Source organism: Lepidochelys kempii, chromosome 5 (genome assembly GCF_965140265.1).
Source record: "Lepidochelys kempii isolate rLepKem1 chromosome 5, rLepKem1.hap2, whole genome shotgun sequence".
Classification (NCBI taxonomy): domain Eukaryota; kingdom Metazoa; phylum Chordata; order Testudines; family Cheloniidae; genus Lepidochelys; species Lepidochelys kempii.
Window position 1 is genome coordinate 78170823 of NC_133260.1, and position 144179 is coordinate 78315001.

At 41.0% G+C, this 144179-nt stretch overlaps 1 protein-coding gene across 2 annotated transcripts; it reads left to right on the plus strand.

Moving 5' to 3' along the window:
• Positions 1–603: 603 nt before the first annotated feature.
• On the plus strand, positions 604–100620 carry SNCAIP (synuclein alpha interacting protein). 2 transcript variants are annotated; one of them, XM_073344812.1, is made up of 12 exons: positions 604–690; positions 42412–42514; positions 54608–54680; positions 66010–66875; positions 68558–68737; positions 71525–71638; positions 74860–74985; positions 77734–77903; positions 88004–88096; positions 90642–91698; positions 94135–94205; positions 100046–100620. In XM_073344812.1, exons 2-12 carry the CDS (start codon positions 42458–42460, stop codon positions 100128–100130), a joined length of 2892 nt encoding a protein of 963 aa, XP_073200913.1. In that variant the 5' UTR covers positions 604–690; positions 42412–42457; the 3' UTR covers positions 100131–100620. The 2 variants fall into 2 exon arrangements, with proteins under 2 accessions (XP_073200913.1, XP_073200914.1); XM_073344813.1 differs by lacking the exon at positions 94135–94205 and having other exon boundaries at positions 100046–100135.
• The last annotated feature ends 43559 nt before the right edge of the window (positions 100621–144179 follow it).

Consider the following 144179-nt stretch of genomic DNA (forward strand, 5'->3'; position numbering starts at 1 on the left):
GCATCCAGCCCTACACAAACAAACACCCCAGCAGTTCACCCCGGCAATCTCCCCCCAGCAGCCCGGGCGGGGGCGATTCCCGGGGTGGGGGTGGGGGTGTGTGAAGGATACAACGCCCGGCACCCCCTCCTGGCGTTGTCCGGTTTCAGCCCCATGCCCGGGGGCAGCGGAGCCGCACGGCGCCGGCGGCGGGGACGCAGTAGGAACGGGGCGCCCCGAGCTGCAGCCGGGGTCTCTGTCCCGGGTGGGGCGGGGGGGAGGAGAAAGTGCAAGAAGCACGAGCGTGCGCGTGGGGAAGCTCGCGGGAGGCGAGGGCGCAGGGGAGCGGCGGAAAGGCGAGGACGGGCCGAGCGCGGGCGGGATGGGCAGCTGGCGGGGCTGCGGGCGGCAGGGGAGTGGGCGGGGAGCGCGCGGCGGGCAGCCTCACGCGCCTCCGCCCTGCCTGACTCCCCCCCCTTCCCCTTCTTCCCGCCCGGCGGCGCCTCGCCTGCTCATCACGTGGCGGCTCTCCCCAGCCCCCCGAATTCCCGGCGTGGGGAATGGCCGCGGCGTGACTGTGACGCAAGCAGCGGGCGGCAGCGTCCCCGAGCTCGCCCGGGCCGCGTTCTGCCGGAGTCCGAGCGGCGGCAGGAGCGGCGCGAGCCCGGCCCCGCGGAGCAGCAGCAGCACTGTGGCCGGCAGAGCCCCGCGGTGAGTGAGCGAAAGTTCCCTCGAGCCTGGGCCAGCCAGAGCCCCGGGGGAGGGGGCAGCGGAGGCTGCGGCTCCAAGTTTGCATTACGGGGGCCCCACCCCCCTTCCCTCGCCGCGGTGCACGGCGAGGCGGATTCCGGGCTTCGCATCCCTTCTGGCAGCCCAGGCAGGGCACGGCGCTGTTTGTCTCCGGGAGAGCAGCGCCTCGCCGGGCAGGGGTTAGGACAGACCCGGTGTCTCTATAGTAACGCTGCAGCCAAGGGGTTGTTTTAGCAGGGAGATGGTTGACACACAAGAGGCAGCAGTTTCTACCGCTACCTTATGGGGCATCGATGTTCCTCCCCCCACCCCCTTGGCTGGCATCCTGTCTAGTATTGCCGCTTATTGTGTCTTCCTTTCAACGAGCCACTTCGTGCAAAACGGGCACGGAAAAAAGGCAGCATGACATACAGGGAGAGGTGGCGGGTGGGGTGAAACCAATACACAATAGAATAGTGTGGGAAGTGCCTGCTACCTCCCCGAAATCCAGCATTCAGGACTTGGACATCCTCAGCCACCTCTCTTGCTGGGTTACAGTGTGCTTTGGTTTTGCTGCTTGCTGAAATGTGGCTCCTTTGCTTTCCTCTCCTGATGACTTTCATCTGCAGGTGGTAAGTGAGGTAAAGGGTTATTGTGGCTGTTGTCAAAATGCCAGGCTGTGTTTATTTTAAACACAAAACAAAACAATGAAAAGGGAGAAGAAAAATTAGGAGGACGTTACTGGCAGCCACACAGTTTCCACAGGAAATGCTAGCATTCTTTGCTGAACTCTGCTTGCGGAGAAGAAATCGGTTTCAGAAATAACTATTGTTGACAATTTTCAGTGTTCCTTGAACTAAATCCTGAAATATAATAGTCTGTTCCTGTGGTATTTTGGCTTGCCTGTGAATAGCTGGTGAAAAAGGAGGAATGCTCCTGTTGTTTCCCTCTTAAAACAAGAAACAGAGCCCTGTACTTCTTATCAGCATATGATTGACAGGTATCAGTCAAGGAAGAATAGCACCCAGCTCTGTAAAGAAAGACAATGACAGCAGAAATAAAGCGGCAGAGTCCTGTGGCAGCTTATAGACTAACAGACGTACTGGAGCGTAAGCTTTCGTGGGTGAATACCCACTTCTTCAGATGCATCTGAAGAAGTGGGTATTCACCCACGAAAGCTTACGCTCCAGTACGTCTGTTAGTCTATAAGCTGCCACAGGACTCTGCCGCTTTTACAGATCCAGATTAACACAGCTACCCCTCTGATAGCAGAAATGAAGAGCCTCCTCTCTCCCCTATAAAGTGGAGCCAGCCCAGGGTTGTGTTTTCCAGATGAAATTAGGGTTTTATCTGAGGGATTTAATTAGAGCTAAAGCATATACATGGTGTCAGTTCACCAAAGTGCCACTGTAAAAATCATTTGCTATGAAATTTGAAGCCAATGCAAATTTATTTGTGTTCTGTTCTCAGCCCAGACATCCCTTATGGGAAAATGGTTTTAAACACTGTACATATTTTACTGGTACATATTGATAGTTAAAAGAAAATTTAAGAAAAGCTTGCTGTTTTTATACCATAATGAAATATTAGTAGAAACTGCATTTATTTAGTTCTAAGAACAGTAACTACAGGTCTATCTGATAGAAGGACTGCATCTTAGATTACAGTTAAATTAATCCAAGGCTATTCTAATAATACAGGGTTGAAATTTACAAACTGTTTACTCAAGCTGATATCAATGGGAGTCCTTGTACCAGTAAAAACAACTTGGATGAGTAAGGGCTGCAGGGTCAGGCTCTTAGCATATCAATTAGCTCTGAAATATACTAACGCTTGATTTCAGAGTTGCCAGCTCATATTTGATGTTTGACTTGAAGCCTCAGCACATGGAGACAATTGATTGTGAGCTTTATTTATTTATTTTTTACATAGAGAGTTAGGGCTTGGCAACAGAGGCAGGTAATGTGCACTATAAGGGTGTACATAGATCAGTTAATGTGCATCACATTAGTGCACTGTAGAAATCAGAAATCACACCCTTGTAGTGCATATTACCCCACCATGTAAAAAGCCCTAAGTTTCTAGCCTTATGGTTGCAGAGAAAAGCTTGGAAATATGATCCCAGTGCACCCTAAAGATTCCAAAAAAACAGAAGGCAAATAAAAACAACCCACATTTTATTAGTCTTTAAAATCTCATGATTTTTAAGCCATGATTTTTGAAGGGCCTGACTCATGATTTTTAAACATTAGGGTTGGCAGGTACTGTCTCTTACTTCCTTTGAAGTCAATGGGAGCAGGATCAGATCCTCCAATTGGAAAATAAAAATAATTCCACTTGGTGCAGTTAGGTATGATCCTGCAAACGTCTATTTCTCTGGTCAGTCCAATGGCATGAGTTCCAATATAGGATCTAAGTCAAGTCAGTAGGACTACTTGAGTAAATAGGTTGAGCACTGAGCAGTATTTAACCCAATGTATAAAGAAAATATTTTTTTCATTATTAGCCTTTTTAGTTAGCAAAATGCCATTTGTAATAGAGCTAAACAGGCTACTCCTCTTTGCCCAATCATTAACTCAGTCATAACCCAGCAACTAAAAACATATTTCAGATCTTTACGAATTGCCGTGTAAATCTTCCCTGCCCCTTTGAGCTAGGAAAGCAGATGTGCTTTACAGCATGCCCTGAAGGTTTATAAAGTCTAACTGTTTAGAATGAGGGAATGGTGGAGGGCGAGATCCAAAGCTGAGCGACCCTCACAGAGAATATCCTGCTAGATGCCTTCTTAAATGAGTGGGTTTGTGGCAAGTAAGTTAGATGTTAGGTAATGCTCTCATTTGAAATAATTGTACAACAGAGTCTGCTGTTTGATAGTGATTCTCCTGAAATGGGGAAAATCATGAGAGTATGACCTAGCTTCTTTTGGGCTACATTTTGCCTTTAAGGTACAGAAAGCTTTGTCTAAGGCAGGGGTGGGCAAACTTTTTGCACAGAGGGCCACATCGGGGTTGCAAAACTGTATGGAGGGCTGGGTAGGGAAGGCTGTGCCTCCCCAAACAGCCCGGCCCCGCCCCCTATCTGCCCACCTCCCAGTTCCCACCCACTGCCTGCCCCCTCAGAACCCCCATCCCACCCAACCCCCCTGCTCCTTGTCCCCTAACCGCCCCCTTCTGGGACCCCCACCCCTAACCACCTCCTGGGACCCCACCCCCTATCCAACCCCAACTGCTCCCCATCCCCTGATCGCCCCGCTACATCCAACCATCCCCTGTCCCCTGACTGCCCCCCCCCCCGGAACCTCCTGCCCCTTATCCAATTCCACCACCACCACCACCCCCCCCCCCCCCGCTCCCTGCCTCTTACCGTGCCACTCAGAGCGGCAGGAACTTGCTGCTGTGCTACCTGGCAAGAGCAGCGGGCCAGAGCGCTGGCTGCGGGGGAGAGGGGTCAGAACAGGAGGGAAGCTCAAGGGCCGGGCAGGATGGTCCCATGGGCTGGACGTGGCCCGTGGGCTGTAGTTTGCGCACCTCTGGTGTGAGGAGTGGTATGTAGGTGCACCTCATCAAGTGGACCAGTGGGAGGCAGTGTGCTTGAGAGAGGCGCCTTTTAGTGGGACAATGCTTGCTGTGGTTCCTTTTGTGTACTTTGAGAAGAACTAATTTGCAACGCGCTTTTATGAGATGCAGCATACCCCCTCGTGCTTCTAAACAGATCTTCTGGTCAGTATTAGGTGGGTGTAGTGGAGCAATGGCTCGGTTTTCTGCCTATCCCCCCACTTGCTCCGGAGGAAAGAACATTTTGGGTGATTCACTGAGCATCAGCAGCAGTGATCCAGGAGGCACTAACATGGTAGCATACAGGGAGGGAAGAACCTTGGTTCTCTCTGTGACTGCGTTAGCGCTAAGCACAATCTAGCCCTTTGATTTTTACTCTGACCTGAAATAGAGGCTTGCTGGCATGTAGTTATTTTAATAAAGTCTTTATAATGAACCAGAGTTGTCAACTCTTTGCTGTATATAATCCAGAATACTTAAGTATTTAACACAGTATGAAATAATCATTTTCACTGTCAAGATGAAAAATATGTCAAAAAGTATTTGAGAAGTGTTGTAGCTTGAATGAAGTGTGAAAACAAGTAGGCTGTCATAGTAAAGGGAGCTTGGACCCGGACAGTGGTGGTGTTGGTGTTTTGCCAGATACAAGGTATTTCTTTGTCAAAGGGGGCAGGGATGGCTCACATGGAGCAGGTGCATCATTAAAAACACAAGGAAATAGCCCTGCAACAACAGGACTGTTATCACTATTAAAATAGGATACATGCATCAGATACATTATTGATCCAGGTGTCACAGAGGAGTTCTTTGCTGGTGGGGAGAAACAGGCACATAAATAGTCTGGTAGAAATTCCAACAGCTGTTTATCTGTCTTGTAATTTCATCTTCAAGTGTAAAGTTACCAGTGATATACAATATAAAGAAGCTACAGTTACCAAAAATAGCGATTTATGCATTTCAACTTTCATAGGTTGGTCAGTATGGAGATCATCCTTTGCTATGCACAGGTCTTATTCTTGTTTTTTAAAGAACAGTTTAAGAAGTACGTAAATGCACCAAATTTGTGTTCAAAATAGTTTTGTAAGCAACACTATTGTGCTTTTAACAGCATTTTGTATTTTTCTATATTTAATTTTAAGATGTAAATAGGTTATTCTAAACTGTTCCTTTATCAATACTTCCCCTCCCTCGCATGTTTTCTTGTGCATGCTAGACTGTTGGCCTTTTCTCTTTATCTGTATAAAGGGGAAAAATTGTTATTCTAAACACTAACTTTAATCAAATGCTATTATTGCTGCTGTTGTACATTCAGATATTGTTCTTAAAGCATATTCTTTAATTAAGCTGAGTACTAACCTATCATTTTGGAAACTCATGTTTTGAGCATTGGATACAATATAATATTTGTGCTTGTTGCTAGGACATGGGCAAAAACTGTTCTTTTGTTACAAAAAGGAATGATCAGGAAATGGATGTATGCTTAACACCATTATTTGGTTTATTTTGACTTAAAACAGATTTAAAATGTGAAGTAAATGCATTTTACAATCGCTAGTAAAAAAACAAATTTGAGTTTATACTGTGTCTTTGAACGTGGTGCATGTTTTCGCCTAGCTACAGTAGAATTGCGATAACCTGGACTTTTTGGCTAGTGCTCAATATGTTTGAATTAATAGGTGTTCTGATCATAGGAGTCAATCAACAGAGACAGTATAATAGGGAAACATGCTGGCAGTTCATTAGAAGAAGAAGAAGGAAGAGAGACTCAGCTATTGAGTATCCTATTGTATAAGGCTTGTGTTATATAGCATCATGATGAAATGTTTGACTAAAGTAATTAGCTTGACATAAGCTACATGATGGTTGTTAATTTTTTTTCTCATGTATACTTTTTGTTATCTGTGCACAGCATATTAAGTGATCCTTAGGAAAAGGGGAACTGACTTTTAAAATATAAATATGATCAGGGTAATTGATGATTTAAGATTCTGGCTATTAGAAAGACACTGGCAAAGTGGCTAGCCCCACAAATTGGACTACCTTTGTAATTGCCCCGTACTAGAAGTCTTATCTTCAGTAATCTCTAAATCCATTTATTTTGCAAACCGGTTTTTGCTTGCTGCATCCATGTATGATATACTGTTAAAAATGTATATGGAGCAGTTCATACATTATAGGTAAGGGTACGTTTTAGTCGCACGTGTTTTTACTAAAAGTCATGGACAAGTAGTAGGCAGTAAACAAAAGTTCATGGCCTGTGACCTGTCCATGACTTTTACTAAAATACCCCTGACTAAAACTTGGGGGAAGGGTGTTTGGAAGGGTGGTCCTGGGGGGGGGGCATGGCCCATGGGGGCGCTGTGGGTGTTGGGAGGGAGGTGCGACCCAGGAGGGTGCTGGTGGAGCTGGGGCAGGCTCCCTACCCGGCTCCCGGGAAGCGGCGACCCTAGCTCCATGTGCTGCCTCGTCTCCACCACGAGCCCCAGTTCTGCAGCTCCCATTGGCTGGGAACGCGGCCAATGGGAGCTGCGGCGGCGGAGGCAGCACATGGAGCTAGGAGCTGAGGGAGGGGAGTTCCGGTCACCCTTCCAGGGAGCTCCCACCAGATAAGCACTGCTCAACATCCCAGCCCTGAGCCCCCCCCCCCCCCCCGCCACCCAAACTACTGCTGCTGGGGGGCGGGATTGGGGGGCCCAGGACTGCTCCAGCAGTGGCCGGTGCGCCTGGCCCACCAGCTGCCCGAGCTGCTCAGGTGGCCTCCGGGCCAGGCGCACTGGCCACGGTAGAAGTCACAGAGGTCACAGAACCTGTGACTTCTGTGATCTCTGTGACAAACACGGAGGATAAGAGGCTGTGCATTTGCTTCTGTTTGTTTAATGTTAGTCTATCAAGCTGTACTTTTGCTAATTTGTTGATGTTTATTAATTTCTGGATGCAAGATGGCTCTGTTGACAAATAATTTTAATAAGATTCTTGAAAATAAGATCTTCAGGGGTCTGACCATCTCAAGGATTAGTATGAGACTACTAAGCCTTATATCTGTTGGTTATCAGTATAAATCTGGCTTTTGTCCATTGTGACCAAAAGTAGGAGTTGTCTCATAAACGTTCAGTAGCCATCGTGAAAAGCATTGGTGGTGTCAGTTTAATTCCAAGCAGATAGCTTTTCACATCAAAATTGGCACCTTGAAACTGGTATTCTCATTACAATAAATCAAAGATTACATAGGCATAAATAATGAACTACCAATTCACCACCGAGAAGTAGTTCCTGAGGGTCTTAGCATATTAGTAAATAGTACATTGAAATTTATACTGTGATTTCCCATGTTGTACCCAATTTGTGGATAAATTGACCTGCAGTCTATCTACATCTCTGATCATTTCATTTAAAATCAGTGGCTCCTCTTACTCTAGGGGCCCCTTCAAACCATCCTCCAAGCTCCCATGGTGTTTCTCTTCTTCAAACCACTTCTGTGGACCTTAGTAGTGCTATGGGAGGTCTCCCCTAACCATTTACCAGGGAGTATGAACTGAGACAAGGGCTTCTGTGCACCTGCAGTTCACTTTTGAACATGCATCTAAGTTAGACAAGCATGCTTGAGCACTGCACCTTTGGTGTGCATTTTGGCTGTGATTCAGCAAAGCACTTAAACACACGTGTCTTTGTTCAGCAAAGCACTAGAGTAGTAGTGGTTTCTGGATTATGGGATTCTTTGGTGGGGGGAACTAAAAAAAGTCTGTGGCAAATTCAGGTAAATTAAAAAAATAGTTGGTATTAGTTATTAAATAAAGCTTTGGGTGTGGGGGAGGTATTGTAGACTGTGACAGCTGTTGAGATTTTTGGTTTTGAGGTTTTTCAAGGGGGCATGAGAGATGGGTTTTGGTACCCATGATGCAGGAGAGGCTTTGGGTAGCTCTTTTTTCTTCCCAGTTTTAGGCCAATGCAAAAATAAGTTTGGAGTGAGAGGTCACGAATTCAGCAGCTGCTCCACAGTATACCGTTCCGGGCTCTGCCACGGCATCCAACAGGGATGGATAAGCATGTTACTGATAGTTTGAGGTTTCTACTGAAATTATCGGCATTGCAGTAGTTGGTACTTGTGTGGTTGCTTACATTATCATTTAGGCTCATGAGTTAACACCCCATGAAGCTGAGAATGGGAACGTTTGACACCTCTCTTAGGGCATGTCTTCACTAGCAACATTAAAGCACTGCCGTGTAGTCGTGGCACCAGCTCTCCCAGCACTATAAAAAAACCCACCTCCATGAGGGGAGTAGCTACCACGCTGGGAAACTTGCAGCACTCAGGGGGGTATTTTTTCACACCCCTGAGCGAGAAAGTTGCAGCACTGTAAAGTGGCAGTGTAGACAAGGACCTAGTATTATTGCATCATGCTCCCTGTAGCCTTTGAAAATTGCATCAGTGTACATTTGGTTCCTGTATGGAAATTTTTCTTCAAAACCATAAGGGCTAGAGACTTTTTTATATAAAAGTTTAGAACCTGGAGTACAATTATGTAGCAGTTTCAAAAAGGGCAATTATATCGCTATTTATGAGGGAACATAAACACATGGTCTTGACTAAAGCAGTGACTTCAACTATACTGAAAGAACCTGTATTTATCACATTTTATAGAAATGTTTATCTTTTTGTATATATCAGGAAAGAGACCCACATTATAAAGAGCTGATTTGGTTTTTTTTTGTTGTCAGTCAAATTCTCTGTTATTGAAGTGTACCATATTCTAAGCGCTGGAATTTTTTTTCAAAAATATGGTATTTAGATATGCTGCTGTTTAAGACACTTCTTTATGGCAATAATATTTGACATTAATAGGTCATACACCAAAATTTGATATGGAAGTATTTGTAATGGAAATATGTTTGCTCTTCCTCCCATAAAAAGACCCCCAAATGTAATTTAAGAAAGTTAAGGCAGAAACCATAGTTTTTAAGGATGAGGATGAAACAGAAAAAAGGTGAGCTTGTGTAAATGTTCCATGAGCCACAAAAATATATTATGCAAAAACTATGGTGATAAATCAAAAATTAAGAAATAGGATGCAACAAAATGTGTTTCTAAATAACACGTGTTTTGGTGACAGAAGGTGAAGCTGAGCTGTTCAGGCTGGTGAAATGTCACAGCTTGCTTATATGCCAAGATAAAAATATTCTCTTTAGATAAATGACTAAATAGAAATAAATTCATTATTTTCCCCCATCCTTCCTCAAATTGCAGCTGTGGTTTAAAAAAAAAAAAAGGCAATTGTAAAAATGTTACCTTATTGCTTCCATTACCTGCTGCTCAAGGAAAAATAGCAGCACTGTTTAGTGGATTAACTAGGAGCAAGGAATTCCTAATGCTGGCTCTGACTGATTTTAAGGAAGTCTTTCTGCCTCAGTTTACCCATTAGTAAAATGGAGAAAACCTGACCAGTGTACTGAATTTACTCATTATAAAGGGTGCTAATAGCAACATCTGTTTCTAATGTGGGGAGCTGATAGAGACCTAACACTTAGTTGTCTAACACTTACCATTAGAAATGACTCTTGCAATACTGTCTTGAGAAGCTCTAACACTTCCATTGTTTGCAGTTTGGATCATTGAAATTCAGCATTAACAAGGCACTGAGATCTTTCTTTGGTCCATGAAATATGTCTCATGAACAAAGTCCTTCTTTGGCCCATGAAATTCCATTCAATTTTGGCTGATGTATAAACTTTTGAAAATTGCTGTTTTCTTTCTGTTGCATTGTCAGCAAAATTTTGGCAGCATGTAAAAATAATAACTGAATATGAACATTGTAATGAGAGGCCGGGACCTGGCAGCACATGCTGCACTGAGATCCCTGGAAGCAAGACAGTCTCCGCAGGAAGAAGTTGGAAAGAGTTGGTGGTGGTCCATAGTTAGAGCAACAGCCTGGTACTTTGTAGACGTACATTCAGTTTACTGCTCTACCACAGATTTCCTTTGTGATCTTGGTCAAATCTCTTATGTCTAGATTTACAAAGGCATTTAGGTGCCTAAATGTATAGATAGGCATCTAGTGGGATTTTCAATAGTGCCTACGTAGGTTAGGCCACTGAACATCTATCTGCATCTTTAGGTGCCTAAACTCTTTTTTAAATCTGGCCCTCGGCCTCTCTCTTTGTACCTCTGTTCCCCATGTGTAAAATAGAGATATAGCATTCCTCTTCCTCATAGGAGTGTTGTGAGGATAAATGCATTGAAGATTGTCAGATACTCAGATATACTACAGTAATGGGGATCATGTAAGTACCCTAGATAAATAAGATAGAGTGGAGGAGAAAGAACTGCATTGGGCTCCCCCACCCAGCAATCTTTCCCTCTGGAGGTGCTAGGTAGGTAAGAAGCTCCCGCACTTCCTGGAACAAGGGAAGAGAGAGGGCCAGGCCAGGCTCCCCTCCCAGATTCAGCAAGTCACCTCAGCAACCCATTCCACCCCGCCCCCGGGGGAATGGCCTTTTGCTGCCAGCTAACATAGTTAGTCCTATATTTCAAGTCATGCTCAGATTAAGGGAATAAATTTTATATATGGAACTGTTACAGTTGGATTTTTTTTTTTTACCTTTTTCTTTTTAAAAAAAAAAGTAGGAAATCACGTACAGAATTTTTAAAGTATTGTCATTTAGGTTACAAAGTCAAATACTGGAAAGATAGGAAATGCCAGAATTAAGCCTGTGGTCCCATAATTCATACCCATTGTGGGTATACATTGCGATACAGTCTTCAATGTGCCTCTTTCAGTGCACAGAATGCACAGTGCTCCTATAATGAATCAGGGTTGGGTGGTGGACAAAATTGTAAGCTGTCATGGGATAAAAAGGATGGTCCTCTCACGGATCAGTAACTGGTTAAAAGATAGAAACAAGGAGTAGAAATAAATGGTCAGTTTTCAGAATGGAGAAGGGTAAATAGTGGTATCCCCAAGGAGGTCTGTAGTGGGACCAGTACTGTTCAAAATATTCATAAATGATCTGGGAAAAGGGGTACACAGTGAGGTGGCAGAATTCTCAGATGATACAAAGCTACTCAAGATAGTTAAGTCCCAGGCAGACTGTGAAGAGCTACAAAAGGATCTCTCAAAACTGGGTGACTGGGCAACAAAGTGGCAGATTAAATTTCATGTTGATAAATGCAAAGTAATGCACATTAGAAAACATAGCCCAATAATAATTATAAAAGGATAAGGTCTAAATAAGCTGTTACCACTCAAGAAAGAGATCTTGGAGTCATTGTGGAGAGTTCTCTGAAAATAGTCACTCAATGTGCAACAGCGATCAAAAAACCTAACGGAATGTTGGGAATCGTTAGGAAGGGGATAGATAATAGGACAGAAAATATCATATTGCCTCTATATAAATCCATAGTATGCCCACATCTTGAATACTGTATGCAGATCTGGTCGTCCTATCTCAAAAAAGATATATTGGAATAGGAAAAGGTACAGAAAAGGGCCACAAAAACGATTAGGGATATGGAACAGCTTCCATACGAGGAAAGATGAATAAGACTGGGGCTTTTCAGCTTGGAAAAGAGATGACTAACGGGCGATATGATAGAGGTCTATAAAATCATGACTGGTGTGGAGAAAGTAAATAAGGAAGAGTTATTTACTCCTTCTCATAACACAAGAGCTAAGGGTCACAAAATGAAATTAATAGGCAGCAGGTTTAAAACAAACAAACGGAAGTATTTCCTCACACAATGCATAGTCAACCTGTGGAACTCTGCCAGAGGATGTTGTGAAGGCCAAGACTATAACAGAGTTAAAAAAGGAACTAGATAAGTTCATGGAAGATAGGTCCATTAATGGCTAGTAGCCAGGATGGGCAGGCATGCAAAACCATGCTCTGAAGTGTCCCTAGCCTCTGTTTGTCAGAAACTGGGATGGACGACAGGGGATGGATCACTTGATAATTACCTGTTCTGTTCATTCCCTCTGAAGCATCTGGCATTGGCCACTGTTGGAAGACAGGATACTGGGCCAGATGGACCATTGGTCTGACCCAGCATGGCTGTTCTTATGTAGGATCCTTGCCTCATTTGTCCTCTAAATTAGAAAGTGTTTGGATTGTAAGGCGGGGGGCTGTAGGAAGAGAAGGAATGGTTAAGACAGGCAAATACCACATGGGACTGCTCAGTTCTATCCGTGCTTCTCTTACAGTCTCCCTATGTGATGCTGAACAAGTAACTTAAGCCAGAATTTTGGCAGGTGGCTAATTGTGTGTCCTTCGTTTTCTGAGTGCCCAGGTTGAGCCATTTGGGGCCTAATATATAGAAGTGTTGCTGAGCATGCATCTGAAGTCAGTGCGTGCCCAGTACCTCTGGTAGTGGTTAAGTGCAGGTCTGAAGATTGGGAGTCATGATGTCCTGAGTTCTGAGCTGTGTCTGACAGTGATTCCTTTGTCTCTTTGTCTCCGTTTCCCCATTTGTAAAATGAGGTATAATCCCCTTTTATTTTGTAGTGGAAATAAATTCATTAATGCTTGTAAGGTGTTCAGATAGTATAGTGAGGACACTAATAAAGGCAATGAGGAAGTGAATCATTTTGCATTCATTGCTACAGAAATACTGGATTGGGTGCAGTAAATGAGGCAGGGGCTGCTACTTGAAGGGTGAGGAGAAACATTTCTGAATAGTGGCCCTGTTCCCTGAGTACTCGCCTGCTTGTGCACTGAATGAGGCAGAGGTCCTGGGGAAAAATAGCATGTGATGTGTAATTAAGACTGTATCTTACTGCATATGCACAGGGGTCTAAATTAAGAAAGCACGGGCAACATGAATTCAGCCATTTCCTAACTCTCTAGTGTTTGGCTTCAAAACCTAGACAAAGTTCTTTTAATGAAATTTTTAAAAAATATAATTGTTTTGAGATTCTCTAAAGCAGTGTTTCCCAAACTTGGGACGCCGCTTGTTCAGGGAAAATCCCTGGTGGGCCAGGCCGGTTTGTTTACCTGCAGCGTCCACAGATTCGGCCCATCACGGCTCCCACTGACCGCCGTTCACCCCGTGCCACTTCCTGCAGCCCCCATTGGCCTGCAGTGGCGAACCGCGGCCAGTAGGAGCCGCGATGGGCTGAACCTGTGGACGCGACAGGTAAACAAACTGGCCCGGCCTGCCAGGGGCTTTCCCTGAACAAGCGGCATCCCAAGTTTGGGAAACACTGCTCTAATGGAAGGCAAAAAGTACAAATGATTATTATTTTATTTAAGTCATGTCTGCTGCATGCTCAAAACAAATTTGCTTGTTTGTTTTTAACATTAGCAACACTATGAAGCCAGTATACTGTAGCTGCAGAAGTACAAGCTACATTCGCAAAAAGAAAAGGAGTACTTGTGGCACCTTAGAGACTAACATATTTATTTGAGCATAAGCTTTCGTGAGGTACAGCTCACTTCATCGATGAAGTGAGCTGTAGCTCACGAAAGCTTATGCTCAAATAAATATGTTAGTCTCCAAGGTGCCACAAGTACTCCCTTTTCTTTTTGCAAATACAGACTAACACGGCTGCTACTCTGAAGCTACATTCTCTTTCTCATTAATATAATTCAGGTAAGCTGTGATTCCAGAAGGCCACATTCCGATTTCAGTTATATAGGTGTAAATCTGGAGTAATTCCAGAGAGGTCAGTGGAATTATTCCAGATAGGGATGTAAAAGTTTAACTGGTTAACTGGTAAGCATCAGTCTTATCAGTTTCGGTTAACAATTAAACTCCGCTGCTGCCCGCATCCAGGACCCAACTGCCACCCCATACCCGGCATCCTGGTTGCCGGGCACAGGACCCGAAGAACTCCTTAATGGTTAACCGTTTAACTGATAAAATGTTAAAAGGTTAAACGGTTGCTATTTTTAAACCCTATTGACATCCCTAGTTTCTGCACTCAGTAAGAGTCTGGAATTATCTTATTATTTATCTCATTTATTATTTTTGATGTCTTAAAATTAACTGAAAATAACAGTATTTAACTTTTAAACACTCCAGCAAACTCTAATACACATCCCTCTTATAGGAGGTGATGTATAAGGCTGGTCATCTGTTTATTATGCAGTGGTGTGTTTCTCTTTTTTTCCTTTGTTTATTAGGGTTTGCCAAATGATACTTACAGATGATACCTGTAATATTCCTTTTGCAGATGGCAGAGCTGACAAACTATAATGGACTAGGTTGTTCAAGTCAGAAAAAAGGAGTATACAAAAGGAGAGGAATTGGTAATAACAGCATGGCAGGACAGGGAAAGAAGGATGATACAACAGACGGGACAATATGGAAAGAGACTTGGTTCCAGCAGTGTTGCTGACATTCAGTGCGTTTACATGCGAGCAAGGAGATAGAGGATTTTACACAAATTATGGATAAATTTGGGAGATACTATAACACCTGGAGATAATATTACTTAGGAGAGACATTATTTTAAATTAATAATTAATGGTAATATGAAGCAAAAATCATCTCAGTATTAGATATAGGACATGCATTTTTGGCAAGCAAATTTAGATGAGTTAAGCTCTAAATAACTTTTAATACACTGTTTTAATGTTACAATTGTAAGTGAATGCCATTTGGCATTAATTCTGTTCCCAAGATATTTTAAAAAGTGATCACACAAACCATTGCGGGATTACAAGACATTGAAATTCTAATGGGTGATTATTTAATTTGGCTCAGGAAATTTAGAGAACACAATGAAGGATTTAGGGAAATGTTGCAGAGGTACCTCTCTGTGAACTTAAAAAAAATCTCAACCAATCCATGCCTCAACAGTAGCTATTTGTATTTGACATGAGTTGAGCAAAGATATTTTAATTATTGAATCAGTTAAAATAAAAGTTCTAGTTCAATTATCCATTCCACAATGTAAAATGTATCTGAGGAGACTTTTGGGGGTGATTAACTTTTTACAAAATTAATTCCAGATCTGATTATGGTCAGTAAGAGAATTGCTAGAAAAGGACCTTGCCTAGTATTGGGGAAAACAGACAGAAACTGACATTTTATTAGTTAAATCACCATTTCAGAATATTTCAGATATAATTACAGTGTTTACCTGAACTTTTTACGTTGTTAAGGCTACAGTTTTGGCATAGAATTTTTTAGTAAATTTCATGTGTGTGTGTCGTCGTCCCCCCCCCGCACATGAAGTCACAGAAAGGTCAGCAAATAATGTAGTTTTCACTACATCAGTATACCCACAAGCATGATGGGGGGTGCTGAAAGGTAAAGCTGAGGGCAGGGAATTGGCGAGAAAGCCCACCCAGTATTAACCCTGTATTGGCAGCTCCTGTCACAAAAGGCTGGGCCTGGGTTATGTAGTTCATCAACTATTCAGGAGGCATGGTGTAACTGACACTTTACAATATGTTTTTCATCTAGAACAAGTAATGTTTGATGTAAAGAGTAATGGCTTATGACAGAATCACACTAATTTTGGAAATTCTAAATGTGAATCAAGAATTCTTTAGCATTCAGACAGTTAATTTGCTCTGCATTTTTTGACTGTACATTTAAATAGCCACACAAGCTTCTATTGTTTCATTGCTTACATTAACAGGGTATAGTTTGTGTCAGATAATTTAGGAGCACTGTAAGTTGATCTCCTGATTATCATCTAGTAGCTTGCCTTCCGTGTTAAGGAAAAGGAATAAGCAATGGCTTTTATGTGAAGTTCATTGTATTTCAGTTGCTAGTAATCTTTGAAATAATGAAGTGAACTACAGATAATCTTGACATGAAATAGTACATCATTTTATGTTTCTCTTTCAGTGTTCCAAGCAACCATGACTTGATCCATATAAGTCTTTGGTTCACTCTCAAATCTGAGTTTAATGGAGGATTTACAGAAATGTTGGACAGCACAAGTATTTGTGTATGATTGATGCAGTGTTCTGTATATATCCTATAGTTCTGCATTATAAATTATTTGGTGTTTTAGTATTAAAACCAGATGATAACATATAGCTTTAGCATTATTATATATGCACAGGAGATGGATACAGTAGATTCCACTTATTAGCGACCTCTCTGTTCCCAGGAAAAAGTTGCTATGATTCAAAGGTTTCCAGGGCTTCAGCCAGGGAAGGAAGTGCCCAGGACACACCAAGCCCAAGCCACTAGGGCCAGGCCAGGGCTCAGCATGGTGGGCATAGAGAGGACCCATGCAGCCCTATGGGCCCCCAGTGTCCCTGCTCACTGTGGGACGCCTCAGCCCTTCCTGTGGCTGTCCTGACCTCAGCCTCCCCTCCCAGATATGGCAGGTTTGCGGGGTTGCAGCCAGGGCACACAGGCCAAAGAGCTGTTCATAAGCAGCAAGCCTGTTGCCAATATCAGAATCCCATTAACATTAAAGTCAATGGGATGGGATTGGTTCCCAGCAAAATGTTCCTGTTAATCAGAAGTTGTTAATATCAGGATTGTTATTAAGTGGCATCCATTGTATATGCATATATAGTGTGTGTGTCTGTGAATGCTGAGCATCCTCAAAATGTGCTAAAAATGTGTTGTTCATTGGAAAATAACTGGTAAAATCATCTGAAAAATACACATTCACAATTTGTTAATATTAATCTCTAAATGCAGATATTTACCCATTAATTTTATTTTTAGTGATGTTTTGAAGCTTTGAGAATTCCTTTGAGTTTGTGAATTTGCTGCATTGACACTGATATTTAAAGTAGCCTAGAAAATGTAGAGAGGTTAATAATAAATATTGTTTTATATTGTTAAGACTTTATATTGTTAAGACAGGTTATAAAGGTTTATGAAAGATGGAAATCAAGGTTGCAGGCTTTTGATTTGAAAATATCACTTTGTGAATGCAACTTTTGTGTTTTACTTGCAAAGTCATAAATTCAATCTGAAATTACAATTATCATTGTATATGTATGTTTTTTTAAGAGGTGCAGTTTTCACTCAGAGTGAATGTTGCACTAAAATTTCATAGCAAGTGGAGAAAGAAAGTCTATATCTTTTAAGCCTATTTTGTTAAGCAATATTTTCAAGTCCGTGTCCAGTTCTTGAGAATGACAAAAGTATAGATTTGTTCAGTTGTAGTGTTTTTGCACGCTCAGATTTCTAGAGAGAACTTTGTCAAACAAAGTTTGTATATGGATGTGCTATTTTAACTTGGGTTTAGAATTATAATTAAATTACCAGTATTCAAAACAAATGTATTCAGAGATATTTTTGGTAGGCTTGTTTAAGAAAATATTTTTGTAGACTGTGAAAATTACAATGAAACACTTACTAGCTGTCCAATTTAAACATGAAGCATTATACATTAATTGCTCAAAAATATATCAGTGTCATAGTTACCACTGTATTATGCATGCTTTATTTTATTATTGATTGGTTTAGGTTTTGTTCTAACTTAACTTATTTCCTATTCATATCTTCATAGGTACTGTAATTCTTTCTTTACTTGGTTCAGTGTTTTGTCCTTAATTTTAGTCTGATCATTTCTGTCTCATGTCTTTGATGTTTTTCTAACATTTAAAAAGGAAAATGTATGCTTTCTTGAAGGAGCTGTAACTTGTAGATCGTTGAGTGCCTTTTGTGAGTTCAGAGTTCATATTTGGGACTAAATGTACTGCAATGTGAATAATCCCTTAGTCATCTCACTCATTTCAAGGAGATCACTTATGTAAGTAAAGTTGCAGTATCAACCCATTGGCTTAGATTTGGCTCCTACTGTCATGCTGCCTGGTATGGGACACAGCTAAGAGTGCCGGTCTCAGTTCAGAGTGCCAAAAAAACCAGGGCATGCACCCCAAGCTGGTGGTATATTCTATTAAGATTTCACCAAATCAGTAACAAATATGTGCTTCCAAAATGCTGTACTAGCTATTATGGAGCCACAGACAGTCGCCGTCAGGCCCTCTAACCCCTCATACACCACCCAGAAAAAAAAAAAGACTTCTATGATAAATTATTATTAAAACCACATGTATTGGGTTCTTCCAGTTCCAAAGAACCAGACACTCAGCCCATATCAATATGTACTTCTGGATCTCACCCAAAAACCACGCTGGCAGACAATTTTTTAGGAAACTAAACTGAAGGGGTGTGGGGGTGTGTGTGTTATTAAATGGTTAAAGTGAATCATATACATTACAGTTGATTTTAGAGTTTGTAGATGAGAATAATATCGGTAATGTTAAATCTGCTAGTTTGCAGTAAGTCTTTCTGGATCACCCAAAAGATTGGGGGTCCTCAGTCTATTATTCAAAGCTTCCCTTTGTTAGAAATCATAGTTAAGGCTGCGAGTCTGTCACAGATGTCATGGATTCCATGACTTTCGGGGACCTCCGTGACTTCTGCAGCAGCCGGTGTGGCTGGTCCAGGAGCAGCTCAGACAGCCCCTGGGCCATGTGCACTGACTGCTGCAGGGGCAGTCTCAGGCCACTGCCCCCAGCCAGCCAGCAGGAATTTGGGTGTGGGAGAGGGCTCAGGGCTTGGGCAGGGGTTTGGGATGCGGGAGGGGATGAGGGCTCTGGGCGGCGCTTACGTCAAGGAGGGACTCCACAGAAATGGCTACATGTTCCTTGACACCCTGGTATCCCTGGCCCCCTGCCCCAGAGCACCCAAGTTTTAATTAGGGGTATATAGTACAAGTCATGGACAGGTCACGGGCCGTGAATTTTTGGTTACTGCCCATGACCTGTCCATGACTTTTACTAAAAATACCCGTGACTAAAATGTAACCTTAACCATATCCAGAGATGTGGAGCAGGAAAGAGGCATGAAGGTGATATCACATCTGATGAAGTGGGTTTTAGCCCACAAAAGCTTATGCACAAATAAATTTGTTCATCTCTAAGGTGCCACAAGGACTCCTCGTTAGTCTCCAGTTTGGAACATAAGAGCGGCCATACTGGGTCAGGCCAAAGGTCCATCTAGCTCAGTATCCTGTCTTCCAACAGTGGCCAATGCCAGGTGCCTCAGAGGGAATTAACAGAACAGGTAATCACCAAGTAATCCTTCCAGTGTCACCCATTCCCAGCTTCTGGTAAACAGAGGCTAGGGACACCATCCCTGTCCATCCTGGCTAATAGCCATTGATGGACCTATCCTCCATGAATTTATCTAGTTCTTTTTTTTAACTCTGTTATAGTCTTGGCCTTCACAACCTCCTCTGGCAAAGAGTTCCACAGGTTGACTGTGCGTTGTATAAAAAAAATACTTCCTTTTGTTTGTTCTAAACCTGCTGCCTATTAATTTCTTTTGGGGACCCCTAGTTCTTATGTTATGAGAAGGAGTAAATAACACTTCCTTATTTACTTTCTCCACACCAGTCATGATTTTATAGACCTTGATCATATCTCCCCTTAGCTGTCTCTTTTCCAAGCTCAAAAGTCCCCGTCTTATTAATCTCGATTCTCTCTTCATATGGCAGCCGTTCAATACCCCTAATCATTTTAGTTGCCCTTTTCTGTACCTTTTCCAATTCCAATATATCTTTCTTGAGATGGGGTGACCACATCTGCACGCATTATTCAAGATGTAGACCAGACCCCTGGGGGACACCACTTTTTACCTTTCTCCATTCTGAAAACTGACCATTTATTCCTACCCTTTGTTTCATACCTTTTAACCAGTTACCAATCCATGAGACCTTCCCTCTTATCCCATGACAGCTTACTTTGCTTAAGAGCCTTTGGTGAGGGACCTTGTCAAAGGCTTTCCCAAAATCTAAATACACTATATCTCCTTGTCCACTTGCTTGTTGACCCCCTCAGCCTCAGCCCATGTGCATGGAAAGTTACTGTCACAAACATGGAATCAGGGATCACATGTCCTACATGCCCAGCTGAATCCCTGGGCCTCCATTGTCAATATGCTCTCTAAGGCATCATGAGGAGAGCCCCATCGGAATAGTTGATTATCCTTAATGGCCCATCTACCATGGCTGACTGATCTTAGTGTAAATCTGTCTTATCCAGGAACACAACATGTTTGAGATACAAGCACATAACAAAGATTCATAACTTCATATACAGTGAGAATGCATGCATATAAATAGGATAACATTGTTCAACAGATCACAATTTTTCTAGTAGTATCTTACAAAGCATAGTTTGCATAGGATTTATCACAATTGTGCAACAGGGGTTCTGCATTAGTGGTTATACCTTAGTGTAAGAATGGTCATCTTTCTTTTTATACAGCGTCACACCTACAACTGAAGGTTGGGATCCAAGTACAAAAGTTAAAAATCCAAAGAAGTTTTATCCTTCCTTTTTCAGTTTTTAGAATGTATTTAAGTTGATTGGTTTAGTGGGGAGGAGAGCGAGAACCATATTATGTGGTGATACTATAAAACTAGATTTATTAAATTTAATTTAGATTTTCAATGGTAATGTGAAAAATGTAAGTTTTAGAAGCAATAATAATAAGAAAACCCTTTTCCCCCTTAACGAGAGATGTTTGAAGACAGTCAGGATGCTGAAAAACTAAAACATTTATAAAAAATCCAATTAAAAACATTTGCAAATCCCAATTTTGCTACAGACATTGAACCCCTGGAAAGCAATATGATACATACCGTCTCCTTGAGGGAAAATACCCCCATAAAACTGAGAAGACAACAAAATAGCATGTATTGTATGTACCTTTGCCATAACCCTTCAGAGGGGAAAACAGAAAGTAGTTCCCCTGTTAGTCTTTCAAACGGAATTTAGGGGATATTTAATAAAATGTAGCTGGCCTTTCTACTGCATCCCCCCCTCACAAAGTATAATCTACTCTTCAGTGCCCAACTCAGTCTGAGAGAGGTGGTGATTTGGAGTTCGTGCAGCGAGTCCCAGAACTACTGCTTCATTCTTTGGCTAATGTGCAAGAACAGGTCCACACCGTGTCTCCTGTAACCTCGGGTGGATTTTCAAAGTGTTGAACTGGGATATGCACAGATGTCTTGACTTGTACAGTGAATGCTCTGGCTCCCAGCTTAGTTTATTGTACTTGACTCTTTGAGCAGGCAGCACAGTGCACTGCAGTCTGTTAGGTGCATCTCGGCTATATTAGCAGCCAGTCATTTTTAGCTGTGTAGTGTAAATCTGAAGTTCAAGCTCTGTAGCACATAAATTCATGTATGGTATTTCTTAATAGACCTGCTCATTCTGTGCACTTCTAGATTTCCAAATATGAGCAATCTGTTTTCCTACCTGCTAGGCCTATCAGCTGATTGTAATAGATCCGAAGGACTCTGTATACAGCTTCAGGGTCTTCCTGTTGGAAATAACCATGTAAATGATCCTGATGCGTTCTTATAGATTTTTTTACAGACCATGGGTAATGTTCAGACAAATGAGAGATTGGAAAACATCACTTTACAAAATGAAATATGGTTTATCAAGTACTTCAGTATTGCGCTCTATCAATTTGAAACAATTGGTTAGAGGGACAAGTCCTTACACATTTGTGTCTGTAACATTTAAAATACTGTGGGTATGCTTGGTCTCCTATTGAAGCTCAGCCATAACTCCCATTATTAGTAATGGGAGTTCTGTGTATGAATCTATAGCGGAATAGTGTTTACAACCAACTCTGGAAAGCTGACTTCACAAGGTAGCCTCCAGTCCTCCCTTCAGGGAAGGATTCTTGAGCATGTACAGGTGGAGAAGATGTGGCTTGAAGTTCTAGGCTCCCTGGTGATATTAGGTTCTGCCCTTCCCATTCCTAGGGCAGTTATGTAAGGAGCTAGTCCTTCCATATAGCTCTCTGGGTCCCTCCATCCAGCTCTCTGGGTCCCACCAGGAGGGCTCCTTGGAGAGAGAGAGAGAGCTGCATACTTTCCTACATGGAGATTTCTGCATTCCCCTTGACAGAGTTAAAAAACACAGAGTAGGGAATTCTGAGGGCAGTGGAAATATGCTGGTTCTTCCATTATGCGTCAGAGTATGTGTAGGTGTTCATGCCCCTTATGCACGTGAGATCAGTTGTTTAAATAGCTGTGTTTATCACGGGTGCACATGTGCCCTGTGCCTTCTTGTGCCTCTGTCTGAGGGCATAGAGGGTGGAGTGGCCCCAATGCTTTCTGTTCCTTCTTCTTACCTGTGAAAGTGAGATGGGACCTTGTGGGTGTCCCATCTGCTACTCTGTAGCTCCAATTAAAACTCTTCAGAACTTTTCTACTTCACACATGATGGACTGCTGTGAATGAACTTGACCCATTTGGCCTGATTTTGGATGGTCAGGCCCCCTTTTACACTTGACTCTATATAGGGCATCTCAACATAGCAGACTCTAAGCCTTCAGGCTTCAGTCCCTGCCCTTCCTATGGTGGGCTGATGTCTTTAAAAGATGGGCACAGGAGGTGCCTCTTCTGCTTGGGCAAGAGTAATTTATGGTAGATGCTCCGTATACCAGTCATTCTCTTTGAGACCTTGCAAGCTGTGGGATACTTAACTGAAGCTTTGTTTCCTGGATCAATCGATGACTGTCTCTTCAGATCCCAAAATAGGTACAAGAGCCTAGCATGTACTGGGAGGAAAAAAAAACATCCAGGACCACCCCATCTAGCAAATTTATGATGCCTAAAATTAGCATGGAGAAGATCCCAGCAGCGAACAAAAACCCAGTGCTTAAGTTGACACCATCAGCATGGAAGCTAGTGCTGTCACCTCTGGTACCAAAGTCTGGCACTGAGAGAGGCTGACAACTTGCGGAGAGAGATACATGCTAGTTCTGATCAAGCTAGCATGCTAAAAATAGAAGTGTTAGGAGAGCCTCTCTGTCCAAGTACAAATCTTTCCAAGATGCTGAGTATGTATTGCTCCAGAGAGGACACCTGTGCATCATTTTCTTGCCATAAGTCTTCCTGCTACAGTGATCTTCAGGCCATTTATATGCCTTTTCACTAATTTTTCCTGGTCTCAAGGTCAGGTGGGACAAGGCCATGCTCATCCTGGTAGTTCCATACTGTCTGAGATAATTTTGGCCATCAAACCTATTGCAAATGTCCTGTCAGCCTCCCATCCATTTCCCAGACCACCTGAACAAAATGGCTTATAATTATGGTCATGTATTGCACTCAGACCCAAAGTCTTTGCATCCAATTGCTTGGCTATTGGTGGGTTGAGCAATGCTGACGAAAACTGCTCCTGTGAGGTTCAAAAAATTCTCATACAGAGCAGAAAGCTGTCCACTACAAAGACGTAGTCCTTGAAATGAAAAAGATTCTTCATATGGGCAGTCTAACACCATCTAGACCCAGTAGAGGCTCAGATATAGGTGCTGGAACTAGGGGTGCCGGGGGTGCTGCTGCACCCCTTGGCTTGAAGTGATTTCCATCATATACAGCAGAAACCAAAATGTGGCAGCAGAAAATTCCTCCAGACTGAGGCTTCAGTGACGCAAACTGCCCAAGGCCTCTGCTCTGAAAGATGGAGCAGGCCAACACTGCCAACATATTGAAAGGAGATGGGACAAACATATCCATGAGATTGAACCTACGCACCTCCCAGGCAGCTTCCACCAGGAAATTTCCTGCCAGTTGTGGCTGGAAATATAAACTGCTTCTCCGAATGGAACCTGGGGGGGTGGATTCCACCTTGAGGACATCTGCTTGTGTGAGTGTAAAAAATATCCCTCTGCCCCCATAGGGGTAAACTGACTGACTCTAGTATGTTGGAAAATTTGAGTACTCTCTGACAGCATTACCCAATGCTGCATATATTTCCAGTAAAGTTGTGATTACACTTGTATTTTGGTCATGTGCCAAGAATGATGGTATGTTTTATAGATACAGAAAATTATATTAATAAAAATAGAAATTATGGCGCGACTACACATGAAAGCAAACTTTCCTATGACACTGCTTGCTTAAAAACTAAACATTGTACAGTTAAAACCAAATTATGTGCTCAGCCTTTAAACTAAATCTAACCAATCACTGTTTTTGCTTACTTGTCCATTGTGAAAAACTAAATATTTCCTTTTGAAGCTAAGCTTCTGTCTGCTGAACATCTTCTGCTAGCATTTCTCTCAGTAAATAGAAGTATTCCCAACCTCTGTTCACTAGCTAGGCTCTTCTGTGGTTACAAAATAGACATACTGCTTGCTATTATTTTTTGTGGGAGAAGTGGAGAATGTGGAGCTGGGACACATTTTACTTCCAATATTTGTCTTCAGCAGATTGGACCTAGGCCTGGCGCAGTAGTGCTCCCTGATGGGCACAATAGCAGACCCTATCCTTGGGAGTGCAAGGACTGCCCCCTCTTAACACTGTTTGGCATATAAACCACCCCAATGGAGGCAGGGGACTAAGTGGAGCTAGAGCTGGTCAGGTGGCAGCAGGCTGTCCCACCCAAAGGGTTGGTTCAGTGTGTGCTCTCCCTCTTTATGCCAAGCAGCTCAGATAGGAATTGTCTACTAAGTACAGTCCCTCCTGGAATGCCTCTTAGGCAGTATGGCTCTGTGCTTTTTCCAGTGCAGACCAATGACTAAATGCCACACTCTGACCTCAGCTGAACAGCAGTATGATCAGAATCACCTTTTTCCACATGGATACTTTGTTGTGCAGAAAGCAGAAGTACAATGGGTATAGAAAAAGAATAAAACTACTGGTGTGTGAAAGGATGTTTGGTGACAAAGCAGAGAAGGATGGTTCTGAAACAATTACGAAGGGACAGGTTTGTTACACTTTGATCTATCTTGTGGTTCCTCTTTGCCATTAAAAAATTATAGCTGTCATTTGCTCATTTTTACTATTTAGTTTTATGGTCTTACTTGGTGAATTATTATTTGTCAGTGATATTTTAGTGAAATAACTATCTCAATTCCCATTAAAAATTATTAGATGGCATCTCTCTAGATTTTGAAATACTCAGCTGTGCAAACAGTTTCTTACCTCTTTATCAATCACCTTTAAAACTGTGAGGTCACCTCTCAGAAATCTTGTCTCCATTGAAAATAATCCATTAAGTCCTTTAACTCCTTATGTTCAAACAGGAGACATTTGATGCAACTCTTCTCAGCTTGAAAAGTTCCTCCTGTTTCTCCATTGTTTCTCCTACTGTTCTCACCAGTGTTCCTGTATCTTGGTGACCATCCCGACCAAGGAAGGCGACATTTGGCTTCTTCACTTCCTCACTGCTTCTCCATGTGTTGGCAATAGTGATCACTTGAGAACAGTCGGCCTGATCCTGTGAATCCTCAATACATGCAACTCCCATTGAAGTTATCGGTGTTCTGTAGGCACTTAAAGGATTGGGCTCTAACAAAAAGCATGTGTAATGCAAAGCAGAGGAATCTGAGTAGTTGTGTGGAGAATAGAATAGTAGTGGATGAAAAGTTACAGAATGGCAAATTAAAAGATCCTCTTACTGTTAGTTTTAGTATTTCATAGTATGGAATCTAACCCATGACTTAGATTAGAATTTGTCAGCAGGACATTTGTGGTCTAGTTTTTAACTGCAGTAGGAAGACCTGGTGTCTGAAAAACATTCCGAAGAATATTGCACAAGATGAAGGAAGAAGCACCAAATGGCTTAAAGGGTAAATCTGACTATCTGTTGTCTTTTGAAATGGAGGGCAGCAGCTGCACACTTCTGCACACCACACTTCTGCTGAACCTTGTGTAGTCTTTTAAACCTGTACAAAGTGGGTATAAAAATGCTACTAAATCAAAATGGGAGTGTTCTTGTACCCGCTTTGCCCATTTGTAGACATCTACACACTTGCAAGGAAGTGAAGAATGAGGCTCATTATCTCTATTGTGTACCATTTAAATTTGAAAGAGTAAAGTAAGTTGACCCCATCAATACTGTATCCCTCTGGTGATGGAAAGAGTATGTGCTGTACCTATTCCTGCATTGGAAGTATAGTGAATAAGAGGGAAAATGGAGCATTCTTTCTAGGCTCTGCACACAAAAACCTTAATAGAATGCTAGCTGATTATCACAGAATCTGGTTATGATTCTAGTTCTGACACAGGTATCTAACTGTAGTAGATGATAACTGGCATATTGATACGTAGTTCTTCCATAAAATGAGGTGGCAAGGTTGTGACTTGGTATGTTCAAGGCCAACATATTTAGAATAAAATGGTCATTATAGTTCATGTGCACACATCTTTTCTCTGAGTTCATGCAAAATGCTGGCTTTGTCTCAAGTGGTCCCTTCTCATAGTTACTACATTAAGTCCTGTTCTAAAGGATGAAAACTAGGCAGTGAAGTATTTACTGAGGACAAAAATCTCCTAGAGATTAACAGTATCTTCTTATCCATCTTTTTTGCAACAGGTAAATTAAAGATCAATTTCAAAACCTCTCAGCTTCCTCATGAAAAGGAACTTCATTGACTTCTCAGACAATTTTACTAGAAGGTTGGTTGGAGAGACCTTCATGATACAAGTATAATGTAATGCATTTATCAATGTCTTGCATTATGTTTTTAATCACATTTTGGAGCCTACCTAAGTTTCACTGGTGTGGGGTCCTTAGGAAGGTTTTCAAGAAATCATTTATAGATTTGTGAAATGATGAACTTGTGCAGATAGGCCAGAAACCAACAATGCTATGTACCTGTAACAGAAGATAGATGATTGATGAGGAAGGTAAAAGCCTGATTATTTTCATTTAACTAGTAAGTTGCTTGAAAGGACATATATTACACAATCGCTGTCATATGTATAGACTCGGGATTATAAAACCAGAAATTGATCACTGTGATCATCTTCTACTCTGACCTCCTGTATAACACAGTCCATAGAACTTCTCCAAAACAGTTCCTGTTTGGACTAGAGCATATCTTGTAGAAAAACATCCAGTCGTGATTTACAAATTGCCAGTGATAGTGAATCCACCATGACCATTGATAAGTTTTTCCAATGATTAATTACCCTCACTGTTAAAAATGTGTGCCATATTTCTAATCTGCATTTGTCTAGCTTCAGCTTCCAGCAATTACATCTACTTACACCTTATGTTATAGCTTTTTTTTTTTTAAAGAACGGTGTGAGAAACATGTTTGAGAGCCAGCTGGGATATACTGAAGATTATGGCATCTCTACCATAAATAACGTTTGTTCACCAGTACCAACTTCCTTTGGAAAAACTGTAATAGTTGCTTTAATGAATGGTAATTTATTTATTTGATTGATTGATTTTGACAGACTAGTCTAAAAGGATATAGGTAGTAATGCAGAGCATACTGAAATAAGCATATCCTAATTGCAGCTTGTTTAAACAGTGGTTACACAAACTGCTGTTAATATATGTTTCTATGTCCACTTAGTCCAGAAGTTCTTTCCCTACTGTAATTTTAAATGTGTCAAGCTATGGCATTTCCACTGTTTCCTTAGGGAGACAACTCTACAGTTTAATAAATGCCATCCCTGGGAAGTTTTTCCTAATAGTAAGGGGTTTTTTTGGTTTGATTTGGTTTAATTTCAGCCCATTGTTCTTGGGGAGAAAAAACAACCTCCTCTTGAGCCATCCTAATTAATGTGTCTCGCTCCTTGACTTTTAATACCTTTCAGATATTTTTAACTATGTCTGAGACAAAACTGTGTTCCACCACAATTTAGAAGGGGAGTTGCATGTTATCTGGTGTCAAACACAGGTACATCCCTCTGTAGATATAGTTTGGTAGTTTGTTGAAAACAATGGTATTATAAATTCAACTTATAATAACAAGAATACGCTCTGCCCTTGTTATGTGTTCTGATGAAATTTCTGTTTGGCCTCTCCCTTCATTTATATATACATATTTGTATCATTTAGAGAGAGTTGTGGGTCATTTAATCTAGCTCTCATCTGCATGTCAATGAGGCTCAAAGTCTATGAAAAGAATTAGCTGGTTGAAAATGTTTATACAAGTTTCCTGCAAATGCAGTTGACGTGAAAATCATCCTGTCTGAAACAATTGTCTTTTGAGCTATGGTGCAGCAAAGTAAGTGTGTTAACATTACATCACTGCAGAATATTTCATATTATCAACTAACAGTCGTGTAGTTCAAAGTGAATACAAACATAAATTAATCAAATATAGCAAATCAAATATCTGTGTTCAAACAGATCAGCTGATCCTTTATTTATGTTGATACTTTCATTAAGATTTAGCATATGATGCATTAGCTTTTGCAGAGTACATGAACCATGTATGCTGTTTCCGTTTTAAAATAACAAATATTTATTTCCATTCTCTTTGGTTTCTCCTCAGGACTAATTAAAACAAGTTTATTTTTCTAGGCATCATTGCAAAATGTGCAAGTGCATGCATTCTGGTTTAATGCTTTGAGTACGATTTTTCTTTTGCTTAAATCTCTAAGGAAATACAAATGTGTTTCTGGAAATGGATTGTATTTATTACTATCAAATGCAGATTGGTACTTGACAAACTTTGTGGTCTGTCTTCAAAAGAATGTTACAATTCAGCTCACTCCGTTGCCTAAACATTGACTGCTTTTTAAAAAAATATATTAGTAGTTCAAAAGTTTTCTGAGAGGGGGTATGTTACATGTCATTCCATATTATTTATGAAAATATGCTTATGATATGAATATGACATAACAGAGATATACTTTATGCAAGATGGCTCATGTGAGATCATTGGCAAGGTTCTGATTTACTGAATGTGATTATCCTATTTGTATGCCTGTATCATTTCTGTATCTGAAATTAGGAATATTGACTATATATCTGTATTTCAACTATGCTACTTTGGGTGACCCCCACTGCTAACACTTCAGGTACAACAGTGGAAAAGCCAGATAGGGCGGATGACCGATCAACAAGGAAATGGACTGTAAAAGAGCTTAGTCTTCCTGTGAATGTGTGGGTCAGCCTGGGAAGAATTGGCTACAAGGGCCCTACAGAGTCAGGTGGTCTTGTCACCTGATATTAAAACATTACCTGGAACTTCTTGTAACTTTCTGCTGTACGATAAGGACTGGGTCAGACTAGGAAACAGAGGACTCCTGCCTTATGCAGATCCTATTTAAGGATGGGCAGTGAGGTAATCCTGGTCGTCAGTTCTCCCCTGCTACTCCACCCAAGATAACTGCTGGAAACGACTAAGACTGAACAGGAGGAAAGAACTGGGCCCAGGCTGGAAGTGCATCTGGTCTGTGAAGATTATTAGAACCGTATTTAGGATGAGAACTCACACATAAGTAGTTTCTTTCATGTATTAAGCTTAGTTTGCGTACTCTGTTTTATTTTCTTAGTAATCTGCCTTGTTCTGTCTGCTACCTCCTTAACGCCTTAAAATACACCTGTTGTTAATAAATTTATTTCTGGTTTATAATACAACCCAGTTTATCTGATTTCTACGGGGGGAGGGGTGAAAAATTGTGCATACCCTCTTCCACATTGAGGGAAGAGGCAAATATATTATATCTTTGGGTCTGTACTCCAAGAGAGGTGGACAGCTGAGTGCTGGAGCAAGTCCCTTAAACTGAGTTTCCCATAGCTGATCTGAAGCTGGGTGTGGCCCTGTGTGTGTGTTAGAGGAGGTTTTAAGAGCCTGGCTCAGCAAGACAGGTTAAAGGGGGCCCATGCTGGCAGAACAGGTAGACTCAGTCGTATCTCAGGTGACTTCCCAAGGGGTCCAACCTATTACGGTATAAAGATGAATTTTTCTCTTTTTAAATATTTAAAATATGCAGTAAAAGCTTGTTCACGAGAGAGCGTACAGGAATAGTAATGAAAAGCAGGCAGAGAAGGCCTATGAAACACCAGCCAAAGGTCAGATAGTGTCTCCCTACTCATGCTGGGTAAAATCTCACCCCATTGAAGTCAATGGCAGAGCTCCTATGGATTTCTGCGGAGCCAGGATTTCACCCATTGAGTAATACTTTACTTCTGGAGTCAGGGTATGTCTACACTTTAAAATGGTATAGTGGTGCAGCTGCAACACTTCAGTGTGGACACTACATACATTGGGTTTTCCCATTGGTATAGGTTGAACAAAAGGCTGTAGCTAGTGCTGTCTACACTGGGGGTTAGGTTGGTATAACTACATCTCTCAGGTGTGAATTTTTCAGAGCCCTTGGAGACGTAGCTGTACCAATGTAAATTCCTAGTGTAGAACAGCCCTAAGTAAGTATGTAGAGTAACATACTACTCAGCATAAGTAACAGCATCAGGATCTTGCCCTTATGAGCATACTTTACACCCATTCCTTGCTTCTAGATATGCAAGTTTTATCCAGACTGAAAATTGTCTCTCACAGTAACCATTAAAACTAAATCTACACTGCACACTACTGGCAGCAGCCTGTAGAGTGTGTGTAGCTATACACCTAAGTGAAAACTAGTCTGCCCACACTGTGATGTGCAGTTACATGCAGCAGCGAAAGGCTCAGGCGGGAGGAGGCAGCAAGGAAAGACTCCAACAGTGGAGACCTGCCGGAGCCCTTCTCCATTGCTTCCCCTGCCAGAGTCTTTCCCTTCTGCTGAATCCTTTCCCTGTGGTGGAGGAAGACTCTGGCAGGGAGACACTACACTGTAGAGTGGGGAGGCTCTGCTTGGAGATGTAGAGAGCCCTGAACAGAATGTACATACCATAAGGGTTCAGGCATGGCTTTACTCAGCTAAGCAATGCCTCGCAGTCTACACTGCTATTTATGCCTGTGCTAGGGTTGTTGAGGATTTACCATGCAATGGGTGGGGTGGAAGCTTTGTATACCTGAGAAAGTCTTGAGGATTATGTGCACGTACACTTTTCTTGACCTTCTTTGAGACCCCTTAGCGCAGCTTCTGTCTTTCTCCCCAGCAGCTGGATGGAACTCTTTGTAAACTTTTGCTGAAGGGGCCCACTGCTAGACAGCATAACACAATAAAGGCCTGCCTGTCTTTTTTCCCCTCTGAAGTCATTGCTAAACTCCCATTAATTTCAATAGAAGCAGAATCAGGCCCAGAATTTTCCGTTCTCTCTTTCCAGGTATGGTGTTTCTGCAGGCTCTTGTGGCTATAATTCAGTTTTTTTAAGTTATATTTTTTAAATAGCATCTCTTAACTGTTTGAACATCAGTATGCTCTGTCCCATTCCTAGTCTCAGCCCTATCAGTAAGATTTGTATAATGATTGTACTTGTGTGCTGATTAAAAGCAGCGTTTTCACTCTGACTTGCTTCAGAAGTAATATACTATTATAAATGGCTGCTGTGAACTTTTGAACTCGGGGAAACTTCTGAATAAATGTGATAAGGGATAAGGTAATCCTGGTCTCAGAATTCACTCCTCCAGTGAAGCCAATTACGTCATTTTCAACCCAGTTGTTCATTTTCCTTACAATACATTGTTCCTTCAAATTCACCTAAGGTCCTTAAAATACCCTTTTTTATTCTTTTGTATTTTGAAGTTGACTGTGTAGATAATTCCCCTTGTACTATGTATTTTTCTTGGCTTGCTTAAAAGGGAGAAAAAAAAGTAAATAAAACAAGCTAGTACTAGAGAGACGCTTAGTCAGTGAGAGAGAATCCAGACGTTGCACTTGACAAGTAATAGAAACAATGTTATTTAACATAAATTTTTAAAAGAAGAAACCTTGTGAGATTCCCAAAACCGAGAAAGATGGGTTGAACAGTACACTAGAGATTGCATTGTAGTACTACGATCCCTCATTAGACTTATTACTTTCAAAATAGTGTCACAGTATGTCAGGTTGTCATTTTATCTGAATGTGTGAAGCTGAAATGAAGTACTTTAGCTGCAAATCAACTGTCAATTTGAGTAACAACTTCTGAGTTTTCATTCCCAGGCTGGTCTATTTAAATCTTTAATGATGAAACAGTTATTTTCCCTTAGAGTTATTGAGGACAACGTAAATATAAATAAGTGAGCTGTATTTTTTTCTGTGTAGTTTAATTCACCCCCACTGGGAAAATTAAACTGTAATACATATACATGGCATGCAAATAGAGCTGCAAGCTATAAACTATTAATATTTTGTATTGTGATAGAACCCAGAGTCTTTAATCAGTACTGGGACCTCACTGTATTAAGCATTGTACCAATACTCTTTTGTGATTATATACTTTTTATGTGTTGCACCCAAAACTCCAAGAGGACTTCAGTATATGGCACTTAAAACCATACTTGGACCTCCCACAAGTAAAGTTTTATACAGAGCCTCATCCAAAGCTTATTGGGAGTCTTACTATTGACTTCCCTGGGGTTTGGATTAGGACTCTGCAGCCCATGTTCCCCCTGTACTGTACTTTGCCCCCCCCCCCCCCGCACTCGCGCACATAGACACACACACACAGTAGCAGTGCTCCTGGATATGTGCTTTCCTTCTGGCTTAAGCAGCCGGATGACTGAGATTGCCATTAAAGGGCCAAATTCATCCTTGGTGGTACTCTGCGGAAGCCAGTAGAGTTCCAGCAGGGATTAATTTGATCCAGAGTCCCAGATAATTTCTGACTGCTGCCAGAATTTACTGAAAATCTGCCTTCCGGAACAGTTTTAATTGGGTGCTGGGGTTTAAAGTCCATTCAGAATAGACTGCACAGAATAATTTTTACTGATACATTGGTTTGAAACTGAAGAAGCTTGGTTATATTTTCTTAGCTCTTTGTAAGGGCAAGTCAACATTACAAAATAAAGTTGACCTAAGTTAGGTAGTTATTGCAGTGGGTCATGTCCACTCTATGTCCCCTCTGTCGGTGGTATGCATCCTCACCAGGAGCACTTCCACCTACTTAACTGTGTGGATTGTGGGGCACTTGCAGCTGGAGCACCCCCTGCCCTGGGGCTGACATCTGAAGCTCTCCTCCCACCCCCACCCAGGGGTCAACGGCCCCAGCTCTCAGCCCCATGCAGGGCTCACAGGTGGAGGCACCCAGCCACCCAGAGGCCGACAACCAACCGATGATGTAACTCAGTGTCATAAAGGGAAGGCATAACCACCTTTAAATCCCTCCTGGCCAGAGGAAAAACCCTTTCACCTGTAAAGGGGTAAGAAGCTAAGATAACCTCACTGGCACCTGACCAGAATGACCAGTGAGGAGACAAGATACTTTCAAAGCTGGAGCCGGGGGGGGACAAAGGGTCTCTCCATCTGTGTGATGCTTTTGCCGGGACCAGAGCAGGAATGCAGGTTAGAACTCCTGTAAAGAGTTAGTAAGCAATCTAGTTAGATATGTGTTAGATTCTGTTTTGTTTAATGGCTGATAAAATAAGTTTTGCTGAGTGGAATGTATATTCCTGTTTTTGTGTCTTTTTGTAATTTAAGGTTTTGCCTAGAGGGATTCTCTGTTTTGAATCTGACTACTCTGTAAGGTATTTCCCTTCCTGATTTTACAGAGGTTTTTCTTTTACTTTTTCTTTAATTAAAATTCTTCTTTTAAGAACCTGATTGCTTTTTTCATTGTTCTTAAGATCCAAGGGCTTGGGTCTGTGTTCATCTATGCAAATTGGTGAGGATTTTTATCAAGCCTTCCCCAGGAAAGGGGGTGTAGTGCTTGGGGGGATATTTTGGGGGGGGAGACGTTTCCAAGTGGGCACTTACCCTGTTGTTTGTGTAACACTTTGGTGGTGGCAGCTTTTAACCTAAGCTGGTAAGAATAAGCTTAGGGGGTCTTTCATGCAGGTCCCCACATCTGTACCCTAGAGTTCAGACTGGGGAAGGAACCTCGACACTCAGTGTCTACAGAGACACTACGTTGCCATAGCTACATCAACCTAAGTGTTGCACCTTTTGCGGAGGTGGTGTTATTGGGTCGGAGTAGTGGGTGACTTACATCAGTGGGAGCAACGTTGTAATGTTAACGTTTACAGAGTTAGGTCAACGTAAGCTGCCTTACATCAGCTTAACTCTGTAGTGTAGACCAGGCCTCAATGTTAGTCATGGGATAAGGTTGTATGACACTCATCAGGTTTCAAGCATTGCTTTCTATCACACATTCATTTGTACTGTATACCCAATATAAAGATCGTAAAATCTTCCACTATGTCTGTGAAGCTTATTTATCTTAGAACTGCTGTACATATCTAATGCTCAAGAGAGGGCAATAAGTTTATTTTTGATCTCAGACCTATAATTATGTAAAGTAACAGTCTCTAATTAAAAACCAGCTGGCATGGCATTCTAGATTTAGAGCCTAAATCTTTAATATTAGCTTTTGCACATGTGCACTTCAGAAAACCTAGCCTTTTGTCAACCAAAAGTATTGAGAAAGTTTGAGTTTTTATTTGACTGAAAGTTTAAGTAAATCCCCAGATACTCTAGCACTGTAGTTTTGAGATGTGGAAAATAATTTACTGTTTATCCTTCAGCTGCATTTCTTAAAATCATAACCCGAACGTATGTTAAAGTGATGGCAAACCTCTTTTTAATTGTTGTTCTTGTATCCATGAATAAATCTGTTAGCCATGATTATCAGTGATTTGTTGGTTTGTTTTGTCTTCAACAAAGGACATTTTTCACCCCCTCCACTGCTCTTGGTTTTAGTCCTTCACTCAGAGCAGGGTTAGAGACCATTCTAGGCTGAGAAAGGCTGGATGAGAATCTTTTCTGAAGCAGCTAATTTCATCTATATGTTTGGCTCAAGGGAGCATTGCAGAGCACCTTTGCTCCAAGGTTTTTGCAGTTTGCCCAGAGTAGGGAGCAAGAAACTGAACGATGTATCTGCTCCTCTTTTCTTTCTGCCTTCCCTCCCACTATTCTTTTTTTTTTTTTTCACTCTGTCAACGACACTCTCTCACTCACACCAACACACAGAATGCGTAAAGAAAAGTAAGATGCATGAAGTGATAGGTCACACTAGACCAGGTCCTCTCAGAGGTCCAGAGAGTTCCCAGCCACTTCCAGCTTTTGAGGCCCCAGCCATAATAAAAATAAAAAATGATGACACATGAAAACAAAATAAGGCACCAAAAAAAGAGTGAGACATAATTTGAATATTTTTTTATTTAACAAATGCTTTTCTAGCCTTTATCTGTGCAAATGCAGTAATTATTGAGGGAAAAATCTAGCTTTTGTGCAGTGCCACAGTTGATATTAAGCATGGCGAGCCCATTCAAACGCTCTTGTCCCATAGTTGAACAATGATAGTTTTTTACCTGCTTCAACACGTTGAAGGTTCATTCATCTGAAGTCACTGATGCAGACAAACTGACAAAAATATGCAATGCAATTGTAATATTAGGAAACACCCCAGAAAGACCAAGTTCGAGTATTTCTTGAAGCAATTCCTTAAATTTGCAGCTCTAAGCTAAGAGGGTGTGTCACATTTTGGTCCGATAGGGATGTGCATAAAAACAAGTTGCAAAACTTATCAAATGCCAAAAAATTAACAAGTGTCTAAATTTGAGGCCCACTTTGAGCTTGAGGCCCAGGCCAAATGGCTCTCCTTGCCCCCCCTCTGATTGGCCCTGCACTAGACATATCTGTGATTGGGACTTTCTGCCCCTTTGGAGTTTTGCTGTTGAAAGAGAACTATTTTTGCCATCCTTTTGCCATTTCTGATATATCAAAAAGGTAAACTGAAAGAATTATTTTATGCTTTTTTTACTTGGCATTATTATAATAATGTGTTTCTTCAGGACAATATTACCTAGCACCACTTCTGTTTTACTTTTTAAAAAAATCTTTTCCCTCTTAACTTGTCCCCCCTTGCCTCTCCACCCCCCCCCCCGAAGAATTTTTAAAAATGACTTGTTCAAGGATAACTTAGATGTCAAATTTGTTTTTCCAGCAAGAAAATATAGGTGTCTCAAGGGTTTTTGTAGCCACGTTACTATAACTGCACTTTTCCCAAAGAACAGAAAATGACAGATACCAGGTTAAGGAGAGCCAGAAGAGAAATATAACAAACTAGAGGCCACATCATCCATTTCTTCTGCTTTTTGGTGGTGTTTAAAAGGAAATTGAAGCAGGATTCCAGTTTTCAGCTTCTGCCTCAGGAAACATGCAGTAGTTAGTCAGTGCACCCAAGATTTTTAAGTAATAGTTGTTTCTCCAGCAAGTAATAAATAATTAAATTTCACTTGTATTTTTGGTTGGCAAAAGCTACCAGATAATAAGATTTCCCCCATTGCCTTTTTTCATTTTACCATTTTATTATTAATTTCTCTCTGTCTCTGTCCTTAGCCTGTTTTGTTTTTTTTTATTTTGTGTGTGTAGGCAACAAGGTTTAAGTTCTGATAAATCAATTTTATTTGGGGGAAGGGTAGCAAAGAACAACCTAATATTTTGGGGAGACACCAAAGAATGTTTCTCAGACCTGAACAGGAAGGGGAAGGTGATTTTTAGCAAAACTGCATAACCCCTAAATTATTTGATATTTAGCATTCATTACAATACAGTGTATGTGAGAGATTATTATTTTATTTATTATGTATTTTACAAGTATCATATTTCCATCTTCTTTAGTTAAATAATATCCTTGTGCTTTCTCACAGTAGTAGTGCCCATAAAATGATAAAAACACCCATTGGGTACATACATACGGAGTGCTGTGGTTTGTGAGGTTTTTTTTTTCAGTATTGCATTCTATCAACAGGCTGGATTATTTTATGTGTTCTTCTCAACTGTTGGAGTAATATGTGTATGAACCAACTCACCAGACAGATTAAATTTTTACAGGAATTCTTGAAGTCCAAAACCTTTCTAAGGAGCAAAATACATTTCAGAAGACTGACCAGTTAAAAAAACATGGAACTTTCTGCTGTAATATTGGAGATGATCACTTGCTTGCTCATTTGATTGCTGTGAGCTTGGTTGGAAACATTGTTAATCTGTTGTATCAGGAGGTGCATCACTGGACATTAGTGAATGTCACTGTACTTATTTTCAGCATTGCATTTGTTCATCTTGCTAAGAAATTGGTGGTAAATGTTATGAAGATTGTTTACACCTCCTGTGGTATGTTGGATTCACCTGGCTGCAAAGTTCTCCTGTTCGCAGAAGCACTGACTATGACTCTTGCCATATGATTCACAGTATATATAGCATTGCTCTGTTGTGTTAAACTGTATCAGGTAATCTACCCCTGAGTGACACTCCAAGCATGGACCAGTACAAATGTGGTTGGTCATTGTTTTTGCTATTTGGGTTGCTGGTATTGCAGTTTGATGCCCAGTTTTAGCACATAAGAAAAGAATGCATAGCTGACTGCAGGATACAAAACTTATTAGTGTTCCAGTGATTTTCTTTATGCAGAATGTAAGGTTGAGTACAGAAATAAAAACTAGAGTTTTTTTTTTCCTATGGGAAAATATTTGTGATGCTTTTTGACTTTCTTCCTTTGATAGTTTTTAGTTGTTTTCTGTTTTCAAATAGCCCTTCTGCTCTGAAACCATGAGAAGGCAACATATGGTGGTATTTGGATTGGGAATGATGCTGCAGAGACTAATTCCTCAGCGCACTTAAAGTTGTATCATTGATGTTTCTTGTTTCTGCACTCTGGATTTCTCACTTGTTTATTACCAAAAGGATCTAGACTCCTGTTGTTTTATGCCAATGATCCTCACAGTTCTGTCTTCAGGTTATTCATAACTCTATTGGTTCTTATCTTCTTAAATTGAATAATTACAATTGAGGGTAAAGCTGCTGTCTTTCTGTTGTCCAAATAAAAACAAATCAGTCTGCTATACCAAAAACTGTTGTGGCTTTTCCATACACTTAATAACAGAAATCAATTTATTTCTGAAGGCCAACAAAATTATCAAATAGTTTTCATCACTGTAAAATGCTTCTTTCCAATAAACTTTTTGGATACACTGCAATCCAAAGTGGGATGGATTTTAAAAGTCAAATAAAGAAAAATTGGAATAATGTTAATAATTGAAGCAAAACTCTGGTAAAACACACTTTTGGTAGTACATCTTGCTGCAGTATAAGGATATTGTAACCGTAGGCACTTGTTTATACCTGTTTGTGTGTACCCAATCTGTTATGTGACTCTTACATTTTATATCTTGTAATTTATTTATTACATATTTAGTCATATGTTACCTCACCGGGGCAGGTCTGTGTCTGGTTCAGATGGGGCACAGTCTTCTAGGTAGTTGCAGATGGATTTGGGAATTTTTTGTCACCACTTCATTGCCAGATGGGTAGAGCTATTCCTTAGTAAACACATTTCAGAATTCATTGGTCTTCCATCCTAATATGTCCATACTAAGAAGGCCATCGAAATCTTAACAGTGCTAATGGAGGTAGTTGCTGAATTCGGCTTCAAATAGCCTAATTTCTGATCTTGTCCTGACTCTTAATATGGACCAACAGAAGAAGACAACAAGAATTAAAACATCCCTCTTCCAGTTTAAGAGGGGCAGGAACTTCTGGAAGAGCCACCTTCCTTCAACCAAGAAGAGATCCAGTTCACAGTCCATAAGCTGAAATCTCAGTTTGTGACATTTCACCTAAGTTGTTGAAGACCAGTGAGAATATTATTGTACCATGGCTGCATAGGCTCTTCCAGATCATCTGGCACACTTATATTATCCCCAATGACTGGTGTTACTTTGCATCTGTTCAAAAAGGATGATATGGCTGAGTGTAACAACTATAGAGGCATTATGCTGTTAGTGATCCCAGGGACAGTCTTCATTTCTGGTCTAGAGTCTCAAATCAGCGATCCACTTTGTGACAAAGACTGGGATACTTAATGTAGCTTTAGACCTGGTTTGTTCCGTTGTTGACCAGATCTTTACCTTGAGACAGATTTTTGAGGAGATAGTGGTTCTCAAACTTTTGTACTGGTGACTCCTTTCACATAGCAAGCCTCTGAGTGTGACCCCTCCTTATAAATTAAAAACACTTTTTTATATATTTAACACCATTATAAATGCTGGAGGCAAAGTGGGGTTTGAGGTGGAGGCTGACAGCTCGCGATCCCCAGTTTGAGAACCCCTGAGATAGTTGAATTTAATAAGACATTCACAACACTTTGTGTAGGTTTCTGTCAGGCCTTTTATTTAGTGCATTGAGTGACTTTGTGGGATCTGATGAGGCAACCCAGCATCCCTGGGAAGATAATGTCATTGATAGAAAAGACCTATAATTGATTTAAACTCAGTTTTCCATTCTATGTCAAATACACCACATTCTTTCCTATCTACATGGAATTTGGCAATGCTGTGTTCTGTCATCATTGTTCAATACTGGCATTGATTGATTGATGGATATTCATGAGGAGGCATTGTTCGGTGGCACTGAGCTCAACACCATTCTTCTTTGAGATTTTGGATATGCTGATGACATTGTCTTATTGGCTCAGTTTGGCTCTCAGCTGCTGTGATACACCAATCTGTTCAGGCAAAAAGCAGTGCACTTTGGTCTCATTATCATATGGCTGAAACTAATCCCTGGCCATTACCATCAAGCAGCCACCAGCTCCAGATGATAACCAGCTCAATATGAATCTGCATGGACAGGACATTGAGTTGGTGGCAACTGTCAAATACTTAAGTAATGTCATAGACAGTACAGGAAAATGCTTGAAAGATGTGGACACTTGTACAGCAGAAGCTGCTGCCATAATTTGGGCCCTTCCGTAGCCTGCTTGGGGACTTCATGACATTGAGCCTGTTATGAAGCTGCATATCAATAGAACCACAGTTGTACCGACACAGTTGCATGGCAGTGAAATGTGGGTGTGGAGGAAGTGGACTGACGTTTTTGATGCTCATTTTTTTGTAGTTACTAATGGTGTGTGTGTCAATGGGATGAATGGGTGTAGATAAGTAATGTAAAGTGGGCCACCCCTACTTCATGTAACATTCCCTCTTCTCTCAGCCTCCCCCACTAATAGTTGTTTTAGCTCTAACACACACTGCCTTTCACCCCTCATTATGGCCTATGTCCAGAGGTAACAGTTGGTGCAGAATAAAGGACAGTGCACTGTTGCACTGCCCTTGGAGCAGTCTGGGAGGCTGTGGCTCAGGGACTCATAATCTCCATCCCTCTTCCCCTCTTGTTTTGTGGAAAGAGTGAACTGCACTAGGTCTGCACTCAGAGATGTGTATGCTGTCAAATGTGCCATTATAACTGTGTCACTGGGCACGTTGTGGGGGGCAGAGTCAAGGTTCTGCCATTTCCTGCCCGGTTCTGCCTACCACCAGTGTAGTCTGGTACATCGTAGTTCTGCAGAACCTGCTTCTGCACCTGCATAGCTTCCCATAATGCAGGTCGCTGGCATAGGGATGCCTTGCAGAATTTGACCACATGTAAGTTGGCACATTTAGTGAATGCCAAATTGATGTACAAAATGGAGCAGGAAATTTTTCTCATTTTATGCTTGCAAGAGTAGTTTGGTTGTTAATGATACAGTTCGACTAAAATATCTACAACTAAATATTTTGCCATGATTAAGTCATAATTTCCCTCCAAATGTACAGTGTAACAGCCATAACAAATATACTGCAGTCTTATGTGCTCATTAATGAACAAACAGGTGGAAAACTCTGAAGACCTGGTCATGTCACCCTTACTCACACTGACTGGTATCTTACTATGTGAGTGCACTTTGAGTATCAATTTGGTCTTTATCAAGTGAACAAAATGAGTGCAATTATTCTGCCCAATAGTTTCCTATTATACACCACCTTCTGCTCCCTGATATAAAGAAGATGTGACTTGTTTTGTATTATTTTTTCCATTTTACACCCATTTCCCTCCCATTGTCCCATCTATATGTAACCCGACCCACCAGCTAATTCACAAGTGAATTTATTCCAGAGTCTGTCACAGAAGTTGTCCCAATTTTGTATTTTGCTTCTTGAACACAAAGGTTTAGTTGAGGTAAAACCTGTTTTGTGTAAGTGGAGAAAACACATAAGATTTGTATGTTTTTAAACAGCTGTCTGTAGATTGCTGTGAGGGAGAAATATATTAATACCTTAAGTGTGTTTGAGGGGGAAAAAAAACACGACCTTTGAACTTCCATAGAAAACCTGATACTAAATGATCCTGTATTTGCAGTAATTTGATGAGAATCATACATTCAGCTTTTCAAGCTTAAAAACGGTTTTGAATACATTTCTCATTTCTACTTTTTATAACGTTTCAAGAGCAGCTGTTTTAAGATCAACTTTTAGTTTGTGGAGGTCAGTGTGTAGGAGATTAACGACTACAATTTTGTATGCCAATGAATATAACACCTGCAGAATAGGGTTTTTTGGGTTTTTTTAAACTTGTTGGAACATTGCTAACCAAATGTTATTGATGCATACAATGATTCTGTTTAGACCAGCACAGCTTAATTTCCATTATTTGTAAATATATTGTTTACCAATTGTCAGATTGATGAACTGGGGCTTTTGCTTCAAGCTTTTCGTTTGTCACACACAAGTGCTGGCAGAGTGAATTTGCTGCCGTAATAATGCTTAGCACTTAGTGCTTTACATCTTAATTGTTATTGTTAATGCATTATCATCTTTCTTTGTCAGCTAACTTAAATATCTTCCTTTTTTCAGCATTGTACTTGTCTTTGGTCAGGATGTATACCTTTGACAAGTTGGAAAATGATTTGGTTAGAATTAAGAAAATTATGAGTACTTTATAATCCTAACCCCTTTGGAATGTGTGATCTCTGATTCATGCAGATTTGCAGATCTTATGTTCTTTCTTTGCTCATGCAGAGTTTTTCTTAAGCTATTTTTCCGCTGTGAGGAACTAGTAAAGAATGCCAAGGATAGATGCCTATAGGTATAGTTCAGTTCTTGTCACGGTCACCATTTCAAGGAATGAGTATCACGATGGTACTCTGGGTGACAAAAAGGAAGTCATCCACCTCCTTGATATTGTCTTTTGCCTCTCCCACTGAGGATGTGGGTGCTCTGCACCTTGCAGGATCAAGCATCTAGTGGGCTGTTACTGTTTAAGGATTTGATCCTGCAACTGACTCTGTATGCACAGCCTTGTTGACTTCAGTGGGGCTCTGCATGGGGAGAGGGTGTCTGTGAGTGTACAACAAGTTGCAGGATTGGAGTCTGTCACATCCTGTTCACATTCAAGGTGGCTGTCCTGCTGTATTAGCTGAAATGGGCACAAGCACATGCACAAAAAACCCCATGATACCTGCCCAGAGCAGACAAATTAAGTGAAAGGAAGGGTACTTCAATTCCAGTCCAGCTTAAATACTTTTTCAGTAATGTGGTGACCATGTGAAAATGTTTTAAAGGTTTTAGATTCTTTAATATATATTACCTCATTTTCTGTATTTTTAATAGGACTTTACTGCTGTACTGACTCACCCAAAATGTGCATAGAAGAATAATGGAAGCCCCTGAATACCTTGATTTGGATGAAATAGATTTTAGCGATGATATATCTGTAAGTATAAATATTTTTTGTTTGTTTAGAGAGAGAGGATTTAAGTGGCTCGATTTCTAGCATAAGACACACATCTCATTGTCATTAGAGGCCAAAGCAGGCTTTTACCTCATGCAGAGGCTACCTATTTTGCTTCAAGTATATATGAACTGAATTCAGGTATACAGAAAAAATTAACAATGTCCCCATGTGCTAGAATGAAAATCAGATTTTTTTCCAAGGGAAACATAAATCGCTGAAAGTAGAGTTTGGGGCCCGCACTTTGTCTGCATTAGTAAAGATGATCTTCAAATCAATTTAATACATTTATTTTACTCGTGCTGAACTGCCTTTATTAACTCTTTGGGTGAAATACCCATCAAGTGATTACCTACAATCACCAAAAGAATAGTTTTAAAAGAATTGAAAATAGTGCCATATGCTATCCCCTTCCCCCATCATGAGTTTATTTGTGTAACTTGCTACTCTGCCACATAGGCCAGCTCCAGACTTCAGCAAGTTTCATTAATAGGTTGCAATTTGATATGTTTTGAGGTCTTATAGTACAGCTAGAGCCAGCAGGACTTCCAGGGAGTCTAAAGAGAGCATGGCTCTGTTGCACAATTTCTCTCCTCATCCGTTACTAATGGGCTAATGCCCCCCACCTAGGTATGGAATTCAGAGGCAGTCCAATGTTACTTTTGGAGGCTCCAGGACTAAGCTCCATCCTTGAGCTCAGGATGCTGGATTTTCTGCCTCCAGAGGTGGACCAAGTTGGCGGTTCAGTTTCTCCTGAACATTTTGATTTTAAATCTTTATTTGTATTCATTTTCATGCAGTTGTAGTTTATAATTTTCCTCTTCCTCCTCCTGTGCATTGGGTAAATAGCAGCATGGTGACTTCAACCACCTGGATCTGCTACTGCAGCATCTCCCCTGCTGGGATCCTCTGCCCTTACTCAGACATGGCAGAGCTAGCCTGCAAATACTTGACTTAAATCTAATGAGGTATTCCCTATGTGAGGCAGCATTTACAACAGCTACAGAGGGTGAATTATACCCTGCTTCTTCCCAGCCAGCCAACACACTTGCTCTGCCAGAGTACAGGGCTCAGAGTTGGACTGGCATGTCTGGTCTCCACCTTGCCCAGAGGGGAGACAACTCCAATCAGGGGCTTCTTTAGTTTTTCAGGGAGAGAGTCTAAGAATGAGGAGGAAGCTAACTGCAAAAGACTTGGGCTGGACAGGGGGAAAAAACCCCTAGAAAGGATCCAGAGTCACCCTCCCCCCCCCGACCCTGTGGATACTGAAGTGCGCCCTTTGTTCCTTGGGGAAAGAAGCCAGGCTTCTACACAGCTCCCACTGTGATTCAGGGAATTTTCATGATATTCAGGGACAAGTCCTGAAAACCCCAGAGACCCAAAAAGGATAAAGCAATTGTGTCCTTCACAAGGCAGTAATTAATATTTTTAATGAACAAGTGGGGTGAAAATCAGGGTTTATACCTGTGACCAGGTGCATCGCAATACCCCTTATTCTTTGCCGCCTTCTGCAGAGGGATTGTTTACTGGGGCTTTTCTATATGGAAGCTCTCATAGTGCTCTGTATTGTGTTCATGGCCCCATCCCCGCCCTGCTGCATGTCTGGACATGCAGAGAAGCCTGTTCCTCCTGTGGAGCCCTGCTCAGGATGCAGCCTAATGGGAACTATGCCTGTCTGGCTTTCAGCCCGAAGTCCCTTGCTCTGCTAGGGAAAGGGACTCAGATTTCAGTAATGGGAATTGTGCCATAAATTGTACCATATGATCATTAGCCATAAACTTTTGCTGTGCCATGGAAAGGGGCTCTCTCGTCACCTCTCCCTCACTCTGCACGCTGGCTCCAAACCCTTACATTCTCTTCAGACAGTCAGTGACCAGATCAGAGGCACTCGAGGATTCCACTCCTCATGAAGCCATATCGTAATGGGATTACAGAGAGGTAAAAGGACTGAGAAATATAGGGCCGAAGGATTGTGGGATAGCATTGGTGGAATCTCTGGATGTGAACTGGGGGACCCAGGCTTCAGCTATGTCCATGCTGCAAAATGACAGGATTTGGACCCAAGTCCCACTGGGACTTGGGCTCAGCCCACCCCACCCTACCCCACCGCTAGGCAGCTCATAGGACCTGGGTCCTGAGGGTTTGCTAACCCAAGTCAGAAGGTTTATACGGTAATTGGGATTGGGCTTATACCTACGTCTCAGCATGACAAAGACACAAGAGCATTTGTGTACGAGTGCTTATAATTCCTGAAGACTCTTCCTTCTGAACAACCCTTTGCACCCGGAGTCTGAAGTGGCAGGCAGTAGTCACAGCAAGGCCCAGGTCGCACATTACACATTTATACCCATACATAGACAACATGCCAATCAGTACCTTGTACAGAGAAACAGAATCATTCATAACTGGAGAGCAGCTGGAAAGGATTCATAGCTACCCGTTCTTCAAAATCAGGAAGAGCTTTTGACCCAATGTAGAGAATTGCTCACGCAGAGATCAAAATAAATAATGGCTCTGTCTATAATGTTACCATAATGACAAAGATTTGCAAATATCCAAAACTTCATTACATCATTCATTTCTTGAGGGGCCATCAGTAGCCAATTATCTCCAGTGGCTAGGGTTGCTTAAAATGTACCTGCAGAAGTTTCTTCAGAGGATGTAGAACCGTGTACTTGATGCACTGACTCCTTCATTCAGACTGGGAAAACCTACATTTAACTCCCTGAGTGTTGGAAAAGAAGTTGATCATGGATTCTTCATTAACCTCTAATCAAGTCTGGTGGTCAGAGAGAATTCGACCAGGATATTTCATTCATTGATCTGGTCAAATTTATATTTCAGGTGTAATGGGAAAGCTCCTTAGGGGCAGGGTCTGCCTCTTTTGTGTAGTGCCAACCACAATGGGGCACTGACCTCTAGATGCTTGTGATACAAATATTATAATAATCCCAAAGTTTGGTGCTCTTAGCTATGCTAGAGTTTCTCTGGGAGATTTCTCCCTACAGCCAAGCCCCTTAGAAATGTGGGTAGCAGCCTTAGCAGCATTTTGCAGCCAGGCACATGGAATCCTCTATTTGACTGTGAGGTGCCATGTTTAATCACAATGACAAACTAGACAAGCCTGTGGCTGGCCTTTCTAGTTGTCATTACCTCTGAAAGGCAAGTTTTGGAATTAGTTCCTATATCTATACAAAAAACACAGTGCTGTTGCCATGTGCAAAAGTTTATTCTTGTAGCTTCAGAAACCGTTTCTGTTCAAGGTAAGTTCCTCTTTCCACAGTTCCTGGAAAATAGTCCTCCTATTATTTTGTTGTAATCCTTGAAAGGTTGTGGCATGTGTGGGCATTCCTACCGCTCCAAACACACATCTCAAGTATATGGTATATATACATCAATTGTACCCTATTCATCTCATTCCATCTGAAATGCAAAGGCCTTATTGCCTCAAAGTTGCTGCAGGCAAGATATAAAAATTCTGCACCAATTGGCATGCTAGGTATGTGGGGAAACTAAAGGGGGAAAGTGTATGGGCCTCATCTAAGGAGGGTTTATAAAATAAGCTTCTTTTCCTCTGAAGAGACATCCTTTGGTAGGAAGAAGCTACTGGGTTGGTTCCCACATAACTTGTTCTTTTATAAAGCTGTTGCTTTATAAAGGGGAGCTTCCATTCCTACTATTACTCGACTATAATTATTAAATTCTGCTTATCTTTCCCTCTTTCTGAGATTCACTGCTTGCTTCTTCCTATGAGTAATGAGTGAGGAGAGAAGCTTTGCAAATGAATGAGAAATTTCTTAGCTGATAATTTTCTTTCTGTTAGTAGCTTTTCTCCAAATTCAGCCCACCCCCGGAGCCTGATAAATGACCAGAATAGAAGTTGAAGCTTTTCTCTAAAAGGAGACTGTGGGCTTGTCTACACTAACAATTAGTCTGTGCAAGCTGTGGTCTGAATCTACCCTGCACTAGCCTACTGCAGTCTAATTGTCCATGTACACCTTGCTGGTGCACATTAACAGTTCATGAGCACACTTTGATCTAGACGACTTTGGACTGGAATTAGCTCAAAACACTCTAACGAATTGTTAACCCATGGCAGCAGGATCCACAGGGAAGTTACCCTGCACTAGCCTGTCACAGTCTAAGTTCATAGCCCAGTTTTCCACAGTGTAATTGTGTAGACAGGCCCTTAGATATTATATATTGTCTTAAGGTTAATTTAGTACATTTCATATGAGCTTTTCTTAATGCTAATAACTGGTTGCTGAAATTTTTCTACAGTTGTGGAATAACTCTTCTGGTGGCTTGAGCTGAAGGGCGGAGCTTAGTCCTGGAGTATCCAGCAACTCACTGGACTACTTCCAATTTCCATATGGGCGGGGGGAGGAGAATTAGTGCATAAGTAATGAATCTGAGAGATTTCAGAGTAGCAGCCGTGTTAGTCTGTATTCGCAAAAAGAAAAGGAGTACCTGTGGCACCTTAGAGACTAACCAATTTATTTGAGCATAAGCTTTCGTGAGCTACGGCTCACTTCATCTGATGTTGCATCCGATGAAGTGAGCCGTAGCTCACGAAAGCTTATGCTCAAATAAATTGGTTAGTCTCTAAGGTGCCACAGGTACTCCTTTTCTTTTTGCGAATCTGAGAGAAGCTGCTAAGGGGAAGAAAATGATCAGGTAAGAAATGTCTCAGTCCAGGTGTTCTTGAAATACTTGCAGCTGTAACTATTGTAAGCAAAAAAGCTGTTCATTTAAGGTGAACACTTGGCAGTTATTACAGGAACCACTAATGCAGTTGATTCCTCCCTCCCTAATCATATCTCTGCCACAAATGTTTCTCTTTTATGAATTAAAAGTTGTTTATATGCTGAATGTCTGGCGAATGAGGGCACTTTGACACAGGAATATTTCTGTTGTAAATGGAATTTATTAATTTGATTTGCAGGTCACCTTTATGATACGAAGTGCAGAGCCCAAGCTCTCTCGTCAGACATCATTATAAACTCTTGCAAAGGATTTTATTTTCTTTCTAGCATTTTGGAAGATGGTTCCTTTTAAAAAAGCTCCAGATGCTTTACTCACATACAGCTTCCTTTTAAAATGAGTTTTATTTTTACCTATTTTTTATGTTGACTTTTATTTAAAGGCAAGGGGGTGGGGGGAGATATTGAGACATTACAAGACGATGATCCAATCTTGAGAGGATAGTTTATTCTGGGGAACTGTCTTGTTAGGACTGTTCCATGTTAAATTATGTCCTGTAATCTCTTTCTAGGCCCAGTTTTACAAAAAACATAAAGCAGAATAGATGTATCCTCTTCTTGCCTCTCTCATTTTGCCTGATGTTACTGAATGGTGGATTTAACTACCAGTTTCACTGTTATACAGCTGAGATTGCCCATGCTATTAGGAAGTACTCTGACCTCCTGCTGAACGTCGGAGCTAATGGCATAGATTATAGAACAAGAAATATCCCCATCCCCGGGCAGGAGAATGAAGGATTTGATGTCAAAGGAAAGATTAACTTGAGAAGTACTGGCTTTCCTACTACTCTGCTCGTCTCTTGTGTGGTCAAATGCATGAATAAACAGGCTTTGCACAAGGAAAGCGTGCAGGGATGGGAACGGGGCAAAATTCTTCCTTTTGTCAGTCCACAAAACACTCCCTTTTGTCAGTCCACAAAACACTTATGCTACTGCCTCTCTAATCCCTAGTTACCTGTGAGCATGTGACCAGCAGTGGCTAATTTGTCTGGGTTGTTTAGGGCTCTTTGTCAAGCTCTCTTGGCTTTCTGAAACTTCAGATTTCACCTTCATGCTGTTGTGGAGAGAGCAGCTCCAGAGCACTTTTGTTAACCATTTTCAACTTTCCTGCTACACTTCCTCTTCAGATCCAAAGCAGATAAGTAGTGACTGGAAATTGTTACAATCCGATGGCTGTTCTGTGGCCTATGTGAAGTGCTATAGTGGTCTTAATCCATTTCTCAGTGTACATTTCTCTTCCAGCTGAGATCCTTGTGGGTCATCTTGGCCAACAGGTCCAGATCTGAACGGCCACAGAGACTATCTTTGGAATACTAGAGATGTTTTAAACGCAAAATAAATATTTTTTAAGTCTTACATATGTGTCTAATTAAATAAAAACTATAGCTTTCTCTCCCATAAGATGCTCATTTTTGAGACTTTTAGACTACCATAATTTAAGTGCCACAAATCACAGATTTATTTGGGTGTAGTTTATATATAAGTAGGGTAGTGTGACTCTTGTTTACATTATACAGAAATATCATTCTGTCCAAAATGACGTTAGGTCATCAACTAGCACATCTTCACTTATTACTCTCATGAAAGAGCAAGTGAAACAGGCAATAGAAGAGCAGGAAATGAATAAAAGTGGGAACACTATGAAACTTGTAAATTGCATTTAATCTCAGGTATACCTTTAAAAATCAGTATGCACAAGTTTAACCTTCCCCCTTTCCCAGTCACTCCTATGGGGACAGATAAAATTAGCCCTGTTAGTAAGTTGTATACTGTTCTAGTGGTCCCTTTATGGTTTCTTAGTACTTTAAAATACAGGCTGTTTACTACACTCTCATGTTATGCAGTTAAAATTATTATTATTACTTACTATTGCAATACAGCAGTAATACAAAATGCCCCGATGTGTTAGGTATTGTACAAGCACACAGGAAGACAGTCTGTTTCCCAGAGAGCTGTGTGTGGGTACAGGGGTCTGCCTGCATTGTGCCAGTGCTGGATTGGAGCTGGATTTGAAAGAATACGCTACATGTGAGTTTAAGTAACAGTAAGAGGTAATTAAATACAGTAATATTTTTTTTTATTTACACAGATTAGCTATTGCACTCCTTGATGAATTTGAAAGCCTTTTGTCTTTTATTAATAAAATTGGCTGTCCTCAATGGCTGCTCACCCCAGCCAGACATTGGTTGACTGACTTCTTGGCAGAGCTAATTATCAGCCTCTAATTTTTACACAGAGACACAACAGGCAAAAGGCTGTTAAAAGACTTACAAACTCTTTCAGATTCAAACAAAAGACATGTATCACTTATAAAGCCAATAGAAAAACAACTCCTGTCTGTTGTTAAAAGTGAAGAATAAAATACAGAGGGTATGTCTATATCGGATGGTGCAAACAATACACATGAGCATGAAGAATCAGAATAGGGCTGCAAATGTGTTAATCATAGCAAGTTGGCCCATAGTTTATGCTCTTGGGAAGTAAATTATTTCCTTATAGTCAAGCCACCAGTCTTGCTATTTTCTTTACAGTTATGGATGCTATTCTTTGTGTTTTGTTTTGTTTTAATGTTTAGATAAGTGAATTCTGTGTTCATTAAAGGAAGAGATTGGGAGCACTGACATAGCATAGACAAAGTTTTTTGTGTAAGCTTTTTGTTTTCATTTTTAATGTCAATAAATATTCATCTGTTATGCTTAGGCAGCCATTTGTATCAGACATGCAGTATAAACAAATGAATTAATAAAATATGTTGTAAGGCTGCTTTGCTAATTCATAATCTTGTTCCTGACCTGCAGCACCCACAGTGTGTCCTGGACACAGACTGTGAATTTGTGGAATTGTGGGTAAGAAGTCTGTAAGGCACACAAAAACCCTGAAGGGAATAGTTAAGATCTGATCACCTTCCTCATTTTCAGGTGCAACCCGAGCTAGGGTTTGTAACCTTGTCTCTGGAGGGGAAAAGTGAGGGTTTTTCATTTTACTATGGAAGCACTGTATATGGTGATGCATTCTATGTATTGCTTTACTAGTTCTAGGTCACTGTTTAAGTAGCAACCCTTGAAAAGTGTCCTGAAAGAGGAATGTACTGCACAGTTTTAAACCATGAAGTAGTGAATTTAAAAATGTTTTAAAACTTACTTAAAATGTTTAAACTTATTCATAAAATGGTGCAACTGTAATCTTAACTCTGGTAGTTAAGTCTAATCTTTTTGAGAGAGTGTTTAATATCCAGACTTACAATACAATATAACAGTTAAAGAATTTAGTATCAGTCGAGAATTTTGAATGATAGGCCAAAATTTGGAACTAAAATTTAATTTTCTTTTGTTGATTTAATGTGAATGGAAGATGACTGAATTGCTGCATTTTCCAGAATAATATTTAAACAATAATGGTTTGTTCTAAGAAAAGTTCTACAATGTTAATAACAACTGAAAAAAAACTTAATTGTAATATGGACAAGAAGTTGTCTGTGTCATCTGGCGTAAAAACAGAGGAGTTAGGAGTTTAAGATCAAGACAAAGGCACTGGAGACCCAATCCAGTGCCCGTGAAATCTGAGAGAGTTTTGCCATTGACTTCAGTGGGAGCAGGGCAAGGTCCTTGATGCTTTCAGCGGTCACTACAGACCTGATCCTGTGAGGTTGTCAGTGTCCCCATTGAGGTGCTGAGTGTCTCTTGGGAAGTGCTGAGCACCTCAGTTCCAATGTAGTGGAAGTTAAAGGTGCTCCATATGACAAGTGAAAGATTAACAAAAACCCATTATTGTCACTATACATTTCCCTTAATTTTATTTTTTAAATTGTTTCTGTTATATCTCTGTCCCGCTACATTTAATTTTTCTTCCATTATTTTTCTTTCTCCTACTGTTGGGCTGGTTGTGAATTTTAAGCTTGAATGAAACTGCCTAGAATGTCCCTGCTAGATATTCTGAAGGTTTGCCTGTTTGTGGGTGTGTATATTTAAAATTCATTTAATACAAACTTTAAAATAATGTTAAGTGCAAAGATTTTAGAATTTCTGTTCCTTAAGATTTTGTAGTCCATTATTGCTGGAATGGACTAGTTATTTAACAAGCCATGATCATTTTCACTAGTGTGACACTACAGATTTACAGCTTCTACCAGCAGAAAAACTGGATTTATCTGGATTCCCACTAAATTCTTAGAAATCTCTCGCCTGCTGTTACTAATCTCGTACTAATAGTACCATTTTTTCCACCATAGAGGTATAAAGATTGCAGATTAAAGACCCTGATCATGAAGTTTGCTGAATGTCATCTTTTTCAGTGGGGATTGAGGGCACTCAGCACCTTTTAAAATCTGGGTCATCTCTGGGTAACATGGTTGAAATAAAAAATACTACTACTAAGCAATCTAGTCTTGTAACATGCTTTTGTTTTGCAACTGGACTTTAGTGTAAACCACAAGATAACTCCTCTTCTGAGTTAGTGAAGACCAGGATAGAGAGTGTCTGCCGTTTAAAGAAGGAGAATCCTCTCTTCCTCACTCTGCTGCTCACTCACTCTGTGCGCTGGGGCATATGACTTAACTGCTTCTTGCCTTGGTTTCTCTTTCTTTAGCTAGGTTTAATAATATGTATTTCACAGAGGAGCTGTGAGGCTTAATTAATGTGTGTAAAGCATTTTAAGATCCTTGAATGAAAAGTAAAAAATAACTTCCCTGAATTATGTGTAGCAAACATGGCATTCTGGATAAAGAATGGGAGCCCCACAGCTATCAGCATCGCAGTTCGATCCATTGAGTTACTTGGAAATTCTGGCTGGAAGAAAGGTTAACAACTGTTGGTGGACCAGGACTGGAGCTAGAAAGCTAGAGAAGGAAGTTGCAGAGGGAAGAGCTGGGAAAGGTCTGCTACAGGAAGCAAGTACTATTACCTCCTAGCAGCTCTGTAGTTTCTCAGCTGAAAGCCACATCTCTGTATTGACCACAAATGCAGATAGCAGAAATGTAAAAATGCAAAAATATTTCTGAGAACAGAGGTGGGTGGGAGGAAATCTGTTAATGAAATCAAGCATATATCGTTAAACATCATCATCAGATTTATAACACAGTTAATTGACTTTTTTGTGGTTAACTGAATATATTTTAATACAACGTAGGACCAACAAGAAAGTTTGTACTTCCAGGAGTGGAGAAAAAAGACAGAGACGGAATGGGTCTTCACTTTTGAGGGTGCCTGACAAACACATTACCGTAGAGTACAAAAGACCTAATTCTAACTGAATTACAGACTGTGTAATAGTTTAACCTGCACCAGCTGGTGTTATAGAGCTACCATATTTCTTGGTAGCTTCTTTTAAGAATCTTACTATGCCAGTTCAACATTATCTTTTTTTATCTGTGTGGTAAAATACCAAAATGTACAGATCGATAGTTGACTTTTTATTCAATAGCAGCAACAGAAAATACATGCAGTTTGTATTTGATGGTATCCTTCTCCATCCACCCTTCACATATCACTTATTATCTTAGAGTATAACTACACTGGAATTAAAAACGCGTGGCTGGCCCATGCCAGCTGACTCGGGTTCTGGCTAAAAGGCTGTTTAATTATGGTGTAGACGTTCGGGCTCGGGCTGGAGCCCAGGCTCTAGGACCCTACGAGGTGGGAGGGTCCCAGAGCTTAGGCTGCAGTCTCAACCCGAACATCCACACCACAGTTAAATAGCCCTTAATCCGGGCCCCTTAGTCCGAGTCAGCTGGCATAGGCCAGCCACAGGTGTCTAATTGCAGTGTAGACATAACCTTAGATTGTGAGCTGGGACAAAATCTTTGTATGTGTTTGTACTGCCCCCTAGTATAATGGAACTTCTTTCTGGGTAGCTTTGCAATATAAAAATTAATTAATAAATTAAAGTTCTGATGCTGAGAATACTTAGCATCCGCAGTTCCCATTTGACATAGTTGCAGGTGCCCAATATCTCTCAGGATTAGTAGGCCTAAAGGAGAAAAGTAAAGTATGGAAGGGGGCTGTGTTTGGGTGGGGGGGGGCGGGGGGTGGTGTGTGTTTGAAGTAGCCACAATCCATGGAGTGGCTGTTTTACTTGAGTTCACTTGAATCAAACGAGTAAGTTATTTCTGTAATTGGTCACCTGAGATTTACTTTTTGTATCATTCAGAGGCATATTGTCACTTGAACTTCAATTTGCTTCAGACATGCAATTGGCAAACTGTCAACAAAAAAACAAAACTGGTATGACAGTTCCTTTTCTGTGTCGAAAGCTGCCATGTTTTTGTATGTCGTTGTTCTGCTTCATCTGTCAATAGCAGACTAGCTAAAAATATGTCTTCCTTTAAGAACATAGGGTTTTTATACATTCCTCAAAATTTTGTGCTATATTAATCCTAAATATTTATTTTTTACTTTACCTTTTAACTGTTTTTAATAGCTTTTAAATGTGCAAAAGCCACTGATTTTTTTTTTCCAAAGGCATAATGATTTTCAGATATGTGTTGGTTTGAAAGGAAACTCTTGTGACACTCTAGCATTAGATTAAGGGTTTCTTGATATTGAGTAACCAGATTTCTGTTTGTGGGAAATTGTATTTTTATGATGTTGGATCATATGGCAGATTGAAGGCATTCCACAAGATTATAAGGAAATGATTGCCGCTTAGTCGGATAAATATGTTGTCCTTCCCCACCCCCCTGCTCTTTTTAAAGTTGGATCCAAAGAATAACTTGTTGATCAACATCAGGTGTATCCCCTCACATCAAATATTTGTTTTAATGAAAGCTGTTCTTGGATGAGTAGACTTATGTTCTTGTTTTCCTGTGCATTGTGGGGAGGTGTCTGTATCTGAGATCAGAACTCTAACACACTAGCATATTTTTTCATAGAGCATTGTATAAATCTGAATTTTATCTGCTATAAAGCAAATTATGTTAGAGAGGTATGCTGGAACTTGCAAAATCAAACACCATAATGTATAGCACAGGTGATCAAAGTAGTCCCTGGGTTTCTAAAGCCCCTGTCAATTTTAATATGGTGGTGCCACCTGTGGAAATTATTAATATATGTGATATGTCATCATGACCCAAGCAGTTATGCTCCACAGGGATGACAAGTCGCAGCAAGAAATACTGATATCTGATGGAGCGCTGGATGCTGGGATGCAGTTGCCTTCATAGGCAGCTGCTCCATTTCGTGCAGATTAGGGGTAGCCTCAGGACTCAGCTACATAGGACACTTGAAATGTCCCTACTACTACTGTGTTTTTCTTTTGTATAATTTTGGGAATGAACCAATTTGTACTTTATATGCATTTTTCCCTCTCTCTATTTCAGTACTCGGTAACTTCTCTCAAGACTATCCCAGAATTATGTAGAAGGTGTGATACACAAAATGAAGACATATCAGGTATGCTGCCCACTTTTGTTCTCCCATCCTCTTTTAGGCTGCTTCTTAAATTGCAGAACTTGACAGCCTTTGCTTCTTGGCAGTGTTCTGCTGTTTTTGTTTTATTTTTGTACTGCGTTCTGGAAACATGGATTTTTTTTTTCCAACAGATGTTAGGTCATTAGCACAAAAAAAAAATTCCATAAAAGGATTTGGCTGTATAAACGTAAGGCTTCATCTGAGCAACTCCAAACCACAATATATGCAACAATTTACTTGAAAACCCAAGAAACCATTGGTGACAAGACATAATGATGTAGGCGCCAATGAAAGAATGTTGGATACATTTACTACCCCTATGACGTGACCAGTTTGAGGGATGATATTTTGCCAGGGTCTGAAATCCTATCAGAGATGCTACAAGATAGAGTAGAGTACAGTAGAATCTAGGACATACTGTAACAGTTAAGATTAAAGCAAAGTTTTTGAGTTTAATAGTGTAAACTAAATGAAGAATCATGGCATCTAGATGAGAACCAGCTGGAGACCTTTCCCCCCCACTGACAAAAAGTTCATGCAGTGTTGTTTTTCACTTTCTAAATCAGATTAAGCCTCTTTTGTTTTTCTTTTTGTGATGAACAAAAATGAATTGATGAGAGTAATACTTTAGTGTGGAGCTATGAAAAGTTTATCTTTCATCTGATGCTTTAATTGTGCTTTCATTAATATTGTTGAATCTAAAACATTTACAGCAGAAACCTGAGACCTGAAATTCATGGGAAGATGGACCATGCCAGACTTTGGCAACCCTTATTTCTGTATTTCCTTTCACATAGTTGTAAATTACCAAGGTTTGTAGATAAATTGAAGCTTTCTAATAGCTGCTTCTCCTGCCAGAATCATTAAGGGCTAGATTGTCACAATCCTTATGGCAGCTGGACTTGAAAATAAAGAGAAGTAAAGCCTCAATTACTTCTCTGTTCAGACTGCGACTGGCTGCAGAGGGGAGGGCAGGGTCTACACAGACAATACTTTTCTGCTGCAAACAAGTGGGTGGGGAAGGGGTGGGAAATGGGATGTAAACTATAATGATCTTGAGGGTCATTAAACAACAAACCAGTGAATGAGAGAGGAATAAAACAAACTACAGAACTTCTGTGATGAATTGCTGTACACAGCTACGCTGTGTTCTCAATCACAGCTTCCACGACACCTTTCTAAACTACTATATTTATAATACTGTCCCATATGAGGGAGCGTCTTTAAATTATAATCTTCCACATACAGATCTCTACATAAACTGTTCCACAAAAAGGGGATAAAGCAAGAGGGAGCAGGGTAGGAATTGCCACTAAAAGTCACAATTCATTCTCTAGTCTCCCAGCCAGAATGGTCTGCTCAGCTCTCTTTGAAGAAATAATATTTCTTTTTATTTGCAGAGAGAGAGCCTTGCAAACGTAAATGTATATAAACCAATAACAAGTTTGGAATATTTGTTACGTCTGATTCTTCTTAGAGATCCTGGGATAGCCACAGCCTGTTGTGCAGCTGAATTTTTAACTAAGTTCCATCTGTAAAGTCCCTTTTGCTGTCAGTTGTCTTCCAGTGATGCCCGCTGAGTTACTACTTTACACACCAATTGCCTTGAATAGGGTTGGATAGATGCAACTACAGGCATTTCTGGAAGACAGACGGTAGCACCACGGGACCCCTACCAATGGAAATTAACTAAGAGTTCTGTTGGAAGATGCTTGATCCAGAAAAGAATGCAATTTACTTTCTCAGAGCTGGTAACCATTTCAGTCCTAATGGTTCTGTAGGACTGAAGGTAGCATGACCGTATTTTTTTCATTAAACGTATAATGGAATATATGCAGGGAGTAGAACTGTTGAGTGAGAAGATACCATTCCATATCCTTGATGGGCATAAATAGGTATAACTCCATTGAAGTATCAGTAGAGCTACATCAGCTGAGGTCATTTTTACATAGTTGCCTTTTAGAGAGAAACCTTAATTTTTCTTCCTTAGTTTCCCTATTAGGAAATAGAGATAATAATTACCTGTCTTCAAAAAGAGTTTGGATAAATAATTAATCAGTGACTGTATAGCGCTAAGTAAGTGCCAAACTTTAGGATACATATACACACCACCGTCATATGGGGGCATACTAGCCCTCAGAGTCCTGGCTTAAGTGGACAATTATTGCAAAACTTTAAAAAACATTAGCAGTTATGTATGGACCCCAGAACAAGTATTTGGGTTCATCCTCTCTTGCAGCAGGAGACTACAAGTCCCATCTCTTCTCCTTCACACACAGGTTCACCATTCAAACAATGGGGTTTTCCTGTTACTGCAGCTTAGGAGGCAAACCCAGCCCTGTTATGTATGGGGAAAATGGCTTGGCTTGACTTCAGTCACTGGGAAAAACCCAGGTTTTATTCTGTTCTACTGGTGGTCTCCTGTCCTTCTGACTTCCTGATCTGCTGATTATAGCAAAGCTATTAAACTCTCCAAGGGTTATTTATTATGTATTTCCATATAAAGAGAAAATATATCCAGCCCCTACTGGATACATTAAGAAGATGTTAAAAACTGTAAATGAAGACAACCTGATATGTCTGCACTCCATTGACAATTTAAATTATAATTACATACAAAACAACTGTGCAGTATTAGAAGTGTTGGGGCTCCCCGAGACCTCTTCCACTCACTTCCCCCAGAACTCGGTTCAACTCCCATCTCATCACTCAGGTTCCTTTCTTTGGTAAACAGTAAAGCTACACTTAGTTGATTAATCTCAAACGCAGGAGGTGGAAGCGCACAGGATATGTCACAGATCCAGATTACACAGAAAACTTGTTCCTTTACATTTACTCACACATCACATTAATATACATTCTATCGCATGCTTCATGATTGGCTTGGTTACTTTTTAGGAACCAGTCCCGGTACAGCAAGCTCTCTCAATGTGCTGTTCATGCATAATCTGACCTCTACCTTATTTTACATTTAGGCTTGTTTACTAATAGCAGAATATTTCTCCTGATCTGAGCTAGCCATCCTAATTCCAGCATACTGCCTGTGATAAGAACTTAACTTTCCATTCATCTTCCCAATCGTGCCCAATAAGAAATGAGGCAAGTTACTTATGTCAAGCCAGGCATAAATTTATCCCAGAGCTGTTTTCTGAATGAACTGAAAGCTAAACATATCCGAATAATAGGGCTAGCAAAATAATAACCACTGTGCACTCGAGACTTTTCCTCTGCCTCAGTAGTGGTGCTTTGGATTAGGTGTACTGCAGAAAAAATAAATTACCACTTTTTTTTCCTCCAGCTGTGGGTTTGAATCAGTTTTTTGGTGTTTTTTTCTTTTCTATTTTAGTTCAGCAAGTTCAATCAAGGGGTCAAGAATCCAGAAAAATATAGATAGATTTTTATTTTATATTAAAAAATTGAAGATATGTGTACAGCAATGTCACTGCAGGATAATTTGAACTGAATTGTGTCACCAGAACTTCTTGATGAGACTAAAATCCTTTATTACATCATTGCTAATCTGTTGTTCATGGTGTAAGAACGGGGTTTACTCAATACCATTTTCTTCACCCATTTCATCTAAATGTTTGAATAATGTGGTGGTAACATGAGAAAGCGTTTGGTTATATTGATTTTAAATTGCTCTAAATACCTTTAATGCTAGGAAAACATAGCATGCTGATTGGTAAATAATGTTTTCTCATGGATTCCTTCCAAACTTTTCAACAGATTTTTTTTGTCCTTATTGCCTGACTGTTGCTCCTTCAGGGCCCATGGTTATCTGGATTTCACTTCTTATTTTCAAAAATCCACTAATGCATCTTTTTTCCCCCCTCATTGTCCATTCTTTTGGTCAACGAGGGGCCAACGGGTCTGAGAGAAGAATCCCCTCCAGCTGGATTTTCCCCATGGTGTAAAAGGGTTGGGTCTATCACCTCCATGGCATCTTCTTGCTCTATTGTCTCCTGAAGGTCAAGGATCTGTGCCTAAGGGGAAATGCATTCCTCAGTCTCTCACTTTCTCCCACATCCTGCACAAATTAACAGAGTTAATGCAAAGTGAGGGCATTTTATCTTTTCTGTGGCTCTCTCACCATCAGGGAGTTACTGTTTAATGGGCACATTGCTGGGACTGTGGAGTCTAAGAGAAACCTAGGAGTTCAGTAAAGCTGCAGGGAGCCCCACAGTTAGTCAGGTGTTCCAGATCCCTGGGTTTCCACTGGATTTAAGAGGGAAAGCACGTTCCTTTCTGTGGGGAAAGGGTATGAGGTAAGTTCTGGCCCATCCAGTTCTCCTTCATGACACAAAATGATTCAGGGAGAATTTGGAGGTATGTCTATCCTGCAGCTGAAAGTGAGCATCCAGCATGAGTAGACAGACTTGCGCTAGCGGGGCTCAAGCTAGATCACTAAAAATAGTGGTGTGGACATTGTGGCTTGGGCGGAAAACCCCCTAGGCTTGACCTTGCCAGAGCTCCAACATCCACAATACGATTTTTAGTGTGCTAGCTCAGCTCAAGCTAGTGCAAGTCTGTCAACCCAAAGTGGGAGGTTTACTCCTAGCTGCAATACAGGCATATCCTATGAGGGTTTTCTGTCCCATCCTGCCTCATGGAAGGGCTGTTCATAGTCAGGGTAATTAGATCCAAGGACCTTTATGGTCCTATCTATGTTGAGGCCAACCAGAGTTAAAGGAATCAGTTTAAACATAATTTCAGCTAGTTCAGTTTCTGATATGGTGTTGTTTGTCCATAGGTCACTTGATTTCCAGAGTTTTTTCTAAGCAAGAATGATTTACTTGAGCAGAAATCGGCTCCTCTTGCCTTCATTGTTCAGTATGAAATTGGTTGCTTTCTTTCTCATAGTAAGTGAACATTGGGGAGACAGGTAGATTTGATAAGGCCTTTGGAGCTAATAGTTCAAGACATCTGTGCCCAACCAGCTTCACTGAGCTAGTTTATTGTACTAAGGTGTATGCTGTTAGCTGAGATGACTTTGTGATGATGTTAAATAGGTGTCTAGAACAAGAACAGCATCCTACTGGAGATCTTTATTCACTTACTAATGTAAACCAACTGACCTCTTATCCCCAGCAGTGAAAGGTTAGCTCAGTAACCTTCTATGCTACTGTATCCACTGAACTAAATTAAGCATGGTTCACAAGAATATCCAGGGGGTATTGACCCTTTGCTTCCAATTATTAGTCAACAAATATATTCAGCCATATGTTACATAATAGACAACTGAAGAACAAGTGAGGGCTGGGGACTCAAACTCACAATTTATACTGGCTACTGACCATGTCCAAAAAGGTCAGCAGCAAACAATTCATGGAGCACATTTTGACAGGACATTTTTTCAGTCCAAAAATTTAGACCAGTTCTCATAACTAAAGCACCATAAGCATTTATAAGGCCATATTGTCCTTTACAATAAGGCTCCTTTACCCCATTGTGGCAATGTAAAGGAGCCTTAAAAAAAATTTTACACCAGTTTTATACTCCTGGGGGAATTAACTAAAAACAATGGGAACTATTAACTAAGCAGGCAGGCTGCTATATTCTCCTCTGCCTGAGGAAACAGAGCCTGCCCCACACCTACCTCTTCAGAAATACCCCAAAGCCCTGCCTCTCCATGCTGAGAGCACTGTAATAGCGAGAGAGAGAGTCTCTCTCTCTCTCTCTCTCTCAAACATACACATGACTACTCAGTCTCCCTCCCCCAGGTGGTGATTTACGTCTCTACTGGCTGCTCTGGGTGCCCAAATTGACCTGTCTGCACTGCCAGGGAGTGGGTGCATGACCGCTCTGGCGGCTTCCCTTGGTTTTCCCATCAGAAGTCATTTTTCTGTGGGCAAGCAAAGAAATCTGCAGGGGCCATGAATTCTGTGCATGCGCAGTGACACAGAATTCCCCCAGCAGTACGCTCTGCACAATTTATGTGTCACGCTATTTGGTAGTTTACCAATATGTGACTTATATTAAGGTACAATTGTGATTTGGTGGCAGTTGTATTTGTAAGTTCTGGGTATTTATAATTCCTCCTAAGTGTGTCCCAACTAAATATGTTTGAAATTACTGGAATAAATGAAAGATTGGATAATGTCAGGCCCTGAAAAAAAGGGAAGATACAAGATTCCGTTCAGATAAACAATAATTAGAATAATGGGTATATAGTAATGCAATTATACTTGTGATACTTCTTCAGCCTAAAATCTGTTGTTTTTAACTAATTTCCTCCCCTTCATTATTTTGTATCTGTACTAACCTTGTGATTTCCTCCCAGACATCTGAGTGTGGATTTTCCCTTACCTCACCTGGTCACATCCTAAAATGAGTCCAGACAAGGTTTGGAAGATCCCAATTCATTTATCATCTCCCTCCCTCTCTCCTCTATATCCTATCCATTATAGTTGACAGCATTTGCAATGCTCTTCCTCTAGCCAAGCTAGGACAAATGAATCCTTCATTGAGGCTATTGCTCTATGGATCATTTGGAAAGAGATGTAGAGTGAGCTAATAGTAATGCCTGTTTCTGTCATATCCTAACCCCAGACCTTACTTTGTCCTAATGGATAAGTGGAACTGAAATCCAGGAAGTTGAGAACACCCACTCTCACACACACAGGGTCATTCACAAATCAAGTTTCTCATGCCAGAGCACTTGTGTCAAAGCACAAGTTGTGCTCTTTGAAGCTGCTAGTATATTAAAACTGTAAAACAGCACCACCTTCAGTTAAAATTGTTAATATATTTCACTGATGTTATTAATTAAAATAGAAATACATTCAGAACTGGTTCTTATTATCCCATTGTTATATATAGCATCCCTTTGTCTCTTAAAGCCCCATCTTTGCTAACACTGGTGGAGATGAATCAGTGTGAACAACTGTGAGGAATTTTCTAAAATATTCCTTCGTGTAGACTACGCCTCAGTGTCTGTATACGAAGTCCAAGACCGCTGGACGTGGAATAAAAGAAAGTCTTAATTCATTCAAGGGGCTCTGACGAAGTAAAGTAATGAACCACAAGAGGAAAGATAAGGCAGAGATGTCAACAGAATTCCCAATGTAAAATCATCCATCTGTTTAACCACTGGAAAGACAGGAGTATACAGTATATAAATGGTAACTTTAAAACATAAAGGGCTAGATTTTTTTTAAAATGTTGTGCAGGTTTCTAGTCAGGTACCACAAGGATCAGTGCTAGGCCAAGTCTTCATTACTGATCATGGAAAGGGAGTAAACACCACAATAAGGGAATTTTCAGATGATAGGAAATTGAAAGCTGTTACCAAGTTCTGCAGGGGCAGAGAAGAGGTGCTTCATTAAGACAAGGTATTCTGAATTCATTCATCTGACGTTAGAAATGAGAGCCAACTAAAACCAAGCCTAACATAGGTGTGCTCATTTACAAACCATGAAAGCCTAAAAGGTTGATTAATGGAGACCATCGATACCTTGTCGGCAACAGTGATGAATATTCCAGATATGCCATCCTACGAGACTTCAGCTTCCATGCTGACAACACCTCAGAATCAAAAGCCCCAAAACACATTTCCTCACTTACCTCCCTAGCACTTTCACATGTCACCTCCAGTCTAACCCATAAAGCTAAATGTCATTATAGACTACATCATGACCCAGCTACTATCTTGGAAGGACAGTCATCTCATTAAGGAAATTATCATAGCTCTCCCAATTCTCAGGAAACAAGAAAAACCCAAGACCTTGATATGACTATGAAGACTCATGGAGCCCATCAAATTCCGAAACATGCTTAAGGACAGCAGCATATCATCATCATCATGCTCTAGTCTTGACCATTGGCCCAGTGGTCTCCAAGCAGTACCCTCCTGCCGATCACTACACAGACCTCCTTGGTTCTCAGACACACTGTATCAGATAAAAAGAGAGGGGTGGAAACTTGAAAGCCAATGTTGGAAAACAAAGGCTGAACCAGACAAGTCAAAACAGAAAGAATCTCTCAAAGCCTATGCTAAAGCAGTATTATAGGTCAGGAAACCTGCCTTTCAGCCTCTGAAGTTGCTAAGGAGGCATTCAAGGTGGTAAACCTGTTCATTAACCCTTACTCCCTGGTGTCCACAGCAGAACCAAGTACCAAGTGTTACAAGGAACTATCATCCCACTTTAGTGAAGTAATCACATGTTCAGAAAGGCTTCTGAGGCGCCATGGAACTTCTCCCCCTATACTGGCCAACGAACAGCCCTTCTGCATTCCCAGATTTCAGTCCTTTCATGCCTCTAGAAGTACTGGACACCTGGGAAAGTCTCCACCCAAACCCTCTGAACCATGACTCTCCAGGTTGGTGAAAGAGCGTCATGAACAGCAGATGCCGCTCATCACCAAAATAGCCAATAACTCATTCAGAGAAGGAATCTTCCCTTTCTCCTTCAAACATGCAGTTGTCCAACCAGAAACCCACCCTGACATCAAACCTAGCCAACTATCACCCAGTATCAAACCTTCTGTTCCTGAGCAAGTTCATAGAGAAGTTTGCACACTGGAAAGATGGTCTAGTGGTTAGGGCACTAGCATGAGCTTCAGGAAACCTGGGTTCTTCAGTTTCTATGAAATAGGGAAGAATTATCTCCTTGTTATAGTTGGGAAATGGAGACATTGTATAAGTGATGTACCAATGGTTACGTAAGTGTGGAGCAGATTTTGGAATTGAATAAAATCTCCTGGGTTCCATTTCAGTGCCTGTGTCATGGTTTCTAGAGTAGTCAAGCAGTTAGCCTTTATTTGACCCTGATTGACAATGGCTTCTGCATGACCTCATGAGTGTGGAGGGGTGAGCAAGATCCTTCTCCCACTGGAGCAGCTGTGTAAAGCTACTCACAATAGCAATCCTTGAGCCCTCAGCTCTCTGGAAATCAAACCCCCTGCTGACTTCTGATCTCTCAGGGAAGAAGTCCATGACAAGGGGGCGGGGAGGAGGCAAGGTCATGGCCCTGCTCCTTTCTGCACAGGTCTGTGGAGTGGGGCCGGTGCTCATGGGGGATCAGCACTCTGTCAGTGTAATGGCTGGTGCAAAATATGCAATCCCCATCCACAGGAAGCAGCATCAGAATAGATTGTGCCTGCCTGTCTGATCAGCCTCACTTCCTATCGGGGTCTGTGGGTTTACGCTACAACCTTCTAGTCCTGTATTATGTGCAATATCAATCCATCTTTCTGCTTAAATAAGTAGATCTATTCATGAGTTACAGGAAACTTAGATAATTGTGTTGTATTTAAATCTGCTTTTCTGTCGGCAATACTTATAAAGAAATGTCCGATTTATGTAGTGGACAAAATAGAAGGAAAAATGAGTAATGAGCAAAAGGTGGTTTACTGTGGATGTAATGCAGGAAACAAGAATTAAATGAACATGTGGTGAATCAAGAAAGCTTTGTAGAAAACAGCTTTTGCTTTCTCTTAACATCAGATTTAATATTTTTATCTGTCACTGTTATGTGTGGATTTTAATTTTTAAGATTAAAAAGTGGCAAAGAGGTAGCTTGTTTCAGCCTAGGAACAGAATAATGGATCTAAGCATAAGGAAAGTGATGACAAACAAAATGTTGATGCCGTTTTCTCTGTCTAGACCCTTCTGTTGACAGAAGTGTTTTCATAAGACTCAGGCAGAATTCATTTCCATTCAGGGTCCTTAATGGTTCCTGTCAGAACAAAACAGCTGGAAAACATATGGTATTCATTTCCCTGTATCACTTGGAAAAAATTTCACATGTAAATAAAACCAACATAAAAGTGTAACCCTTTGAACCTAGAATCTTATACAATACATAAATAAATCAGTATAATGCGTTCTTCTTTTGGCCCACTAAATTACTTGTCTTGTTGTTGTTGTTGTTTTCTTTGATATATATTCACAAGAGCCTCCAAAAAAATCAAGGTGATAGTCGGACAACTCCATTTACTAAGCACTACTATCCTTTTGATTCATATCTTCTATAATGTATTGAAAACTGTATATTGCTGCTTCTTAAGAAAGGTATTTGTTACAGATTATGTATGTGATCACAAATTAGACCTCACTGATGCACTACAGCTAGTAATAAATCTACCATGTTTAAAATGTGCCTCTTTAGAATGTGCTCATTCTTTATAAACATTATAGGTCACCTGAAAAGAAAACATCTAAGTTGATTTTAGTGAAAGAATTTGTTGAGTTTCCCACCTCCCCACTAAAAATATAAATATAAAGCTTAGTATTGGGGTTCCACTGATTCTGGGCACTGTGGTTATGATGAATTGGGACTGTACTTTTTGTAGTTATGGAAGGGTGGAGGATTTTCCTACTGACTAGAACTGGTTGAAAAATCGAGGCATTCTGCATAAAATTTTCAACCAAAATGAAAAGAAAACCAGTAGTTTGAAACTTTCCATGAAAAATACAGAACTGAAATGTTTCCACCAAAAAAGCCAGATATTCTGATTGCGAAATCCTGACGTAATGCCTCATGGGAGTTGAGGTTCAGGTGCCTCATGCTCCCCCTCTCCCATACAAGCTCCCTGGGTCAGAGTACGTTTCCTACGAAGCATCACAATTTTCCCTGGGGGTGAGGGGACGTGGTGCACCACAGGAGTCCCATGCCTGCAATATATAATGGGGCATAAAGTCAAGCTGGGGAGCCTGACCCATAGAGGAGAATGGGGACATAAGGCAAGGAATTACAGCTCCTTTGAGGCACCATAGTGGCACATCCAAATAGATACCTCATTTTCAACCAGAGTCCAAGAACTTTCCAGTTCTTTGATGAAGAATAAAATTTTTCTGCAGAAAGCAGACAGTTTTTGTGAAAAACTTTTAGTCAAAAATCCAAATTTCCAGTGAAAGTCAATTGTGATGGGAAATTTCCAAACAGCCCTATTGCTAAACGCGCAGAAGAATATCCCACTCTTCCAATGAAGCTCAATGAGATAAAAATGGCAGAGCATAGGTTACCATGGTTTTATGACAGGATTAATATGGATGCCAATAGACCTTTACCAATTGATGTTACCTGCATCATGTACTTGGGGTTTACATTTTTCTCATTAAATTTGGTTCAGTTCTTTTTGTTTAAGGTGTATGTCAAATTTGAAAAGAGTTTCTTTCCAGACTGTTTAATTTTGGTATTACTGTAGCAGAAATATGGTTAACTGCAAATCTGCTTAGGTGTGAATGTAACATGTTTTCTAGTAAATTTCTGTTCCTTGTGCTTTAATCTTCAAAGTATACAACTGGATAAACATACACACCTGATACTGATGTTCTGTTCTTACTCAAATTACTTTTTTTCTGTAGTTTCAAGCACTGGCTGGAGCTGTGGCGTTTCAACTCTTATTGGAAATGCACAAAAACCAACAGGAATTGCAGACATGTACAGTAAGTTCAGACCAGTGAAGAGGGTTTCCCCACTAAAGCACCAGCCGGAGAGCTCCGAGAACAATGAAAGTGATGACCAAAAGAACCAGAAGGTGGAATACCAGAAAGGTAGCGATTCTCACCCTACATCTCAGAATGATGATCAGTGTTCAGGAGATGGAGAGGGCCTTAAAAGTAAAAGCATTGAGTCTGGTGTTTTGCTTGGGGAGCTGGAGCATTATGACCTGGACATGGATGAAATTTTGGATGTGCCTTACATTAAATCAAGCCAGCAACTTGCTTCTTTTACCAAGGTGGCCCCAGAGAAAAGGATTTTGGGTGTATGTTCAACAGAGAATGGTCTGAGTGGCAAGACCTGCTCTGCAGGAAACAGTGAGAACTTGCCAGCCAGCACAACACAGTTTTGTGTTCTGTCCCCTGTGAAAAGCTCTCAGATGAGAAATGCGCAGTCCATTGTCCTTAATCAGCACAAGCATTTAGCTGAAGAATTAGAGCTTTCCCAGCCTCTAGTTAAATGTAGCTCAGTCCATGAAACTGAAGCCCAGAGCAAGGGCTTCCTCAACGGGACATTTACTGATCCCCAAGCTCATAAAACTGAGAAGACAATGCCAAACTGCCAGCTGAGGACTTTTCATCTGCAGACAGCCGTGACAGAAAACAAACTTGATGAACTGAACAGTAATATGAACTGGAGCAGCTCAGGAGGCCCAGAGGAAAGGGGTGAAGACATGAAAAAAAATAAAAGCATCTTAAACATTGTGAAAGAAGGGCAGATATCATTACTGGTAAGTGTCATCCTTTTCATAAGGCATTTCTAATAAAACACATCTGTAAGACAATACGATAAGTCGACAGTTGATTAGGTGCATATCATACGTTGCAACTCCATTTGATCCCCTTTAATCAGAAACTGCGTGCATGGGTTTCCAAATGAAACGTGGAGTTTATGTACAAATATGATATTTAATCTTAGGTAGTCATGATAGACAATATTAGTAATTTAGATAATGAACTGAAATAATATAAAATGCAGATGCTTTTCATCTTAAAATCTACTTGTTTACTAAATTAAAATGTATTTCTTTACGAAGTTTTGCCTTGCAGAATGTTTGCAGTTCACTTTGTTCAGTTATTTGTGGATTACGTCACTTTCTACTCAGATGCTGACCATGGGAACAGAGAGGCTTCTGTTGTATCCTGATTATTATTCAGGAGTGTTTATGCCAGTTTGTTGCAGCAGCATTCACAGATGGGAGCTAAAGCTTGATTGCCCTCTGACCCATATGAAGTTTTGGTTAGTTCCAGCTCTTCGATCAGAAACCATGAATAGGCGTTTCCAAAGTAACTAGTTGCAAATTAACACCATGATGCAGGGAAACAAGACTCAGAAAGGCTGTCAGAGTAGCAGTGCATGCACTATTTTGTGCTATCTTTTGTTCAGCTTTCCCAGTCTAAAGCAAGCACAATGGCACATAATTAACACAGCAACAAAGACAAAAGCAGAGTTATTCAAAGACTAGAAAAAGGCAGAGGAATAGATCACAATACTAAAAATAATAACAGAATTCAAAAAGCTGGAAGTAAAGAAATGCAGAGGATTTTTGTATAAAACACCTAATTGAATCAGATTGTATGCTAGCTAATCTGCATAACCATATGATCTTGTCACTGTTACTCCTTACCTTTGTCCTCCCTTCTTCCTCTCTCTCCTGTTGTTTCTGAAAAACAGTTATGTTTTGTTTTAAAATTAGATTCAGGCAAGGATCACATATTGCCATATATCTGTGCATTGGTTAATACAATAATTCTAAGCACTATTGCAATACAAATAATATTAATGGAACTAGCTAACACATTAAAATAGCATTCAGACGTTTCAGAGCTTAATTACATTTTTCACTGTACCTAATATAAGCTACCACTTTTACCATGAACTAGGATAAATCTGACCTTTTTTCAATTATTTGTCCTCCTAGTGGCATGTGAAATGGGGGGAAAAAAGCATAGGCAAATTTGCTAAGGGGAGTCATGGACACTTTATGCCAAATTACTCCTAGAGATAGTAGCAAAAAAGAAAAGGGACAAATTTTAAAAAAACATTCGAAATGTGAGTATATTCTGTCAGATAAAGTAACCAGAAACTATACAGAGAGGCCAAACCACAGGACATGACCTTTCTCTGTATATGAGAATCTTGTTAGAAACTGCTGAATCAGACCAATAGTCCTTCTAGTTTCTGATTACACCAGCACTAGATGCTTTAGAGGAAAGTGTAAAACCCCTCTTATGGACAAATGTACAATAACGTGCATGGAGAATGATTCTTCATAGGCCCATATATTGGTGTTTGGCTTATATCCTGTGATCGGCTTATATCCAGAACCGTGAGACTTGATATCCTGTATACATTTTTATCCTAAATTGCATAATTGAATTGCTGCCTTTTCCACTATTCCTTTTTGCACAGCCACACCTAGCAGCAGACAATCTGGACAAAATTCATGATGAAAGGGAGAACAATCTGTTACACATAGCAGCATCACAGGGACACGCAGAGTGCTTGCAACATCTCACTTCTTTGATGGGAGAAGACTGTTTGAATGAGCGGAACAATGAACAACTAACTCCAGCTGGGTTAGCAATAAAGGTGATTTGGGCTTAAATAATCTGTGATGGCTATAAATAATGCTTAGACCAGGATGATGTTGTTTTCAATCCTTTTGCTAAATTAAAGCAAAAAGGGGGTATTTCTGTCATTAAGTGATGTCACATAAGTAAATAAAAATGTGTTTCTTTTATAGAGTTAATGTCAGCCATAAACCACTGTATCATTTAATGGATTGTTGTTGTTTTATTCACATACACATTAACCTAACTTTAGCTTAGTTAACTGGTATTAAGAAAAATCAGCTGTTCTATTTCAAGGAACTTTTATTCATATTAACTCAGATTCAGACTAGTATTCCTTTACTGGCTATAACTATGTCTTGTTTTTCACTCAGATGAGTATAGTATTAAAGACAAGTATGGGAAATATGTGTTGGTAAAGCATGACAGCACTTTTGGTAGTTTCTAATGCTGCTTTTTTCAATGTGCCACATCTGAAGCTGCAACTTCTTCGATATCAAGAGCAGTTTGGAGTACCAGACCAAAGTTAAAATGGACCTCTTGCAGAGCACTAGAAAAATGAATGTCACCTGGGAAAAAGTTAAAGCTTATGGGAAAATGTATTTTACAGTAAAACATGAAACTTTATAGTGCTGTTGTGCTGTAGTAAAATCCAATGGTGTGCAGGAAGTTTGACAGTAAAACTAAACTGCTGTCTTTCAAATAAGGAATGAAATCGATGTCTAACTTCTCTTGGCAAGTAAATTGCTTTTCAGAGTTATAGGAATCTTAGGCTGTGTCTACACTGCGCTTTTGTCATTAAAACTTTTGTCACTCAGGGGTATAAAAACCACCCCCCTCCAACCAACAAGAGTTTCAACAACAAAAAGTGCCTGTGTGGACAGCACTTCATCGGTGGAAAGTGCTCTCCCAGTGATGAAGCTACTGCCCCTCGTTGGAGGTGGTGTCATTTTGTCACCAGGAAAGCTCTCTCCCAGCGACAAAGAGCAGCTACGCTGCGTACATTGCAAAGGCATGGCTCCAGTGGCACAGTCGTGCCATTGTAAGGCACACGGTATAGACATAGCCTTAGAATGACTGTCCTGGCCAAATTCAAGTCTGGATATCCACATTCTGTCTCCCTAAAGTCCTCTTGCAGTTTCAGTTGAGTGTAGTATTTTTCTTTACTACTTATCCTAACCTGTCAGATAGCGTTGCTATACTCTGCTAACTTCATTGTCTTCCTTCCCAGAGTGCGTGGCTGTTTTTTCAATAGTTGATGAAGCCATTCCTTTTGTTTATAAAACGTGTGGGCATCCTTTGAGATAAAAAGCACTATACATATTTATTATACTATGAAGGCATGGGTACTGTATCATGTAGGAGACTCAGGCACAAGTTCCATTAATTATAATGTGTTGTGCTTGTGTTGTCCTTCAAGTTGTAAAATTGTTCTGGCATAACTAAATTTGACAGTCTTTAATCCCCATCCCTGCAACTCTTTAGGCACCAATATAATTTATTATGGGTTTTATTCTCCTTGCACTTGTTTTACACCAGTATGACTCCAATGGAGTTATATAACAGTATGACTCCAATGGAGTATATTCTGATTTACACCAGTGTGCAGACCCAATGTCTGTGTATAGGAGCAGGACTTCCCATACCAGGTTATTCTAATTGTCTCTGACAATGACCACTGCCACATGCTTCAGAAGATGATGTTTGTGTGATGCACATCATTCTCCATTAAGGACTGAGTGAATTCCAACCAAGCCAGGTAATTTAAGACCTCATTCTGATTCTTTCATGAGCTGGAGAGTTGAACTGGAGTAAGTGCTGTATCAAGCAAGTCACACTGCCATACTGATAGTTTGTTTTAACTTATGTGAAAACCCCCTGCAAATTATAAAGGGTTCCCTTGATGACTTTAGTTGTTTAGCAAACACTATCATTTATTAATCCATTTCTTTGATTTAAAAAGTCTCAAAATAGAAGATTTTATTTGAGGGGTGGTAAAAAAGGTACTGTTTTATCAAGATGGTTTTAAATTTGGCTGCATTAGAGCCAGGATCTGAGATGTAAGATTTCTTTTAAAGGACTGATTAAAAGTATATATTACAATATTTTCACAGCTTTAATTATTTTTAATTAAATTGAGAGAAATATAAGAAAGTGAGTAAAGTAACTTGAAACTTTTTAGATAGAGCATTACAAAGGTTTTACAAAAAGATAAATAAGAAATGTATCTTATCAGGTAAAGGCAGGTCAAATTTTGTATCTCCTAATCTAGAGAGTATCCCTTTAACTGTGTGACAGTAAAAGTTTAATATATGTGGCCAAATCATACTCTATCTATTCGCACAAGTAGTAGTCCGATTGATTTGACTTCTAAATTGCTGGGACTAATCTCATGAGTAACACAAGCAGAGTTCCATTCTGTACAGCTTGAATATTTAAATATCACTTCATTTACTCTTGAAATGCAGCCGCATCTGTGGTGTCATTCAGCAGCCATTCTGTGCCAAAAACTCTATACAACAGGCATTTAGAAGGGAAAGGGAGGAATAATTTATTCATATAAATCTCCAGGGTAAATTTTAAGTAGGCAAAATGTTATCAGTATCACGTTATAATTAAGCCAGCCCACTTGCGTTAACAAATATGTTATAAGTAGATATAAACACAACCTTGCAAACAAATTAGGATGATTTACATGAACATCAATATGCATACATGATTCTCATTAGCATTTCCATATGTAGTAGATGTGGTTTGGAATCTAAAACAACTGGAATTTTTTTAATCCTTCTCTTTCTCTATTTAGAATGGTCAACTGGAGTGTGTACGGTGGATGGTGAGCGAAACAGAAGCCATTGCTGAATTAAGTTGCTCAAAAGATCACCCAAGCCTTATTCACTATGCAGGTTGCTATGGTCAGGTATGGTTCCATTTTAAATGAGTGTTTTTGCTTTTTAAAAGAGACTGATTCAATGCTTGCACAAGAATTCCCTTTTATACTGTTCTTCATGTGAGATGTTTTGCAACAGAACTTACATTCATTACTAAATGCAACCTCTCAATTATTAAACACAAACTTTCTTAATTAGTCAGAATGTTAAGGCCCCATACAACTGCATATTTTAATTAAGGTGTTTTAAAATTATTTCTCCTTCTAGTTCCTGCCATCAAGATGTAAATTATTGGCTGTGGGTAGGGTTAAGTGACACATTAGGTTGGTATGTTACTCTCTCACCTCTGGTAGAAGAGATTAGTCATCTCATCATGGTCCTAATGGACTTTTGGCCACATCAGAAAACAACCAAGCAATCTGGTACAGTTTACATGACCTTTCCAGGAGACTACAAGCCTGAAATAATTTGGCAAAAGCGTGACAATTTAGGAATTAGATGCGTTCGTTAGCAATGGCGCAAGGTGTGGGGAAACTTGAATAACATCTGCCTACCTCTAGCCATTTTTATTGAGCTTTATCTAAAAGCACGTTGTAAACTAACCTTATCTTATACTAATCGACATAGAAATCTAGTGACGGATAACCTTAAAAGGTTCAGTGTTTGTATGCTTCTGCCAATTATACTGATTTGTGGGGAGCTTGGGGGAAGATACGCTACTAGATTACACAGCCTTCTGTTACTATATGGTCCTCTTTCCCCAAATAAGCCCTACAGTGAACCCTCCCCAAAGGACCCCCATCATCTTTGGGTTCTGAGGTGTCTCTTGAGGAAAAGAACTAATGGGCTGCTAACCCCCTCTCATTCCTCTGGTGGATAGGTTACTCTCCCCCAAATTTCTTCAGGGACCAGTCAAAGCCTGATGGCCTTCAGAGGGGGAGTGCACAAGCAGCCCTCATCTTATCCTGTGTAACTGGGAACAGCACAGAACCAGTTGCTGATTTTGCCACCACTGCTTTTTTTCCCTCTCACTGATCTCTCATTGAGATACTGCAGTTCTGCCTGTCTAACTGGCCCTATGCATGGAACTGGAAGCATTTCAGAGAATGCTACCATGGAGAATGCTACCTGGACTTTAATCTATTTCCTAAATTTAGCTCCCAGGTCCTCTCTCCTACTTTTCCCTATGTCATTAGTACCTATATGTACCAAGACCACTAGCTCCTGCCTAGCAGTGTCCATAAATCTATCTAGCTGTTTCAAGAGGTCCACGACCTTTCAACGTGCACACAATCATCATGCACTGCTCCTGATCATTACAAACCCAACTATCTCTATTTCTAATCATCAAATCCTCCATTGCTATTACCTGTCTCCTAATAACAGAAGTCCTCTGTCCCAGAGGGGAATCCTCAGTACAAGAGGATAGCATGAGATCATCTGGAAGAAGAGTCGCAACTATGCAATTGTTTCCCTCCTCTCCAGCTCGATGTTCTCCTTCCCTGAGACTTTCATCCTCCTCAGCAGCACTGAAGCTGTCAGACTGGGGCTGGGATCACTCTGTGTCCCTGAAAGTCTTGTCTTTTGTATCTCTTTGTCTCCCTTAGCTCCCCCCATTTCAGTCACTCTGGTCTTAAGAGCCTGTACTTGGTCACTGTGGACCATGAGTTGCTTGCACCTAATGCACACATACACCAGCTGCCCACAAGGCAGGTAATCATACATGCTTCACTCAGTGCAATAAACTGGATAGCCCACACTCTGCTGCTGGACTTCTGCTTGCATTATTTTTACTTGTTTTATTTGGTCTTTGTTTTTTGAGGGGAGTTTATTGGCCTAAGTTTACAGTATGTTTGTTAGGTGTTTTTGGCTCTCACACTCCCTCTCTAATCTCCCTCAAGAAACTCTCCCATTCAATAGCTGCTCTGGTCACTTGGGAGCAGGCTTTTTAAATCCTTGTTCTTGCTGTGTTAGCCCCACCCCCTTGTCAAGGGATCCTAAAGGGATCAGGAATTAAAGGATAGCAGGCTATAACCTCATTAGTAAGCTCTCAGCCTTGCCTGGCAGGCTTCTAGGTTCAGCACAGCCCCCAAAACAGACCACACTATGAACTCAAATCAAGCATGCACACAACAGACAAACTCACCCCAACAATCACGTAGTCACTCCTCCTTCACCTGGAGCAGCATGTCATGGAAGGATGCATATCTTAACTGACATGCTTAGAACTTTTTGTTTTGGGAAACTTAGATTATTGGTTTTTTTTAAACCATTAGATCTAGCATTCTACAAGTGTAGGTTAACCTTAATAACGACTGCAAGTGGATGATAATCACAAGCCTTGAAAATATGAGATATAACTGATCAATATCTATAGTCTATTGCAGATGTGAATCACAGATGTGATTACCCAAATCTTATGGAGTTTGCCTGTTATCCTCCATTTTCTTTGAATTAATTTAGTTGAAGAACATCTCTATTTTCTGTGCATTTCCAAGAATCTTCATCTTCAAAATACACTAAATGATTTCTTGTACACTGAAACAGCCTTTTGACGTTCAAGAATTCATTTTTCATCTGTATTACTCAAACATTCATTTAATTTATCTACAGATGCCATTTGGGGGTATACCTATTGAAGAGTAGTCATTTGAGAGAGAGAAGTTATTTTAATGTTTAAAAATATTAATAGTAAGTTGCCTAGAACTAAAATCTAGGGGCAAACTTTTAAATGGGTTTGAACCTGGCCTCTAATTTTGTGTTTGCAGTCGACTACTGGTACAAACGATAACGTTTAGTCATCCACCTACTTGGTTTTTAGGTACGATCAGATGATAGGTGACTAAATGGCATAATTTGCACCATACTAATTGGAGGCACAGAATTTGAGGATAGCTTCAAAACTTTGGACCTTAATATTCACCAGAGAAGTTTATATAAAAACATTTCTAAACTATAGTTGTTTTTAATCCTACATAAGCGTCTCTCTAAAATACTTATTGTACTTTTGTTTTCTGATAATTAAAACTTAAGGGCACTACCCAGCAAAATGATGTTCCTTCACCATTGTTGGCCAACACGGCAGGCATCCCCAGAGATTGTTCCAAGGAAGAATTTTAAGGGGGATACCTGAACTGAAAACAGGGTCTTAAGAGAAGTGTCAAGCAACTTTAATAATAGTTAGTGTTACCAGCGCCATCTCTAATAAATTTTGCTTTTGCTTTATTTCTTTCTTAATCTTTTTCCTTAGGAGAAAATACTTCTCTGGCTTCTCCAGTTTATGCAAGAACAAGGGATTTCTTTGGATGAAGTTGACCAGGATGGTAACAGTGCAGTGCACATAGCTGCCCAGCATGGCTATTTAGGATGTATACAGGTAGAGTACTAACTACACATATTTCAGAGCACTCCTTTAAATTTAAAAATCTGCTGATTAAAAATCCTTAATATCAAAATGGAGAACTGTATCGATAAGAAATAAATCCTTATAATAAAAAGATACTAAAACCATAAAAAAGCTTGAACAAGTAGGCCACAAAGTGAAACTTCTAAAAACGTATGTACCTTAAGTGCTAAACTCCACTCTGTTATACTCATGTAAATCCACAGTAATTATGTTGTAATGAGACAAGAATTAAGGACTGAATTTGTAGAGAGGTTTTTTTTTAATTGATACACAGAAAGATAACATGACTCCATGTGCATTAAGATGAGACTACCCCCTTAATGAGTTAATGAACTTCTAAAGAGCTGAAAGGGACTCTGTCAGGATTGATAGGCATACTCTGGCATTGACCTCCTTTGAAAGCTCTTACCTTTCTGATGCTTGCCATCTATTTCTCTTTCGAGTAAACCATTGCAACTATCCAGAAGGGGGGAAAAACCATAAACAGCGATGGTGCACTGTGATGAACAACTGCACGCAGAGCTAGCTGCCCAGTCCAGCATTGCACAGTCTTAATCCCTGGGAATCATCAGAAGCATTGTGCACAAAAATGGTTTCTAGTGTTCAGTGCTGCTAGCACTTCTTGTGTTAGGCAGCCAAAATTGTTGACAGGATGAATAATGGATGGGGAAAGAATTAGTCTAAATGGATGGCAAATGGATTGTGTGGAAAAGGAGAGTATCTGAGAAAGATACTGGTCAGAAAGGAAGGAGAATAGAGAGAAGAGGAAAAGAGAAGATCAGCTACATGGATGGAAGACACAAACCCAGAAGCCGAGATGGGAAAAAGAAGATACAGGGGCAAGAGGAAGAGAGAAACAGAGAAAATGTATCTGACCAGTAGTAATATTTTTTTGAGAGTCATAGACAAGGAGTGCTAATTTCAGGAAAGTCATTTCAGGCATCTGTAAGTAGTAAGCACAATAGGAGAAAATTGTACCAGCAGACGTTGAGGTAAGAAATCGATCAAACAGATTTGGAGACATGACCATTACAAAACTTTGATTCCTGAATTTCCTTGTTAGTGAGATGCTGTCCTGCTTTGAAAGACGTCAGGAGTGGACCCTTCCCAGTTTATTGTGAGAGTCACATTAAACGAATCAGCGCATATGCGCAATCCCTATCTTAGTGTTTTTTTTGTTATTTTTCAGATAGTTGCAACGATCAGTTGGAAAAGAAATAGATGGAAGGAATGCGAAAGGTGTAGGACCTACCAGATGGGAGCACTGTCATGGTAGGTCAATGTTTAAGGCTACCAACTTTGACAGTGTCCCTTAGAGCTGTGCGATAAATTGTGAAAGAGCAGTGTTTAGCAAATGATTTTGCGTGGAATGGTAACAATTCCAGTCCATTCTGGGAAATGAAGTTAAATGGAACGCAAGACTAGTCCCGTTTCCCTTCTGAAGAGGTAACTTGAATAAATTGTCCTGAATTTTTGAAAATAATTTTTTCTTTGATAGATAAACCAGTAGGGGAAAACCTGGCAATTACAGACCAGTAAGCTTTATATCAGTACCAGGAAAATTTATTTGAAATAATAATTAGATTCTTTTTTTAAAAAAGCACAGCTTCTGTAAAGGAAAGTTGTGCCACTCCCATCTACTAGAGTTCTTCGAGTGTGTCTGTCACCCCTCTGAGTCTGCCACATCTTCCATCTACAACATGCTCCTATGCCAAGGGACCAGGACAGAAAGCTAGCTGCACTGACCTTATTATTCCCAGGGATTCCCTGTGCCAGTGAAAACCCAGCTGAGCTGAAAAGCTTGGATCGGTAATTTCATAGTAAGGCATTCTTAAAATCAGGCTAGTTGGTCACTCACAGAAAAAGGTAGATTTTGTACAAGTGCATTTGAAAAAGGCTTATTGTATTATTACCAGAAGTGAAAGTAGGCTGGTACGGGCCAGTACAGTGTGCCCCTTTTTCCATGCACCCCCCGACTCCCCTCCCTGGCCACCGCCGAAGGGGGGGGCCAAAAGGGGCAGCTGCCCCGGGGCCCGACTATTGAAAAGTGCCTGGGGTTCCCGGCTCCTACCGCAGCAGCAGCTGGAGCCCCGGGCCTTTTAAATCACTGCCAGAGCCCTGACCAGCATGGGCTGGCTGTGGGAGGCTGATCCCAAGGCCCCACCCTTTCCGGGGATCCAGAGCCAGGTCCCCGTACCGGTAAGTATTTTATCTTACTTTCACCCCTGATTATCACAAGCAAAATTTGGCAGGTGTCCAAATGTAAACTCTCTTTACATTCACTAGTCTCAACCCCAGTGTATACTGTATATTTAAAACCCATTATAAAAGTTACATTACACAAAGTAACAAAAGGTGTAAAATCAAATTAACTGTGGGACAGGAAAAGCAAAAAGGGGGAAATGTATCATCTGGTCTCTATAATCATCTTAAGGGATAGTTCAGTATTCTAAATTATTCCTGTTCCCCATTGTTAACTTTGATTGTGAAGTTAGAGCTCTGACTTACTGAAGAGTTATCTGTATGGATGATTTTTAAAAATAATTTAGACCAAGATTTTCAAAACGGAGTGCCTAAAATCAGGGTTCTAAATTCAGTTTTAGGAACCTTAATAGGAACACCCAGCAGTTCCCATTGACTTGAAAACCTTTGCCTTAGTTTATAGCAGAGGTTTTAAAGACACTTACAGCTAGTCGTGTTCTTTCTACATCTTTGCAGACATTGGTTGAATATGGAGCAAATGTCACTATGCAAAACCGTGCTGGAGAGAAACCCTCACAAAGTGCTGAACGACATGGACACACCATGTGTTCCCGTTACTTAGTGGTTGTGGAGACATGCATGTCATTGGCATCTCAGGTTGTGAAGTTAACTAAACAACTAAAGGAGTAAGTGTCTAATTCATAAGGGTGGGATAGTGGCTACACGGGGAATGTTCTCAAAACAAGTCTCTCCCTTGTCTTCAGTTTATTAACTAGGTCTCTGCTTCCTCTACATTAAAATTAGTCAATTAACACTTTCCCCTTCTTTCTCCATCCACCACCATACTCTTACAAACTCTAATCAAGCTGCTCCTTCATCTTTAACTGCTTAGCTCTTCTACTAATCTTGGTGAGAGTTCGCTGTTCTTATGTGGGCGTGGGTTTGAGTGATGATATCTATGTATTTATGTGTGTGTAAGTAATCACCTTACACTTGTTCCCTTAAAAGCCTAAGGATCATATGATTTCTAATCTTATTTTTCTATTCACTTAGCATACATTTAGATGCATTAAAATGGTTATTTGCAATTACAGTGTTGCGTGTTGACGTTTTGAGGAATAACGAAAATAGTAGTTGGAAAGTCTTTGGGTCTTGGAAATACAATATTTCCAGAATACTATGTTCTGGTTTTTTTCTGCATATGACCAAGTTTGAGTGCATCACTATGGCTCATAGCAAATGAATTAGCTATAAGGGCCTGATTTTCAAAATGTTAGGTGTGCGATAGCATGTCTACATTGTGTAAGCAGTTATTGTGGTTGAATGTTCCCTTAGGGTGAATTTTCAAAAGCACTCAGTATTGGCCTAACTTGGCTCCCATTGAGATCAGTGGTAATATTAGACCAAAAATGAACCTTGAAAATCCAGCTTTTAGTGCACGCTATATCCCATTTACACATTCAGACATGGGTCACATGATTTATGTGGTCAATTACAAACCCAATGTTTTGAGAATCAGGGTCAAAATGTTTTATTTAATATTTATTCTTCCTTTGTTTTAAGTACATGTGTATCTGCTGCATAGGATTTTGTATATATAACAAAAAGACTTTACAGTAGCAACTTGCCTCCTTTATCATTACAGAACACTTCAGTTCATTTGAGGTATTTTGTTTTTGTGAACATATATGCAAACGTGTATACATGTGTTATTGAAACATCTCAGTTAGTGATAGTTTACATTTTACACACACACTGTAATGACCCCATGGGTCTTGAACCTGTAAGATTGCTAGTCAACTGACCTCTCCCTGCTCACACCCAGTTAATCTCTACTTGCTGACCAAACGGAGAGATCACGAAACCAAAAGCAACATCAGTGAGGCCTCTTCCGGGCCCTGACTGAAGGAACACCAGGATCTCTAATTAGTCAGGGCTTCCTGTGCCTCTCTTTGGGTTTAAATAGGAAGCTGTCTGCACAATTATGCTCTATCTGGTTGCTGCACAGACACCTCGTCCAATGCTTCAGACTCTGATATGCCTGATTACTAGTATCCTGACCGTGTCTTGATTCATGATGACCTGACTAGTGTCTGACCCCGTCCAGATGAGTTTGTGTGGCTCCTGCCCGATTCCTGGTAACTTGAACATGATGATCAAGAATTAGGTTGCTAAGCGGTGCAGTAGATCCAGCTGCTTACATTTCTTTCTTTCCTCACTCCCCACCCACAGTGAGAAACACCTTCCAAAGCAGTGAATTCAAAAGAGAAAAATGTTATATCTTGTCACACTTTTCATATGCTGTCATTCAGTATTGAAAATTCACTCTTATTTAGATACTCATCTCGGTTGTTATATTTTCACTAAAAACAAACTGAAATAGAAATGGAGAGTATAAATCACTACCATCAGTTCTCTGTTTCAGTAGAATTCTCTTTTATCAAGACTCACCGTACCTTTGTTAGATTTTACCTTTGATGTCTCATTGGGGAGGGAAGACTAAACCTGCCAGCCAGCAGGCACGTTTGCCCCCTTAGGAATAATATCTAGCTCAGACTATTTCCTGAGAACAGCAACAGGCACCTCCCAGACCCCCGGCTTCCCTTGAGCTGTAGAGCCTAGGAAGCCCTTAGAATCATTAAACTTGACTCCGGATTAGTTTCTGTGCTTGTCCCAGCTGGAAATCAATCTGTGCTCTGTAGGAGTCCGTCTCTTCAGGCCAAAGGGGTTTGTTCCACTGAGTGCAACACTGCCTCTCCCCCATCTCTGATAGAGACAAAATGCTGTGAGCTTCTTGTGGAGCTGTCTTGCAGCCTAGTCAGGCAGTGGAATAATCCATCGTTGGCTTGAAATAGCAACTTCTGCCCACCTGCTTGCCCCACTACTGGAACTGATAGGAGCAACTACCCACTATGCTTAGTTGCCCACACATAGCAGTCAGTGCATATTCTGGAAGAGGACGAGTTCAGGCCTTGCTTTGCCCCCACCCCCAAACCAGTGGCACAGAAACACACAGCGATATCACTGTCGTGAATGGGCATAGGGAGCCCCAGCTCCAGGCTAACTGGAAGACTCAGTGACTCCAGTATTTCTCAAGATTCCAACTTCAGCAGGGCCCCAGCCCCATCTGAGAGGGCCAGATCCTCAGCCAAGAGAACTTAAAGAGTATGTTCCTGTTGGCACAAAGCTTACTATGCTGGTTTTTCTCTATCTCTCCCAAGCCTATAATAGGAATTATTCCAGGAGCAGGAGGGATTACAGCTGGAGTGCCCTCCACTCCAGTGATCCTAGGTTGGCAGAATGGTCCCTAGGGGACTGTTCCATCCTGCATAAATTAGAGCAGCCCCTGGTTGGTCCCAGGATTGGAAGAGGCTAAAAGGAGGCTTAGAGTCACCTTTGCCTCCCAAACTCCCTCAGCTGTGCCAAGCATGACCCTATAGACTTCCAGAATGGCCACCTTCCACACTTGCTGCAAATCCTGGACTGATACATCAGGCCATTGCAGCATAACACTGGACACTTTCCCATCACCTTCCCCCTACCCTCCCAGTTGCTGCTGACCACAGCTTACTTCCACTTACTTACCAGTGCTTCACATCAGCCGGAGATAAGTGCCTTTCTCTGAAACCCCCTTGTATCTCCGTCCATGGAAGCGCTAAAGTGGTTAATACTACCACCTTTCTTTTCAGCCACTTCATCTGCCTCCCTGGAATGGGCGCCACTGTTAGCATGTTGTCAAGCCAGACTGTGCCAAATCTGATGGGATCTGGCTATGTGAAATCAGATCACCATCCCTCCTGCTCAGCCTGGCCAGCCAGAAGCTCAGATGCCTGAACCAGCTCAGGAAGCATCTCTTCTGTTTCTTGTTTCAAGGACCCTCCCCAGAAAAGGAGCACCTGGCAGAGAGCAACCCCAGGGAAAAGACACTCTGCTACTGGACTAAGCCCCTCCATGGTTCAGTGTTAAGGAAGAGCACAAAAACAGGAGTAAAACAGAACATTCAGATCAGTTTTCAGTTTCCTCTTGATCAGAGCAAATGGGAAAGCTCAAAGGCTAAGAGTAAACACAAAAGGTCTCTAAGGTGGTCTCAGTCTCTTCCTGGAGAGAAGATATGACACTCAGAAAATAGGAAATGTATAGAAGCCAGAAATCCTCCCTTTCATCCTCATCTTCAGAGTAAGAAGAACTCAGAATCCAGGCCAGAAGAGAAAGAGATCCAGGAAACTTCCTTCTACCATGGGTCAAAGGGAAAATGAAACAACAAACAAGTATTTATCTTCAGCTTGAATATAAAAAGCCCATCCTGCATCTCTCTGTCTAGTTATAGAGAACATGATCAATTCAGAATGGGAGCAGCCAACCAAAAGAGAGTCCCAAGACAGTCACAAAAGTTTTTCACAATGCCTACATAAAATGCCTTCGGTTGTACTTCTCAAGGTCAAATTAACAATTTGGTTAATCAGCCAAGGCGCTTAACAATTTGATTAATCAGACTGATTTCCTCAATAATATGTCTATGGCCTAAGGAACCCATGGACCTCTGATAGAAGACACCCTGATGCACAAATGAGCCAACTTTTGACCCTCTACTGGCATTATCAGCCTTGACCTGTGTGTTACTTGAGTTATCTTGGCCTGAACAATTCAGTCAGGCCTAAAGATATAAAATCAGCCCTTCCCTAGATCTCTTTGACAGTGCCTTTCCATGGCAGACTCCTCTGTGGACTCCCTATGGTTTGCAGCACGATGTATTGGACATAATACTATAGCTAGATGACATTTGGTGGAGCTGGGGGGTGGGAATCATCTACCCAAGCCAAGCACTAAATGGCTTCCTTGAAATCCTCAAGGGGCAAGCTCTTTGTCAAAGCAATGAATAAAGGAGCCCTAGAATAAAAAGATATAGACAAAAATACCCTCGTGTCAGTGAAGCATGGACTACAGGTTTTCATCAAAAAGCAGTCTGTCCTTTTGTTGCCCCTGTTCATCTACATTCTGTAGATAAAACATCGGGATTTAGCTGAAATTTTATATGAATGGTTTTATAAAGTTGTGTAGTTGAAGCCAAACAATTAATAATGATTATAGGATAAAATGAAACTTTATAGTATGCTCTATTTGTTTTGTGTATGGTACTCTGTTATAAAATATAAAAGTGTATTCAGATACCAGCTGTTAACTTTAAAGTGTTATTCCATCATTACTTATGTGTTCTATTTTCTACTGTATAAACTGCCTGTGTTTTTTAAATAAAACAATAGATCTGGGCACATTGAAACATTTTGATACAGTCTGGGGCCTCAGCTTGTTCCCACTATCATCAGTGACTAAACTCTCTGACTTGATTAGGAGTAAGGTAAGGCCCATAGTTAGTAAGGGCCATACCCTGAGGTAAGAATCTCAGTATTTGGCCTTTAGATGTTTAGAAGTAAATTAACCCCTAACTATACACACAGCAGTGAGGGTGATCTGTAATTATGTATTTTAATAGCAAAGTCCATAATATTGCATGACAAAGTACTGCTCATAGAATATCAGGGTTGGAAGGGACCACAGGGGGTCATCTAGTCCAACGCCCTGCTCAAAGCAGGACCAATCCCCAACTAAATCATCCCAAGCCTGATCTTAAAAACCTCTAAGGAAGGAGATTCCACCACCTCCCTAGGTAACCCATTCTAGTGCTTCACCACCCTCCTAGTGAAAAAGTTTTTCCTAATATCCAACCTCCCCCACTGCAACTTGAGAGCATTACTCCTTGTTCTGTCATCTGATACCACTGAGAACAGTCTAGATCCATCCTCTTTGGAACCCCCTTTCAGGTAGTTGAAAGCAGCTATCAAATCCCCCCTCATTCTTCTCTTCCGCAGACTAAATAATCCCAGTTCCCTCAGTCTCTCCTCATAAGTCATGTGCTCCAGCCCCCTATTAATGTTTGTTGCCCTCCACTAGACTTTTTCTCATTTTTCCACATCCTTCTTGTGGTGTGGGGCCAAAACTGGACATAGAGGGCCTGGGGGTATGTGTTTCTAGCAGGTGGTGTGGACTCTGTTTAAAGAGTTATAACTACCCCTCAAGAATATATGATCCTGTAATTCACAATGCTATCGTGTGTGCGCATGCATGTCTGTTACATAGTATTCATTATGTAATGAAATGAGGGAAATATGGCAATGGAGTAAGCTTTAATATTTTTAGTTAAATAAGGAATAAATAGAACTAATGTTTTTGTATAGTGCCTTTCAAAAATAATTGAGGTTGGGCAGGAGTAACGGTAAGAAAAGATGCTCTAGTGAGGGAAACATATAAATAAAGGTTTCAGAGTAACAGCCGTGTTAGTCTGTATTCGCAAAAAGAAAAGGAGGACTTGTGGCACCTTAGAGACTAACCAATTTATTTGAGCATGAGCTTTCGTGAGCTACAGCTCACTTCATCAGATGCATACTGTGGAAACTGCAGCAGACATTATATACACACAGAGATCGTGAAACAATACCTCCTCCCACCCCACTGTCCTGCTGGTAATAGCTTATCTAAAGTGATCATCAAGTTGGGCCATTTCCAGCACAAATCCAGGTTTATATAAATATAGATAAATAAACCTTTATATAAATAAAGGTTACAAGTATAGGAAGTTTTTAGTTACACCTATGAAGCAGTTTGTATTCTTTCAGATTAGTTCTCCCTGTATGTGATTTATATTTCTTATTTTAATATTCTGAAATGGAAGTTGAGAAAAGGATAAGAGGTGAGTGAATAGCTATGTAGCTATCAGAGAGTAATTGCAAATGAAAATAATTTGCCTGACCCTGGAAAAGACTGTGTCTTGGGAATTTACAGTATAATCCAGTGCTGACAGACTGAGGGAGTGATTTTAAAATAGTACACAGAACTGAGTAGGTGAAGGGAAGGAAAAGGCAAAATTAAAAGACGAGAAGGTGTGTATAACTTAGTGTGGTTATGCTTTGAGAAGTTACTGTAAAATGGCATGTTGGGATCTCCCCTTTATTGCTTTAGTACTTTCCAGATCCACTTTGTACGTTAGAAGAAAAAACATTTATTTTCTGTCAGTCCTGCAAATACAACCTGGGATCTGAGAAGTCATCTGGATTCTTTCTGGCTCTGACATTTCCAACTATAAAGACTCTGTATTTTGAACTTAGTTAACAATTCTGTTGATGGTATTTGAACTAGGAAAAAATCCAGCTCACTGTCACAGAGCTATGTTCGTTCTGCACAACTAACAAGATTAAAAAAATACTAAAATACTAAAAATATAAAGGAGGTAGATAAGACCAAAAACAAAGCAGATAAAAAGGTAGTGCTTTTTGCATGGTCACTTTTAATGTACAAGTACCTATGCTTAAAGGGGTAGGAAATAAAATCAAATATGCTGAAAGCATTGTGGGTAAACAGTACTTTACACCACCTGTCTTGCACATTTATTAAATCTTTCTAGTTTTCTCTTTCGTGTGAGGCTTATCTGTGATAAGCTAAATAGCAAGACCCACAAATATGGGTATTTTAGTTAAGATGGTACCCGAATTTAGTGTACGTTGAGTATTCACGGCTATGTCAGGAGACAGCTTTGTCAGTGGATAGAGGAGTCAAAGCTTCCATCCCAGGAAATTTAGGTCCATTGTCTGCAGTCTGCTCAAGGCTACTTTGTAAGTAGTACACTTTGAACCATCCAGAAAGAACCAGTGGTGAAGTCCTTGTGAACAAGAAGAATTTCGAGCCAGCAGAAAGATGGCAGATGTGGCTCCACCACCTCTTGAGCCAGCCATCACACTAACCATTCCCAACCCACAACAGAAGGGGATGGAGAGGATGGGACACAGTGGAGCAGAGTTCAGATACACCTAATCATATGCCAGCATTAAGTTAGGACTGCTCCTGTGGTGTCCTAATTTGCACCCAGATTGGATAGCCCTGAATCAGGGAGCCACAAGAAGCTCCATGCAGTGTTCTCCCCCGCCTTCCACTCAGGACTGGAGAGTCCAGAATTCTGCTCTAGAAAGTATCTTTACATATCTTTTCGAAACACAAATGAATCCATTTTCTTGTGGCCTCAATCAGTATAGTTCAGATTTGTCCGTGTCTTGAATATGTCCTGGGATTACAGTAATTTTAGAGCAAAGGGAAGTAAATCTGTACACCAAGTGCAACTCCTAAAGTTATAAATTGTAGCTCATGGCCACTCTTTGAGATAGTCTCTTCATGCACTGCTTCATTTTGAGCTGAGTAAAAGGCTGTTTGAATCAAGATAGAGTATTGTATAAAATGTGCTTCAGTCTTAGGTTGCTTAACCAGCAACTAAACAGCATGTGCCAGACGACTTGGACTTGCAGGGTTCGGACTGCAAGGCTCTTTCGTTGCAGTGTAGCCTTCCCGGTTCGGGTTGGAGCCTGAGCTCTGAGACCTTCCCACCTCACAGGATCCTAGAACCTGAGCCCGGAAGTCTACACTGCCATGAAACAGCCCAAGGCCCACAAGTCCAAGTCACCTGGCATGGGCCAGCTGTGGGTTTTTCATTGCAGTGTACACATAATCTTAGTGGCCAGCATCATTGTATCAAATATGAGCCTAACTAATATAGTGTCAACTTTCCTAGCAAGTTATCAGTGAATGCTTCAGCTGGGTGCAAACTTCATATTCTAGAGAACTGGATTTTTTAAATAAAGTAATAAAATATTTCCAAGGGTGAACTGTTCAAAGGTGAGCACCTAAAGTGAACTCTCAGAAAAATACACAAAGACAACCAATATTTGTGTATGCACTTTGGTTGACACAACTTCTGCACACACATTTGAAAACTTGGCCTTTTTAAAAGTATATGTGCAGTAAAACCTGTTATACTACCCCACCCCACTATTAATTCTCTATATGACACATTTTACAGAAAAGCTATTCCGGAAATCTTTTAGAGAATTTTAAAAAAATGTATTGGGATTAGTTCTTATATTGTTCTACCTGTGTCTTAGTTACCGTGAATCCAACTACAAACTGTCAAAGAAGAGGAAGAATTAAAACTAATAAACTTAAAACACCTCTTAAAAAGGCCTTAAAACCCTTATGTACATAAAAACTTCTTGATGGTAAAATGTTGTACGTGGGAACATAACCTGGCAGAAGGAAGAATTACGTCTGCTATTGGAAAGCTTTCAGAGTAGCAGCCGTGTTAGTCTGTATCCGCAAAAAGAACAGGAGTACTTGTGGCACCCTAGAGACTAACAAATTTATTAGAGCATAAGCTTTTGTGGGCTACAGCCCACTTCATTGGATGCATAGAATGGAACATATAGTAAGATATATATATATATAGAGAGAGAGAGAGAGAGAGAGAGAGAGAGAGAGATACAGATAAGTTGGAAGTTACCATACAAACTGTGAGAGGCTAATTAGTTAAGATGAGCTATTATCAGCAGGAGAAAAAAAACTTGTGTAGTGATAATCAAGATGGCCCATTTCGACAGTTGACAAGAAGGTGTGAGGATACTTAACTTAAAGAAATAGATTCAAGGTTTTTTTTTCTCCTGCTGATAATAGCTCATTAGCATCTCACAGTTCGTATGGTAACTTCCAACTTATCTGTGTGTGTGTGTGCATATATATCTTACTATATGTTCCAGTCTATGCATCTGATGAAGTGGGCTGTAGCCCACGAAAGCTTATGCTCTAATAAATTTGTTAGTCTCTAAGGTGCCACAAGTACTCCTGTTCTTTTTATTGGAAAGCTGTGAGTCTCTCTTTTCCTACAGTTATGAAGCCTCAATTTCTAGCTCTGCAAAGTTTTGAGATAGTGGAGTTTAAATCTGTCATTGGTACAAGAGTAAATATTGTCTGTCTTGAGCCACACAGGTACAAGAGAAATGCAATTTATTATGGATGTCATCTTCATATTTTTGTTTATATAGATATAAGTGTTCATATTTGCATATATGGTCTTTCTCTCTTTCTTTGCTAGGGTTGCTCTGTAATCATACGTGCAATATCAGTTATGCACAATATTGTGTGTTTATTTAATTGTGGTTCTCCAAAGCTCTAGACGTGCATGCAGACTATTTACAAAGCACATACAGAGTAAAACAGGAAATTAAGAGGTTGTGTATGGGCTATGGTTGTGTATTGTATTGACTACACTGTGGTATTTTCGTCACTGTCCTATGTGGGAGTGCAGGTACACAGTCTGCTCTATCCGTCAGGATGAAGTAGATAGTTCTGCTGATGCACTAGTCCTGTTTTGTGGGCAATGGCCTTGCCCCCTCCTCTTAACCTTCCTGGGATTTGCTCTGTAGAGGGAATAGGAGTGAGCAATACCTGCACTCCCCAGAGCTAGAGCCTCCTGCAAGGGGCATCCATTCCCTTCCCATGCATAGCTGAGCAAGAGCCATCGTGATCTGACCTTAAGTTTGCTGTGACTTGACAGTTTGGGATTTTAAATTGGCACCAGAGGGATTAAGCTTTGTGCGTCACTCAGCTCCAGCAAATTGCTGCTTAAAATTCTAAACTTGCAACTTACAGCAGTCACTAGCAGTAATAAATAATTTATATTAACTAGGCAGTTTTCAGAAGGTGCTATACAGTGATCACGGGGTTCCCATAGGGATTAGAGGCAATTTGCAGGAGTACAGAACCTCTTTGTCCATGTTAATATTTGTATACACTCCATATTTGCATCTTCAATTATAGATGAACAGAGCCTTTCTTCTGAATGTGATGTTGAATGAGTGGTATCATTTACCCTCTTGTTTAATGATGGGTTTAATGGTTTAATATTTCCTTACAGGCAGACAGTAGAACGTGTGACATTACAGAACCAACTCCAGCAGCTTTTAGAAGCCCAGAGATCAGAGGGCCAATCACTACCAACATCCCCAAGGTAACAGTTTACAGGAGTGGAATTCTAAAGTAGTGTAACTTGGAGCCTTTTTATTGTATAACTATTATCAGGAGAGATGATGGTCTATCTATTCATTCACACGTTAAAAAATAGTAAAACATCTGCTAAAACTCAATACATTTCTTTTTCACTGCTGATTTAAAATTCACATCTTTTAAATTGCCAGCTTGTAATAGGTGTAAATACTGGACATTCTTAGAAAGATGTAAGCAGAATTAATCATCCCTGTTCCTCACCAGTATAAAATCTGATTTATTGTGAAAGCCGAGTACATTTTGTATAAGATGAATCACAGTGAACGCTGGAAACACCTGGTGAAATTGTAAAGCTTCACTTTATGTGGTCCATTGTAACCTCATGCTGGCTATAATTCATAAAACCAGTTGCTAACAAAACATGCTTGCAGATTAATGTGGCTCCTCACACTCCTTATGTGTTTTGCCCATACTAGCTAGTGTAAAAAACCACAAAACCAGAAACCTATATAATTTAACGTCAATGCCTTTTGCTAAAATAGATCACTTGACATAAAACTGCGGGGAGGAAAGAGACAAGACTGGGAGCCAGCAGGCCTGGTTTATGTTTCTGACCCTGTCAGACTTCTTATATGTCTTTGGCCAAGCCAATTTTATCCTGATCCTGCAAGAACTTAAGTATGTGCTTAACTTTACTCAGTTGTCAGTCCAGTTGACTTCAATGGGATTGCAAATGCGAGCAAAGTAACACACATACTTAAATGTTTGCAGAATTGTTCCCTTAATCTCTTTCTCACTCAGAGTCTTTATCTGTAAAATGGAGATGATACTTTCCTGCATAAGAGGGGTGTGTTATGGAGCTAACTTGATTTTAACATAGGCGCTGAAGTCAATGGAAAGAGCCACCTATTGACTTCAGTGGACTTAGGATCATAGAATATCAGAATCATAGAATATCAGGGTTGGAAGGGACCCCAGAAGGTCATCTAGTCCAACCCCCAATCAAGCCCATAGAGTGCTATTTATACAGTACCTAATACGTTGTGGGAAACATACTAATCATTAGTATTTGTAGAGTGCACTGGATGGGGTATTATACAAGTGCAAATCATTATTATTTATATTCTTTTCTGAAGTAAATGCACCTTCTGAGACTGAAGAAGTGTTTGTATATACAAGAGGGGTGGATTGGTGGGTGAATTGCTTGGTTGGTATATCTTTTTCACATGGGAGAGGAAGATGCATGCTCTGCATCACTTACTAATTCTAACCACGAACCACCTCCTCTTGATTATGTGGGTAGGGATGAAAGTGGCTCTTCATTTTTTTTTTAAACTTTGCTTTTATGGTGGTCACTTTTTTCCTCCCAGTTACAACTCCCTCACCCATCCTATCTTACCATGCCAATAACTCTGCTCATTGAAGCACATTCCAAGAGCCAAAGGAAGATCATCAGAACTAACCCTCTTTCACGCAAATGATAGGAATCTCTATGCTAGACCCAAGTAGTTTTTGCATGCACATTTCCCAGGAGGCCAGATACAGCTTTCATTTGTCTATTTCATTTATTACTATTTCACTTATATACTAAACATTTCTTAATTAAGATGAAGTGATTAATAATAGTATAATTAATGTAAAAAGTCCCAGCATTAGGACTATGAAATTATTAGAACTATAGTTGTTTGAAAAAAAGAAATTCACACCTACACTGCCTCAAATTAACTGTAACTGAGTTCTTTGCCTGTGGCCATGAGTAAAAGCAGGGTGGTGTTTTGTTTGTAATCAGGATATGGAATTTGTGGACTCTGACCCATGCCTCAGGGAAGGAGCTCTGTAACATAAATCCTTTACAAGACAGACTTAAGATTGTATTTCCTTACTTTCTAATATTTGAGTTTTTTATTTGTGTAATGTCCTAATAATGTGGAACTTAATTAATGTATATTTACATCCTTTTCAATATGCTAAATATAAAGGGGGAGGTGTGAATGGCCCTAACTTTTTATATAGTCTTACATGGTTTATTGTTAGTGGTGGGTGAATCCAACATGTGTGAAATGCACCTCTGGCTAGCACAAAGCATGTTTGTGGTAATTAGGCCAAGTTATCTTTGTATTATGATTGGACAAAAATAGTTAAAAAAGAATGCTTTTTTTTTTTTTACCTTTTTGAAAAACATGTAAGAAAGCTCTATAACTGAAAAACAGCTGTTTCTTTCAATTTTTCCTATAAAACACTTCTTTGGAATTCAAGTAGCCATACACAATTTCAGGCTGTACTGAGTTTTTCTTTGTGAATTTTAGGAGAGAAAGGGAGTCAAAATCTAGTTTAGAATGGGAACAGAGTAAAAGCCTTCATGGTGGAGCCACTGCAGTTGCTCCATAATAATACATTCTATGTGGACAAAGATCAAGGGGATAAGAGGAGCAATATGCTCAGACAGATGCGCACTGCAAATGGCAGCACTGAATTTGATATCTGTACATATTTGACCGTAGTGTCCTGTATTGAAAATCATTTCTCTCTTTTTTTTTTTTTTATTTAAGTTCACTATTGTCCCCTCCTTCTGGCAAACCCCAGTGGAAAGCTTCTGATGCAGATGATTTGTCTCTACCAAAAAGTAAATTGAACACCCAAGATGGGATTCAGATTCTTGGCAGCCTGGGAACTTCCAGCCATACTCGGTCCAAGATGAAAGACGAGGACTCCGATAAAATCCTACGCCAATTGTTGGGGAAAGAAATCTCTGAGAATGTCTGTATGCAGGAGAAGCTGACATTGGAATTTCAGGATGCTCATGCTTCCTCCAAGAATGTGAAGAAGATTCTACCGGAGAAAAGAGAGCTGAAGTTAGCCAGACTGAGGCAGCTTATGCAGAGATCCCTCAGCGAGTCTGATACAGACTCAAATAATTCTGAGGACCTGAAGAATACTCCCGTGAAAAGAACTGACAAACCAAGGCCACAACCGATAGTAGAAAATGTTGAAAGCACTGAGAGTTTGCACCTGATGATTAAGAAACACACTTTGGCAGCAGGGCGCCGGTTTCCTTTTGGCATTAGAGCTTCCAAATCTGTGGACGGCCACAGCCCATCTCCCTCTTCAGAGAGCAGTGATCCTGATAACGAACCCCAGTATCAGTCTGGGACTGCATCTCAGAGCCAAGTTTCTGGAGATGCCTCTCAGTCCAGCACTGACAGTGCCACTGTTCAAAAGGTTGCTACGAGTCCTAAGAGCGCCCTCAAGTCTCCCTCTTCAAAGCGCAGAACCTCCCAGAATTTAAAACTCAGAGTAACCTTTGAGGAGCCCGTGGTGCAGATGGAGCAAACAGAGGTTGAACTGAATGAGGAAAAGGACAAAGACCGGGGCAAAGCGCCTCAGCGGGCTCCAGCCAGCACTGAACCTGGGGATCAGCTGAAAAGGCCATTTGGAACATTTAGATCTATAATGGAGACTCTGAGCGGGAACCAGAACAACAACAACAACAGTCAAACAGCAAACTTGATGAAAACCTCATCAACATTGCCCTTTACCTCTTTAGGAAGAAAGGCTGCAGATAGCAAGGGAAATCCAGCAGCTCCTACTAAAGGAAAAAATAAGACAGTGAGTGCTCTCAGGGTGTGGGGAGGAGGTGTTTTTTTCCTCTCATTTCTTTTCCTTTTTAAGTAATGAACAATTTGCCTTTGATTAAGAATGACAGCTTCGTGTTCTTCCTTCCCCACTGCCATGTACACACAAACAAACAAGCGCTGTTTGACTGGTAAAAAGAAACACAGAGTGCAGATCATAGTTGGCCTTTATTGGAAGACTTATGGAAGGAGAGGGAATTGTTGAGGGTGAAATTCCTCTCCCCATGCAGAGAGTCAGCACAAAATCTAGGAACCGCTTAAGTGCACAAGTGGCCTTAATTGAGCATTGGCTCTGTGCTCTGCACAGAGGGGAGTTTCACCCAGAATAAATTTTTGATCTTCTTGTGGGGGACAATTCATAGTGAGAACATTAATTTTAAAACCTTTGGATTACAAAGCAGTAAATAAATTCAGGGCCACCCCTATCTTATAGATCTGGTTACCCGGAGTGGCAGGATTGAGAGAGTGGCAGAAAATAATGTAAACATACCCTTTTTCTGCCGCTGCCCCTCTCCGCCTCCATTTCCGCTATAGTGCTCTCTATGAGCAGCCACTGCCCAATTCACTCCTCACACCCTCCCAGCTGTTGCTTTCTTTCCCCTACACCCTCCTATTCATATCAGAGCAGCTGATTGGTACCTGAGAGTTGGCATGTTATAGTGAGCTGAGCCATGATGTAGCTCACATGCAGCCAGGGTGCCCAACTAAGTGCCCCTCCAGAGAGGAACTGGAGAAAGAAGGATGTGTCTGTTCAGAAACCGCCTCCCTTGTTTGAAAGAGGGAGCAGAATTCGCCCAAATGAATGTCTTTCTGAGGGAGGGAGAGAAAGAAGAGTGTGTGTATGTTTGAGTGCAAGAGAGACAGAGGGGTGGGAAACAATGCGAGTACAGTGTGTATGTATATGGCTGTAAGGAGCAACAGGCGTGTCTGGCGAGGCATAGAATAGAATGTGTGAGTGACAGGATGTGGTGGAGCACTGAACGTGAGTGATGAGTCAGGGTCTCTTGGGGTGAGGAGGACGAGGGAAGGGATAAATGGAGGGGAAAAAAAGGAAGGAGAAATTGAAGGGGAGGAGAAACGCTAAAAGAACAAAAAGAAAAGGAGTACTTGTGGCACCTTAGAGACTAACCAATTTATTTGAGGATAAGCTTTCGTAAGCTACAGCATCCGATGAAGTGAGCTGTAGCTCACGAAAGCTTATGCCCAAATAAATTGGTTAGTCTCTAAGGTGCCACAAGTCCTCCTTTTCTTTTTGCGAATACAGACTAACACAGCTGTTACTCTGAAACTAAAAGAACCGCAAACAGACTAAGGGAGAGAAAAATGGAGGAATTATGTACTGTCGAAAAATACAATTTCGGAGTAAATGGAAAAAGAGGAAGAAAAGGTGCATCCAAATATACAGCCAGTGAGAAGAAGTGAATGAAGGAAAGAAAAAGGCAAAAAGAAGAAAAAGCAATCTCATAAGATTTACTGTATTATTAATAGACCATGTAGTGCCAAAACATTAAATGAAAATTAAAAATGTAAAGCCAATGGGATAGGTTAGATGGACAAGAGAGAGTGCACTTAATGCTATTTGCATAGAAATGCACAGCCAGGTTAAAGATTGCAGATTTCGGCCTTCAAATAGCTCACAAATTGTTGTAACTGTAATAGTTGAACTACCATTGAAATACAGAAGTAACTCGATACCATAAGAGTGAAATTTTTCAAAAAGATGGATTCAGATATTTGAGAGAGAGAGAAAAGGACTGATTGTCTTCAAAAATATTCTGGCAGAAAATGAGACAGTGTGGATGAGATAATATCTTTTACTGGACCAACTTCTTTTGGTGAAAGAGACAAGCTTTCGCACTTTTGCAGAGCTCTTCTCTTTCACCAACAGAAGTTGACCCAGTAAAAGATATTACCTCACCCACCTTGACCTTCTAATATCCTGAACCAAGACAGCTACAACACTGCAAACTGACAGAAAGTGGTGTCGTAAATAATTTACTTAGCTCACTTAGGAAGATTAAACAGTTAGGAAATTCTGACGCTATCAATCATTCCTTGCAGTATTGACACTTGCTCTATGTAGAATCGTAGGACTGGAAGGGACCTCGAGAGGTCATCTTGTTAAATGTCAAGGTGCCACATTTGCATGTTATCTTTGTCAAACACCAAATTCATCTGGAAATGTAGTTTCACAGCTGGTCAGAGATACCTCACAGCAATGGACTTTCTCTATCTCCAAAAAAGTAACAGATTAATTATGTTTGAAAGTATCATTTTAAAAAGCTTTCACTGTTAAAAATTCTCCTGTAACCTTTTGACTGCACAGTTACTTTACATATGTCTGTGTGCATTGTGCATGTGATAAGCTCATTGCATGTTTTCAACTGACTTATATATTGCACTTCCCTAGGGGCCTTACTCCAGCTACACCAATCTTTCCTCTAGCATGCTGATTGAAGACCATCTGTGTAACTATGCATGGTATGTGCTGATGCAGAGTGAATTGTTTGGCTTCATTATTGTTGCTTTTCCCCGTCCTAATTGCATGTGCTTGTTAAAATAATTCGCAGCTGAGATAAACGAAATGATTTATGTCAGGAATAAAAAACAGGGCAAATATTTGATTTCCTAAAAAAAAGAAAAAAAAACACACTTGTGATGGACTTCTTCTAATGTCACAGGTGAACTAGCCTAGAGGCCTCAGCTGTGAGCATGCATAAAAGTAGTCATACTCATAAATCCACCATGCAGTTTAGTTCTGTTTGGCATAGCACTCAGTCTCTGCTGAACGAAAGTCAAGTACCAGATGAGAATGGAAATTAAATTTCCTCTTATGAGTAGGGCAAGTCAACCTCTAATCACAATCTGAACATAAAGTACAGTGTTCTCCCTCCCGTGTTCTTCTCACCCGGCCTTGGACTTCAGAAGAAATTATATATGTTAAAACAAAGACTCATGATTTTGACCATTTGTTTAATCTTTCTAATTTAAATGTACTGCGTTATGAGATTGTCAGGCAGACAGACCAGTTTTTCAGTAGCCATAAATGTGTGCTGCAAAATGCAGCATTTGATAAGATATATGTTTGTTTTAAAAGAAAATATTCCTTAAACTGCTCTGTTGTTTTGACCTAGTGCTAGCAACTTTGGGAAAAGTTTAAAATTAATCTTTTAGCAATTTAGGAGTTTGAATGACTTTAGCAGTTTTAGGAGTTCAGGAGGTTTTGTTTTTTGTTTTTGTTTTTTTTTTTAAATCTAAGGCTGGGGGTGTCTGTTCCTTACCACCCAAATCCTTCTCGTATAGCCCTAACTTGATTTTAATAGTTCAGACCAGTGGTTCTCAACCTAATTACCAATGTGGGCCCCATATAGAGCTCTGTGTGTGTTATGTGGGCCACATCCGCACAATATATATACTACCTGTATGGCCATGAGGATGTCACCTGGGCCGCAGCTGTGTACTGATTAGGTCGCAAGTGGGCTATGGGATGAGAACCATTGGTTCAGACAAACAAGAATCTGATTCTCACTTACACCGGTGTCAGTGAAATCAGCATCGGGATACTCAATTCTAGTTTTCGAAGGTTTTCTTCTTCCCTGGGGAATACTGGGGAGATTCACTTCTGACCTATTTTAAGATCGGGAAAATGCCTGTATTATAACAGTCTCTTGTAATGTTTTTTGGACGCTCTCCAGCCAAAATAGCCCAGCCGCTTGAGTATTGTGAGATGCTAGGCCATTAATCATCCCCCTACGCTAGAACCATCTCACAGGGCTGCGAACCCTCGCAGTATTTTCACAAGTGCCACAATTTTGCACCATTAAAATTGGCCTTTCGTGAGAAGTTCCTGGTAGCATAGGCTTTCTGCTGGAGAGGTACTGCAGTGGTTTTCAACCTGTGGTCCACGGACCCCTGAAAGTCTGCAAACTGTCTAAGGGGTCCACAAAAGGTTGTAATTACCATGGAACAGTGGTTTTCAACCTGTGGTCCACAAACCTGTGGGCATCCTGTCTAAGATTTCCAAAGGACTCCCACCTCCATTCAAAATTTTGTTAGGGTTCCGCAAATAAAAAAAGGTTGAACACCACTGATGTAGTGGATGCTGGAGCTCTGATGGCAGCTTGTAGAGGCCTCTGCTGGGAGACTGAGCTGCAGACTTTGGACTGCAGTTCAAGCCACACGAGAGGCTGGTGCTCTCCTTGCTGTTTCCCTCACGGTGAATCCATTCATGCTTTCTGCGCCATGAGGCAGATGGAGAAACAGGGAACCAGTTTAGGGATAGTTTTTAACTATCTCCTCCTTCTATCCAGCATTGAGTGGGGCTGAGAGAAGCAAAGGTAGGGGTGTGTGATGGTAGAAAAAGGATCCAAGGAGCGTGTAGATGGCTCAGTGGGTGGGTGTTTCCCCTTTCCTCTCCAACCTGCAGGGAGCCACCTCCAACTGCGCTGCAGTCTCCCAGACCATTCACAAGGGGCAGCATCCAGGGAAGGGGAGAAAGAGCTGAGCAGGGGAAGGCATCCTAAGATGGGAGCTGGGCAGCGGCAGTGCCCAGAAACAGTAGAAAGAGTGAGGTGTGGGTTGGTGCTCGTTTGAAGGGAGGGGGCTGTAGAGGGCAGGGCACAGAGGAGAGAGCTGAGATCAGTGGGTTGGGGAAGGGATCGTTTTGGGAAAGAGTCCCCCTGTCAACCAGGAGTAAAAAAGGAGGAGGTCCCCCAGTTGGGGTGTGTATTTTCTGTGCACTTCAGGAGAGTTTCTTGAATTACAAAAAGGGGCTATTCTCGCTAGGAGTCAGAAATCAGAAAACAGACCAACAAGCAGTGTGTTTAAAAAACGTTTTTAAAGGGTTCTGATGATTCTTTAAGTCAAACGTTGGTTTGGTCTGTCTCATGATTTTGGAACATTCAAGTTTGACAAGACTGTGCCTATCATTTTCCCATTCATCAGCAAACCCCACCCACTAGTGTGATGTAGCCTGTGCAGCTTAATATGTTAGGGCAGTGCTCTCCAACCTTTTTATGCACAAGATCACTTTTTGATTTTAAGTGCCACCCAGCATCTGCGCCACCCCTTCCCCGAGGCCCCGCCCTGCTCATGCCATACCCCTCCCTCCGTCGCTCACTGTCCCCCACCCTCACTCACTTTCACCGGCTGGGGCAGGAGGTTGGGGTTCAGGAGGGGGTGCGGGCTCTGGGCTGTGACCAAGAGGTTCGGAATGTGGCAGGGGGCTCCGGGCTGAGCCTGGGGTAGGGGGTTTGGGGTGCAAGCTCTGGGAGAGAGTTTGGGATGCTGGCTCTGGGAGAGGGCTCAGGGCTTGAGCAGAGGCTTGGAGTACAGGAGGGGGTTAGGGGTGCAGGAGGGGGTATGAGGTGCTGGCTCTGGGAGGGGGCTCAGGGCTGGGGGTTGGGGTGCAGGCTCCCACCAGTCAGCACGTACCTCAGGCGGATCCTGGTCAGCAGCACAATGGGAGCTGCGGGGACGGTGCCTGTAGGCAGGAGCAGCGCACGGACACCCCTGCCCCACCCCTCCCCCCCAGCAGGGGCATGCTGGCCACTTCCGGGAGCGGCATGGGGCCGGGGTAGGCAGGGAGCCTGCCTTAGCCCCACTGCACTACCAGACTTTTAGTGGCCAGAGATTATGATCGACTGTCAGACACTCCAGGATCGACCCGTTGGTGACCCTTGTGTTAGGGAAAGTATCAGCCTCAGTCCCATTACCAGTCATTCTGGGCAGAGTCTGACTTTTCTCCTGGAATGAGTTGGAAGACTGTAATTCTGATTGAAACATTACACAGCTTTTTCCGAAAAAAGAAGTACCTGTTTCGAATAGGGTGCTCCCTCTATAGTTATAACCTTTTTCAGATGCGTAAGCCTGTGGCTTATCTATCTGGACAGTCTCAAACTCATTCTAACTCTAACCTTGCCATATGTCATTTTTTAGCAAATGGTGAATAATTATTTGAGATCAACCTGAAATCAACCAACATCCCCATCCAACCGCAGCTTCTTTTTTTAGAAACATTTAAAAATCTCATCAGTGTCAGGGCTTTGGCTTGTTGTTTACTTTTCCAAGCGAAGTACTTTTCTTGATAGTGAAGAAATTAAAATTTCCAGGGTCCTTGTAAAATTAGATTCACTCCATTTCTCTGAACATCTGAGGAGAGATTTCAATGCGGAGGGTGATTTTTTTTTCTCTTTGAAAGGACTGGTTAGCTTTTTATTTATTACAAGTCCAAACAAATGTTTGCAATTACTGGTGTCTTAGATGCCAATGAAATGTTCACTTCATTTGAAATCTGTAATACATTAAAATGAGCTCTGGTTCATCTTATCAGTAAGAAGCTCTGTATTAGCTGCTGGCCATCAGCAACTAGAAGTACTTTGTTTGGATGTACAAGTGCATTAGGGGAATCCACCATCATAGTGCCGTCAGGTAGTTAATAAATAGTACACTCTTTTAAAATTATAAATGCCTATTAAAGCAATAGACATTGCCAAAGTGAGTTCCAGTGCCCAGTAATTGACTACACTGGGAGTTATATTTCCTGAGCAAAATGAGTTATATTTCCTGAGCAAAATGAGTGCATAACAGGTTGAAGATCGGTTATGGTCAGTCATCAGTGTCTGCTGTGTAAGGGACCCTATGGTGCACTAGTCTAGGGGCACAGTGGTAGCCATCTCCACTGTCAACCAGGAGACCCAAGTTAGAAACCTGTTATGCAAATCTTCTCCCTCAGGCTGGCAGGAACTGGGAACAGTATACAAGTGGGGCACTAAGATCCTACCCACTCCCTCCCATAGCTCAGCATGCAGTGTTACAAAAACATGGAAAATGCTGCATTGAGCAGCAGACTGAGGAGAGGCAGTGATGAGCAGTGTTTTGTCGCTAGCCTGATGGTGTTCCCTACATGGAGTCAAGGAGCAGCTTCTCTAGATGACATGTTCCCCTAGAAAAGCTGCATCCCTCCCACAAACCATGGAGCAGTTGTAGAGCTGTAACATGGAGGGTGCTTGAGTCTGTGGCTTCCTTTGTGCTTTGAACGGCCTTCCACATGAGGAAGGCTGAGGGATTCACACAGCTGTGGATTCCAGTGGTGTTAAACTGGCATAAAACTGAAACAGCGCAGTAGCGAGTCATCCCAAAAGCAGCTGTCTGGCTTGCACAGAGCTACAGCAGGATCAGGGCTGTGCAAACGTGAGCTTGAAGCCACCTTTTCAGACACGCACCCTTGACCTGTGCTCTGTGAAGTTTAACCGCACACCAGAATCTGGCCCTTACAGTGACCAAGTTATATGATGATTATACTGTAGCAGTATTACTGCTAAGGACAAGTAATGGAAGGCGGGAATTTTAAGAGTGTCCAAAAGAAGTCACTGTGAAAATGGGAGGAGTTGGATGCCTAACTCCCTTAGGCACTTTTGAAAATCCTACCCCAAAATTTAAAAACATTATTGAAGAGAATTAGAACAGCATTGGACTCACATTATGCTCTTGGGTGATTCAGATCACCGACAAATCAAAAGAATTGGAGTGTTGTGAATTGAATTTATATATTATAAAATAGTTAGCAGACTTAAATGTTTTTCTTTAGTTTCCCTGCTTAAATTAAAGGATAAAATTCTGAGCACATAGTACACCCTTTAAAAACTGGTTGAATGGGCCCTTTAAAAACTGGTTGAATGGGGCATTCTGGAGATTAAAATATATATTATAGAGAAGACATACTTTTTGATGTTGCTAATAAATAACATCTTAATTATTAAAACTGGAAAAATTGTAAAAGGTACAGAATACTTGGTGCTCTACAAACAAGGTATGGTCTTCCCATAATGAGCTTACCATATAATTATTGCCATCCTTTTGTTTACTTTTTGATTGCATTTTTGTATGCTGAATATGATTTTCTGAACGTACTATGGAGGTAAAATTTTCAAAAGCACCTAAGTCACACTGGCTTGCAGTGGGACTTAGGAATTTTAGAAAATTGTACCCATTATCATTAAATTTGAATAGTGCCTTAATTTACACAATGATAAAACATTTTACAAAATGTTAAAAACAAAGGCCCCAGTTCTACAGCTGGCTTGGGGTATCTGGCCATGCAAATCTGATACCTGAATAAGATCCATAAGGAAGTCAGTGGGACTACGTACAGTATTAAGCCCTCCATTCAGTAGTAAATGTTTGGAGAATCAAGCTTATAGATAAAGTTGCATTCACCACACAAAACTTGCATTCTAAATAAAACAAGATAAACAAGCGCAAGACCAAACACTCCGTATCATTAGTATGATCATGGATAATTTTCTTCTTTTTCTCCCCAGGCATAATGACATCAATAGGATAAGTCTGAAATCATACAGCCAAAAAAGTATTGAAGAGCCAGAGCTGCAGGAATTCTTCCTCTAAATCACATCTCATGGTGTCTTGTCTGCCTTCAAACATGGTTTGAAATGCCTGAAATATCTTCTTTAACAACACTAATATGAGACATAACTCTCACCAGCAAAACAAGACTGTTAGGATGCCTTAAATTTGTAGCAGTTAGACCATATACAAAATGTTTTTATGCTGTGTGTGTGTGTGTGTGTAACTTGTTTGTAAGATATACTGTTCAAAGGCATGGGGGAGCAAAAGTAGTGGTTTGGAAATTGCAGTGACACGGGCAACCTCCAGAATGTTTATCTGGCCACTGAACACATTTTGTACTTCATCTATTGCATGGATATACTGTAATATGTCTGTATTTCCCTCTCTCAATGACATATACTGTAAAAATTTCAGCCAGGACTCTGCCTGCTGAGCTCCTCAATGAGACCAAGGCAATAGCATTGTTTTTTTTTGTCTAGTATGTTTTGTCTGTTATTTCTATTTTTTGTAAAAAGGAAATAAAAACAGTATTAACAATATACCATCTGAATGGGCCCAGATACTTCTCATTTCTCTGTTCTTTGCTTCCTGACAGCGGCCTTTTTGGTTTTTAGAACGCTTAAGTATTGAATGATGGAAGTATCTGTGCAGTGAACAACCACCTAGACTTCTACACAAAGGGTCAAATGTGCAAAGTCATTTGTGTTAAAAATTGCTTTGAAATTTTAAATGTGCTTTTGTAGCTTTAAAAAGAAATTTCAAAGAGCTCAGGAAACTCATAAATAAGTTTCAGAATTAACATTTTTTATTTACTGTCAGGAACTGGAATGTGCTTGGTGCTATGCTAGCCTCAGAGTCCCTGCTCTGAGGACCCTACAGTCTATTAAAGCCCAGTTCATATCTCTTGGCAGCCTACAGACTTTCCATTAAATTCAGTGGGACCTAGTTCAGTCTTTGAAAGACAAACATTGGTAATACAAGATATACTGGGAGATCCGGAGAAAGATGTTGTTTTAGTCTCTCGCTCTGCCTCGTATATAGTGGGTTTTTTAATGGGTTAGTGTTTTGCAACCTCATGGAAGAAGTGAGTTTTTAATTCCTCGTTCAAGTCTCCTCTAGATTCTTTATACATTATCAAAACATTCCATTTGGCACTCCCTACAGTATATAGTTCTAAAGCAGAATAACAGGCAATTGTTAAATGATGCATTTCTCCCTCATTTTTCAACTGTGCTATGTGGACTTGGTGAGACAGATCTTACTACAACAATAGGCTTCCAAACAGCATAGTAAAATATAGAGAGCATTAGTCAAGAGCAAGTTTACTGGTAGCATTTTTCTTTTCAAAGAAGACAAGCTACAATGTTGAAATTACACAAATTAACGTCCCACTTGTTGTGTGATTTACAGGAAGATAATGTGAGAGATCAGGGTGTGGCTTAATGGAGCAAAATGGGGTCACTTGGATCAGTTTTCCAAATGTGTTTCACTGTGCAACTGTTACTGACTTGAGAGGAGATATGTGACTAAACCTTTTATGCATTGCTTATTGGCTTTCCACAGCAATTCTATCAGTTAAAAGGTAGCTGATGAAGAGATCAGAAAAATAAACTGAAATAATAAAAGGCAAGCACACAGAAGTGAAATTCAGAGTTTGTGTCAACATCCCTAGTTCTTATCTTCCATTTGGCAATGCCTTGGTTTTCAAATAGAAGGAACGAATTTAGACTCCAGCTGACCTGAACTGTGGTTTTTAAGAAAACAATGAAACCTCCAAAATATCTGAAAGCCAGGAACAGAAATACCTCTAGCTGGGCCTCTCCTCCTCCATGTGTCCATGAGAAATAAAAATGAAAAGAGAAAAGGGACACGTGTTCCAGTTGTCTGAGTGCTGAAAGATAATGTCTGAAAAGAGGGTAAGCAAAGTTCCTGTGTCTGATGCATGGATTTCTTGAGACAGATTTGTGGTGAGAGTGTGAAGTGTGTGAACAATCTTGGAACATCAAGAAGCTCACAAATATAACATGGTTTATGAAGGATAAATGGACAATCAATTTTAAAAAATTGAACAGACAGCATATTAAAAATGTTTACCCTTCAACAATGACTGCACCATCAACACTTAAAGATGACAGGTCTGAAATTCTAGAAGTAGAATGCCTTGCATGAGTATGTGATGGACAGAGAGCTGAAGGACAGTTTTAGTCCTATAGGACACAGAGTCCACAAAGTGATTAAAATGTGTACAGCTCTCTTGACTGATTTGATGCGTGTAAAGCCCATGGCAGCTATCTATAACCTCTTGTGGCAGCAGGAGACAAGCTGAGCCTTGGTGAAGGATTGTAACAGGTTACAGTGTAAATATTGTCAGGTACTGGGAGAAGAAAATTATATTTTCTGGACACTGTGGCTTTAGAGGACACCTTCTGTCAATTCCAATTCATATTGGGGATATTTGCATTCCATATCTTAGAGATAGCAGGTGCATTATGTGGTAAATTGAAATTACCCAAGCACTATAAAGCCACATGAGATTGCTAAATTACATGGGACTGGGATTTGAGATGTTCAGGATTTCTGATTAAAGGGATCTATGAATAGTTCTGGCTGAAGTTAATTCTAAAGGCTCTGAGATTATTGGATTATACAGTACAGTAGGAAAGAGCTGGGTGTTGTGGTTGACACCCTCACACACTTGATACATGTTATTCCATGTTCCTAACTCATCTTGTACAGTATATGTTGTACCAACTGAGCCAGTCACAACATGCTGCTGATCTTCAGCTGTGGAAAGCCATGGGTAGTGGCTCTGGCAGGATAATCCTGCAGAAAGGATGGCCTGTTATAAATGTCAAAAAATCCCGCCCGGGGTTTTACATCCCTTGGAAGTGAGCTCATGTAAATATGTTTTTCACTCTGCTACTCCCAGGTCTCAGAGCTATTGGTCTCCGTCACAGGGTGGCTTTTCCCTTTAAATGAAGCAAGTCCAGTGCTTCTTTACAAGTACTGTACAGCTTGGCCAATTAAGGTGGTGAGGTAACACCTGGGGCCATAAAGGAGCAAGGAGAATGAGAGAGGAGTTCCCTGAGGGAAGGCTGAAGTGGGGGGGGGGCGTTGTCTGCTGATCTCCTTGAGCTAGATCTGGAGAGGGCTGAAGGCAACAGAGGGAGTTTCCTGCCAACTTCCAAGCTGGAGAGGAATGCAGGTGGGGAAGCAGAGAATGGGTTTACCTGGTGGCCTGTCTGAGATGAGAGGTGTCAAGGTTTCTTCCCCACTATGAACTCTAGGGTACAGATGTGGGGACTTGCATGAAAGACCCACTAAGCTTACTCTTAACAGCTTAGGTTAAAAACTTCCCCAAGGTACAAACTTTGCCTTGTCCTTGAACAGTATGCTGCCACCACCAAGCGTTTTAAACAAAGAATAGGGAAAGAGACCACTTGGAGATGTCTTCCCCCAAAATATCCCCCCAAGCCCTACACCCCCTTTCCTGGGGAAGGCTTGATAATAATATCCTCACGAATTGGTACAGGTGAACACAGACCCAAACCCTTGGATCTTAAGAACAATGAAAAAATCAATCAGGTTCTTAAAAGAAGAATTTTATTTTAAAAAAAGGTAAAAGAATCACCTCTGTAAAAAACAGGATCGTAAATAACTTTACAGGGAAATCAGATTCAAAACACAGAATCCCTCTAGGCAAAACCTTAAGTTACAAAAAGACACACAAACAGGAATACACATTCCCTCCAGCACAGCTTATTTTACAAGCCATTAAAATCGAACGCATTTTCTAGCTAAAAGAAAAGGAGTACTTGTGGCACCTTAGAGACTAAGACGGCTGTTACTCTGAAACCTGCCATTTTCTAGCTAGATTACTTACTAACTTTACAGGTGTTGGAAGGCTTGCATTCCTGATCTGTTCCAAGCAAAAGCATCTCACAGACAGCCCAAACACTTTGTTCCCCACCCTCCAGTCCCCTCATTGGCCATTTTGGGTCAGGTGCCAGTGGGGTTACCTTAGCTTCTTAACCCTTTACAGGTGAAAGGATATTGCCTCTGGCCAGGAGGGATTTTATAGCACTGTATACAGAAAGGTGGTTACCCTTTCCTTTATATTTATGACAAGAGGTTAGCTGACAAGGGAGTATGATGGATACTCCCAATAGATACTTTGGGGTTCTTGTTGGGAAGAGTGGGGTTGCACTCCAGCTGGAAGAGCTGGGGATGGCTTTCCTGGCCGAATGACAGGCAAGGCCTGAAGAAGTATCTGGATCTGTTGGAGGAGGCTGGAGTGTGGTATGTGCTATGTCTATGGACTAGAGGATGTCAGATTGTCAGGGCTACATGTACTGGGGGTGGGGAATAGACTGTGGCTTGGAACTTTTGTTATGGATAGGTACACTGTGGTTTTTGTAATAAACTGACCCCAAAGAGAGTATTATTGAGGCAAGAAAGTCTGTCATGGAGGCCTTAGGGGCCAAGAGAGAAAGCGGTGTTAAAGTGCCCAGCTACAAGGGGGCACTCAGGGATGAGTTGGAGCCATTTACAGTTTCCCACCCAGGGCTCCAGAGCCTGCAGGTATTAACTTATGTTGTCCCCAGTGGAGAAATGCACTGGTTCTGTGACCTCCAGCTGGCTGAAATGCAAGTAGTTGACTGGTTTCAGAGTAACAGCCGTGTTAGTCTGTATTTGCAAAAAGAAAAGGAGGACTTGTGGCACCTTAGAGACTAACCAATTTATTTGAGTAAAAGCTTTCGTGAGCATCCGATGAAGTGAGCTGTAGCTCACGAAAGCTTATGCTCAAATAAATTGGTTAGTCTCTAAGGTGCCACAAGTACTCCTTTTCTTTTTGCAAGTAGTAGACTGGTCCCATTATGTATCCTTCATTGCCATGGTATCTAGGCACCATAACTCATTTGTGTTGTATACAATTCTCCAGGCCTCTGATGGACCACCATCAGCATTTAAAATAGGAGAGGAAGAATTTATGCCCCCTCTGCTTCCAGTTATTAGGATTCTGCATTCAGGTTTCTTCGGCTACCAGTCTAAGTGAGGTTCTCTTGCCTACGGATGGATATCTTTTGAGAGGTAGCCCCCCACAAATCTCACTTTGGGATGGAGCAGGCAGAAGAGGTATCTTCAGAGAAGACTGCTCCTTCATCTCTTGCTTGAAGTTTGAAACAGATGACTCGTGAGCACAGCCGCTTCAGGCTGCAGATCCTTTCAGAAACTTGGTTGACATTCATTCAATCACGGAAGAGCCTGCCCATTATTGGGGATATTATGGGGACAAATATCTAAACTGCTACATGTGGCAGGGGTAGGAATAACAGGACTACCACACATTGCATCACTTGGCAGAGATCAGTAACCTGAGTCAGCCTTAAGCTTGCTCAAAGTAAGTAGTCCCACTCCTATCTGCCCATCCTTTTGATCCTATGCAAGCTCTATATCTCTCAAGCCATTTCTGTCTTCCTATCTGGTAGAGGGGTTGGAGAAGGAGGAAACAACTTACCTGACTCCATCACACATCAGCAATGGAGCCAGAAAGGAAGGGAATGGTCTGGTTTTCAATCTCTCCATCCTCCTACCCTGCCCCCAAATACACCATTCCCCTTACGGTTTAGGGTTGCCCATGGTCTTTGTGGGAGATTGAAGCCAGAGATCTTCTGCATTAGATCTTCCACAAGTCATTTGTTTGTGACTTCTTGTGAACTCTATTCAGCTTTCCAAGCTTCATCAGGACTGAAGTTGCATTGTTGAGGGTTAAATGTGTGGGTCCAAAATGGCTTATGTGACTGCAAGCGGTAATGAGGGATGTTGTTAAGGTCCTGGTGGCTGGGAAGACATTCATTTTCCATGATTCTCTGGAATTTCGGAAGGGTTGTGGTATTGCAGCGAATGGGTGGGGGAGCAGTGTGCGACAGCACTGGCAGCCAAGGTGTTGGGGGTTGACTTAAGGGTTCCAGTGATGCATCGCATTGCAGTGCTGAGTTGGACGTCAACAAAACATAAAGTCCAAGTTAGCCCCTGTAAAGTGAATGAAATTCATTGGGGCATGTTTGGATTCATTGGCAGGCAGGGCCTTCCTTTCCACACACAGATTCATAACTTTGTTGAATATGATCAAGACAGTTCAAAAGAGCTCCCAAACTAAAGTAAGGAACTGCTTGCTGGGGACTATGGCAGCTTGCACTTTTGTGACCGAGCATGCCAGATTACTCCTCCGCTGCTTTCAGGGCTAGCACAGGAGGACCTGTTCCTCAACCAGGAACAGCTTGAACAAACAGATTACAGTTCCCCTGCAGGTGAAGAACTTCCTGGATTGGTGGAAAGATCAGCACAATGTCTGTGGGAGCATCCCTTTCATCAACACAGCTGCAACAATAAATGAGAATGCACACATCATTGTTAGGGCGGAGAGCACACCTCAATACACTCACAACTCAGGGCAAATGCAATTTTGGAAATCACCTAGATGCTTTGTCTCCTTTGCAGAAAGATCAAAGGGGTCCACTATGTCTTCACAGAGACTGTCAAGATGGATCTCTGGGTGTATTACTGCTTGTGGTGATGCTGTTGGTGCTTTGTACACCCCAGAGGATTACAGCACATTTTACCAGGTCACAAGCAATTTTCACAGCTCTCAGAAACTGGAATGTTTAGGAGTAGATATGTAGAGCTGCTACATGGCCTTCAGTGCATATCTTTTCTAAACACTACGCCTTGGTCCATGCAACCAGATCTGATGCAGCACTTGGTTCTGTTGTACTGTCTCTTCAGTATTGGACTTATTCTGAAGCTTCCTCTTCCCTGCGAGGCTACTGTTTGGGAGTCACCTGAAGTGGAGCACCAACAGGGATACGTCTATAAGAAGAAGACAAGGTTACTACCTTCCACAGTAACTGAAATGTGACCATATGGGTGCTCTGCTACCCATCCTCCTTCCCGTCCACTTTGGACTGTTCCCGTTGGATGTTCAGCAAGAGAAGGAGCTGAGGATAGTTTGCCCATGCAGCCCTATGTATGCTCAGAGGATGGCACTGGGTTATATAGAGTGTATGCACAGGCTGAACAGACACTGCTAATGGAAAATCTTTAATCAAGGGTTGAAGAAGTGCACATGCATCTGAAGGGGGGACCCATCTCGAAGAACCACAGTTACTGCACAAGGTGAGTAACTTTTCTTTTTATACTGACAGGTTTCAGAGTAGCAGCCATGTTAGTCTGTATTCGCAAAAAGAAAAAGAGTACTTGTGGCACCTTAGAGACAAACCAATTTATTTGAGCATAAGCTTTCCTGAGCTACAGCTCACTTCATCGGATGCATCCAGTGAAGTGAGCTGTAGCTCACGAAAGCTTATGCTCAAATAAATTGGTTAGTCTCTAAGATGCCACAAGTACTCCAACCAATTTATTTGAGCATAAGCTTTCGTGAGCTACAGCTCACTTCACTGGATGCATCCGATGAAGTGAGCTGTAGCTCAGGAAAGCTTATGCTCAAATAAATTGGTTTGTCTCTAAGGTGCCACAAGTACTCCTTTTCTTTTTATACTGCAGCCTATCACCAGAGTATCTGAGGCTATGTCTACACTGGAGCTGAGGGTGTGATTCCCAGCATGTGTATGCCACACCTAACTGAACCTGTAGTCTCCCACTCTCCCTGCCCCACTCCATGGTTCATTCCAGGAGTGCCCAGTCAAGTCTCAAGTCTCCAGCCATCACCTGTCTGTGGGCAGGATCCTTGTCCCACTCCCTTCTGCCTGGGGTTATTAAGGCTGCACAGCTCCCTGCCTAAACTGCAATATCTCTAGCAAGCCAGTCTGTCTACAGTCCGGTGCCTGTGCTTTGCTTTTCTCTCTGAGGGCTATGAAGAGTGTATTGCCTGCAGTTACAAGGTACCACACAGCTCTTTCTAAGCAAGCACATTTATTCTTGAGGTAAAAACATTACAGAGAGAACATACAAAACAATAAAAATTCCTATACTCATGGTAAAGCTAACCATAGGTCACCCATCAATTTTATGGGGCCCTAGTAGGTTAAATTCTTTCCAACCCTTCTGCAAGTGTTGGCACCCCCTTAGGCAGAAGGTCCTCTCCATTTACTGGATCAGAAGGAAGGCTCTGAGTCAATTAAAACACATTCAAAAGCCGTTTTTATGCCAAAAGCCCTTTCTTTGTCTGTTCGTCTCTGGAAAACCCAGTTTGAACCTTTACATGCAAGCCTTTCCAGGAAGTGATACCTCTCTGGAGGTGTTCATTGAGTGATTCGCCTTAATCACCCCCCGCTGTTTTTGGTTCCAGAAGGATTTTTGGTAACCCTCCCCCATGTTGTTGCATACAATCCCTGGCCCACAGTGATACATAAACTTTGTACAATATGGTCCTCAAAGGTGTTACGTAGGATTGCAATATCTGTCACCACGTAGATGTGCCCATGCTAGCTCTGCCTAAGCTAGCATGCTAAAAATAGTAGTGTAGCTGGGGCAGCACTGGCAGTGGCTTGGATTCGCCATCCTGAGTATATACCCGCCTGGGCCCTGGGATATCTACTCAGGCAGCTAGCCCAAGCTCTTGCCTGTGCAACCCTGGCTACACTGCTATTTTTAGCATGCCAGCTTGAGCAGAGCTAGCGTAGGAACATCTATGTGAGCTGAGAATTGCACCCCAGTTTCAAGGGTAGACATAGCCCTAGTGTTTCCTGTATAAAATCGAACAGCAGTATCCAACAATCCCTTGTTGACTTCATTTAGTCTGTGGCTTTCCTGGCTTTCAAATATTAAAAACTCTGCTAGGAATGTTTGTTTTAGTTGGTTAGCTGATTTGTTTGTCACAGATGTTTTGAGGGATTTGGTGGGGTGGGACTGCTTGGGTAGATATTGGGTGATAATGTTATGAGTGTGGCTCTTCTATCATGACAGCTGATGTGGTGTTGAACATCAGCAAAGCAGCTTGGTTATAACATTTATTTGTGTTTAAATTTGTACACTGGAAGAAAAGATATTAGTTGAGTAGGTTACTGATAAATGAAATACATAAGATCCAGCACAATCAGTTTGTGTGGGTCTAAAACAAAGAATTGTGTAAGACAAGTTAGAAAGGCAAAGAAAGTATCAGTTTAAATTTAACATTCGTTCCACTGAAGCTGTCACTCAAAAACTTTCTTGTACCATTAAGTCTGACATAAGATCAATGGCACAACAAAGTATGAATGGCAGCATAACAATACAAATATTCCAGCATCCATATGTCTGTAGCACTAATAACTGGCTTGAAATGTGCTCATTAAAAGATGTTTCATACCTTTCAGGCAAAGTAATTTCAGAATACTGCAAAGCAGCAGAGTTGAAAATAAACTGAAAATGTCAGCACGTTATGTGCTGAATGTAAATTAATGTGTTAGTGAAGAGATTAGTGCTGGTGCAGTTTTTGTCTGTTGATTGTAGAATAAGACTCAGCTGCTACTACCCTTGCAAACTGGCAGTGTTTCTTAACCTTTTAAAAACCTTTTTGAGTGAAATTTGACAATCAATCATCTACAGCATAATCACTGAATCAACAGTATTAAAGACATTTTACTGCAAGGCTTAAATGTCAATCATTCAACAACTTCCCAATGACAAAATATAATATGAATAATCGCTCTACTTTATGGTGCATTCACTGTACTAAGTTTTGAATGAGATAAAGAAAGACTATTCTAGCTGCTGATCAAATGTGTCCAAGAAGCACCTGTTAAAAGTTATAGCTACTGTAAAAAATGTGCCTAGATCACAATATATATTTTTAAAAATGCATTTTAAAACATGCAGGATGGTAAAATTAAGTACACAATTGTGCATGAAAATAAAATAATATTTTCACATGTGCAGTGTATGGGTTCTAACCAAAGTCCTGTCTCTCAAAAAAAACACAACCTAAGTTAAGGTTGCTAAAGAGCAACAACTATCAACACAAACTCTGGGAAATCCCCATTTAAGTTCATCATCCCATCCTACGTAATATTGCTTTCATATCACTTTCTCAAATATACAACTACTAGGCCTGGGGGAATTCTGTGAGACTGCGCACATGCAGAATTCATGTCTTGCACAGACATTTTTTTCTCTGCAGAAAATACATTCTGCCAAAGAGGTGCTGCTGTCATGCCTTTCACCCACCAGGGCTGCTGTGGCACCAAAACTGAAAGCAGCTGCTCCCAGGCAGGAGCAGCTCCAGCTGCAGATAGGGAAGGGAAGAGGCTGTGTTCCTCACAGCACCCTGCCCATGGGCCCTGGTCAAGAGGCATGGGATATGGGAGGATGGACAGCATGGGGAACATGGGAGTCACTGCAGGGGTCACAGACTGGGGTTCAGAAGGGCTAGTGGGGGGGGGATGACAAACTGGGGGAGGGGCTGAATGTGAGTGAAGGGTGCAGGGCCACATGGAGTTGGAAGGAGGCAAAGTGGCTGAGTGGGGGGTGTAGGGACACATGGGGATGGGTAAAATGTGCCTGACTGAATGGGAGAGGCTAGGGGTCAGTCAGGGTCTGCATGGGGGAGGCTCCCTAACAATCTCTCCCCACGCACACACAAAAAAACCCTGTTCCATACTTCTCCCACCCACATCCAACCACCCTCCAAATTCACACCCAGGCAATTACTTCTTCCCAGCAATTACTTCCTTCACCTTCAGCTCCTCTGTTACCCCTGACTCCCCCAAGCCTTTGCACTGCTTCTGAGAGGGGGGCGAGAAACACAGTTCTGTGTTGTAGTTTAAATGAATTATTACTCAACGTTCTGAATTAATATACCTATTAAGGAATCTATTTGTCAAAAAACATTTCCTGAATCTTTTTTGTCATCTGTATTGTTACAGACATACTGGCTGACAGGTATTTTGAAATAAATTACCAAAATCATTGAAACTGGTGTGATTATATTGTGTTATTTTAACAAATAAAATTTGCAGAATTTTAAAATATTGTACACAGAATTTTTAATTTTTTGGCACAGAATTCACCCAGGAATAAAATACCCATCAACCACCCACAACACAACTACTTACTCCATCACACTTGTCAGCAAACACACAACTTTAACCAAATACCACATCAAAAACCCACTTACAACCAGGAAAAAAAATGAGGTAAGTTCGCCATATGCCACATCACCTTTTTAAACTAAGATATATCCTAAGTACATCTACCTCCATCTCAGAGCATACAATTCATAATAATGCAACATCAGCTACCCACACATTCACATTCTTATAACACACCATTATCTAGCCAAATACAACTATAAATACTATTTCAAACTACATTCTTCCTAAAAAGAACACAACTCCATCTTTTACATCTATACAATGGCTTGCTTCCTTTATTAGTCGATATGGTTGGAGCTAAGGGTGTGTGCTTGCAGACAAGTGTGATACAGGTGGCAGGGGTGTGCGGGGGTGAGTGATAGCTATGGGTATAGTTTAGAACAAGATGTCAAAGCATAAGTCTGTTAGGAAACATTTTTTTATAAAAAGCTTCTTTTTAAGTGTTTCCCCACAGCCAAAGTTGGAAAATATTTGCCTGAATAAATATGATAGGAAATTCAGTTGGCTTTTTAATAGTGAGAGTGTTTGGATGTTCAATCCAATCACTAAAATCTGATTTAGAAGGACTTCCAGATGCATGTGCATTTCAGATGCCAAAGCCCGAGCCCCACCACCCTGCAGGGGAGGGGACAAAATGTGAGGGCTTCAGCCCTGGGCAGGGGGGACTGGAACCTGATCCCTGCCACCCAGGGGGAAGCTGAAGCCTGAGCCCCACCACCTAGGGCTGAATCCCTCTGACTTCAGCGTCCACCCCAGGCGGTGAGGATCGGACTTTGGCTTCAGCCCCAGCCCACAAGTATAACGCCAACGCTGGCAACCCCATTAAAACGGGGTCACGACCCAGTTTAGGGTCCTGACCCACAGTTTGAGAACCGCTGCACTATTCCAAAAATGGGCCCCAGTCGTGACCTGGCAGGATCAATTTTAAGGGTGAGGAGATGGTTCAGGTCCCCATCATATCATGATCAGTGGAACTGGAGTCAGAGGGCCCATGTTCTCTGGAAGGACTGTTATCGTCAGGAAAACAGGGAATGTGAGGAGTTTGGTTGGAAGCAACTCACCACATGGACAGAGCAGTCCGCAAGGTTTAACAATGTTAAAAATATGTTCATCTTAGCCTGCATTCACCTGTGCTCTTTGTTAATGAAATATGATGGCAGAGTCTGAGCTCTTGAGTTCTCTGCAGTGCAGCCCTTGGCAGTGTGAGCCATAGACTCTATGTGAAGCCCCCTGGAGCCCTAGTCCAGCGATAGACCCAATGGAAGGAGGAGTTCCAGATGTTCCATGGCCTGGCCATGTAGGAGGACAACAGCGGCAAGTAAAATTATTATTTGCACCTTAGTCGGGAACAAGGCAGAGAGGTGTACAGCACTCTGAAGCTCACCACTCCCTCAAGCCTCCCAGCAGTCCTAGGAACTATTGCTCCCCAAAGCAGAACCAAACTATGGAGCCACACAGGTTTTTCACTAATGAGCAATCCAAAGGGAGGGTATAGTTTCACAACAAACATAAAACATACACATTATTTTATGAAACAAACATTGACTGGGTAAAACACCCGTGTGGGGATAAAACCCTTATGTTCTCCAATGAATCCTGAGTTTGTTCTTATAAAATTCCATTCTCACACTACCAAAAAAAAATCACTTATTTGTTTTCTAAGATACTTAATTTCCCTCTGTAAAGAATTTTCTTACACTGTAGGGGAAAATAATACAGAGGCATCTTTAGGGAAGTATCATTTCTCTAGTTCCAGCTTGTATCACTAATGGAGGAAGAATTTTGACAGAAACTTGTATTCCAGAAACTGACTGTACTTAATATATGGGGTATCTACTCTGAGCAGCTTTTAAAATAAGAACCAGGTAGTGTCTGACACAGACAAAAGAGGAGGGAATATGGGGTTGATTAAAACCAAACGTAAGTCTGTTAGGAAATCTCTCTTGCTGCTTCCGAAGGTACTGCATGACTGCCACCTCGTATTTCTCCTGGAGGGGCATATTTCCAAGCTTTCCAATGGAGATTGCCATCTTTCAGGGTGAAAAGCAAAACACAGGAAGTGGATGGATATGTTCTGATCTTGAAACAGACTGACTGTAAAGTGAAGATGAATATGTTCACATTCCAGAAGTATGATGGCTCCATTCATGCTCTGAACATCAATTAGTCGGTCTTAGCATGGTGTTTTCAGAGAGCTATGCTTTTTAACACACATTTAAGACAATTTCAGCCACAGGATAAAAACTAGGTTTGTGGCTCCACAGATGTGAGGGAAGCCAACATCATTACTAGCTGCACTTTAAAGATCCATAATTATAGTCAAGGTTACTCACATTATTAAAGGGAGAAATTGCCAATTACAACTATATAGAATTGGGCATATGGCTGTGGGCAGGTTTTTGTAGTTCTGGAGTCTGTGGCCTACTACCTTGCTATCAGCTTCCTCCTATTTCACCCACTCCCCATCTTGAAGATGAAATTGGAGCCACCTTTATGGTGGGAGCTCACTGACACCTGCTAGTTGAATTGTGTGCCTATTGTGTGGCATTCTCCAGGATTTGGAGTTCTCCATATCTGATCACATACCAGAGCACACAAGAATTCAAATGCCACGTGCTTGTATAGAGGCAGTTGGCCTAACAGTAGTCAGGATATAATAGATCCACTCTGTTTTGTACAAGGAATATGAGTGTTTCAGATAACTATCCTCTCCCAGTCCAAATTATGGGAGCCAAAATTTTCTTAATGATATATCTAAGGCTTCAGGTAACATGACTTTGGAAAGGTTTTAAATCCAAACAATATGAAAAAGTACAAAACAGTGTTGACAGAGATTGTTTGTTTAAATCTTGGTAATTGAAAGTGAATGGTATGGTCATCAGTTCACCATCTGTCCTAGGAGAATTAATTTTCTGTATTCCAGATGCTTTCAGTGTACCGGGGGAAATGCAATATGCACCAACTATTATTGCAGAGCATATAACAGAATCCCCAATCTTGAGCACTAAAGGAGCATATTTCAGCAACATGTCAACAAAGTGAGCATTGCAGGGGTTTTCCTTGTTACACGACATGGCTTGTAAAGAAGGGTTTTCAGATCCTTACCATTAAGGAAAAAGATAATTGTACCTAAAATGAAGAAGAGGAGCTATAGACAAACTGCAGCTGTACTGAGATGCTTCCTGCAATATAGCACAACTGACCACCAGAGGGAGACAGAGTTTGTAACATTTCAGAACTGGAAGTAGAGCTTTAAAAATAAAGTGGCAAGGAAAGCTCAAAGAGATAGCAGGTGGATGAACCCAAAGCTGAAGATAGAGACAGCACATGGAGGAGCCCATTTCTAAGAGGCCCGCATATTAGATAGTACTAGAAATGTGTAATTAGAAACATATAATATTTAATTGGCCATTTTATCAGCGTGCATTTGCAAGAGACAAGAGGCATGACAACTGCAGTGAGAGCCCCCCTTTGAAAATATAGGTCTTAATTCAGCAAGTCACTTAAGCACATATGCAGTCCCATCCTATTCAGCAAAATGCTTAAGAATGTGGTTGAAGTTCCACTGCATTCAATTTCAAAGATAAGCATGGGGGGGGAGGGATAGCTCAGTGGTTTGAGCATTGGCCTGCTAAACCCAGGGTTGTGAGTTCAATCCTTGAGGGGGCCATTTAGGGATCTGGGGAAAAAAATTGGGGATTGGTCCTGCTTTAGCAGGGGTTGGACTAGATGATCTCCTGAGGTCCCTTCCAACTCTGATATTCTATGATTCTATGTGCTTATGTGATTTGATGGATTGGGGCCTTAAAGGGGAAAGAATTAGATTAGTATTATAGTCCTTGTTTTTATACACCCTTTAGCTAGCTGTTATCATCAAGACTGGATTTTAAATTGTTTTAATAAGTGTTAATTAATGAGCATGTAAAATGTATTGTAAAAAGGACATTCGGGACAAACATTTATGATCTCCCTTCTAATCATGTTAGCTAAGTGATTTAAAAGGCCAGTGTAGACGTGTCCTGAGTGAACTGCAGGGGCTTGGCATTCAGAGAGCAGTGAGACAGACCATATGGATTAGCTATGCAACCTCCCTTGTTTTGCCAGAGCAATAAACCAGCAGCCTATCGTGACCTTACTACTGATGTATCATAACTGTTGTTACTGGGATATCTGACATCTAAAAATGTATGAGTGGGTTATAGTGGGTTAATACACTTGTGTGTCATATCTGGAAAGCTGGATTCAAATCCTGCATTAAAAGTGGAAAAAAAAAGTATGTTTCTCCTAGTTACGTATGCCACAATCACCTCATCTATTGATGCTGTTGATATTCTCTGACTAGGAGAGGCCTGTGCCTGAGAGCGCAGTTTAGGCTCAAGGTATGCTGGCAGCACGAATGTAGCCGACAGTTTGAAATTTGTATACACATATGCCTCCTTGCTGCCACTCCCTCGCTGCTAGTATAATCTCACATTGGAGACATGCCATTACATTTGCTCAGTTAAATATAGGAGCATATTAACAAAAGCACTACTACTGAACAAAAAACTCCAAACCACTGCCAGGCACCATAGGAAATGTTGCCCCCTTGAAAGTACAAATTATACACCACGGCATTCATGGCATATGGATGTCCCGTATGTGTGGTTTATTATATGAGGAAACCACTAAACTCACCCTTGGAGTTAGAAAGGAAAAAGATATGATAGACTAAACTGGTGTTTGACATTTGATGGCTAAACATTCATTTCTGTCAGCAAAGATTGGCAGCCAAGAACAGATAAAAGGAAGTAAGTTGTTGCGAGTTCCATGGATTTTGACTTTTGATCTATCATATTATAACCCTTTAAGAAGATATAAAGCCAGCTGGTTTTCCAGAGGAAGAGAACAAAGACAGGACACAAATAAGTCGTATGAAAATTCCAGCTCAGTTCCTTCTGAAGTTAGCAGGGATTGTGAATTGCAGAAGTGTCATAATTAACACCCAGGTGGCTGTATCTTAGATGCACCAAAACTGTGCCCTCCCCCAAAATAATTAGACCCCCTCTCCCCAAGAAACAACTCATCTGAACTCCCCAGGCTATTAATACCTTGGTCTTCCTCCTTCCCTATGTAGACTAGCCCAGTTTTCAGAAATGTTAACTGTAAGACAAAGTGGGTAACAAGTCTTTTTAAGACAACTAGAGTGTGCTGAATCCAAATATGATGCTTACCAGACTGTGTTATGTATAAGGGCCTCTAAAAAGAGAACAAAGTAACATACAGAAATTGCTGAAGTACAAATCTTTATTTCCTTTTTGTTTAGGATTAATATACTTCAACTGGATTTTAATGAACCGTAGGATGTGATAAAAGTGATTAAATAATGCTTTTTATAATGCTATTGAATTTCAATTTCTTATTTGCAAGAGGTACTAGAAATATTTTAATGTTATACAACAGTATAAAAGAATGTTTGCATGGCTCTTTTCACTTGTGCATTAGCACCCTAAAACAAAAATATATAAGCCAATTTAACTATCAGGAATACAACATATGAGCTGAAAACTCATATTTGTAAAACAAGTGAAAATATTTTCTTGACTAAATGTTAAGTAAACATTTTAATGCACACAAGTTAACACATATGTTAGTGTTCTACTGTTTCAAGAAATGTTGGTACACAGTAACAGACTGAAACAACATTTCAGTAGGTCACTTATTATGACACATCTACTTATTTGATAATACTTTCCTTAAACACTGTCAGGTACATTGACACAATCTTGTTCCAGTTCTCAAATCTGCATGCTCCTGTACTAACAAGTTGTGCTGTCCTACACCTGCATTGCTGACTTCTGCATCCTGTTGTCCAGCCACAGGATAACGCCTCCATGCAGTCTGCTGCTATTGGTGGCAATGACATAAGCTATGGCACTCTTGATAGCCTCCTTGATCTTTTCCTAGATCCCTCAAGAGAAAAGACTTGGCTTCTTACACACCCGTTGCTGGGTTTGGCCTCTCAAACGGCTGGCTTTAGCTCCAATCCAATTCAATGCCAATTTTCATGTCATTTCTCAGAGTAGAACTGCGCTTTAGTGCTGAATCTTAATGTACACTGTATTCCAAACCACATTCAGATTAATATATTTCTTATATCTGCCAGGGGGGAAAGGAGTAGGAATAGATGACTTACACAATAGTCCTCCTATTTTGGTTTTATATAGTAAATGAAATGTTAAAATGTTACTATAGCTATTACCAATTTAGAAATAAAAAGGATTCATTAAAATGTATGCTAGGAAGAGAAAATTATTTAGCCACTGGCGAGCGGTCCTTCCTCAGAGTGAGGGAAAACACATTGTTATATAAGATTATTCACTCTACCTTATTAACAAAAGGTGGCTTCATGTTTAGCCCTCACCTTAGTTTTTATCCATCCAGCATATTGACTATGACATCCCATTTTGGTTTTAGACTGGCAATGTTCATTGGCCACAGTTGCATGCACTACGGATTTATGAGTCACTTGTTTTACATGACTATAAATTATTTCTCTCTCCAGTTATGGCTTTCCCCAGCCAATAATATTATCTAGGTGTTTTGGTTGTTATTAAAGGGGAATTCTTGAAAGTCTTTAATTGTAAATAATTAAGTTAAGCATATAACAAGGTCAATAAACTTTCCTTTCTTGTCAGATTGCTGTGTTCCCCTAATTCAATTCTACATATTAAGTAAAGAAAAGAAATTAGATTTTTTTTGGGGGGGAGGGGACGGCTAATAAACTCTTAGTATTAGGCAAGTTGGGAGCTCTCATGGCAACATTAATACATTTTGTTTTAAGAAATGCCAACGCCAGTGCAGTGGTCTCAATTTTGGGAACAAAATGCATCTCCAAGAATAAGTACTCTGAAGGTATAAAATATGCAATTATTCCATTTAACTTTGCAATTTACTCTCTATTGTGTTCTTTTCTACTTAGTGATTTATACCTTATCCATCTTTGTATAATCCAAACATCTGGATAAAACAGCAGATTTTAATAGTGCAGAGCAACACCACTTAATGGTTTATGACAGGAAGTGAAAAAGAAAGCTGTCTCCAAATAAAACTGCAGGGGGGATTATGAGAAGCAGAATGATGCTTTCTTGTCATCTGTAAGATGGTTTTCTTGACTGACTGGCATATTCTATTACAGTGAAATAATACTTACATCTGTAGTACAGGGCTTCCTGTTAAGGGTGTAAGTGAAGTACATGGAAAGCCCATTCTCTCGCTCTCTTTACACTTTCAAGCACTGTTGCTAAGGAAAAGACCCTTGATGGAACGAAAGTGCAAATCATGAACATTTCCTAGAAGAGTTAGCATCAATAATTGAAGAAGCCTTTTACATAACCTGTCAAATTGGTTTAGAAAGTACGTAAAATGGTGCTTTTAACTGCTTGACAGGAGGAAAAGTCAGACTATTGTAGCTGCCCCTTTTAGAGCTTTTCACAGATCTAGGCCAGAAATCCAAGCTGTCATGGTCACTAATTGAGATTCAAATGCTGATTCATTTTCCTACGTGTTTAAAAAAAGTTTTCAACTTTTGAATGTGACATCTAAAAGTAGGAGTAGTGGCTCTTCCTGAAAGTCAAATAACAAGCCAAGTATTTTAATTGTAAATGTTTCACTGAAGAATGGGTGTAGACATGACTTCATTCTCTAATCCACATGCATTACAGGTCTAGGGAACCCTGGTGGGCTTGGCCTATTTTAGTCATAGTTGTCATGGGAGATCCTTAACGATTTAAGAAGGTAACTTAAAAAAATCTCCATACAGAACACACCGTATGGTATATTTATTGGCAAATGCTGATCCCCCCAGGAACAAGTTCTGTAGTAACAAATGATGAATTATGTGGCTTCATAAGCACACATGTCGTCAAATGCACCATTGACCTTTTTACATTTTCAGGGGGATTTTCTGCTTTGTGCAGTTTCTCTGGTTTCGAAGTGAAGCAGTTTAACAATGTGTCCTGGAGGAAACAGGTAATCAATAATTTCAGGTTTTGTTTCTGTAAAAGGTAAATGAGGCCCCTATATTTGTTGAACAAGTAAGCAAGCCAGCATTTAGTGAAACTAAATCAGGGGATAATAAGGCACATGTATAATACTTCCTTACTGGAAAAGGAGTAAGAATAGGTCAAATAGATCTTGCAGTGCCAAAGCATAAATTGTTGTTTTTTTTAAAAAAAACTGTGCTTGCTTTGCATGAAACAGAATTGGGAAAATGTCAAATTCCAGTGGGGTTGTAAATTGTAACACCAGATAACACCTAGGAGGATGAGTCTCAAGCTATAAAGAAACAGGATTGGGCTGAAAGTTGATCAAAAGCAGAGGGCTAGATTCTGATCTTAGAATGTTGGTCTTGGACTCATCAGGACATGAAAACTAATTGTACCTATAATGAGACTATTAGGACCAGGAGAAAAGATATTTAGGGTGCTGAGTCAGAGGCATCGTCACAGTCCTATGCAAACCCTAACCTTTTTGTAGAAAACCTTACTTACGTGAATCGTAGCTGAGCAGTTGATTCTATGACAAAAGAATACAGGTGTTGGAACCTTAACTGAGTTTGTAGCAGTGTGGTTTTTTTAAAAACAAATGACATTCTGTTAAGATCTGTTATAAAGGACAATCTATCCATGTGTCTATATAATATATGCAAATCTGCATACAGTACGCAAAGCATGTATACTTGCAAGTGCACTTGCTGACTGATTGCAGCACTGATGTAATTTACATTCCTTTACTGTGTTTGTGATCAAGGGGAAAAGTATTTTTCTCTGATCCACCATATCATGTGTGAAGTTCAGACTAGCAGGACTGCTCTCTGTATTGAACGACCTGATGCATTCTTCACTTCGTAACAGAGTCAAACATTTCTCTGTAAGGGGAGTTTCCAATCTACTTCACCGAAAAGATTGATTGGATCCAGACTGGTCTGGCAGTTTCTGTGGGAGCCATATCAGAACAGGAGGAGAGGCACATATAGTTTTCACTTGTGGACTTTCACCTGGTCTGGCATATAAAGGACTTGGATGTACTACATAAAGACAAACTGGCCAGAGCTTAATTGGCATAATAAGATGGAGATGATGCTGGGAGAATCAGGTAGAAGAATCAAGAGAGACTGTGACTGCTCCATCTGTTGGTGGAGTAGGTCTATATCTTGCCAAAGATATTTGTAGTCTACAGGTCTTTTGGAACCATGATCTCTCTTGATTTCCCAAGGTGATGTGGTGACCATTATACCCCTTGTTTTCCATCTGCAGTTAACGAAGAGATTGTAGTCTTTCTGTTGCTGATTAGGGCCTCATCACAGACATCCTTGCCTTTATCACTACTGCAATGCACTCTACTTGGAGCTAGCTTGGAAGATCACTTGGGTGGTTGAGCCAGCACTGAATGAGGCAGCCTAACTGCTTGATGGAGTGGGCTAGTACAAATAGATTCCACCTGTGCGTCTCAAACTATTGTTTACCCATCTGCTTCTAGATGCAATCAAGATGTTGATTCTAATGTATGGAGCCCTCGTGTTCTTTGAGACCGTAGGTACTGATCTCTCCTTATGCACCACTTCAGTGATTCTGATTAGGTAATTTAATGTGATGTTGCAATACATTTATGCCATGCCTCAGGCAGGCAATGTAATAGACAGGCAAAAACTACTGGATAATAGAATCCCATATTCTGTTGAAGCTAAAGATTTTAATTGCTCTGATTATAATTTGGCCATTAGGTTAACCGACATTCTTGCAAAAAGACCGAAAGATTCTTTACCACATGCTGTTTTGACACATCTGAAAGTGGGTAGCTTCTGCAGCACAGTGCCCACTAGCAACATGCTGAGGAATTGATTTAATACTGAGTTAGAGAGAAGGGTGTCACCTACTGAACTGTGAACAACACTTCTTCGCAGCACCCTGTTTTCCTTAGGAGTCCATTAATTGACCTGGCCAGACTGCTTTACCCACAGAGTTGGAGAGGTTCACAGACTGAAGGACTCTTTTAAATGAAGAGCCCCCTTCATTGCCCTTCTCAATGTCAATTGTCAATCCCTTCCCCTCTTTAATCTAGAGGTTACTAGAGGCCCTCTCAACATCACAAAAATAATTCAAGATGTCCCTTCCTATTCGAGAAAACTATGAGGCAAACCACACTTGAAAAACAGAATAATTTAAACAGACAGAAACGGCTCACATCTCAGGCAGCCAAGAGAATTTTTGGGCCCTAATGACATTTGCAAGTCCTGGGCCCAGGTCCTTTACTCCATCCACTCATGACTAATAGTCCTCACTGACTGGAACAGCCAAGAACTGGTTGCCAAATAGAATATTTTTACAAACCTACTTAAATTTCTATGCTGATCAATGCAAAACTCAGTGTCAGAAAGAAAAGTGCAAAGCAGGAGTTAAAAAAATTGATAAAATGATAAAATGAAATCCTCAAAGAAGATTATGAAATGATGGACGATGACAGGGCACTTCATGATTACCCCACAAAAACGTGCCTGTAATTGGAAGAAGACAGAGTCAGGAGCACATTGAAAAACAAGTTCTGTGGAACTTTCTGAAACTCTTGCCAGGTATTTTAGGGAGCAGCTCCCATTTGAAATGTCCCACCCGTCCTGCTCCTGGAAACTGGATTAACAATATTTGCATTTCCATTTTTTAGCCTTTCTGATGGCCAGACACACGTACAGTACCTAAACTGTCAACCCACCAACAATTGTATTGGCATTTCTAAAGTGCTTGTTACTGTCGTATCCAAGCATATTGAAAAACAAAAAACACAGCCACTGAAGAAGTTAAGGGTCCCTTAGCTGAGAAAGGATCCTTTTATTAGTTGTGAGAAAGAGAGTCCATCCCTTCAAAACTGACCCTTGATCTCTCCTGAGCAGGAATACAGCATAGCTAACTAGCCAGGGACAAAGTGCATATTCTTATCTGCTCTCATGTCTCTTTTTAATCAGGACATTCAACCAAAGTTTCTACCTTGCCCCCACATTTAGAGAATGTGGCTTTCCGAAGGCTAAATGGTATTCACAAAGCTGAGGCACTGGGAGACATGTAGGAAGCTGCACCCCTGTCAATATGACGATGCACTCTGCAGCATCTCTTTTGATCTGGAATGTATTCCTTTTCAAATGGTTTTCTCCTCCCTGCCTCCTATTTTTCAGATAACTAATGAGGGGGAATATGAGTTCTCTGCCTCCTTGTCCTCTGCCTCTCCTGCGTCCTGTTATTGTATACGTGCCCAGCCCAATGCTTCAAGCCCATTTGTCATGTGTATATAAATCACTGGGGGCAGAGGGAGAAAAGACCACTGAAGGGAAGCAGGAGGGGAAGAGTAAATTTTGGAGGTGATGACTATCACCATATATTATTTTTGCTGTGGTCTGATACCTAGCATAAAGTATACCTGGGCATTGTGACTTGGGCAGATAAGGTTCTTTATTAAGTGTATAAATTGGTGGTAAAATGCTTGTGAAGTGGACTAGTCAGCTCTTCCCTACGATACAATCCTATTGAAATGAAGGGGCTTTGATACAAAATGGGGCTTTCGGCAGGCAGGTAAGCAATCTCTTGTCTCTACCCATGGTTATTCTATAGCACCCATCACCACAGAGTCTGAGCACTGATTTATGGTGCACTGTATTGTTGGAGGAAAATAACAGCCCTTCAGTTAATCAGAGTTGATTCTATGGGGTTATTCCGCAGTCATTTTGAAAAGCTCCGTAGGATCCTCCTGTCTTCCCAGCCACAGCCCTACACTGTGGTTTCCTCTGCTCTAGTAGAAGAGAGTTGGATACAGTTCCCTCCAGACTGGAGCCTGTCAGGACCACTACGAGCATTAGCAGCAGGGCATTGGAGTGTCATAAGGCACTTCTGAGTAGGGGGAACTTAGCATTTCCGGCCCATGGAATGAACTGAGTAAGTTTGGTACTAGAACTTAATTTCCTCCTGTGGCAACCTGCTGCGCATGCACTTGAGTAATCCTGCTGCAATTATAAGTGTAAGGTAACATTTGTAATGACATGGTTATACTACCAGTTAGTAAACGCCCGGAGGGTACTCTGGCTATTAAGGCTGAGGGGAGGGAATCTTCAAATTCAGATTTATATCTGTGCATGTCAGGCAAAGAAAATCAAACCAGCACTGCTCTATAAATCAAGATATTGTATTTAATGACCAGTAGAAACAAACACAGTCCCATAAGATTGGACACGCCCATCAGAGGGGCTGGGTAGCTGCTGGGAGCTGTTTTGACTGTTTCATTCAATATAATGTCTTGTCTGTTTGTTCAATTTTCCTGGCTTGCACACATAAGGGTAGGTGAATACAAAGAAATGAGCTCTGATTTTAGACACAAAGTCATCTGAGCATGTGTTAGAAGACCCAGGCTATGTTCCTGCCTTGAGTTCTCAGAAAAAGATCATGTTGCTTTTCTCTTTAGCTATCATCCTGTTCCAGTACAACACTGTGATACCAACTCTGTTGCCTGTTCAAACTACCGGCAGGGCAGATTTCAGGGGGGTTTTAACGTTTAAAACATCACAAGACAGCACATCCCAAGGTGTCACCTCTAACAATGGAAACCTTTTTGCAAATTTCCCCTAGTAAAACAGTAGAGGGAGCTGTTGTCATGTAATGAGAAAATGTTCCCATTGCTAACCCTTATACCTTAGCTTTGTCAGAATAAGGAGATAATATCAGTGCAAACGCATACTGTAGTTATTTGCCTCTGCTTAGCAATACTCTGAACCCTCTTCATAAGACTATCCTCAGTAGCCCAGTATCTGGAGTGTTAAAAGCGGATGACATAGAAAAAAGGCACAAAGGCTGGTGTAAACTGGCTATCTTCTGGCTGAGCAGCAGGTGTGACTTCTGTTCAAAGCGAGGGCAGCTCAATGGCATATGAAGCAGTGTGATCTAGTGGACTAAAGAGACAAAGAACATTGTGCACTTATTATTGGGGGAATGTGACAGCCCTTGTGTGTGCTAATCCTGGCTCCGACACTGACTCCCACTTGCCTTGGCCAAGACAGCTAACTATTTTACCATTTTATCTGTCAAATGGCTGAGGAATATTAATATTTCAGGTACTTTATTCATTTTGCCATGTGTAAATGGAGGGGAAGCAGTTCTGACTATTCAAGTAGTTGAAGTTTGTCAAGAACTGTGCTAAAATTCACCAGAATGCACACAAACTCTTTAGTGGCTTGGGATCAGTGGACCTCAGACTCCTGCCTTCGTTGGGGAATTGCCCCTTACGAAACTTTAAAAGAAATATTAGCAGCTATGCTCCCCCACTGCACCAGGAGGCTGGTAAACAAGAAGCTTTGCAGTACTTTTAGTATTCCAGCCAATGGAACATGATTGTTTAATCCCTGAGATCCCTTTCAGCCTGTCATGCCACACTTTGCTTTTGCATATTTTTAGAATGGCGAGGTCTTAAAAGCAGTAGCGGAGGAGGAGGGGTAAAACCAGCAAAGCACTGTTAGACTGTTTCCCTGTCCCCTTCCAGAATCCACTGAATAGATCTATAGAAGAGAAGATGTACATGTATTGTGTTGTAGCATAATGCCTGGAGATCCTGAATAGGGACCAGAGTACCATTGTGCAAGGTGCTGCACAGATAGTAAGCCAAAAACCAGACAGTTCTTGCCACAGAGGGCTTAGTCTTATGCAAGATGCAACACAGGGACAAGACAAATAAGATGTTGGGGGGAGAGAAAGAGGTAAAAGTGAAACAAGAGGGTTTTGGGCAGTGAACAGAAGCCATTGTTCGCCACCAGCTAAGCAGGCAGGGTTTTATAAGCCTCACAGCAGAGGGGAGTTTTGAGGAAAGATTTGAAAGAGGATAAAGTAGTGACTCTATGGATTTTATCAGGGAGTCTGCACCATTCCCCTGTCTACTTAGAGGCTGGGATGACACATGTAATCTACTCTTTCCAAGTAGCGGCTGCAAGTGAATTTGTACCATTTAAAGAAACTAATACTTTGACCCTGTTTAGATTTTGCCTTTCTTTCACTGTAGTAAGGCTGCAGTTACACTTTTTTTAATGTTGGAAAATGCAATACAATCCATTGATAAAAGTACAAACTCTAGCTAAGAATGCGGTACTCTGGGAAGGAGATTTGGCCGCCATCTTTCAACAGCACTACAACCTGCAGCGTAAGGTATCTGACATACAGAGTGTGATACATATTTATAAGTCTGTAAGCAGAGTCAGGATGCGCTCTACCTTGACATCTGGTGGTGAGTTGTGGCAGGTTGTGGAAAAGAACTTCAGGGGCTGATCTCATTTGCATAGGCACACCAACCCCGGCTAGATGGTCACTTTGGCTGCTGTGGGATCTCCAGTTTCTCTGTTATTGGAGCAGAAAGAATAAAGTGTTGTTATCCTTATTATGTGAATCAAGGATAGTGGAACTGTACTTGGTTTTTTGTTATGATGGAGAGACTCGCCATCAACTAAGTAGCACTCTCTAGGCGAGGGACATGGGTTCCAAAACTCAGTGCCTAGGGAGAGGCTGGGGACAGGCATTTGTATGTTGTGGTATGGGCCCTTCTTTAGGGGCCTGAATGTCAATTGCACCTCCTTCTCTCTCCACTGTGTAATAGCAGAACTAATTTTGGTTCCACTAGGAGTCTTGTTACAGATTGCAGAACTGAATTCACTTTGGGCTAATGGTGCACCAGAGCTGGGGCTCCCTTAGTATGAGCTGAAATCACTCTGTAGTGTCTTAAGTAGTGGGGGGCCTGAACATATATCGGTGAGGGGCTTGCAGGATGGTTATGGGGGAGGAGCAGCTCGTGGAGAGCGGCGGTGAAGGCTGCAGCAGAAACCCAAGGAGAGGCGGAGCTTGTAAGGTGACCCTTTACTTCCCCCCACACACAGGCTGGGGGGGTTAAAACTCCACAGATGATCTTTTGAACTCTGGAGTCACCAAGGAGAGAGACCAAGACTTTAGGGTTGCTGGATTTTGGGATGGTTGGACTTTTGGGACTTTGCGTGACTTTTGGGTTGCTGGACTCAAGAACCAAAGGGAAAGGAAATGGGCCAATTTGCTTAGGGTGGGTTTTTGCTCATGGTTTGTGTTATGAATCCTGTTGGTGGTGTTTCCCCAACATAATGCCACATTGTTTCTCTCTGTTATTAAAAGGCTTTTGCTACACTCAGACTCTGTGCTTGCGAGAGGGGAAGTATTGCCCAGGCACCCAGGTGGGTGGTACATATTTGTCCCAGGTCACTGGGTGGGGGCTCAAGCCAGTATTGCATTGTGTTATTGGAACAGAACCCCTAGATACTGAACCTGGCCCTTGTTGCTGCCAACTCTAATGGGCAGAAGGGTTACATATCCTACAGGAATCTTCACACAGGATAGTCAGAACAGGGTTCCTGATACAACATGGGAAGTGTTATGGCGGTCTTGACATGGTCTCCCACAGTATTCTTGCCAGCAAGTTAAAGAAGTATGGGCTGGATGAATGGACTATAAAGTGGATAAAAAGTTGGCTAGATTGTCGGGCTCAATGGGTAGTGATCAATGGCTCCATGTCTAGTTGGCAGCCGGTATCAAGTGGAGTGCCACAAGGGTTGGTCCTCGGGCCGGTTTTGTTCAATATCTTCATAAATGATCTGGAGGATGGTGTGGATTGCACCCTCAGCAAATTTGCAGATGACACTAAACTGGGAGGAGAGGTAGATACGCTGGAGGGCAGGGATAGGATACAGAGGGACCTAGACAAATTGGAGGATTGGGCCAAAAGAAATCTGATGAGGTTCAACAAGGACAAGTGCAGAGTCCTGCACTTAGGACGGAAGAATCCCATGCACCGCTACAGACTAGGGACCGAATGGCTAGGCAGCAGTTCTGCAGAAAAGGACCTTGGGGTTACAGTGGACGAGAAGCTGGATATGAGTCAACAGTGTGCCCTTGTTGCCAAGAAGGCCAATGGCATTTTGGGATATATATGTAGGGGCATTGCCAGCAGATCAAGGAACGTGATCGTTCCCCTCTATTCGACATTGGTGAGGCCTCATCTGGAGTCCTGTGTCCAGTTTTGGGCCCCACACTACAAGAAGGTTGTGGAAAAATTGGTAAGAGTCCAGTGGAGGGCAACAGAAATGATTAGGGGACTGGAACACATGAGTTATGAGGAGAGGCTGAGGGAACTGGGATTGTTTAGTCTGCGGAAGAGAAGAATGAGGGGGGATTTGATAGCTGCTTTCAACTACCGGAAAGGGGGTTCCAAAGAGGATGGATCTAGACTGTTCTCAGTGGTAGCTGATGACAGAACAAGGAGTAATGGTCTCAAGTTGCAGTGGGGGAGGTTTAGGTTGGATATTAGGAAACACTTGTTCATTAGGAGGGTGGTGAAACACTGGAATGCATTACCTAGGGAGGTGGTGGAATCTCCTTCCTTAGATATTTTTAAGGTCAGGCTTGACAAAGCCCTGGCTGGGATGATTTAGTTGGGGATTGGTCCTGCTTTGAGCGGGGGTTGGACTGGATGACCTCCTGAGGTCCCTTCCAACCCTGATATTCTATGGTTTCTCTCCACATGTCAGCCTGATCTTGTTAGGCTCTGAGCAACTCCTGTAAAGTGTGGGGAGCTCTCAAACCTCATTAATTCTTTTGGGATTTGAGGATGCTCGGTACCTCACAGGTTCGGGCCCTTTGCAAGCTAGAGGCTAGTGCCTAGAGGCTAACTGAGAGCGGGGCCCCATTGTGCTACTCTGTACAAACATGGAGTGAGAGACAGTTCGTGCCCCAAATAGTTTGTAATATACATAGACAACACAGAGAAAGTGCAAGGTAAAAGAATATAACAGACAAGTCGTGTAAAACAATGTCTATGGGAAACATCATAGCAGTTCCATGAAGTTTGGTCTTGTTTTGTTATCTATCCTTTTATAAACAGTTGTCTCATTTCTCACTGGCTTCCTTCTCAAGAGGACTCCATGTTAAAACTGCATGGATGTTTTGGAAAATAATTTAATTGGCTCATTTTCTTTTGCAAAGTACTTTGTTATCTGGTGGAGCTTTGGGGGTGTTTTTATTTGTTTTTGTGCTCAGACACTACAAGAATGGGGGGTGGGTGGGGAAAGGGAATAAAAGTACCCAATAGATAATCCTGTTTAATTTATATTTTGGATTTATAATACAAAGCATCACTTTTCTGATACATTTTCTTCATCATAGCTCTCAAGTAATTACTCAGAATAGTGGCATTCTTTTCTTTGGTTTAATTTTTCCCCCACTGGATAAATCACTGGAACTGTGTTAATTTGCAACTGATCAGCATAAACTGCATCCCAATATATCCATCAAGGCAGAAACTTTCATTGCAATAAGAGTCTGCGTACTTTGAGTTACAAGGTACTTTACAAACATCATGTAATCTTCACAACACTCTTTTATTCCCCTTTTGGAGATGGGAAATTTGAGGTAGAAAGATTACAGATCTCTTCCAAAATTACACAGTAAATCCAATCCATTCCTGGGGTCTCAGGCCTCTGCTTTGGCAACTAGACCATACCTCTATTCCTGGCAATAGAGGGGAATTTTACATGGATTCAGAGTTGGAATTGAGACAGCAGCATTTCACAACTCAGGAAGCTCATAATCTCCACCTCACACTTAGTTCTTTGGGCTCTGATAACTACTTTACAAATCTCTAGATTTTAGGGTCATGTTTCTTGTCTGCCCAAGTTGTGAACTGTATGCATTCATTGGAATACCCTTATTCTGCAAGTATGACATCTGTCTCAACTTCACATAATTTGTGGAGTCACTCACTTGTGACCTTGTCACTATCATGGGATCTTCAGTGGTGAAGGAATCATGAGGAGGAAGAGGCTACTGAAGGATGGAAGCTGGGATGGAAACAAGGGACTACTGCAGAGGGACATATTGTGAAGGGAGATGAGGCCTTTTGGAGGGTCACATAGAGGGATGGAGGCTTGGGGAAAACTGATTAAGCTGAAGGGGTTAAAGTAGTGGAAGCAAGGGACAACTAGAGGTTTGTGGAGGAGGAAGTCTGCATCATTTGCATACATTCTGGATTCATATCTGAACTTTTGATGCTCACCAGAACAGAACCACTGAACTGCTTGATGTCCCCGAATGCCATTTGGTATCCATACATACTGTACTGTGAAGGTCTGAGGGAAGAGCAATTTCCTATCCTTGAATATGATACCAATATAATAAAATAATAATAATAATAATAAATACTGAGAGCTTATATATTTTCTTAAATGTTCAGATTACTTCACAGAAATTAATTAATCCTTCCCACACTCCTGTGAGGTGGATAGGATAGTAGCATTATCCCCATTTTACAAATGAGAGAACTATGACAGAGTAGTTAAGTGACTTATCCTACACCAAACAGCAAGTTAGTAGCAGCCAGCTTCCTTATAGGGTGCTGTAACTTCTAGCCACCATGCTGCTGCTTCAATCAATTCATACTGTATCACACCTCTGAGACGATGGAGCTTGTATTGTAGTAGGGTGATACTCCAAATGCTTGGAAAATGTTGTATCCCTTCTAGCAGGCATTCACTATACTATATATATTACCATGTATTAGAGTTTACTGTATTGTTTCCACCAATTCTTGGCTTTTTAAAAGCCTGTGAAAAACGAGTAGTGATAATAAATGAGAGGAAATAATACACAGTAGTAATTACTCCCAAGGACCTGTTCTGTCATCAACTCTAATAAAGTTGATCCTCAGTGGTCTGCAAATATGGTCTTGCTAACCTGATATTACTTTTTGTCTGTCTTGAATCAAAAGGTAGCATTTGATTTGGAAGTGGTACATTTTTTATTTTAAATGGATAGAAAAGCATTGATTTTAAGCCCTAATTGCATACATGTCAAATAACATGTCACATTTAAAGGCTGTCATGGGAGCCAAACAGTGTAATTGTATATGGACAGTGTTATCTAATTTACCCTGGTTTGTATGATTTATGGATATATTTTGCTGTAGGTTGCATTATTTAGTTCCCTGATAATCTTTCCTTTCCTTAGTGATTTACATCACGAAATCCCTGCTTGTTTTATATCAGTATGTCATTTTGTCAATCAAAATGTCTTTATGCAACAGGAATATAGCAAAAAAGCTACCGAGGAACGACTGATAGAGACTAGCCATGTGTTTACTTCTCATGGATTATTTACAGGGTAATATATTGGAGAAGCCAGTTCAGAAAGAAGTGGCTGGTTATATGTAAAAAAAACCAAGTGCTGCAGTCAGCGCTCTGGGTTTGCTTGCATATGTTTTGTGGAACTGTATAATTGTCTGAAAGATTAATGATCACAAAGTGGATTTTTTTTTTCATGTGAGCTCTTGTATTTTTCCCATTGCTTGCCTGATGGTGGAGTCCTATCCCAATTCCTTGCTGCCTCAGCCTTCCTCATTACGCTCCGGCCACGCATGGGGCCATGTAAGGAGGTAATGCAGACATGAGCTACACGTGCTCTGCACCAGTGGACTCCCCTGGTACACTGGGAGGATTCTTGGCTTGCCAGATTTGGATGCTTTGTGGTTCCTTCCTGAGCACCAACCAAACAGTGAAAAGGGGCCAGAATGTTCTGGAGCATCTGGCCCACAGTGTTTCAGGGAATGCTTGTTCAGAGCAAGGTCTGAACAAAGATCGGTTTATGGTATCTTGGTCCATATCTCCTAGGGAGACATAAAAGTAGATTCTCCCTTTGTTTGTTTTACATAAATTCTCAGCCTTTGTATTTAATAACAGACCTTCCTTTTACATGCATTTTATTGACCATTTTATGGCCAACCATTGCTACATTAGTGTTCAATAAAATGAGAGCTGTATTTTAGAACTATGAACATAAGGTCAGTTTCTTCTCTACATATTCTCTGCTAAATATGGCTAATATGTTAAGAGTAACATTGGTATTATCAAGCATCAGAGAAAAGGAAACAATCTTGTAAGGACACCTGATGCTTAATAGAAAACTTCCTTTTACATTCTATTTAGAAACAATTCTGCTGAGGTACAGGCTCAATCCTATGACCCTTTTGCACCAAAACCTCTCATCTGATGATGTACAGTATGTTTGTGTATGTGTAATCCTCTTAATTGAGCGCTAGGGACACAAACATGACCTGAAAACAGTATAATGTTTCTCAAGCATTTTGCTCCTGGAGTGAAATCCTGGCCTTAGTAAAGTAAATAGCAAAATTCCCATTGATTTCAGTGGGGACAGGATTTCACCCCTAGTATTTATTTCTCACTTGAAGTCTTAATTAGAGACTACTGTGATGGCACAGCCAGAGAACTATGACTTCAGATGGGAAACAAACTGCAATTGGACAAAGAACTTGCTTTCATGCAAATGCCCTATAGTAATAGAAAAACAGGGGTGTTCATAGAGAATAAATATGATATGTGGGCCTGATCCAAACTTCACTGAAGTCAAGTGGAGAATTTCCGTTGACTTCAATGGACTTAGAATCAGGTTCTAGGAAAAAGAGTGTCCCTAAAAAGAATACCTTTAATATAGCTAACATCTTGTGTTAGAGAGAAAGAGACTATTTTTAGGAAAGTACTTTTACTGGAGAAAAGGGAGCACAAGAGAATAGTTACTAGCTAGATTATGGATTCTTATTTACTGGTTAAGTGAGTGGAAGACCTTGATGACACAGTGCTGTTCCTTTTCCATAATTATATGTTCCTGCGTTTTCTTTTTCTTTTCTTTTTTTTTTCTATTCTTGTATTTTCTTACTCACTGAAAAATATAAATTTACTATAAATGTAAAGTTTTTTTCCCCTTTGAAGGAACAAAACTGAAACCAATGTTATTTATAGGAAGCAAATTATTTTCCCAGTTCCAAATTTATGTCTAACAATAGTACAAATAAACATAAAGGAGGAAATAGACCTAGATCTCTTGCGCTAAAGCAATTGTTAATAGGAATTGTAGAGCACAGATCTGAATATCCTTAATTTACAAAAGAATTTTTTTGCTTTTAGACTCGGAGAATGTTTTTCTGAGCAGAAGATTAAAAGAAAACTGCAATGCTGGCTTAGAGGTAAAAACCAGGTATGGCATTTTGTTATCTTTCTAAGAAAACTTAAATTAAAAAAATTAACTGCAGAGGCAGAGTTCATAGTGTATGTAAACCAAGGGCTTTCCTCTAATCCTTTACTTATCTGCCCCACTGTATATACATGGTCAACAAAGATACAGACATGGCAGAGAAATACACAAGTTCTAAGAGAGTTGAATTCTACTCCTTGAAGGATAAAATGTAGAACACACTCATGTGTTAAAAGTGTTAGGACTGGACAGAATATTTTTTGGTTTTGATCTTCATAGCATGCTTTCTGGTCTGCTAACAGATATAAGTATAATTCTTCCTAATTGGTTCATCTTTGTTATTACTGTTTGAATTTGATTCCTCTAGAAGATTTGAAGATAATTTTTAGTCCCACTTTACCAAATTCCTGTTTCATTTTACAAATGCAGATTAAGGATGTCATTAAACTTCCATCTTCCCCTCCCCCCATCATTTATCAATGATATTGAGATAAAATATTTACCCGGCCTTTTTTCTTTCAATCCCAATAGAAAAAGAGCACAAGTAGTTTGCCAGATGATATTCTATTGCCCAATTCATTTCTGGAAGTCTGGTTAGACCAGGGAGGTTGAAAGAGACAATAGGAAATATTGACAATGAATGCACTGTTCATATTTGATGATCGCTACATTCATAGTGAGGATGAATTAGGCTTAGGAGTGTTTAAAGAACCTGCAAGCTTTTATTACATTATATAGCAAAACCGAGATTTCCAATTTGCTTCATATTAAACATTTTAATCAGACAATTGGAAAAGAGATATTGCCACACAAAATGCAATTGGACTTTTAATGGCTTCACTTTCCTTGATGTAACATGCTTATATTTGTCAATTATTTTGATCATAAATGTGCAGTGGAAAAGGAAAACCGTTGCAGATATTACTAGTTTAATCAAGGGCTGTTGAGTTCATATCCCTTAGTGCATATTTTAATGACTAAATGTGAGGGATTATCAACTCATCGAGTATGGAGGTGACTGTGATGATATTTTTCAATGTTAGAAATATTTTATGAGAAATCAAAGTTACTGGGCATTCTTGTATGTGGTGGCGATGGTGGCCATGGTGTGAAGCTAAGTTACAAACAAACTCAACTAAAAAAAACTCTTTAAAGACTGGGTAAATAGTAAGAAGCATTTTTAATACAACTAATTTATAGATGAATGTGGTGCCAAGCTAGAATACATTAACAAGGTAAGGCTGCGGGGTCTCTAGGTAAGATAATATATTGCTTTCATTAAAAAGCAATCTGCATGGACCATATCCACTAACACTGGAAACTCTGCAGCTGTCACCTTTATCAGGGGAACAAGAGCAAGCCACTACATTTTAATCACTGGAGTTTGTCAGGAACGAAAAACAGCCAGCTTCCCACAAATCAACGGACATGTATCCTGATAAGGAGAGTGAATTGGAAAAGGACAGCTACACCACCTATTCTGGAGTGATCAAAGCACTTTAATTGTAGCAGATAAATCTACTGAATTAGGCCCTAGGATGAAACACTCGTCTTTTTCACAAAACAGACGCATGCTTACATGAGTCACCCATGACATACACATTTTATTTTGAGCGTTTCCAGTTGTTCACAAGATGGCAGGAGAAGAAAGAGGGAGGAGACTGTTGTGTCCAGAATCTGACAGCATTTCTCCTTTGTCTCCTTCCTAATTATTACACTGTAATAAATATCAGTGCTGTGGTTACCACGCAAGTGATTCTTTCAAATAGCTCTGCCAGGGAAGATAAACCTCATTCTTTTTAATATCTCCAACTCTTGTATTAGTTGTATCAGGTGTACCCAAGTTATTATTTCACATAATAAATAATTACACCTCCAAAGGTTGCCATTACACAATCTGTAAAGGGAAGTTCTTGGGATGGAAAGAATTTGAGAGTTCCTGCAAAATACATGTCTTGAAGGTAACGCCATGGCATCTAGTAGAAGCATGGTTATACAGTAGCTGTATGGCGGGCAACGAGAGTAAATGTAGCCTGATGATGTATTTATGATTATTCTTTCCTGTAATGAAAGAAATATTAATAGTAAAACAACCATGAAAAATTCTATTTGCCCAGAGCAAATAGTCTGTTTGTGCACAAGTAAAATGTATTTTTTTTTCATTATCTTCACCACAGTAGTGGAATTTGGGCCCCCCTAAGCTTTTGTGGCAATTTTGCAAAGCTGCTGTAAAACAGAAGAGAAAGGGTCAGTGCCTGATTTATATGAGCTTTGAAGGACTGATCAGAAACAGTGCCATAGAACTGAAAAGCCATTTTAAAGAAATAATCAAAACAAATATGTAGTTCGGGCTTAACGGAGATGAAATGTTATCGCTTCAGGGATTATACAGTTGTGAAGACCCCCCCCAAAGCTTACTATTTGGCAAGAGTAAGCACACTAGATTCAACTGTTACAATATTTAATAACATTGCAGGTGAAAATACTTAAGTAAGCTGCATTCAAGTTTTCAATTCAGTTGTAAAATAACTATCACTTCATGGAAAAGAAAGAACATTAACCTGGAGAAATGTTAACAAAATATAATAGGTACTACAGCCATCTATAGAAATATTATTAAAGCATGTCATCAGAACAGAAATATGAATGACACAGTTATACTTATTATTCTGATACTGCAAAAATGAGTGAGCAGATGAAAAAAACCTATCAAAATAAATCAATGAAATGTATGCTACTGGAAAACATTCAAGACAGTTCATGTACAACTTGTGTTTTCCCCATGCATATCTGAGCATGATTAACAAACACTGACTGGCACAAACAATACAAGTAAATTAGAGTTTACAATTGGAAAGGTTATACTAGAGCTATCCTTCTGTGAAACTGATCCTGGGTATGTTCTCAAATAAACGGTGAAAGCACATACCAGCTATTTAATAAAAAGGGCATTTAGGGGCAGATTTACAAAGATATTTAGCACCCTAAAAATGCAGATAGGTACCAAGAAGGATTTACAAAAGTGCCTAAGCAGGATAGGTGCTTAACTCCTGTGGAAAGTCATGGACCTTAGGTGTCTAACCTGCTTTGCTGCTGTATTTTTAAAAACTCTCTGAAGATTTATGTTAAAAAAAAAAAGTGAAATTTACAGGATATGCATGAAATCTGCTGGATAGCTAAAAACCAGAAAATCAAACATAAGGAACAGTTTTTTATTATGTGTTTTACTTCTCAGAATCAATTATATTTATCTCCACTGCATTTCAACAGTCCTTTTAAGGGCATTATAATATCCAGAAAGGAAAGAGAATCGAACATTTCCTTTTGTCTATCATTTGCTCTTGAAATAAAAATTCCTGTAATCCATCATCCAGAAAACTACTTAAGTAAAATCACCAACAGTCTGTCAGCCCAGCTAAGGAAATCACATTGTCTTTCTGTTTTCTTGTACTTTACAAGAGAGGATCTGAGTATTTCATGTTGATTGCTTGATTGGCTGCAGTGGGACTCTTTAAAAATACTAAAAAAAATCAGGAATCCAGTACAAATCAAACATAAGCTTCTATCAATCATGTGCTTGGGGTATTATCTGAGGTTTTTACTTAGAAAGATGTCATTAAAAGTTGCAGAAATTAATTGGTGCCATTGAATGTAATGGCCTTTCCTGACACAGTTTCTCTAATGTAAAGAAAAATTATGGATAAGGCAAATTCCTCGTGGGATCTTTACAGATGTCTGCTTTGTTCTGTTATTGTTTATTGCAAATGTTATTAACGTGATCTATTGCCCCATCATGCTTTGTCTATACTGGTTATGCCATTTTGTTGCCCACAACAACTGAGGGTTTCAGTCACTGGCCAAAATAACATTTATTTTTAAATTCCATGGTTTATATATTCCCCTAGCAATCTCCAGGTGTTAATTTTGTGTGTTTAAAATTTCATATCTAAACAGATTTTGTTCTGATTAAATATTGTCTTGTACATTTTTTAGTGCAACTGTGAATCTTTTTTCAGTTCAGTTTTTGCATCATTCTCCATAGCAGGTTTATTTGCAGTATACAGGTATGAATGTTGTTAGTTTATTTCAGTTGATGTGTTTTTCATGGATGATGTTTGTCTACTTGGTGGTTTTCTTTTCATTACATGTATTTTTTAAATTTAGAAACTACATACAAGATGGGGTTTAGAAAATCCCTTGGGGATTGGTCCTGCTTTGAGCAGGGGTTGGACTAGATGACCTCCTGAGGTCCCTTCCAACCCTAATATTCTATGATTCTATGAACCTGACCTATGTGGAAAGGTTAAAAAAAGGGCATGTTTAGTCTTGAGAAAAGGAGACTGAGTGGGGACTTGATAACAGTCTTCAAATATGTTAAGGACTGTTATAAAGAAGATGATGATCGACTGTTCTCCACGTCCACTGAAGGTATGACAAGAAGTAATCAGTTAAATTTGCAGCAAAGGAGATTTAGGTTAGATATTAGGAAAGTTTCTAACGATAAGGATAGTCAAGTACTGGAATTGGCTTCCAAAGGATGTTGTGGAATGCCCATCACTGGAGGATTTTAAGAACAGGTAGACAAACACCTGTCAGGGATGTTCTAGGTATATACGTGGTTCTGACTCAGAGCAGGGGGGTTGAACTAGATGACCTCTTGAGGCTTCTTCCAGCCCTACCTATCTATGATTTTATGGGTATCTTCCCAATTACTGGTTAAGTTCTATGTAGGACTAATGTTTAAGGAAATCAAACATCCTTCAGGAATGAAAAGCTAGGAAATGCGGTGTGTGAGATGTGGGCACTGTAACTATGGCAATAACAGAATTATACAAAATAGATTTTAGACTCACAAAAGGTTTTGTTTTTAATATGATTAGGTCTTATTAATACAGCCATGGAAGTCAGATTATTCCATTACATTGCTAGGCATCCTTCATTTTGGGGCTTGAAAAATCCACTTAAAGGCATTTGGTAGTATAAATCTTGATTGGGAAAAACTACAGTGAATTAAGCTTTAAAGGTTATTTTCTTCATTAAACCACTTCTAGCTATGTAATTTATTGGAGTTTTAGGTTAAACTACTCAGGGTGTTTTCTGGGAAATGCAATAGGTTGGGTGCAATATTCTCTGACAGTGTAAGTAAAAACAAACAAACATGAGGGAGGAAGAAAACTTATTATCATAATACAATTACATTCAGGAAGTTTTCTTTTTAGCCTATTATTGTTTCATACTGATCATATGCATGCCAGAAGAGGGTGTGGAACAATCAAAATGCTTAATCGTCTGTCCAGGCATTGAAGTCTAAAACACTGGAGTTTAACCCAAACTATTTCTGTTTTAATCTGCTTCTGTTTTGTGTCTAATACAAAAGGCTTGTAGGTACAGAAGTCTGCATTAGTAGTTTTAGTAATCTTTCTCCTATCTGTGCATTTTAACTTTGTGTCTGGAGAAGTGAAATAGCCACTCTATCCAGAAAGTTAAATGTCCTACTTTGAAATACACATATTATTTGTTTGTGACTGTCAGTTTGTTTTTGTCTGGATAGTTTCAGAGTTCCACTTTAGTATCTGCATTGATTATCCCAGGCTAAAGTCGCAAATCCTTTAAAAGCCTCAATAAGAGTTCATTGAAAACAGGAACTATGGGTTGTATGGGCTTGAGGGATTGTAATGGAAACAAAGCTTTTGTTTCTATATCACAATTTTGTATGGTGCTGTGTTCTCTAATGACTGAAAGTCATTACTGTCAGATGGCTCTTTGGTGGGCTATTTAAAAGAGATGGTAGTTTCAGTCTAATGGCCAAATGTCCACCTTACAAAAATGACCATCACTATTAGCACCCTCGCAGTCACATTCAGTGAAAAGGCCAAGGATTGAATGAACCTGGAGACTGAATATGGCCTTACTCTTTGAGGTGGCTGTTCCAGGCCAGAGTTGTGGAGTGGGATCTTGCCCCAGAGGGAGTGCAGCAGGAAGAAGAGAAGCTGGCAACATCGTAGCCACTGGGTCCTATACCCATGGAAAGGGACTGGCTACTGTCCTATTTCTATGCTTCCAGGACCACTTCCCCGGCCTGGGCTTTTTATCTCCACTTTTTCTATGACAACATTGGCTATTCATTGTGGTCTGGATTGTGCCACTTCATCACTGGCACACATTTGGGATGGTGCAGACTAGGCTGCCAGCAAGGTTCATGCACCTGATGTGACACTCACACAGTGCATAGACCCATCGCACCTGCTCAAATCCCAGATGCAATCTGTCATATTCAGAAGCAATTACTGGCGTCTGCTTCAAGCAGCCAGGTGGCCTCTCTGCTTATGTTCTCCCTGCTTCCCCTTCTAGATCCAGACCAGAGTGGAGCATTCAGGGTAGAAGATGCAGCTGTGAGGGAGATGAAAACAGAAATGGTGAAATGGGCTGAGGAGCAGGAGCAGAGTGGGAAAGAGTGAGTGGGACAAGGAATGAGGAACTGGAAGGGAACAAAATGAGGTGCAAAACTGAAAAGGCTTAGGAGAGAATGAGGAAGTCTGCACCAGGTTCCCCTTTCCCAGCAACCCTTTCCCCAGGCTTTCTCCATTAATCCCCAAATAAACCCTGAGGGTCTCATGCCAACCCCCACACTCAACTCTCAATAGCCTGAGACTCCCTCCAAGCAGGTTGATAAGTAATCGCCAGCATGGCTTTGTCTAGAACAAATCATGCCAAACCAACCTAATTTCCATCTTTGGCAGGGATACTGGCCTAGTGGATAGGGGGAAGCTGTAGACATGCTATACCTTGATATTAGTATGGCTTTTGACATAGTCCCACGTGACATTCTCATAAGCAAACTACAGAAATGTAGTCTAGATTAAATTTCTATAAAGTGGGTGCAAAACTGGTGGCAAAACCATAGTCAAAGAGTAGTGATCAATGGTTTTCTTTCAGAATGGGAGGACGTATCTAGAGGGGGTCAGTTCTGGGTCCAGTACAATTCAATATTTTCATTAATGATTTGGATAATGGAGAGGAGAGTATGCTTCTAAAATCTTCAGATGACACCAAACTCAGAGGGGTTGCAAGCACTTTGAAGGACAGGACTATAATTCAGAAATGAATTGGAGAAATCAATAGAAGGATATTCAATGAAGACAAGTGCAAAGTACTACACTTAAGAAGGAAAAATCAAATGTTCAACTACGAAAAGGGAAATAACTGGCTAGGCAGTAGGACTGATGAAAAGGATCTGAGGATTATAGTTAAGGTTAAGATTTTGTCATGATTATTTTTAGTAAAAGTCAGGGACAGATCATGGGTAATGAACAACAATTTATGGAAACCTGTGACCTGTCCCTCACTTTTAATAAAAATAATGGTGACAAAATGGAGCTGATGGGAGGATGAGAACCTGCGATGGGAGGGGCAGGGGTAGGAAGGTCCAGCACACACCACTTCTGCAGCTGATAACTCTGAGGTCCTCTGGCACCTGTGGCAGCTGGGAGCTCCATGTCACCCAGCCACTCACAGAGGCTCGGAGCTCCTGGGCCAGCAGCTGGGAGCTGCAGGGTCCCTCTGCCGCCCGCAGTGGCTGCCAGCTCTGGGGTCAGAGGCTCAGAGCTGTGGGTCTCCACCCCCCCAACACCGCTGTCCAGCGTCTTCCTGCCATGACTCAGAGCTGCAGGGGCCCCCTGCCACCCATGGTGGCTGGGAGCTGCGGCGCTAGCAGCTTGGATCTCCAGGTCCCTCCACTGCCCATTGTGGCTGAGAGCTGTGGAGGCCCTCTGCTACCCACGGCAGCTTGGAGCTCCAGGGCCCCCACTGGCTGACAGCTTCAGCTCTGCCACACCAGGGCTGAAGTGGAAAATGTCACAGAGGTCTCCTGAAGTCATGGAATCCATGACTTCCGTCACCTCCAGGACACAATCTCATCCTTAGTTATGTTGAATATGACTTAATAATGTGATGCAGTTGTTCCAAAGGCTAATATCATTCTGGGGTGTATAAACAAGAGTGTCATATGTATGACATGGGAGGTAATTGTCCCACTCTACTTGGCACTGGTGAGGCCTCAACTGGAGTACTGTGTCCAATTCCGGGCCCCACGTTTTAGGAAAGATGTGGACAAATTGGAAAGAGTCCAGAGGAGAGCTACGAAAATGATATAAGGTTCAGAAAACCTGACCTATGAGGAAAGGTTAAATAAAAACTGGGCATGTTTAGTCTTGAGAAAAGAAGATTGAATGGTTACCGGATAAGTCTTCAAATATGTTAAGGGCTGTTATAAAAAGGACACTGATCAATTGTTCTCCATGTCCACTGAAGGTAGGATGAAAAGTAATCAGCTTAATCTGCAGCAAGAGAGTTTTAGGTTAGATACTCAAAAAATCTTTCTAACTGTAAGGATAGTTAAGTACTGGATTTGGCTTTCAAGGGAGGTTGTGGAATCTCCGTCATTGGCAGTTTTTAAGAACAGGTTGGACAAACACCTATTAGGAATTATCTAGGTCAGGAGTTCTCAAGACAAATTTTTTGGTGGCCTCAGAGTGCAGACACCAACTCTTGCTTGTGGCCAGTCTCACACTTTTTCCTAAATACTTAATTAGCTTTAGGAAAAACAAATAAATATGAGCATATACACATCCAAATCATTGTAATTTATTCATTGCTAGCTACTAAATCTGTTGTGAAAGTGATATTAACAAGCATACCAGTATCACTTTTCACAGCAGACTTACTCAGCCCTGGCAAGCCTGGGGACAAATTGAGCCCTGAATGAGGAGTTGGGGAAGGTAGCATGGAGCTGGAGCCAGAACCCAAAGCCCCATGGCCAAGGCCTGGAGACGGAGCCTGAAGCCGTGCAAACAGAGCCTGCTGCTCCACCACCCCAGGGCTGATGCCCAAATCCTGAGCCCCATCATCTCTGGGAAGGTGGGGACTCACTAACTGCCTGCTCCTCCAGCGTTGTGCCCCAGGTGTCTCCAGAGGGTGGCAGGGCTCAACCCCTGCTGGCATCCCCAGCAACCAACCAAACATGCCAAACCCATGAACAAAATGCAGAAATTGGGCTTGTTTTTGGCTTAATTGCCTTGTGAGTTGCTTGTTGGCTAGTTTTTGGGGGAGAGAGTCAGGGGTACACAGTGGGCCCACTGAAGTTCCAGACTGCACACCAGGGGGATCTAGTCACATAGAGTGTTGGGGTTCTTAGGGATTGGCTTGTTTTGGCCTTGTTTTGAAATGGAATTAATTTGATTTTTGGCTTATTGTGAAACTCAGGGTGCTTATTTACCACGTGAAAGTTGGCAACTGTGCAACCAACACCAAGGCAGTGCATCCGGGAGCAACAGGGAGGGGGAAGGACCGCTACTTTATCCTCCTCCACGCCCCCTCACATCTCCCCCCCCACACACACACACATCACAGCCCAGGAGGCTGTGGCCGCAAGAAAAGCTCCTGGTGGCCACAATTGAGAAACGCTGACTACCTGGTCCTGCCTCAGCAGAGGGGGATGGACTTGGTGACTTCTCAAGGCCCCTTCCAGCCCTACATTTCTATGATTCAAGGATTCTATAATATTGGTCCCCACTGGTTTTAATTGTGGTTGTGGCTTACCTTGGTTTCCCCCAACCCTTTCTCTTGCTTCTAAGATGTGGAAGGAATAGCTCCCACACTTCTGGCCACTGATCAGGGGGACCCTGCTGGTGAAATCATTTACCTGTTCTTCCTGTCAAGAAATGTCACACTTGAAGCTGCACAGCATTTGGCTTCTATGAGTAGAGGTGCACTGCCCCAGATGAAGCCCAAAGGGCATTGTCCCTCACTGAGCCACCATACATCTAGGAGCTCCTGGAGAGCACAGCCACTCTGCCATCCTTTTAGAGGGCACATCACATGGTCTTCTCCATAGCAGGTGGAAACCCCCACTCCCGTTGGTAGGGCTGATAGCTGTGCTGTACCATCTTAACTCTTGCACTTCCTTGATGCAAAGACTCCTGTTGTGCCCTGCCTCTATGCAGGAGACAAAGAGAAGGGAAAGGGAGAGGCTCCTTGACATATCTTGCTTCCAGGGCATCCACTCAAAGTTCAAGCACAATCTGGCCCTGTGTTTGCTGACGATAGCCCATGCAGGCAGTTATCAATAGGACACTGTTTAACATTAACATAGCTGAGGACCACTCTTTTTTTCTCAGATGCCTGGCTCATCAGCTATTGCAGAAATCATGGAGCACTCTTTGCAACCAGGGCTGGGCAAGCAGACAGAGATGACTACAAAATTGTTTGATGTGGGCTGTGGTGGATGGTGATAGCAGTGTCAGAAAATGGAAACCAATAAATTCAGCTGGTGTACCTGAGAGCTGTCTGAAATGCTGTTGTGGATGGGAAGGGGATGATGGGATGAGACACCTACACAGCAGAGGCCTGGCAGTTACTCAGCTGAGAGAGATAAAGATAGATGGTTACATCCAAGGCAAATAGGACTGTGCACCTACACTCAGGTAATGACTGGCGAGTGGTTGAGCATGTTAAAAATTGAGATCAGTGACTGAAATCAATGTACACTTACATAGCTGTTCCCAACCTCCCTGGCTAGAGCCCTTGCACAGAGGCAATTTCTCAAATGAGTGAGAGAAAGAGGTGCCCAACCCTTTGCAAATAGAACTGTGCAGGTATACACAGATGCAGTGGCTGAAGAAAGAAAGAAAACTAAATGTAACATCTGCTAAATAACATCTGCTAATAAATCTCGCTCATGTTGGTCTTTCTCACAGTCAGGATGGACCCCAGGTATGTTTATTGTGGAGTTCATACACAAATATAACACTGTTCCCTGTAGAAAAGATGAAAGGAAACGCTTTAAAACATCCTAAAAATCCCTTGCCCAGCTTATCGCCTGTTCTCTCTCTTCTCCTCCCGCAAGTGCTCCCCACCCTCCATGGGAAAGTATCAAAGTCCCATTGAGTTCTCTGGGCACTACTCATGTTTATAAAGGTTAAGTCATCCAGTAAGGGAACAGAAGCCATGTCATGTGGCTCAGCTCACCAGTCTTACACCTTGCATAATAAATTATCAGTATCAGACACTTGAATGTCGCAACCGCTTACAGGTATCTGCTAGTCTGAAGTTTGTTCCCACTCTGAGGCTTTGTCTACAGTAGCACTTTTGTCAGTAAAACTTTTTTTGGTCAAGGATGTGAAAAATCACCCCGCTGATTGACAAAAGTTTCACTGACAAAAGCGCTGGTGTGGACAGCACTATGTCAGCGGTTAGGGTGACCAGACAGCAAATGTGAAAAACTGGGACAGGGAGTGGAGGGTAATAAGAGCCTATATAAGAAAAAGACCCAAAAATCGGGACTGTCCCTATAAAATCAGAACATCTGGTCACCCTATCAGTGGGTGACGCTCTCCTGCCAACATAGCTACTGCCGCTCATTAGGGATGGTTTAATTATGCTGGTGGGAGAGCTCTCTCCACAGGCAGAGAGTGGCTACACAGGAGACCTTAGAGCTGTGCTGCTGTAAGGCCTGTAGTGTAGACATAGCCTAAGAATTTGTCTCACAATTTTAACTTAAAAATACATTTGTAGAAGTTGTGAACTCTTTACAGACAATATGTAATCAGACCAAAAGGGCTATATCTGTCATTTTCAATGTATATACCATATCTGAGGTTTCATAGCAGCTGCAATGCCAGAAATGGAACCTAACCCTTATGCAGTCCCTTGCTCTAAAAGTTTGTTTAAAATCATATGAAGAGAGACTCTAAAACTCTCTCCTAATTTTTCTTGGTATTTCAAATGTACCTGATGAGTACATTTTGTACTCTGGGGATCGGTCCTGCTTTGAGCCAGGGGTTGGACTAGATGACCTCCTGAGGTCCCTTCCAACCCTGATATTCTAT

Excerpts from the sequence above, each read along its gene's own strand:
- SNCAIP (XM_073344812.1), top strand. The coding sequence starts at position 42,458 with ATGGAAGCCCCTGAATACCTTGATTTGGATGAAATAGATTTTAGCGAT. Across the intron at positions 54,681-66,009 it reads ACAAAATGAAGACATATCAG|TTTCAAGCACTGGCTGGAGC; the intron begins GTATGCTGCCCA and ends TTTTTTCTGTAG. Across the intron at positions 77,904-88,003 it reads TTAACTAAACAACTAAAGGA|GCAGACAGTAGAACGTGTGA; the intron begins GTAAGTGTCTAA and ends ATTTCCTTACAG.